Source organism: Haliotis rufescens, unplaced genomic scaffold (genome assembly GCF_023055435.1).
Source record: "Haliotis rufescens isolate VD_foot unplaced genomic scaffold, xgHalRufe1.0.p SCAF_38, whole genome shotgun sequence".
Classification (NCBI taxonomy): Eukaryota; Metazoa; Mollusca; class Gastropoda; order Lepetellida; family Haliotidae; genus Haliotis; species Haliotis rufescens.
Window position 1 is genome coordinate 3,393,539 of NW_025964090.1, and position 119,037 is coordinate 3,512,575.

A 119,037-nucleotide genomic window follows, 5' to 3' on the forward strand; every position below is an offset into this window, starting at 1 on the left:
ACAAGAGTTGTCTCCTTCTCGCTTTGTTCAATGCACTGTTTACAAATGTTTCGTCTTGTCATATTCATTTAACCTTTCGTAAACTACGTTATTTCTGTGCAAAAATATATGTTAGAAATCCGTTTTATTTTACTACATAATACTTTCTGGTTTATTCTTGTACAAAGTTTATTTATGTCAGTGTTCTTGTCTCCTGGGGATGAGTTGAAGGGGCAAATCCACAATTAGTTTTATATTTCCATAATTGTCAACTTTAATTACATTTTGTAATTTACAACTGTAACTTAACTTTAAACATGTTACAATGCTGGTAGACTATTTCATATTGTACATGTGTAATCTTAAGGTAGCTTTATTCTGTTATACAGTTCATTTGTGGAAAAGGGTTTGAATATTACTGAGGTTTTCAGCCAACAGATCAACATCATTTTCAATTATTGTTCAAAGGAAAAAGAGTGATGTTATACTATTCATTGATCGTATGTGACACTTTTGCTGGTCAATATCAATAAGTAGCAATTATCATGTTTATCCACATATCACACATTATTGATTCAAAACACACCTGGAATGCTAACACCAGAACATAATTATTTATAAAAAAGGACCAAAAACGATCGTATTTTTTCCGGCGTCTTAGGTATTATAAACTTGATAATACAGTTCTGTCTCTGTTTTATAGAACATTTTAGTTTTTAAAGTTAACTGCTGGTATGGGAGCCTCTCTGTTCTAAATTAATCTAAACTACGTAAAATTTTCAATACAGCAAGAAAACATTCAGGTACCCAATTTCAACACATCGGAGAAATTTATGAGCATCAAATTGTCAAAAAGACACGTAAGATACTAAATGACAGCAGCCATACACTTCATTCCGAATATCAGTTTCTACCTTCTGGCCGCCGACTGCGTATGTCGATACTGAAAACAAACAGGACTCGGAAATCATTCATGCCAGCCAGTATTTGTCTTTTAAATGCTTATCCGTTTAATACTTTTTAACAGTTCGCTGTACACAAATCTTATCCTGTCATCCCCTTTATTAAAGTTAACTATTCTTGTGATATAAATACATATACTTTAAAATACCGTTCCTTGTCACTATGATAGTGTTCAATTTTCTAGTGTTCAATTTTCCACATGTTTTCATTCGTGGTTATATTAGTGTCTTATTTTCTTATGTACATATTTTAATATAATATATTTTCATTTTTTCATATTTTTGTGCTTATCACCTGTGCAAAATAAATTTCCCTTGGAATAATGAAGTCTTTTTTATCTCTTCCTGTATTGTGTTTGAGCTGTATGAATTTTTGAATGTTATTATATATCTCGGTATGTACCCCATTTCAATGGATTATATACTCTTTAAAATAAGAAACGCAAAGACAGATTTGTGGGAGGTAGGAAAATACATTTATATGAGGAACTGTACAGCTATTGATCCAAAATGTTGTGGAGAACACTTGGTAATTGTAGTCATCTCAGTTATTGGTACGTAGGAAAAGTCAAAGGTGAAGGTCAGCTACCATCACTAACGCGTATGTCCCCCTTTGGAATCAATAGCGGCCTTACATCTCCTGCCCATGGAAGAGACGCATATGAGAATCACATTCTAGGGAGTGGTAGCCCACTCGGCCTGCAACGCAAAAGCCTACTGCAGCAACGTCTGGGGTTGTGGTTGACATGGGCGTAGCCGTCTATCCAATTCATCCCACAGGTGCTCTATCTGGTCCAAATCCGGGGATCTGGGGGCCAGGGGAGAACAGCAACGTTATTGTTGTGTAGACAGGCTCCTGTGATCTGTGCTGTATGCGGTCGAGCGTTGTCCTGCTGGAATACACCTTTGCCGTTGGCTGTAATTGGGAGGAGAATTTCGTTGATGTATCGTTGAGCCGTAAGATTGCCCTGGATATGGACCAAAACCTGTCCTGCCATGATGGGAGATAGCCGCCTACACCATAACGCTAACCAAACCTGTCCACTTCCTGTACGCAGTTTCCCGCGTACCGTTCTCCCCGACGTCTGTAGACCCGTGCTCTTCCATTCCATCCACGGAGGAGAAATTTTTAATTCGTCGATGAACCAGACATCTCTCAATCGCAGTTGAGGCCATACCCTGTGTTGACAACACCAATGCAGTCGGTGTTGATGATGTCGTCTCAATATGACACGTCGAACAGGACGTCTTGCTCCTGGACCTGCTGCTCTTAAACGGTTTCGTACGGTCTGGTCGGAGATTCTGTGCAGTCTGTGCGGGTATTTGGGATGCGGTTGAGGTGGCTGTGGTCGTCCTTTCACGTTCTTCGGATGTAGCGACCTTGGGCGGGGGTGGTTTCTCTTCGTCGTCCCGACCTTGGCCGATCACGTGTTGACCCATGCTGTTGAAACCGATCCCATAGCCTTGTGATGGTGCTGGGCACTACATTGAAAACCCTGGCTACAGCTGATCAGGACTCCCCTGCCTGCAAGCGGCCTGTGACGTTGTTTCTTTGCACTTCTGTTAACCTTGGCATGCTGTTGAACTGTCACTGTTCGATTGACGCAGATGCCAGGCAATCAAAAACCCTGCACTTTAATACCGTTCATAGTGCTGCTGCACGTGCAGTACGTGCAGCTCCATGGCCCTTTTGCTATTGCACTGGGTGCGTTTTTCCGAATTGTACGTGTTTCCCGAATAATGGTTTGCATGTCCTTCTTGTGATCATTTTCAACCGGGAAATTTGTCACTGACACTATAACACATTAAACCTCTTCATTTTGCACCTCTTGGTCCGCTAATTTTGCATTTATGGCCAAACATATCCGTATTGCATTTCTTTTTTTGAAGAGTATATAAGTTAAAACTCTTTGGATAGGGTTTTTGTTCAGTTTGTTTGAGAAGAAGTTTTATAACCTGTGCTGGCAATTTATTGTCACTTTGTCATAGACCTCCAAACAGTGCTGCCAGGACGAGTTATTTTCTTAACTATGAAAAATGTTTAGTAAATGGTGAAGGTTTTTGATGTTTAATCTTTGTTAAATGTGGATTTTCATATTATATTGTTAGACTTATGAAATAAGCGTGATATTACCAGTATTGTGGATGAAGTCCCTTTCATGCGGTGATTGGAAACACGTTCTATATCGGATATTAGCATCATGATTGAGGGTATTGTTCTTGTGGTTTAGATAATGTTTGTACCTATTAGGGGGCGGTCGGGTAGCCTAGTGGTTAAAGCGTTCGCTCATCACGCCGAAGACCCGGGTTCTATTCCCGACATGGGTACAATGTGTGAAGCCCATTTCTGGTGTCCCCCGCCGTGATATTGCTGGAATATTGCTAAAAGCGGCGTAAAACCAAACTCACTCACTCACTGTACCTATTAGCATGTGAATCCATGGCTCTGAGGTGCAGTTCCTCCCATTGATGGTAAGAATGATCTGGGTCTTCAGTACTTTAGTTATTTTGGCGCTGGGTTAGATTGTTAACATTTTACACTGTAGTGTTAATTCATTGAAATCATCTGAAAAGTACCGGAATGAATTGTGACGCTGTATGTATCATCTTGCTGTGGTGGATATTACAATGAAACATGTATTTCCACCAATCTGCTCTATGTATACAATTCCTCTGGCTATGACTCAATACATTGAACCTGCCCTACACGGTGTCATCCTCCTGCCGCTACACCAGGACCCACTTGCACAAAGCGCTAAGACTATTGTGAGCCTATGTTAAAGTGTGGGGGTTACAATCATCTTAGTGCTAACATCACTTTGTGCAAGTGGGCCCAGTAGTGGTATAAAATCCAAAGAAAGAGATGGTCACTTTTAAATCAAAGATGGCAACCAAAATGACCCTATGGCTCATGGATTTCTGAAGGCTCATCATGTTGTGATTCAAATAAATCGTTGTAGGACCATTGAGGAAGCCCTAACAGTGTCTAATCGTCAGTCGGTCCGCGATACAGACGTTAACATGTAACAGGAAGGGAACGGATAACCTCACCTAATTCACCTTAACAGACTATGGAAGGCTCATATTGAGATAATTTTACCCGATTTTTGTAAGATTTAATTTAGAGGGTACCAGATTATGACATAGACGTATTACTTGCTGTCCATTACAAATATGTGTTGACAAATTTAAGGCAATCAATGTCCCCATCCCATTGTAAACGTGGAACAAACTGTCTACGTTCTCTTCGTTGCACCCAATACGTTCTGTGCACCAACACATTTCTTTGCATAAAACACTTCATACCTTTGGCCATTGTAGACACAACTCGAACATGGTAAACAGCCAGAATACACAAACAAGTCATCGGTGATGACTTTGTACTTCCTTCCACTAGCCGCCGTAAAAGGTGACTATGCTTGTTGTAAGAGGCGACTAGCGGGATCCGGTGGTCAGGCTCGCATGACTTGGTTGATGCATGTCATCGATCCCAATTGCGTAGGTCGATGCTCATGATATCAATCACTGGATGTCTGGTCCAGCCTCGAGTATTTACAGACCCCCGTCATATAGCTGGAATATTGCTGAGTGCGACTTTAGAACACCCGGGAGGAGTAGTAACGGCGACTACCATGACATCTGAGAAGACGTTATATCAGTACATACTAGTTCACAAAGACACGCGACACAACAAGAAACAGTTTCTGTCTTCATTTTTTAGTATCGATTGAAACATCTGTAACGCTGCACTGCCTGCAAAGCTCGCAATAAATACAACATGCACTGAGAAAGACAGAACAAACTTGTACAGACTGGTTCCCTGGGTATGCTGGCGCTACAGAAACATGTACAGCTCAGCGTTACCAACATCACTGACGTTTGCATTATATATCAGGTAAATCGATCTCTTCCGTGTGCGGCCTTAGAAAACTAAAATAGATTACTTCACGTCGCAGTAGGCCGTAGTGTGCACAGTTAATATTGCTGGCACGTATTTATGTGTTTGGGAGCATGTCATTGTGAAATATGTTGTTGGGTTGGTTGGTTTGTTGTTTAACGCCGCACTCAGCAATATTCCATCTATATGACGGCGGTTCCACGCAACTGGGATCGATGACATGCATCAACCAAGTCAGCGAGCCTGACCCCCCGATCCCGTTAGTCGCCTGTTACGGCAAGCATGGGTTGCTGAAAACCTATTCTACCCCGGATCTTCTCGGGTCTGTTGTTGGGAATGCACTCATATTACCAAGGTCAATGACAGGGGTGTGGAATGTCAAGGTGCTGAGAAATCTAATACTGGTTGGTATTCGATACGCGTGTATTGAAGTGATTAGAGTTCTACAGTACCAAGTGCAATTAATAATTTGAAATACATACTACGCACGAGCGTACATACACATACACACGCACTCACGAAGGTAAACATTCAAAGCTCACCCCCGTCATGAAATACTGAACAGTATTCAAGTAAAAATTCAAAATGTGAACACAACCAATAGCTTGTAAAAAATCTGAATTAAATGGAACTTCCCCACCGAAATCCCAAATTTAAACTCACCTTTCAAATTTCTTCGATACGCACCAGTTGCACTGTACTGGAGTTTTAGTCAATCACATGATTGTCTGGTTTGTTAACATGCCGCCGGCACATGGCAAGAGTACTGCTGTGTGGTGTCAGGCATCACATACTTTTTTAAACAAATTGTTTGAGTGGTGAGTTCTACCGGCAGAGCAGGCCATGCTTACTCTTTTCGCGAACACCTGGTGTTATCACTGATTTTCTGTTATCCATCCATATATATAATTTTCACGCCTACCCGTGAAGACCCTGGGTAGAATAGGTCTTCAGCAACCCATGCTTGCCGTAAAAGGCGACTATGCTTGTCGTAGGAGGCGACTAACGGGATCGGGTGGTCAGGCTCACATGTCATCTATCCCAACTGCGTGGATCGAAGCTCATGATGTCAATCACTGGATTGTCTGGTCCAGACTGGATTATTTTACAGACCGCCGTCATGTAGCTGGAATATTGCTGAGTGCGGCGTTAAACAACAAACCCAACCAAACCCAACCCAACCCAGCCCTTTTTCGCCTTTTACGCCCAATGGAATCTGTTCCGGCGGATAATCGAGACTGGTTATTCTCTGGCGCTGACGTTTTATATTTACCTATTTTTACAATTTATGATTAATGTGTGTACATAATTTTTTTAAAAGTGTGCATATAAGACAAAACATGTGCTACATTAACATATTAGCACATATTAAATAGTTTTATTTTTCTTGTGCCCCTTACGGAGCTCCGTACATATCGTAGTTATCATTTTGGAACACACGGTAGTAAATCCACCGCCCATATTATATTACATGTTGAGCACAGCCGATGTTGTGACAAAATCACGTGCAGATTACAAGGAAAAGGCTGACATTGACCAGGAAGTACACCTGACCACAACACCGTGTTTCAGTAACGGTGACCTTCAACCATGCCGTACTGCTAACAATGAAACGGGAAGAGATTCAGCACAATGGACGAGTCGTTGTATTGGACGACATTATCGAAATACAATGCAACCTGAAACAAAATACAAAATGGCTGTCAGGGGAAGGAAATACACGTCACCCATGCGTATCACTATAACGCGCAACTATGAGAGGTCAACAGGTGTTTCATTGCTTGACAAGGCTGTGATTATACCTTTTTGCTTGATGCTTGTAAAACGACAAGAAAGCTCAAATAACCCTAGAACTTCAAACAGATATGCATTATACCAGTGACCATGACATAAATATATTTATGGTCTCCGATATAACGAACATGCTTTAACGATGACGTCACTTGGAGGCTGCTAACGCGAGTACCCCATACTACCGCATACTAGGGGTTCAGTATGGACAACTTAATTGACGTAAATCAGTTAACATCGGCTAATACTAGCCAACTAATACCTATACCTCGGTCAACACAGGTTTACCTGGGTTCTTTTGCAATCGAAAGCGAGCACTGTTGAGCGACGTTGTGTGCATTCATAACACTGGTTATGTGCGTGAATGCAATGTATTTTTATATTCCCGTGAATTTCTTGACTTGTAGATACGAAATCCATATTCACAGCAGTACTCCTGCCATGCGACGGCGGCCGGTAAACAAACCAGACAATCAACTTAATTGATTTTACTATCATGCCTTGTCGCCTTGGTACCCTATTGATTATAACACGTACACCATCAGGCTTCATACTTCAGCCTTATCTGTAGGTGAGGTGAGGTGAAATGGGGTTGAACGTCGCGTAATAGATTATTGCACTTACATAGCGACGTATATGCATGTATATGTGTGTCTGCTTGTACTAGTCCGGACTGATGCCGATTTACAGTAAAGTACGGTTATAACGAACTCAAAGGGACTACTAATTTAAGTTCGTTATAACCGTAGTTCGTTATAAGCATTTATACAGCATAACTAAAGCAAATAGTCGGGACCAAAAAGTAAGTTCGTTATATCCGTCAGTTCGTTATAAGCGTGTTCGTTATAACCGTAGTTTACTGTATAGTGCTAGCTCACTGAGATACCATGCCGCAGTTAACATGAATACCCCACTCAGACACAGTATACTGACTCCGAGCCGACCAGTCCTTGTTTTAGCCCCTTAATGCCGAGCGCCAGACAGAGTAACAACAAGTACCATCTTATCACGTCTTTTGGTATGACGCGGCCGGGGATCGAACCCCGGGCCTTCCGCTCTCCGGACGGACGCTCTACCACTAGACCACGGAGGCGGTCACCTATCTGTCGTGTAAACATCAATTGTCCACCTGTACGTAACCTTCCAAATTCACATTTCTGTATATCACCTGCTTGATAACGGCGTGAGTATCATTCACGTCGCATTCATTGTAATAAAGAAGTTGTATATCCGTAGAAAGATCTCCCTTGTTCATCATAACAACTTTTAAATGCCACTTAAAGAAGTCAGACAATCAAGTGATCGATGAACCAGAAAATCCTGTGACACGACAGTGCATCTGCTGGCCTTGTGGAAATACAGTTTCATAATTATCGCCGTCAAACAATCAATGCCGTCGGGTAGATGATGCACAATCAAGCGGGAATATACATCGTACTAAAAACGACAAAATCCTCTCCAAATTCATGAGAATGGCACCCGTTATAAACACACGCTAAGGCAAGTAAAGCACGGGAACATACAACAATGATACAAGCCACATCCGTCAACTGGTTACTGGGGACATTTTCTGCCTATGGACCATCATGGAAATATAAGAAATAAAAGAATTGTGACGTATATGCTTCGTAATACTTAAAAAACATTGCCGTCGTGCAAAGACAAATCAGGAATGACGTCATACGTGATAATTTTACCCCAAAAAATGATGTTTGTTTAACGTCGACATGGGGTACGTCAACAAAAATGTGCCTGAATTATGCCTGAATTCGTGTTAGAGGAACAACTTGGGTTTGTTGTTTAACGCCACACTCAGCAGTATTTCAGCTTAATGGCGGCGGTCTGTAAATAATCTAGTCTGGACCAGACAATCCAGTGATTGATATCATGAGCATCGATCAACTCAATTGGGATACAACATGCATCAACCAAGTCAGCGAGCCTGATCACCAGATCCCGTTAGTCGCCTCTTACGACAAGCATAGTCGCCTTTTACGGCAAGACCTTTTCTACCCGGATCTTCACGGGTATGAACAATTTGTGCTCAGTATTGAGCTTCACTCACGACATGGCTCAAAATGAACCAGTTGGTATTCATGCGAAACACGTGTGTAACATTTATTCTGGAGTGCTGTACAGCATTGTTGACGTAAATCATAGCTCATTGTTGACGTAATGGTAATGGGTTAGTGAGTGAGTTCGGTTTAACGCCGCTTTAACAGTATTCCAGTTATTTCACGGCGTGTCAGCTTAATGTGGGGGGAAAGCCCGAAGTGATGCAGGCCTCAGGCGTTTACCACTTCGGTGAAACCCATGCGCACGGGTATGGTACTGACAAACCAAGAAACATGGTCGGGGCGAACCGGGATTCGAACCCACAATCATAGGTTTCTAGCGTGCATAAGGGACACATCTCTGTACAGCAAAAATTGTGGCGCCTTAGAAAACTGTGCCACCCTTGCCCCCGACTACATATTGAATAAAATTGACAGGGTTTAGATTTAGTTTATTTACATAATATATATGTCCAAAATGAATGACAACTACATTTGGTAAAATAACAATAAAGTTCACCTTGTTCCAAATTAAGATTCAGTCAGATAAGAATCAAGTATTATAATGCAATTAACTGATCTGCTAAAGTCAAATCAAATGAACAAATTTAGCTTTTCAAAAATCATTGCTTCATGAGAATTTACTGCGGTGCATTTTGATACCCAGACAATTATGATTGGTCGTCCTTGTATGTCTTGATTATTCAAAAAGAATTGTTTTTAATTAAGACTGTGAAAAAATCAGATTTTTGTTAAGACCAGTCTACTTATAATGACCAACATCAACAAGAAGATTCCGGAAACCTATGAGTTCGTCACAAGGTGAGCTAAATGGCGAAAGGTGAACACGGATCGTGATGCCTTCGCTATAAACACGACATTAGTTACATGAAGGTGAACTAATAGGGAGTGAGTGAGTGAGTGAAAAGTGTTCAACAAAGTGTTCATCAATACTGTAAGCAATAAAGTTCCCGCAAACACATATGAGTGAGTGAGTGAGTGAGTTTAACGCCACTTTTAACAGTATTCCAGTTATATCGCGGTGTGTCAGCTTAATGTGGAAGGAAAGCCGGAAGTAATGCAGGTCTGAGACGTTTACCACTTCTGTGAAACCCACAAGCACGGGTATGGTGCTGAAAAACCTACACTTAGAAACATAAACGGGTCGAACCGGGATTCGAACCGACAAACATAGGTTTCTATAGGGACGCAACCCTGCACAGCGAATCGCGGCGCCTCAGACGGCTGCGCCACCCGTGCCCCTAACAGGGAAGCTATCATCTTAAAAATATTGGAATACAAGTTAAGCTATAAATATCTAGCTAGGATAACAAACTTAAGTGATCAGGCCAATCTTTACATTAATCTCCATACTATTAAACAGTTAAATTGGAAAACAAGCTCCAAAATAACAAGAAAACATACACAGTGCATCATCGCATGCGTATCAACAAAGTGGAAGCAGGAATGTTATTTGCAGAAACTATTTTAACAACAAATGTAACAAATCAACATCTACATAAATGAGCAATAAAAACATTGTACAGTTTGTATCTGAAACTGGTTTGGGCTATCAGTATAATCTTTTTTATTAAGTTTATTTCAGTATATTGAGCACAGGGCCAAGAACAATATAGACACATGTATTATATACAAAGTGATGGTGCAATAACAAGAAGTACAGAATCTAATGAAGAACGAAAGATAGGGCATCTTTAATGTATTTAGAACATAATGTTTGTTTGTTTGTTGTTTAACGGAGCACTCAGCAATATTCCAGCTATATGACGGCGGTCTGTCAATAATTGAGTCTGGAGTAGACAATCCAGTGATTGACATCATAATGACAAAGTTCAATGTTAGAAGTTTGTTGTAAAATTCTGAGTGAAAATTAATTTTTTTGGTTAGTGTTTTAGTTGGGCATACTAACAAAGAATGTAACTCATCTGTAATATTTTTACCAAAAGGTCAAAATGTAAGGTTTCTAGGTACACCGACCCGCCTACATATATATGTCATAATTTGTAATTCTCAAATTCTTAATAATGTTAAATTTCTTTTGTTAGCAGAATAAATGCTTTTAGGGATCCTCATCCTCATCTCATTCAGCTTTTACAAATGTGCCAACAACTGCTCCCAAAACGCTTCTTTTCGATCACTCTTCTCTGACCATTGTACTGTTGGGCATGTTTGCAACATACTGCTGAGAGCATGGGACATGTATCTGTCCTCAATGTCTTCAAGAAAAACCAACACAAGCATTCCATGATGGCCCTCCAAGCGTTTCAAGACCAAGGACATCTCAAACTGAGAAGTTCGGTCCTTGAAGAAGCTGTTAGACAAAACTGCAAGGACTTTTATGCAGCGTCTTAAGTTAATCACAACATTATCAACTACATATATTTTGGGATTAAAGTCTCTTTGGCGGAAACAAACTTTTAGTCTTCCTTCATCTTCTAACTTGGCCAGTGCTTCGTATCTTACCCACAAATAATTTTCATCACTGTACAGAATGTAGACATCGTTACTCAGGAGAGGAATGGATTCTGAAGCTGAAGATTTGGACATCAAGCAGCAGTACCGTATGTTCCAGCGCAGTTTGTAGCCCAAGGCAAAGAAACACAGGCAGATGAGCACAGTCCCAACGACGCAGTACACGATGGAAAAATTGTGGCGAGTGTGGTAACACTCTGAATCGTTTATAGACGAAATATCCACAAGATTTTTCCCTTGAAAAGGAGCGTTGGAGCAGGTGTATTGATTCAGGTGATTACGAAATTTGCTAGTCTCAGATAAGAGCCAGTACTTGAGCCAAACTAAATCACAGTTACAAACAAAAGGATTGTTTTCAAGACTTATAAATCGTAATTCTTTTCTAACTGAATTAGAAATTACGAATGTACTGAGGGTCTTAATGGAGTTGTTGGCAAGGTATAATTGGCGAAGGTCGTTGTTGTTGTCAAAGAAATTGTCATTGATGGTTTGAATTGAGTTCAAGTTTAGATTCAGTATTCGAAGTCGGCCCATTTCTGAAAAGACTCTGGGCATTTGTTTTAACCCACAACGACTGCAGTTGAACGATTCTATAGTGTTCACTGCTCCGTCGAAAAGGTATCTGATGAAATATTCAGGCATTCTGCCAAAGTCATTCCCGGAAAGATCAACATCCTTGATACTCTTGCAGTTTATAAAGGCTGATGTCTCAGTCTCAATAGAGCGTATATTTGAATAGGACAAATTTACAAAAGACAGGTTTGAATTAAACACCTGTCCTTGAATGGTTAAATTTGCTTTATTGTCAGATATATCCAAGTATCTCAGTTTAGTTATTCTGAGCAATGAGAACTTTTTGATATCCTTAATTGTGTTTCCTGACAAGGTTAAGGCTTGAAGGTTATGGAGGCAGCGAACATTTAGAGCAGATATTGCGTATATGAGGTTGTACCCGATATTAAGCGTTTGCAAGTTTGGAAAGGAAGGTTTTTGATGGTCCATGCACATTAATGGTAATTCACCTAGTTCATTGTGACTAAGATCTAAACTCTTCAAACTTTCAGATTTAGCAGTCTTATGATATTCCGGCCACGCGATTTGATTGTCCGTGAGGTTCAAAAGTGTCAACATAGTAAACTTGGCAATGTGAGAAACATTGAATTTCGTCAGCATGTTATGGGCAAGATGTAGCGCAGTGAGGCTCTTTGTCAGTAGACCATCAAGGAAATTGTCTTCCAGCCAGGCGTCGCTAATATTTAATTTATTCAAGTACAGATATTCAAAACCAACAGGTAGTGAATGAAACGCTCCACCCAATTCATCCAACGTGATGGGGTTATCACTTATATCCAAATAAAGAAGATGACTGAGGTTAGCGAAGGCACCTGCAGAAATATGAGTTATTTGATTGTGTGTAAGATCCAGAAAATGTAGGGCGTACTGGCTGATGTTTTGAAAGGTACTATTTGTGATGATTGTCAAATAGTTGTTCATAAATGTAAACCGATAAATTTCCCCGTCCCATTGTAAGCGTGGGACATATTGCAGCCTTCTTCCATTGTCGATGCAGCAAGCTGAATGCGATATGCACGAGCACCAATTATGAAAGCAGTCTATGGCCAGACCTTGCTGAAACTGACACACTGTAAGAAAACACAATACAGTTATTATGCACTGGTGCCAAAGCTTTTCCATCTTTTGGAAAATGTCCTACCTAAACAGTGTTGCAATCCAAGAACATAATTCCTTGAAGTGCCTTTTCTATCACAACATTCCCCTTTCGCTGATATGTAAATTGGATTTCATGAAGGTTTTCTGTATAGTTGAAACCGTGTACTACATTTTTCTTAAATGGATCCTTCTTTGAAGATCAGATGATGCTTGTGTCTTCTACCCTGTCAAACACATCTGAGTGAAACCATGCCTTTCCTTCTATGTTTGTTCCCGATATGAACTGTTCCGTTTTTCCAAGATACGTGTCACGAAGTGAAAGGTTTTCTGCTTCAGTCAGTATTGTTCAGTGTATTTTGACCAGGTTAAAATAACATTAAAACAAGACAAATATGACACATAATCATATTCGTATCTTCAAAGAAAGATATTCGCAATGAACCCTTCACTCAATCTGGACACACCACGAAGAACGATAACACCCTGGTCTGATTACATGAAGTTGACAGACACAGATCTCCACTGGGAATTCAGCTTTTGTCAGGATGTAGCTGTGTGTATTCAAGTCATACTGGCATGTGAGACCAGTACTGTTTTGAAGACACGAACCACATAAACACTATTGGAATCGAGTCCTACCATGTAGTGATGCAATCTTTCAAAACCAGGAATTGATAAAGTCAGTATCCAGATGTAACCGCAATGGCGTCGCTGGTAAGAATGTTGTGTCAGTGTTCAGATTTTTCCGAGCTCTTTCCAAACTGCCTCAGTCTGACCTCCTTCGTTGCCTTCACGACTACAGTTATCAAACAGTATCCGCCTGTGTTTACAAGATCTGCACACACGCCCGACTGTCATTAAAACTTCCTCCTCTGTGCTGTTTGTCACAGTAATACAACTCAGTATCCAGATTTAATCTCAATGGCGTCGTTCGGAAGAATGTTGTGTCAGTGTCCAGAGTTTTGGAAGCTCTTCCAAAGTCTGACCTCGTTTGCTGCTTACACGATCACAGTTATCAAGCAGTATTCTCCTGCCTAAAGCAGATCTGTAAACACGTCCGACTCTCATCAAAACTTCCTCCTCTGTGCTGTTTGTCACAGTAAAATGCAATCCAACCCGGATGACGAATGATTCAGTAAATAAATATAGGGCAGAAATGAGAGATAATGCTTCCTACTGTAAAGGGTTGGCCACAGTAACCTACTTTTAACCAGGAAGAATGATTATTTCAGAACAAATTTTGAAAAAGACGTCAATATTGTGTACACTAACGTTACTGTGGGAAATACTTAAACAACTGTCAAGTTATGCTAATTTATCGAACAAGTGTTCCTTGACAACCGATCCGCCAAGTTAGTAGACAGCAGGGAATGATTGTCATAATGAAACTTAATGAAAACATTTCTGAATATTGACGTCGGCATGCCTACTTTCGTCTAGGTAATGTTTTTTTGTGGGTTTTTTTTTTGTTGGTTTATTGTTTAACGCCGCACTCAGCAATATTCCAGCTATATGACGGCGGTCTGTAAAATAATCGAGTCTGGACCACACAATCCAGTTATTAATGTCATGAGCATCGATCCACGCAATTGGGATCGATGACGTGCATCAACCAAGTCAGCGAGCCTGACCACCCGATCCCTTTAGTCGCCTTTTACGACAAGCATAGTCGGCTTTTACGGCAAGCATGGGTTGCCGAAGACCTATTCTACCCCGGATCTTCAAGGGCCGTCTAGGTAATGTATGCCACAGATGCACCTAATTTTATATGGTGGTAAAAGGAGAAAACAATTTGTCCCAGAAACTGACTGAACAGACAAATATCCCAGAAAAAAAGGATTCTAGATGATACATATATGCTACATGTTAGATAAATTGTAGACGGTAGATCATGAATGGTGGATAGATGAGTGAGTGAGTGAGTGAGTTGGGTTTAACGCCGCTTTTAACAGTATTCCAGTTATATCACGGCGTGTCAGCTTAATTTGGGAGGAAAGTGATGCAGGTCTAAGACGTTTACCACTTCGGTGAAACCCACGAGCACGGGTATGGTGCTGACAAACCTAGAAACATAATCGGGGCGAACCGGGATTCGAACCCACAATCATAGGTTTCTGGCGTGCCCAATGGACGCAACTCTGCACAGCGAATCGCGGCGCCTTAGACTACTGGGTCACCCGTGCCCCGGGTAGATAGATGATAGATATATGGTAAATGATCGGTAGATGGTCTAACCATACTCCTCCGCCGATCTATCATTCTCCATATACGTATCATCAACAATCTATCTGTCATCTACAATCAAACAATCGTCCATAATCTGTCTACCATCCACTATCTAAATTGGCATTACATTAACATAAATACACGAGTGGCATTGTACACTTCAGCAAGCACTAATATGGCATTCACATACATACACGAGTGTCAGTGATCACTTCAGCATGCACTAACACTGCACTGACATACACACACGAGTGTCAGTGATCACTTCAGCATGCACTAACTCTGCATTGACATACACACACGAGTGTCAGTGATCACTTCAGCATGCACTTACATTACATTGACATACATACACGAGTACATGAGTACATGTGTATTTAATAAAGTCACAACAATTTTAAATTACAAACAACAATTACAATCATTAAGAAAAGATCTACCATAATCATCAAAAGTAAGTGAAGCACTCGTAAACTATATATAAAGTTGTCTCCCTTTAACCTCTTTGAAAAAACCTGCCTTGCCTGCGTGCATTGAACAATATACAGTGCTAAAGATTCTGACAAATTTATCGAGAGTACAAAGATTACTAGTGCAAATACTTGGCAAAAGCATACTTCTGAATTTGTTATACAAGTAACATGATGTAATAAAATGAACTTCATCCTCAACAATTGATACACTCAGATTATCAAAACAATATTTACATACTCTCTCCCCTCTAGCAACTCCTCCCCACCGCCCAATTTCAACAGCCAGTTTGTGGTTACCACATCTGAATCGACTAAGAGCAATTCTTAAATTTTTACTCTTCATATTGTGCAAATACCTATCAGGCTCCAACACTGATTTGATAATGGAATAATTATTAAGCCTACTTGTTTCACTTATAGATAGTGCCCATGTTTGTTTCCAACAATCCTGCAACCCTTCCCTACAAATTCTAAGGAAATGGGCTTTGTCACCAACACCCTGTTCAAACCAAACTAGACAAAATCCAAGTAAACTAATGTCCAAAAGAAACGATACCACGTGTTTGAAAGGACATTACAAAAAAACTAAACGATACAGACATTTCAAATTGGTGTATGACGTGTGAGTAATGTTTTCACAGTATGTGTACATAAATTCATTGTAATCAATCCTTTACAATCATGAGGACAGACATGTAAAGACGCCGGGGGGCCAAAATGAAAATTTCATTTGAACACAGTTGATGAGACAAGTGTGGAAAATGTCACAACACACGTCTCAAAGTCACGTTAGTACCGGGTATGTCCACCGTGAGCATCGATACACGCTAGTACACGTCTACGGGCTGATGACGTCAGACGTCTGATTTTGCGGGGGGATGCGTTGCCATTCATGGAGGAGGCATTGTTCCAATTCCTGGAGGTTAACTGGAGGCACAGGGCGATTCCTGACTTTGCGGCCTAGAATGTCCCACATGTGTTCGATTGGGTTCATGTCCGGTGAACATGCCGGCCATGGTAAAACGTGAATGTTGGCGTTTGCTAGGAAGTTCTAGGTCAGCCTTGCCGTGTGAGGCCTCGCATTATCGTGCTGGAAAATGATACCATTAGGCTGTTGTTGGATGAATGGCACCACAACTGGTTGTCAGATGTCATCACGATAACGCTGCGCAATCAGGTTTCCTAGACTGGTTCCCGGATCCTCCGCTTGGTGTCGCTGCACTTGTTCCGCTTTCCAATCAAAGTCTGTCGCAGGAACGAACGGGAACCAGTCTATCAGGTTTCCTCGAATAACAACGAGTCTCGTTTTGACGTCACCGCAGATTCTACCCCAAACCATTAAACCTCCATATGGCCTGACTTGATGGATACAGTTCGGTGCCAAACGTTCTCCTACTCTTCGGTACACACGCTGCCGGCCGTCGTTCATGGAGATGCAAAATCTGCGTTCGTTAGAAAACATGACACGTGCCCAGTTCCACCGTTGCCACTGTCGAAGTCGCCTGGCTCATATCCGTCTGTTGAGTCGGTGTTGAGGTGTCAGGAACGCTCCGCGGTAGGGGCGACGTGCTCGGATACCATGTGCCCGCAGTCTCCTGTACACGGTTTGGCGACTTATCACCAGTGCCGTCCGTGCCATTAACGTCGCCGTTACGAAGCGGTTCCGAAGGTGAAGTACCCGGGTGCGGCGGTCTTCAATAGGCGTGGTCACCCGTGGTCTCCCGGTTCTCGGCCTGTCTGCTGTCCGACCTGTTTGACGCAACCGCTGCTTTAACCTGGTGACGGTTATGCGCGAGCATCCTAACCTTCTGGCGACGTCGCGGTGCTTAGCTCCCTGTTGGAGCATTCCTACGGCTCTCCGTCTCTCTCAATCGCTGTCAAACGTGGCATTTCTTGTGTGTGCTTTTTGTTGCTGTGATCCCAACGTGTCGGGTCAGCAGTTTTATACAGAATACACGTGCATTTCGTGTTACGGGACGGAACGTCATTTGGGCAAATTGCACGCTTTTTTCTTAAGTGATCAAATGTTCCCGGTTTTATCGACCGAATACGTTTGGTTTGGAATTTAGGATACGCTAAAGTACCTTTCAGACGAAAATTAACTCTTCATAATAAAATATTTAGAAAAATGTGTGGTATCGTTTCATTTGGACATTAGTTTATGTTCAATAGATATTTTATTCTAGTTGCCCATGTGGCTCTACCAGCCCCATCTAACTGATATAACATTGACATGCATACACGAGTGTCAGTGATCACTTCAGCATGCACTAACATTACATTGACACACATACACGAGTGTCAGTGTTCGCTTCAGCATGCACTAACAATACATTGACATACATACACGAGTGTCAGTGATCACTTCAGCATGCACTAACATTACATTGACATACATACACGAGTTCCAGTGTTCACTTCAGCATGCACTAACATTACATTAACATACATACACGAGTGTCGGTGATCAATTCAGCATGCACCAACACTGCACTGACACACATACACGAGTGTCAGTGTTCGCTTCAGCATGCACTAACATTACATTGACATACATACACGAGTGTCAGTGATCACTTCAGCATGCACTAACATTACATTGACATACGTACACGAGTGTCAGTGATCACTTCAGCATGCACTAACATTACATTGACATACATACACAAGTGTCAGTGATCACTTCAGCATGCACTAACATTACATTGACATACATACACGAGTGTCAGTGATCACTTCAGCATGCACTAACATTACATTGACATACATACACGAGTGGCAGTGATCACTTCAGCTTGCACTAACACTGCATTCATATACATACACGAGTGGCAGTGATCACTTCAGCATGCACTAACATTACATTCACATACATACAAGAGTGTCAGTGTCAGGTTTTGTGATTGTTGATCCATCGATATTATGTTAAGGATTGCTAATAATTTGTCTTAATTAGTGATCAAAGAAAGTTGTACAATTTTTCGATTTGAATTTCTAAATGCACTTTTACACACTGTGACATCTGTACTCACTCATGTGATCAACGTGTCCCCGACCTGGTGACACAAACCCTCCTCTCACCAGTCAAGATCTCCTGACCTACAGAAACAGACAGATGCTGTGAATTCAAGTACACCCTTGTACGGATCAAACGTTCCACGTCTCATGGGAACGCTGCATCTGCATTAATTCATGCTACTATATAGGGAGAAACTGTCTCTGTGGTCGGTGTCATATCTCCATCATGAAACTGTGTCTCCTTCTCGCAATCTCCGTTGCCTACGCTGGTAAGTACAAATACCTTCACCCAGTACCAGTAACAAAATAATCTTTCTACAGGCAGTAAAACCTGGGATTCAGCTTTTCCTTTTCTTTGTAAGACCTCATCCCTGCTATAAGGTGTTCATAGTAAAAAGAAGTTTGGACTTTGTGTTTCAAATGTCCAATGTAGAACAAAATCGAAGTTAAGAATTTAAAAAATTGCATTATGGATGACTGAAATCGAACAACCTCCTGGTCAGTTGTCAGACACTCTATCCATTAGGCCACAGAGCTGGTTGATACAGGTGGTTCATTAGAAGGTACCCTGTATAGTGTATATTTCCTGGACAGGTATGTTTTTACGAGCGCGTCTTCAGACTGTCGTATGCATGATATCAAACGAATATTTATATATGTTTCGACAGTTTATAAGTGAGAGAAAACGTTTCTCGATTAGGGTTGAAAGTGTAAACCCTCGGGTCGGAACAGCCTCCCTCGCGAATTTTACATTTTCAACCAAAACCTCGGATGCGGGTTTTCTCTTGTACATCAAGTATGAAAGGCTTAATAAATTATTATAGGCAGTATCTTGGGAATACGATAACACACATTGTGTCGGATCGTAGCTGGTATCATGGTATTTAAACACGTGGGGACTCCTTGCTTGATTGTCATACGAGGCAACTAAATGGATCGGGAGGTCAGACTCAATGACTGATTTGTCTGGTCAAGACTCGATGAAATATAGGCCTGGGACGAGAGTGAGTGAATATTGTTTTACGCAGCTTGAAGCAATGTTCCAGCTTTATTACGACGGGGGAGACCATTGTATCCATGTGGGGAATCGAACCCGGTTCCCCGGCGTGACGAGCGAACACTTTAACCACGAGGCTACCCAACAGCGAATAATATGGGGTTGAAAAAGTCTGCCCTGACCGTTGAGGGGTGGTCGATTCCGGTGTGGTGATACCTTAATTATATGTTAAAATGAACATCATGCTAGATTGAAACCTAAGCCTATCAAGTATTGTAATGAAGAATGCAAATTCTTCTTTTTGTCAGCCGCTGCCCCCGCCGAACGTATCGTTGGGGGGTCGGAAGCTACCCCTCACACCTGGCCATGGCAGCTCTCTCTCCGACGTCAGGGAAGCCACATCTGTGGAGCGGCCATCCTGACAGCGAACTACGCAGTGACCGCTGCCCACTGTGTGGATGGACAGTAAGTTTTGTTTGTTTGTTGTTTAACGCCTTACTCAGCAGTAGATAGTAAGTTACACCTGGGAATGGAATCCTTCAATGTCATCACATAGCCAATTGCCTTCCACTCATTTACAAACCTAAACTAGAAATATACGAGACCAGTTTAACCGCCCCATCTGTCTCATATTTAGATATATGAATAAAGATTCAGAGTGACAAAACACTATCCACAAGATCACGAGAGCGATGACTTCAACTTTCCAAAAGTCAATTTTCCCTTTATGTCGAGTAATATTCCATCAGCTCCAGCCTCTCGTGTCTCCATTTAACAACGTTTGAGGTACAACAGAGAATGATCTTTCTGACTCTTGCACTACAATTGTTGGGTCAGGATTACAGTAACAGTAAAGCTTTCTGAAAGTTTTATGGTAGACATCAGTGGTTTTTTTTCCAAATTTGAGTTCTATGGGTTCCTTGGGGAATGACAGATCCCTTGTTAATGGATGTCTGTTACTGTAAGGAAACGAAAAGGTATGTGTGTCAGTATGTTTTTTCGATGATTTAAGCAATATTCCATCGTTGTTATAGAATCGACAAAACAAGTATCATAGATATAAGAAATGATAAAAACAGTGTCCTGTGTACGATCCCGGCTGCATCATGATCATGTGTTTATGAATCACCATCAAATAGTGATGATACCAGGTGTTTGCGAAAGGATGAGCATATCCTGGCCCACCGGTGTCACCCGTCACAAACACATGCAAAGGCAAGTCAAGGGTTCACCTGTAAAACACACGGGAACCTACTCCAAATAGGGAATTGCATCGGACATCATTTTGGTCACACATTACAACCATGTAGGCAATCGAACCAAGCTATTCAGAGCGAACGCCTAACCACAAGGCTACTTTGCAGAAACACAGAAACAAGCATGTAATAGAGTACGGAATATAAAAAGGATAACTTAAATCTAAATTAAATTCATATTTTTTTTCTAACAGGGTTGAATCTGACATGTCAATCGTAGCAGGCGGGCACAGTCTTCAGAACCCATCAATGTTCGAGCAGGCCATCGACGTAACCTATGTCATGGTAGGTCCTTTCTCTATTATCATTAAGTCAAGCTAAAACAAATTCAATTGATGCAAAACCTATCCAGTCAAATTGAAAAATGTCTAAACTCCAGCCTTCTCCGAAACTATTTCCTTGAAGGTCTGTGTACCGATTCAAATTCAAAATCAATTGAAATTGTGTAAGTTGTTCCCAAAATATAGATCAAGCTGATGAAATGGAACAAAAACAAGACACCAAGGTTGCATATTGCATATAGATGTGTGAAGAAAAGTCCCTGGCAAAAGAAAGTATACAATTGAAAATTGGAGTGTTAAAATCAAAACGTTACCAGGTTGAAAACAGTTGCCGGGACACTGCAAACCTGACGTCCAACACACAACTCTGATACCCAAATACATCAAATGTAAAACCATCGAATAACAAGTTTCATTTTAGCCACTATCAAAGATAGGTGTATACCTTGTATTGCCCGACAGTCTACATAAAATGAGCCACGCAACAAGTATGATAATATCTCAAGAAACATTATAGATATAAATTAATTATTTTAAAAAGAGGGGACACGGGTGGCCAAGTTGTCTAAGGCGCTGTGCAGAGTGGCGTCCCTTGGGCACACCAGAAACCTATGATTGTGAAATCGAATCCTGGTTCGCCCCGATTATGTTTCTAGGTTTGTCAGCACCATGCCCGTGCTCGTGGGTTTCACCGAAGTGGTAAACGCCTGAGGCCTGCATCACTTCGGGCTTTCCTCCCACGTTAAGCTGACACGCCGCGATATAAATGGAATACAATTAAAAGCGGCGTTAAACCCAACTAACACACTCGTTCACTCACTCTTTTAAAAAGAAGATGCAACCAAACCTTCAATGTTCAATTGTCTGTTCCAAAGATTGTTGTATTGCCATCGCTGAATGAAGGGCATACACAAGAAGAAAATAAGTATAAACACGGTATCTGCAGGCCTTCTAAATCACCACTTTTCGTCCTGTGATATGTGTTCTATTTACAGCACCCGAGCTACAATGGCGACGCACTCGGATTCCCTAATGACATTGCTATTCTGAGACTGGCGACGCCTCTGGAATTTAATGATGGTGTTCAACCGGCAAATCTCGTTCCCGATGACTCGAAGGATTTTGCAGGGGAAAAAGACTGCTTCATCACTGGATGGGGAAAGTTAGGAGGTAAGGATAAAAGCAAGTTCCCGGGTACTCTACTTTGAAACCTGTACATTGATAATCACTTAGGCATATGCTACCTTATGCCAGATTTAGGAAGAATACATTAAGACAACGTATAAAATAATAAATTTAACACAAACGATTTATATGCTAATTCTACCAAAAGAGTGAATCACCCTTTATTCAATTTGTGCTTAATCAGCAAATGTGAATCAGAGAGACCAACTCTGGGTGATCCTGCTGACTTTATAAACGCTTTTGTGCGTATTGATATATGCGATTCCTATGTTGCATTTTGGCCATCAATATGGCGACAGCAAGACTTCCGGGGGCGCTTCAGTTTAACATCTATTTACCGATGTGGATCAAGGATTTTTCACACTTAACAAGGGAAGCCAACAGATAAGTGGCGCTGATACGTCCTGGCCTCCAGTTGCCCATCGTATCAACTATCAGCGCTATTTATTGTTAAGTGTTGACTTCCATTTGTCCAATGCTGCTAATCACCTATCAGCGCCAATTATCTGTTGGCTTCCCTTGTTAAGTTTCCAACTCTTGTTATCTTATTACTTTTGTTGGTCTTACGTGTACATATATATGTTCTCTGCCTCATAGCATTCATTCAGCTTCTAAATGCCTTTAAACAACATCAACAACACTGATATTGATAATACAGGATCGGAGTCCGGCGTGCCAGACCTTCTGCAAGAAGTTCAGACCGACGTCGTGACCAACAGCGCTTGCAGAAGCGCACTCGGTCTATTCCCCGGTTTGGGCCTCTCCAGCAGCCACGTCTGCGTGTACGACAGCGCCAACCAAGCCTCCGGAGCATGCAATGTAAGTAGAGGCACATTCATCGAGTTCATCTTCATTGACAAATTCATCAAACTCAAAACGGTAATACCATCAATTGCAACGTCTTCCATTCCCGTTAGGTCAAACAGTTTTGCTTTTCCACTCTTAAGGACTTGTTGTTTATTGTACCATTCACTCGCTGACATGGTTGATGTGCCGGAGCCTTATTGCTGTCTACTCTGCTCATTGCTAACTCTTGTCGCGAATAACCGACTTGCAGTGATCCATTCTTATATTTTCACCACTATTTTGCATAAGACCCGTGAAGATCCGGGGTAGAATAGGTCTTCAGCAACCCATGCTTGCCGTTCAATGTGACTATGCTTGTCGTAAGAGGCGACTAACGGGATCGGGTGGTCAGGCTCGCTGGCTTGGTTGATGCATCCCAAATGGGTGGTTCGATGCTCATATCATTCACTTGACTGTCTGTTCCAGACTCGATTATTTACAGACCGCCGTCATATAGCTGGAATACTGCTGACTCCGGTGTTAAACAACAAACAAACAAAACCCAGACTCGATTATTTACAGACCGCCGTCATATAGCTGGAATATTGCTGACTCCGGTGTTAAACAACAAACAAAACAAACAAATACCTGACTCGAATATTTACAGACCGCCGTCATATAGCTGGAATACTTCTGACTCCGGTGTTTAACAACAAACAAACAAACAAACAAAAACCAGACTCGAATATTTACAGACCGCCGTCATATAGCTGGAATACTTCTGACTCCGGTGTTTAACAACAAACAAACAAAAAACAAAAACCAGATTCGATTATTTACAGACCGCCGTCATATAGCTGGAATACTTCTGACTCCGGTGTTTAACAACAAACAAACAAACAAAAACATTACACCCAATGGAATCTGATTCAGCACATTATCGAGGATACGGTCGAGTTCGCACGAATGTCTTGTATGGAGTTGGCCCCATTTCTTCATATAAACAGACGCGAGTCTCTATTACACTGCATATCCTACGTAAGTAATCACGGGTGATGGAGTAACATAGTGTATACCAACCCATGATTCTCAATAACCATATCACACACGCCTATTCTTGTGTATTTAGATGGTGTCCGTGTGTCTATGCATGATCAGGGGCACGGGTGGCTCAGTCGTCTAAGGCGCCGCGATTCGCTGTGCAGAGTTGCGTCCCTGGGGCACGCCGGAAACCTATGATTGTGGGTTCGAATCCCGGTTCGCCCCGATTATGTTTCTAGGCTTGTCAGCACCATACCCGTGCTCGTGGGTTTCACCAAAGTGGTAAACGTCTGAGACCTGCATCACTTCGGGCTTTTCTCCCACATTAAGCGGACACGCCGTGATATAACTGGAATACTGTTAAAAGCGGCGTTAAACCCAACTCACTCACTTACTATGCAAGATCACTCGTAAGCAGAGACAGAGAAATAAGTCAGCATTAGTAGCTTCCAACATGACATTGGGCCCAATTTTCTAAATGGTAATAAAGCGACAACACCCTTTCCATATCCAATAGAAATATCTGCATAAAGCCGAGTCGATTGTACAAATCCGACTATATCATGAACATGTGTTTATGAATCGCTATCAAATAGTAATGCTACCAGGTGTTCGCGAAAAGGTCAGCGTGTCCTGCCCCACCGGTGGCACACGTCACAAACACATGCAAAGGCAATTCAATTGTTTACCTGAAAAAAACATTGGAATATATGGTACAAGTATCAAGGAAATTGTATCGGACCTCATTTTTGTCACTGATGCGTCAAATTTGGATATGTTCTCCACATGTTTACCATAAAACTTTTTGAAAGCTTCACTGAAGCCTTGAATGTTGTAACCTTGATTCTAAAAAGCAGTGTGGCTTATCAAACACCTCTGTAGCCTCGTGGTACACTCACTGGGCTACAGATATGAAGGTTGCGAGTTTGATCCTCGGGAATACAAAGAAAACATTGGTCATTTGATTTTACATTTCATTACATGTTACAATCTGAACGGAAGTTACATTAATAAAATACCCAGGACATTATATAAAATCCCTGGGATATTATAGCAAATATGACTTGAATATCCTATAAAATCCCAGGGACATTACACCGTCCCTGTTTATGAGATTTAACCAGACTGGAAAGTAAAACCTCACAATAGGTTTTAATGCCTATAGAAAGAAGTGCCTTACTTAATAGCGATCCCAATGAATCGGTTTATAAATATAGGTATATTAACTTCTTTTTGATTGTTGAAAACTGGGATACTTGTTTGTTTCAGTGGTGTATAATCTCTCTATGTTATGTTGCAGGGAGACAGCGGTGGTCCCCTGGTGTGTATGTCTAACGGTCAGTACACCTTGATTGGTGTTACCTCCTGGGGTCTGTCTGGGTGCGCCACCGACGCCCCCAGCGTCTACACCAGGGTCTCCAAGTTCCTCGACTGGGTCAAGAGCAACTCCGATTTGTAACATGGAAATAAATATATAAAAATCCTGACATTTCGGTTGTGCATTCATTTCCTGACATGTAACTTGTAATATCCGCAATTGTTTGAGACCCGTGAAGATCCGGGGTTGAATAGGTCCCCAGCGACCCATGCTTGCCGTAAAAGGCGAATATGCTTGTCGTAGGAGGCAACTAACGTGGTCGGGTGGTCAGGCTCGCTGACTTGGTTGATGCATGTCATCGATCCCAATTGCGTGGATAGATGCTCATGATATTAATAACTGGATTGTCTGGTCCAAACGCGATTATTTACAGACCGCCGTCATTAAGCTGAACTATTGCTGAGTGTGGCGTTAAACAACAAATCAATACAGTAAACAAATTAACTTATTTTTTTCATACAGCAGCATCACATTGTAACATCTTCTTTTTAGCATTTTTAATAACTTAAGCTAAATGTTTTTCAAAAGTAGGAATGATTTGTTTAACGCAATGGGAGCTTTGACAGACATATTAATGTACTGATTCTATTACTCTCGACCATATAAAAGGATAGGAGTGTGTGTGTGTGTGTGTGTGTGTGTGTGTGTGTGTGTGTGTGTGTGTGTGTGTGTGTGTGTGTTCTATGCGAGTATGTCTATGCGAGTTTGCCAGCACTGTACCAGTGTCCTTTGGTTTCACCAAAGTCGTAAACGTCTTAGAAAGGAATGACTTCGGGTTTTCTTCCCACATCAAGCTGAAACGCCAGGGTTTAACTAAAAATCTGTTCAAAGCGGCTCAAAAAAACTAACTCACCTATTAACATACATTTGTAGATTGAAAATGTAAAAGAAATGGGTGGAAATAATGTACGGAGTGATAACGTGAATTTTAACATGAAAACTTCGAGGTTATCTGATTCGAAGTACTTCATCTGCAATAGCCAACAGGGAAACATTTGCGAGTAGATTTATGATTCAACTCAAACACAATAAGGTCAGGGAAAACGGTTGTACATATGCCATGTGACATCTATCACACGTCCTCGTTAGAGGCAATGTCAAGGTCAGGTATCAGTTTCGTCGCGTCGGCATTATTTCAGCCATATAGCGACGCGACCATGTTCATATATTCACAATTTTGTCATTTATGAATAGTTATATTTAAAAACAATTTATGAAACATATTTGAGTACGATAATAGGGTAATTAAGGATGGAAGTATGGTTGAAAGTGTTCGGATGGAAGTATGGTTGAAAGTGTTCACATTTATAGTGGTTTGTTTGATGTTTAACTCCGCACTCAAATATTCCAGCGATATGACGACAGCAAGTACATTATTGTTTGTTTGTTTATTTGTTTGCTTGTTGTCTAACGCCGCACTCAGCAATATTACAGCTATATGACGGCGGTCTGCAAATAATCGAGTCTTGACCATACAATCCAGTGACTGACATCACGAGCATCGATCTACGCAATTTGAATACGATGACTTGCATCAACCAAGTCAGCGATTGTTAGATGAGTTTCGAGTTACTGGGGTGTACGTCCCGCTAGCAGAGGTCAAGAGTACTGTTCAATAAGAAAGGTATTCCCAAGTTTTTCCAACTTAAGTCCATTTTAAGCAACTCAGGCAATACTAAAATTCAAAAGAAACTGAAACATGTATTATTAATTTTAAGTTTATATAATTAATAAGGTCATCATCTGATAGAATCACATTAGAAGATACAATGCGACAGGATGAATCACGTGGCAAGGTGTCCTCAGCACACGTCGGGTCACACGTCCCCCCCCCCCCCCCAAAAAAAAAAAAAAAAAAAAACACACAAAAACAACGTTTTCACCCTGACAGGGAAACTGACGCGTTGTAAAAGTGAAATTGTTCCTGTTAATGTTGTTCCCGTGTGACGATAGCGTGTGTGTCGACCACCTGCATTAATGCGCGATACCACATGTCGTCTTCCTAATCATGGCATGAGAGATTAACTTTAGTAACATGAGTGAGTGAGTGAGTTGGGTTAACGTCGCTTTTAACACTATTCCAGTTATATCACAGCGTGTCAGTTTAATGTGAGAGGAAAACCCGAAGTGATGCAGGTCTTAAACGTTTACCACTTCGGTGAAACCCAGGAGCACGGGTATGGTGCTGATAAACATAGAAACCTAATCGGGACGAACCGGGATTCGAACCCACAATCATTGGTTTCTGGCATGTCAAAGGAACGCAACTCTGCACAGCGAATCGAGGCGCCTTAGATGACTGGGCCACCCGTGCCCCCTTTAGTAATATTAAACAATCGGGTCATGACATGACAGATTAACTATTGCTATATGAAAGAATCGGGTGGTCCTTAACTTCTTTTGAGTAGTATATATGTGCATTGATACCACCGATTCTTGTGGTACGAGGCGACATAATGGATCGAGTGGTCAGCCTCGGTGCCTTGGTTGATTGCGCGTGATCGTGCCCCGACGGCGGAGGACGTTGTTCATAAAATCAACCACGGACTTCAATTCCGGACAATTAATTTACTTGCCGTCGTCATATAGCTCGACTATTGCTGAATGCGGAGATTTACGACAAATAATATGTTTGTGAACCATATTTACACCCTTACTTACCCTGGCGATATGATACTAAATGCCACCTTGACCTTGACCTTGGCACTAACAATGACGTGCGATTAACGTCACATTGACAGCATATTTACAGTCGTTCTTCCTGCCCTAAATGAGTTTGGGTTGACTTCATCAGTTAGATCGTAATCTCCTCGCAAATATTTCCCTGCAGGCTATTGCAGATAAAGTAGCTTATCTTATCAATTACCTCAAACTCGAATTTTCAAGAAAATTCACGTTATCATCCCGTACATAATTCAGACGTAGTCATTCAGACATTACTTCCGCCTAATTCCTTCAGCATTTTCAAACGACAAGTTTAAGTGTTTTGTTTGCAAGATGTTGTTTGTTTGTTTGTTTGTTTGTTTGTTGTTTAACGCTCAGCAATATTCCAGCTTCATGACGGTGGTCTGTAAAATATCGAATCTGGACCAGACAATCCAGTGATTGACATCATGAGCATCGATCCCCGCAATTGGGATACGATGACATGCATCAACCAAGCCAGCGAGCCTGACCACCCGTTAGTCGCCTCTTACAAGCATAGTCACGTTTAAGTAACACGTTTTTAGAACCGCTTTGATCAGTGTGTTCAGTTTCATCACGGCGCGTCAGCTTGGTGTGATAGGAAAACCGGAAGGGAAGCCTGTATTAGACGTTAACCATTTTTGGTACGGGTACAGTGCTGACAAACCAAGAAGCTGATGGATGATGGATGCATAGACTGGACCACCCTTTGGGTGATACAACCATTTACACAATTGTATGCATTTTATAGTATTTATAGATACATCCGCGCATAGAATAAACACGCACGCACAGACACACAAACATACAAAGGCATGTTATATACACTCTATTTATTACATTAATATGCCTCTCAAAGATTCCTTGGTGTAAACTGAGTACTTCAAATGTGACGATATATGGTGAATGTTGACGTATACATTTCTGTACATTTATAAAAGTGAGCTTCATATAAAGTTCAATGACAATATATTTTTTTCTGAAATTAAATAATGGAAGTTTTAATACATATTCATAAAGACATCTCGACTTTAAGGTAGTAATTTACAATTTGCACGTGTTTGTTCATGCACGGCGCACACTTTGGATTTTTGCCTGTTTTCTTGAAGCATGATACTCACACATGTTTTTTTTAATGTGAACAGCAATGATTGTTTAGCTATCAATGCTCATAAAAATACTTTTGTTTTTGCCGTAAATAACACTAACGTCTACACAGATAACAGGAAGGACACAAAATGAATGTTATCTACAACAGGGCTACACTCATGACTTGCCAACGGCCGGTCGTCTGGACTGTACATACGATATGGCTGTTGGTGCATAATTGTCTCAAATATATCATCAGTGTCTCTTTCATTATGAAGCCAGCCCAGCTTTTGTTGCTCTAAAATGCTCTAATTGTGGTCAAAGGCGACTACATAAATGAAACTCGATTGATGGCGTATCCTCATATATTGACATCACAGGTAGTTACTCATAATGTCGATCACTGGATTGTCTGGCTCAAACTCGATGCTTTACAAGTCACCGTCACATGGCGTGTGTCTTTAAACAACAAATAACAAACATAAGATCCAACTGAAATCAAAATCAAGAAGCAGTTTTGAATAAACAGTCCACTACGTCTTGATTAAAGTCTTAATTTGTAAATTTTACAGAATATTTTAAAATGGAAAAGTAATCGTAGTGCAAGCGTTCGTATCATTGTTGTATTTAAACACCTTTAACTTCGCGACAACACAGTACTTGATGGCACTTTGCGCTGAACAGCTTTGACGTGAAACTGTATATGATGGGGTTGGCAACGGCGTTCACGTAGGGACAATACCAGGCGAGATTGAGAAGCGTCATTTTGGTCAAAGACAGGTCATCCAATTCGGGGTGAAGGGTATAGATCAAGGTCAAGGTCATCGTAGGAGAGACACTGAAGAAGTACACAATGGTGAGGATGAAAAATATCTTTGTGGAGATTCTTTTCTTTGGAATCTGATCTTTGTGTTGCTCCCTGTGACGATGGAGGACTCGTCCTATGAGTCCATACATGACTCCCATGAAAGCTGCAATGGCTAGGTACCCTACGATCAGAAGGATTGAGAACATTAACGATTGTCCGTTCTGCTTGAATTTCTCTTGATAGTCACACCCAGGAAACTCAACGCTCGTGTTACCAAGATAGACTTTGTTGATGGTGACGCCAACGGTGAAGAGAACGGGTACGCTTAGCAGAAGCACAACGGTGATGCCTCCAAGAAATAGCTTCTTTACCAGAGATTTGGTTATCTGTGGAGCCAGAGGACGGCATATCTTCCTGTAGCGCTCGAATGCGATGATGCTCAGAAGGATACCAGAGGTGACGGTTGTGAAATTGCTCATGAAGGTGATGAACTTGCACATGTGAGGCGTGTCATTGGAACGGGCGAAGAAGGTAAAGTAGAACGAACTGGGAAGACACACGCTGATGCTGAACAAGTCCAGCGTCGCTAATGATTTGACAAAAAGCCCGTACATTGTCGGCGCCATGTGACGATGATATATATACAGGACCAAACAGTTGCCAAAGAAGCCAAGCACGAACAGGATGACAGCAAAGACGAGTACAGGCCACAGCAGGCTGGTTGGCATGTCAGCATATATGGGCAAGGTGGAGTTGGGGCCGTCCATTACCTGTTGTGGGAGGTGCCTTTTCCTGAAATAGGAATAATTGTTATGAACACACAATGCCATTTAGAAAGTGGTCAAATGTAACAGGTGAGGTGAGGTGAAATGGGGTTTAACGTCGCGTCCAAGATTATTGCACTTATATAGCGACGTGCATGCACGTGTGTGTGTTTGTGTGTGTGGCTGCTTGTACTAGTCCGGACTAATGCCGATTTATAGTGCTAGTTCACTGAGGTACCATGCCGCAGTTTAACATGAATATCCCACTCAGACACAGTTTACTGACTCCGAGCCGACCAGTCCTTGTTTTAGCCCCTTAATGCCGAGCGCCAGACAGGGTAACAACAAGTACCATCTTTTAACGTCTCTTGGTATGACGCGGCCGGGGATCGAACCCCGGACCTTCCGCTCTCCGGGCGGACGCTCTACCACAAGACCACGGAGGCGGTCTCAAATGTAACAAATGCTATGTTTGGGATAACACTTTTTAGTATAGTACAGATTCAACAGTGTTGATTTGATTTGATCAACAAATGTGCTTCCTGTCACATTTCACTTAAATAGGACGAGTAAGTGAAAAGCTTTATTCACTCACTCAACAACATGGCCAATACTCGTGATGTTTGAATAAAATTATTCTAAAAAAACACATTGTACCATTTGTTTACAAGCACGAAAATTATTTTCTCCTGGAATTTAATTAGGTGCTTTTGACTGACAAAGACACCCGGGCCATGTTACGTTTTGAAAAGTCTGAATAACTGAAGTGGACGATAAACAAGCTTATATTGTGAGAAATAAAGACATGAAAACTTTGGTTTGTGTTTCTTTGTTAAATATGAGAAATCCAGATTGTTAAATATGAGGAATCCAGATTGTTAAATATGAGTGAGTGAGTGAGTTGGGTTTAACGCCGCTTTTAACATTATTCCAGTTATATCGCGGTGTGTCAGCTTAATATGGGAGGAAAGCCCGAAGTGATGCAGGTCTCAGACGTTTACCACTTCGGTGAAACCCACGAGCACGGGTATGGTGCTGACAAACCTAGAAACATAATCGGGGTGAACCGGGATTCGAACCCACAATCATAAGTTTCTGGCGTGTCCAGGGGACGCAACTCTGCACAGCGAATCGCGGCGCCTTAGACAACTGGGCCACCCGTGCCCCCTGTTAAATATGAGAAATCCAGATTCTTAAATATGAGGAATCCAGATTGTTAAATAAAAATTATGAGAAATCCAGATTGTTAAATATGAGGAATCCGGATGATTTTAGATAGTTGCATATCAGACACTCACTAATATCCGACCATAAGATAAATCAGAATTATTTAATTAAACCAACACACATTTTATTTGCCTGTCCCAGATATAAGAATGGATATTACTTACTGTAAATTCTGGAAATTAATGCTTCTCCAAATTAATACGACTGCTGAATCCCTAGCCAAAGATGCGAATGCCCCCATCCCATCCCCAGTGGAATGATACACATCCTTACCTTTTATCCAATCAAACAGCCAATAGCGCCGCTAACACAGTATGAATGTTAACTCTGTTGACTGGCATTGAGGAAGTCAATAAAATAATTGAACCAATCACAGTTCACTCATTGGCTTGCTGAGATGTCAACACGCTAGACACGAGTGGGTAGAACTCTTGACTCCCGCAGTGATAACTGTGTATTGTGTATTTGGTTTCCAGGTGTTCAAATTAGAATAATAGTGATTCTTTAAATGTATTGTCCGGTTTTGGAAACATAGAAAACATAACAATGTTTGGGGATGATATGTCCGATAGTTTTTATCCCCGACCAGACTGTTGGAACATTAGTAGTTCTCCAATATGAAATTTTATTCCTTTTGGGGGTAAAATTTGAGGTTGGTATGTTCATAGGTAACATAAAACACCATTTACATGTTTGCTGGCAGATAATATTATCAGATTATGGTAATATCTGAAACAAAACTAAACAACATGAACATTATTGATATATTTTAAGCATGCTGAACTTTTTTGTGAGATATCTCAAAGATTTAATAATTGAAATCAAATAACAATGACATAATTTCAATTTTCAGATTTTCTCATCATAAAACTTGATAATCTACATGTATGAAATGGTATGTATAATCAGTTTTGGATAATTCATAAACAATGTAATATTTATATGTATCCACCTTTCAAGATAGAGTGTAAATAGACTGTTAATATATATTTGTTATTTATTTGTTTAAATTTATGAAAAGAATACATATTTTTGTTAGGTCATAAGTATTATCAAATCATACATTCATCTGCATGAACGTCATTATTTAGACCAGACACACTTACTGGTGCATTGGAAAACCTGTTTCACTAACTCTTATTCTGGAGGTGGCCAGATTTAATTTTTCATATTCCACAATACTTATGTAATTTTGTTTAGTAGATTTGGAGTATGAATAGTTTGGTAGCCAGAGGTTTCATGATCAGTGTCAAAGAAAGGATATACAAAAGTTTGAAAGAAGACAAGTTACATTTATTCTTGTCACTCTGAACTGGATTGTAACAGAGTGTCCATCTACAGACCCAGATTGCAACTTTAATTCTTTTATTTATCTACTGATATGGTTTCTATTGTCATTCTGAAATCAACAAATATTTAGTTATTGTCCTGCCATGACAGGATACTTGTATTAGTCGCCTCCTTTTGGTATATAATTCCCCATCATGACATAGGATTAGGTCAGGGTGTTCAAGAAGTTGATGTTTGTATCAATTCTTATATATCTTCTATTTCATGCAATATTTATATCTATTAATTTTAAGTTTCGATCCAACTTGTTTTAAACATTGCACACATTATTACGTGTCGTGCACGGTGCAACCTTAATCGTCAATAATCGGTTAAATAAGTGATGTTTGAAGGAAAAGTAAAGTTTCATCTGTCATTGTACACACTGATAAGAGTTATCGCCCCTTCTGAATATTTATTTTGACAAACGAGTTATTTTGTAAACTTATTTCATTTACATCGTAATATGTCTGGATGAAAATCATAGCAGAAAAAGTGTCTTATGTCAAATGAAAGGTGAAATAAACCTGATCGACGATCTCGAGTTCGCCAAGCCACCCGTTGACTGAGCAAATAAGCAAAATACACGGACGTGTTTCATGTTTTGCAGTTCATTTACGATACAAAACTTCTGTCGTTGAATAAACTATCACACTGTACCCACGTGCCGGCGATATTATGATAAAACAATTTATTTCGGAAAAACGTATCTCAGAAATGCACCTTTCGCTTCACTTCCGGGATCCTGACAGCAAAATGCGAATTCCAGTGTTTTACAGGCATATTTTAGTTGGACCTCAGGATTAAATGTGCAATATCTTCTGTATTAGATACAGAGGATACCATTTTTTGTTTGAAATGTCCATCAGTGAAATGCACAACATGCTCTCTGTTCCCTATCAGCTGATGCGAGTCACACTGCATGGAGCTATGCTCTCCAAGCCTCGTTTTCGATCCAAGATGGCGAAAGTGTGAAAAAGGTAAATACTTGTGAACTATAAGAATCAGGTGAACAGGCTCACTGTCTCATCGATCACGCCCAGAAAGCCTGCATTGTTGTTCATGCTTCAAGTCACTGGATTGCCTGGTCCAGACTCGATTGTTTACAGGCCAATGTGATCAAGCTGGGATGCTGCTGACAAATACCCTAAGCACTATTCACTCAATTACTCCGCATGCGGGACTGATTGACTTGATACTACAGCGCCAACCACCACTCATTCACTTTGGGAAAATTAACATGCTACAAAGATAAAAACTGGGAATTTGTGAGCTGGGGTCGTTTTAAAATAATAATTTCTTTCAGAAAATACTGGAAAAAAATAGTTTGCCTCAAGTTTGAAAAATTCTTCGCTGGAGATGATGGGTGTCCTGAAAAATATTATTTTGAAAAACAAAACCAGTGGGAGTTATTTTGGCATGTCAATGAACAGACATGGAAATTCAAGCACACACGCAAAAGGGATATTGCAAATATGAATGATAGCACAATGATATTGAACAATAGTTATCATTGTTAATAATTCTAAGAATACTACCTCTATGACATCTCTGCTATAAATCCTGTATTTTGGCTTCAGTCCGACTAACTAAAATTTTCAGATTTTCAACAGACGACCTCTTCACTGTCAATTACAAACAACTAGTTGTTGCCAAGTAGCATCGTAACCACCCAGGCTATGACGTATGCAATGGCGGCAATCTCACATCCACCCTACCTATTTCCCACATCTAACTACCAGAGGTAGATGAATTGGGGAGGTGGGTGGGAGTACTTCGGATTTAAAAGAGGTATTCTTAGAATTATTAACAATGATAACTATTGTTCGATAATTCTTACGAAATCTCTACCTCTATTACATCTCTGCCAGAATATACCAGAGGGACCCGGTGGGATTTGTCTCTTGTAACTCCCTGTGTAATTGACAGTTATCCTCTTCTGGAAACCATTCCGATTCTAAAACTGATTCTAATCCTAACTCGAGATAATTTCCTCTGAAATTTCCCCTGAGGACTTAGGTATCAAGAATCAGTCAAATATGTGATACATTCACTAGAATTACCGTTGTGACACTATTACCGGTGCTGACGTCACTTCGGGTTGCAAGATAAGAAGAGTCTACTTCGATGACATCTATGCGGATCTGTTGCCACGAGATAGAACTTGAGAGCTCTGATAAGAGTCTGTCTTGGTGATCTACTGTTGGTTCTAAGGCAGGAATGGTATAGTGTCTATGGCCCAACGGTCCCGTTGTGGTAGATTGATTCTTGGCTACGAAGTCTGGGAGCGATCTTAGAGTTATTGAGGTCAAATGTTGGTCATGGGTAAGACTAGAATAGTCTAAGACATGTAGTTCTGAAACTCTTGCTGCTATCGCCATGGCTAGGAGGAAGGAAGCTTTCCTGGCTTTTGGGAGTAAAGTAGCTTTAGCCATGGGCTCATGAGGATCCATTAACACTGCCGATAGTACAACAGATAGATTTCACTTGGGGAAGATACGAGGTGTTCGAACATCTTCTAGTAGAAAGGATCTCATTAGGCTCTTTAGAATGGGATGGTTTCCGATTGATAATCCGCCTTGTTGAAGTACAGAGTGAAGAGTCAATCTATAACCTTCTATCGTCCCATGTTGGAATTTATCATCCTGACGTAGTTGGAGTAGAACATCGGCTACCATTGGGGTTGATATGGCATTAGTTATAATCCCTTGTCGTCTTCTCCACTGTACGAGGGGGGCACGGGTGGCCCAGTCGTCTAAGGCGCCGCGATTCGCTGTGCAGAGTTGCGTCCCTTGGACACGCCAGAAACCTATGATTGTGGATTCGAATCCCGGTTCGCCCCAATTATGTTTCTAGGTTTGTCAGCACCATACCCGTGCTCGTGGGTTTCACCGAAGTGGTAAACGTCTGAGACCTGCATCACTTCGGGCTTTCCTCCCACATTAAGCTGACACGCCGCGATATAACTGGAATACTGTTAAAAGCGGCGTTAAACCTAACTCACTCACTCACTCACTCACTCCACTGTACGAACTTGTCCCATCGATTGTCACATAAAAGTTTCCAGGACCTTGCCACAACTTCTGAGGCAAGCTCAGAGTTTCCGGATGTCTGCATTTTCTGATGATAACTTCCAAGCGGTTAGATGTAGGCTGGACAGATTGTCATGAAAAATGCTGGGTTGTCGTAACAGATCTCGACGAAGAGGTAACTTGATACATAAGTAGTCTTAGTAGTCTGGGGAACCACGCCCTGCTGGGCCACATTGGAGCTATCAGTATAATTATGCAATCCGTCTCCTCCACCTTGTGGATGACTTTTCTAGAAGAGATCATGGTTGGAATGCGAATGCAAACAGACCCGTCCAATACATCAATACTGCGACGATCGAAGGAGCTCTTGGGTCGGGAACTGGACTGACATAAACCGGAAGTTGGTTGTTCTGGCAGGTGGCAAATAGATCCAGGTGTGGTGTGTCCCTATAATGTGGTTATCCAAGCGAAGATCTGGGGATGTAGTGTCCATTTTGTTGCCACTATTCTACCCTGCTGGGAAAGGCTGTCGGCAAGGATATTCAGTTTCCCGGGTATATGTCTCGCTTCCATCTGGCAATTGAAGGAGTCTGGCAAGGCAAACATTCGTGTAATCTCCGTCATCAGGGAGCTGGATTTGGTTCATCCCTGTTTCTGGATGTAGGCCACTACTGGGGAGTTGTCCGTGGCTATGAGGATGGACGATTGGGAAAGATGTATCTTCCATTCCAGGATTGCGTAATATATGGCCTTCAAGTCCCTGCAGTTGATATGAAGGTTCTTCTCACCGGCGTTCCAAGATCCCTGAACCGTGAGATATGGGCTCCCCATCACGAATCTGAAACGTCTGTGAATAGATGGTGTTCGGATGCGGAGAAGTCAGAGGGATGCTGCACATCAGATGCTCTCTGTGAGTCCACCAATGCTGGTCTCGTACTAAGCTGGGAGACAACTGAGTCTTGACCTCAAGGCTGTGGGATCGTATAGAGTTGATCCATGTCTGTAGGAGGACGTAGCATCAGCCTTCCTCTTAAAATCTTATCCTGTAGAGACGTTAAGTTGCCTAGAAGAGACATCCATCACCTCAGAGACTTGCTGGGATTGGGATCGATGGCATGCATCAACCAAGTCAGTGAGCCTGACCACCCGTTCGAGTCTTGACCAGGTCAACCAGTGATTGAAAGCATGAGCAACTAGGCAAGCTTTTCTGAGCGTGATCGATGACACAGTTAGCCTGTTCATCCGATCTCTTTGAGTTCACAAGTATAGGTTCCCGGGGGACAGTTTAATTCCGGGATCCCAACGATCAATTGACGAGCAGCAATCAAGAGGATAGATGATATAGGTAGACAATGCATAGATAGGAGGATTGGTAGATAGGTGGTGGATGACAGTTGTTTGTTAATTTGTTGTTGTTTTTTGTTTTTTTGTTTATCACCACATTCAGCAATATTCCAGCTATACATCATGAGCATCGATCTACGCAACTGGGAAATGATGACATGCATCAACCAAGTCAGCTATCCTGTCCAGTTCGTTGTCTCTTACGACAAGCATGGGTTGCTGAAGACCCGGCCCTTCACATGGAATGTATGTATAAAACAACCGCACCTGAAGTATAAACACGAATAGGTCGATACATTATCACCCATGTAGTTGCGAGTTGGACTTGTTGATTAACTTTCACTGAGCAAAGGCATTCAAGAAAGGAAGGGGTTATTCAGTCGTTGAATCAACCATTATTCCTATGTAACAAATGTTATATTTGGGTGTTCATAGCTTTTGGCCATGGGAGCTGTGCCAATTTATACTTGTCAGAGAGGTACACAAAGTACGTGGTCTAGACTACCAGTTGTCGGACTTTCATTTGTGTGGAAGCCTCCGTGGCTGACTTTGTGTGCTGGCGATTAGGGGGCTCACTCTGGCAGTGTGGGTTCGAATCCTGGATGGGACTCAACACCATACGTACTAGAATCTGTACTTTACTGAGAAAGTGTTATCCCAAATATAACATTTATTTTATTTGACCACTTTCTAAATGGCATTGTGTGTTCATAACAATTATTCCTATTTCAGGAATAGGCACCTCCCACAACAGGTAATGGACGGCCCCAACTCCACCTTGCCCATATATGCTGACATGTCAACCAGCCTGTTGTGGCCTGTTCTCGTCTTTGCTGTCTTCGTCTTTGTCAAAAAGTGGGTGGCCCAGTCGTCTAAGGCGCCTCGATTCACTGTGCAGAGTTGCGACCCTTGGGCACGCCAGAAACCTATGATTGTGGGTTTGATAATGTTTCTAGGTTTGTCAGCACCATACCCGTGTTCGTGGGTTTCACCGAAGTGGTAAATGTCTGAGACCTGCATCACTTCGTGAAATCCTCCCACATTAAGCTGACACGCCGCGATATAACTGGAATACTGTTAAAAGCGGCGTTAAACCAAACTCACTCACTCCTATATATGGTTTAAACATATTCTATTTCAAAAGAAATCTGGATCGGTAAACAAGCAAAACGTGCTTATGTAAATACCTCTCCAAGTAATAACTATAATATTGCCACTGTACAAAAGGGATGTTGTTCAGAAGCTACAATTCTTTAACATTGCGTTGTCCAGAGTGCTGTTACTCTGTCGCCCTCTCGAGAAAGACATGTCCTCATGTCGAGATAAGTCGCTATTCAAATGCTCAAATATAAACGTGAAATTGTCAGTTATCATTATATTAAAAAGCATAATTATCTCGAATGCGAACGACCTGTTGCATTCTGGCCCGATGTTCCTGCATGTAGGCGACGTGGGCATCATATGGTGATTCTTCATATGGTTTAGGCCCAGGTACACATTTTTAATGAGTGTCCAGGTAAGCTACGGCGACACTGTCAAGCTTAGCCTCAGGGATCCAGGTGTTTTTGTTGTTGGGTAGATTCTGCCATTTGATGAGAAATTCGGGTTTGTTGTTCTTGACTCGCCGCTTAAGAACTCTTTCTGTAATTCGGGTAGAGCTGGTTTAGTTAGGTGGCGACTGTGTAGTTGTTTTAGATTTCAACACTGACGTTGCAGTTTCCACTTTAGTTGAGGTCTGGGAACCAACACTGGCAAACGAGACCGGGTTCGTCATGGACCCAGTGTTAACTGATGGGGACTTCTCAGATTGACATGACGCATCACTGTACGTAGGTGTTTCCTTCTTGTTGATACACTTGGCAACTGTACTGACTGTAGTTCCGCTTGGGGTGCTCAGCGAGGCGCATTCATCAGCATGGAGTTGGGCACATTTTCTCTTCATATAACTGTTATGGCGTTTCCTATCTCGCTCAATTCATGGTTGACGACTTTATTATCACATTACTCACTGTGGCTGCTGGCTGTTTCGTCCATTTTAGGTTCACTTGAAGGTTGTCCATACTTTCTTGGATGGTCAATTCAAGATGAAGGTGCTGGAAATCCATGTTGATCAGGACGCTAGCGATTTCATGGGGTAGACACAGGACTTGGGGATTCATCCTCGATATATACACGTATGTAGATGGTAGGCAAGTGGAGAGGTTACGGGATCGGGAGTAAGCTCAAAAGTTACTCCAGACGGATTCTAACACCAGTTGTCAACGCGTATGTTGACGGGGAAATTAGCTCAGATTGAAGACGAAGAATACGTTGAGTCCAAACTTCTTTAGTCGGCAATAAAACAAACAAATACAATTACTAATAGAAATATGTCGAGCGGAGATTCCAACTCAACAACTACAAGTGAAGTCCAGCAAGCAGGCGTATCCTACTCGCGGCTGTACATACAGGTGCTGTCGGAATATCAGACTAACTAACAGTAAAGATGTAAACATATATATACACTATTGGACAACAATAGACAGACAAAGAGACAATGGCGTTGCCCTGGACATGGGGCTTATGGATGTGATTACAGACACGGCCTAGGGGAAAATGGATTAAGGCTATAAATGTCATTATGTGAAATGCTGTGTAAAGACAATGGTACAATATAAGATAGTGCTGAACATAAACATACTAAATGCACAGATGAAATACATGAAGAAAATACATTGAAGCAAGTGGTGTGTGTGTATTAAGACAATGTAGTTTTCCATTACTATATGCATAAAATTAAGCTACTCAAATCTTTTGCTTCTGACAATGATTGAAGAACAGCCATGTTTGTAGCACTGCTGACTGAACTACTGCCATGTAATATCGCTTTTAAATCATACCCATGTGTGTAGAAATACAAAGTGTTTCTGATATTATCGTATTTTTGACTGGTATAGAAAAAGTGAATTGCATCTTGAAAGTGATATCCACAAGTGCAGTCCGGTATGTCGTCTAAATTTATCAGCGTTTAAGTCACTGCAGCCGAGCCTGGGGCGACAGTGGACAGTTTGGTGATATATGACCGTATTTAAAGTCTAAATTATTAATAATTGGTCCTTTATGTATATATTCCACCGTCACATGGCGCCGACAATGTATGAGCGAGTGAGTGAGTATGGTTTTACGCCGCTTTTAGCAAGTTGGGTCTTTTGTCACTCTGCAATATTCCAGCAGCCTGTAAATAATCGTCTGGACAAGACAATCCAGTGATCAATATTATGAGTGACGACCTATAATAAGATAACATCCCAACAACAAAGCTGACCACCTTGTTCATATTGTCGCGTCTTATGACCCAAATTAGAACATTATCGTGCAAGAAAAGCTGGGCTGGCTTCATCGTGAAAGAGACACATACAACATTACTGATTTGATAGATTTGTGACAATTTTATTTGCACCAATAGCAAAATCGTATGTACAGTGTAAACAGTGAGTCGAGAACAGCCGTCACTGTCAACAAGAGGTAAGGATGAACATCATAAATATATATGTCCAATTTGTGATGGAATTCACAGAACGTTTCAGATCAAAGGTCGTCTGTTATATCGACGCTTTAGTAACTGCATATTATGGGCGATTCAGGATTTCAATGCATGTGTGAATAATTGCACTCAGAAACATGACTTCTTAAATGCCTCTCACCTCCTCAAATGCATGTTCCCTTGAGTTTGGGGATTTTGGTATATATACAAATAATCAAAAGTTTAACATAGTGGGTTTGTATACACCCCAAATATATAAGGCGATATTTGTTTATTACTTGGTTTACGGATGCGCTGCTCTTTCAAAGTCCAAATGTTGAAAAGAATACAAATACAAATTACCCTAGTCCTTTTTTTGTTACTGCCGATCTCTACTTTAAAAAATGCATAAAAAGTTCAAACAAACAAAAAGATTTCATTTGCTCCGCGAGTGTAAAACAAAGGGAAGTCACTCTGATATTTCTCCCTGGGATCCATCAAAGCTTGTCAACGCAAAGCGCAGTGGTGACAGTTTAATAGTCGCCGATGCTGCCAAAATAGCGGTGACTTTCATGCATTTCCACCCATGACATGAATAAAGTGCCAGGGATATAATAAAAAGTTCTTGAAAAATTGAGTTGTTATACTCTTGTTACTCAAGAATATTTTTTTATACCTACCTAACTTTTTGGGACAAAATTCAAGTAAAACACATCTGAGGGGCTTTTGCTTTTTTTAAATTGGCCTTCCTCACTTTTGAAACGAGTTTGAAATCCGTAAACCAAGAAAAAAAAAGTGTCACCTAAAAGTGAACAATCATTAAAAACTAACGTTAACACTGAAGATGAAGATTAATACAGCATAATAAACTACCAACGTGTGCTGATAAAAGCCATTGAGACAGCACACACAGGAAAGAAGGGCGGTTCTCCCGCCTTGTGCGTGCGCAAGAACATTGGACAACAGGATAATATTTCCTGTACAGCTGTTTATGAATAGTTGACAGTGACAGTGTGATGACAGCCAAAATAAAGATTTAGCGCAGTGATGTAATAGAGGTAGGACATTTGGATTAATTACAAGTGTTGTGTATAAAACTCTTGTTTATTATCCCCAAACTGACCGATAATTAGCAAAACATTGTTCAATCATACAAGTTCACCTTGTAAAAGAACGAAAAAAAACATCAGCTGAAAAGACCATTATTTTGTAGCTGTTTCCACAGCCTTGAAATTATAGTTGTGCAAACGAATCTGTATGAACAATGTATGTGATTTTCCATTTGATGTGGCTCCTTGGTGCATTAAAAAAGCAACATTAAACTGTTACCCTAGTCAGAATCGAGTGAGTGAGTATGGTTCTACGCCGCTTTTAGCAATATTCCAGCAATATCACGGCGGGGGCCACCAGAAATGGGCTTCACACATTGTACCCATGTCAGGAATCGAACCCGGGTCTTCGGCGTGACGAGCGAACGCTTTAACCACTTGGCTACCCGACCGCCCCCTACTCAGAATCAAAATGTCTCATCGCTCTCGGTAGTGGATTGTCCACTGCATGCACAATCCCGCTGATACACCTGGGTTGGTTGGTTTGTTGTTTAACGCCGCACTCAGCAATATTCCAGCTATATGACGGCGGTCTGTAAATAATTGAGTCTGGACCAGACAATCCAGTGATTGATATCATGAGCATCGATCCATGCAATCTGGACCGATGACATGCATCAACCAAGTCAGCGAGCCTGACCACCCGATCCCGTTAGTCGCCTATTACGAGAAGCATAGTCGCCTTTTACGGCAAGCATGGGTTGCTGAAGACCTATTCTTCCCCGGATCTTCACGGGTCGATACACCTCGGCATGCTTATGACCAAATTATGCAGGTATTATTATTCAAAACAAACTACATGTATGCGTAACTGTTGGTTATCAGTATATCATATGACCCTCAATCCAGTACAGATAAAATCATCATTTTTTATAATTTAACCGAATAACATAAAATTCTGCAACATACAAAAACATCACAAATCACCCTAAAACAAGCACCTGTAACTGAAAACATTCGATATAGTTACGTAAAAAGGTGAGAGAATAATACACAAATAAGAGTTTAATGCAAAATAAAAAGAGTAAAAATGTCTATATTTGAAACTGAGGATAAAAAAACTACTTCCCTGAAAGCACTTTGGTCCACACAACAGGATATGATGAATAACTGAAGAACTACCATGGCCAAAACCAAGTAATTACTTACCCTACTGACTATTTTCATTTATTTCTCCGACACAGGTAGGACTATTAAGTATTTAATTACTCTCCCCACCCAAAGAGTGATGGCAAAAATGTCTGTTGGTAAGCAAAAACTTGATCTTGAACTATCTAAAAGCAATAATGCATCATCACTGATTAGTTAGTTAAGGAGATGTGTACACTTGAAGCTAAGGCATAATGATTTGTGTGGAAGATATTAGCATTCCCTGAACATGCATTGCAGTGATGAAGATTTTTGTTTAACTGCCAAGGTGAAATATTTCTTGGGAGGATTTGCTACATATATAGACCATTCAAACAAAAATACAAACTAAAATGTCTCTTAACAATATATAACTGTACATTCATGTACTAATTACATTGCAAATGGCCTTGCTCTTACCTTTGGTTGACCCTTGTCCAACTAGTGTTCTAGTCAGTTACTAATGTCAGGTTACATACATACCTTACTAGCCTGTCTGGTAGGCTAACTTCTCTGATGTAGATAAGATATTATCCTGTCTTGCAGCTTATATTCTTCACTATTTATTCATTACTAGTCTGTCTGGAAGGTTAACGTATGTGATATTGATGTGCTTCTAGCCTGTCTAGTAGGTAAACTGGCTAGTATATAACTATGGTCTGTCTGGAAGGCAACACACTGTGCTGTTGATGGGCTACTAGCCAGTCCAGTTTATTACTAGTCTGTCTGGCAGGCAACACACTGTGCTGTTGATGGGCTACTAGCCAGTCCAGTTTATTACTAGTCTGTCTGGAAGGCAACACACTGTGCTGTTGATGGGCTACTAGCCAGTCCAGTTTATTACTAGTCTGTCTGGTAGGCAACACACTGTGCTGTTGATGGGCTACTAGCCAGTCCAGTTTATTACTAGACTGTCTGGTAGGTTAACTTCTGTAAAACTGATGAGCTACTAGCATGTTCAGTCTATTACTAGTCTGTCTGGTAGGTCACACGCTGTGCTGTTGATGGGCTTCTAGCCTGTCCAGTTTATTACTAGACTGTCTGGTAGGTTAACTTCTGTAAAACTGATGAGCTACTAGGATGTTCAGTCTATTACTAGTCTGTCTGGTAGGTCACAGGCTGTGCTGTTGATGGGCTTCTAGCCTGTCCAGTTTATTACTATTCTGTCTGGTAGGTCACACGCTGTGCTGTTGATGGGCTTCTAGCCTGTCCAGTTTATTACTAGTCTGTCGATTAGGTCACACGCTGTACGGCTGATGAGGTACTAGCCTGTCCATTCTATTACTAGTCTGTCTGGTAGGTCACACGCTGTATGGCTGATGAGGTACTAGCCTGTCCAGTCTATTACTAGTCTGTCTGGTAGGTCACACGCTGTATGGCTGATGAGGTACTAGCCTGTCCAGTCTATTACTAGTCTGTCTGGTAGGTCACACGCTGTATGGCTGGTGAGGTACTAGCCTGCCCAGTCTATAACTAGCCTGTCTGGTAGGTCACACGCTGTATGGCTGATGAGGTACTAGCCTGTCCAGTCTATTACTAGTCTGTCTGGTAGGTCACACGCTGTATGGCTGATGAGGTACTAGCCTGTCCAGTCTATTACTAGTCTGTCTGGTAGGTCACACGCTGTGCTGTTGATGGGCTACTAGCCTGTCCAGTTTATTACTAGCCTGTCTGCTAGGTCACACGCTGTAAGGCTGATGAGCTACTAGCCTGTCCAGTCTATAACTAGCCTGTCTGCTAGGTCACACGCTGTAAGGCTGGTGAGGTACTTGCCTGTCCAGTCTATAACTAGCCTGTCTGCTAGGTCACACGCTGTACGGCTGATGAGCTACTAGCCTGTCCAGTCTATAACTAGCCTGTCTGCTAGGTCAAACGCTGTACGGCTGATTAGCTACTAGCCTTCCCAGTCTATAACTAGCCTGTCTGGTAGGTCACTCGCTGTACGGCTGATAAGCTCCTAGCCTCCCCAGTCTATAACTAGCATGTCCGGTAGGTCACACGCTGTCCGGCTGATGAGCTCCTAGCCTGTCCAGTCTATAACTAGCCTGTCTGGTAGGTCACACGCTGTACGGCTGATGAGCTCCTAGCCTGTCCAGTCTATAACTAGCCTGTCTGGTAGGTCACACGCTGTACGGCTGATGAGCTCCTAGCCTGTCCAGTCTATAACTAGCCTGTCTGGTAGGTCACACGCTGTCCGGCTGATGAGCTCCTAGCCTGTCCAGTCTATAACTAGCCTGTCTGGTAGGTCACACGCTGTACGGCTGATGAGCTCCTAGCCTGTCCAGTCTATAACTATCCTGTCTGGTAGGTCACACGCTGTACGGCTGATAAGCTCCTAGCCTCCCCAGTCTATAACTAGCCTGTCCGGTAGGTCACACGCTGTCCGGCTGATGAGCTCCTAGCCTGTCCAGTCTATAACTAGCCTGTCTGGTAGGTCACACGCTGTACGGCTGATGAGCTCCTAGCCTGTCCAGTCTATAACTAGCCTGTCTGCTAGTTCACTGCTGTAAGGCTGATGAGCTACTAGCCTGTCTGGTAGGTCACACGCTGTACGGCTGATGAGCTCCTAGCCTGTCCAGTCTATAACTAGCCTGTCTGGTAGGTCACACGCTGTCCGGCTGATGAGGTACTAGCCTGTCCAGTCTATAACTAGTCTGTCTGGTAGGTCACACGCTGTACGGCTGATGGGCTACTAGCCTGTCCAGTCTATAACTAGCCTGTCTGGTAGGTCACACGCTGTACGGCTGATGAGCTACTAGCCTGCCCAGTCTATAACTAGCCTGTCTGCTAGTTCACACGCTGTAAGGCTGATGAGCTACTAGCCTGTCTGGTAGGTCACACGCTGTAAGGCTGATGAGCTACTAGCCTGTCCAGTCTATAACTAGCCTGTCTGGTAGGTCACATGCTGTACGGCTGATGGGCTCCTAGCCTGTCCAGTCTATAACTAGCCTGTCTGGTAGGTCACTCGCTGTCCGGCTGATGGGCTCCTAGCCTGTCCAGTCTATAACTAGCCTGTCTGGTAGGTCACACGCTGTAAGGCTGATGAGCTACTAGCCTGTCCAGTCTATAACTAGCCTGTCTGGTAGGTCACATGCTGTACGGCTGATGGGCTAATACCCTGTCTCATCACATCTGTAATACAATGCTTCTGTACAGCAAGGGAGATCACAGCATCAGTATTCATCATTTTCTTCTCAAATCCATCATATAAAAATGTGAACTTTCCTTCAGTAAATTAGCTTTTACAGGAGCTTCAACAGGTTTCCATTTAATCCACTTGGTTGTTTGCAGTTTTTATCAAATAGGGACCACAGATGCCTGATAAGACCTCAAAACAAGCCTTCTGGAAACCTATTCTAAACCTTTTTGGAAACCTATGTTAAACCTTTCTGGAGACCTATTCTAAAACTGGAGACTTATTCTAAACCTGGAGACCTATTCTAAACCAGAACCTCCACAGAGGGGCTTCAAATATAAACATGATTTGAAGTATACTAAGAGCAGACAAGGATCAAGTGCTAGATGACACACTTACGAAAATGGGGATAAATCGATGTAAATAAAAGTTTACTTTTGTTTATTATTGCTTGAAATGAAACTTCAAATGCATCCTATTCGTACGACATCTCCAAGCGTTCAGTTAGGATTTATCCCCCTCCTGGACACTCCTGGAAAACCCCTACCAAATGTTGAACAGTATAATTATATTCCACTCAGCTTTTGATAGGGATATTGAGATATGTGGTTCTATTTAAACATACACTTAACTTACTTTGAGAATAAGTTTTTTGTGTATTGGAACTATAAAAACATCCCTGTCAAAAATGGTGTAGTATATCGGGTGTTGAATATCAAAATGATTTGAAAGTATCATAGTCCACTGGTTAATGGTAATGATATTATTCGGCAACACTTTTCTTAATTGCCATGTGTAATCGACAGACATAAATTAAAATTTGAATAAAAATAAAATTAGAAAAACTACTCATTTATTCTGCCAAATGCAGTAAAAAGAAATAAGTATGGACAAATATGTTCAACACAGAAATAATAAATACATTAAGATGTCTGGGGCCACTTGCACAAAGCAGTCATAACGCTAAGACAAGCATAAGCCTATGTTAAAGAGGGTTAATCCCTGGAATGTTCCTATGTAGTGGGCTGTAGCTATGCATGGGTGATTAGCAGGATTAGCGGACTGGTGTTCACCATTGTGAACACTGATCAGGGTCCCAGAGGCCCAACACCAGGTGTCAAGTGACCAGTGTTGAAGGCTTCAATCACTTACTGTCATCAAAATGAATGAACACTTTCAAATGAACTTGAATTCTGTTCACCACGGGTATAAAATTAGAAGCCTGTGAAGATGGAGATCACGCATAATCTCTTAATCCTTTAATTTAATCCCTTGCAGTAATGCTTTATCCAAACATTATCTTAGAACTAAAGCGACTGGCATTCCGTGACGACCCTGTTAAAGAATGGAAGTTACTCTAATCTTAGCGCTAAGATTGATTTGTGCGAGTGGGCCATGGAGTTTGTGACAGCATGTCTTCTTGCATTGGTAATGACCCTATTGAAACTACCAGCATAAGAGAAAAGCAATAATTATGAAGAAAACAGGAGTCTTCATTATAAGAAACGACAATGTTCACAGACATGCTGGTTCTGATTGGGTGATGCAAACTGATGAAGCCATTATCACAGTTGTTTCATGATCACCATTAAACAGTTACAAAGCTCCATCCCACCTCATGCAACTCAAAATATCACAAAAAACACTTGACTGGGAAACAAACTGTCAGTGTAGGGAGCTCGATCTTACAATGACACACATTAGTCCTGGTTTTCTGCCACTTAAAGCCACATTGCAGCTGGATCATCCCTGGTCATCCAGGGCATTATATCTCCATATTATTGTCATAAACACCCTAAAGGTTGGTGAGGTGAAATGGGGTTTAACATCGCGTAAAGATTATTGCACTAATAAAGCAACACGTGTGCATGTGTGTATGCATGTGTCTCTCTGATTGTACTAATATGGACTGATGCCAATATTATAGTGCTAGCCCACTGAGATACCATTCCGCACTCAGACACAGTATACTGACTCGTAGCCAACTAGTCCTTGTCTTTGCTCCTTAATGCCGAGCACCAGGCAGGTTAACAAACATTATCATCTTTTAAGATCTTGGTATGACATGGCCAGGCATCGAACCACAAACCTTCCGCTCTCCAGGTGGACCTTCTACAACTAGACCACGGAGGTGGTCAAAAGACCCCCCGGATAATTCTGACCACTGCTTCTTTTTGGACGTGACACCACAATCTCCGTGTCTCGTATCACGAACAACCAATCAAAACCCTCTGAACAGGTCACCACAGATCGACAAAAGCTTGATTCTGATTGATTAAATGAGGTAGTTGATACCTCTTAATCGAGTGTATGAAAACATCAATAGCCTACATATTAATTCCCAATTAATGATAATACATATCAAATCTACAGAAAGATGACCTCAAATTCAAAAAAATATTATATCCCCTGAATGGCAAGCTTGTTTGAGAAAGCACTTGTTATATGTTTACAGTAAAGAAGTTAAAACTGTTGTGAATGAATATTAAACTGGGAAAGGCTGGGATGGGTACTCGGGTACCTTGGTCAGGTGGGAGTTGGAACCGGTACCCATAAGGGCTACCCAGACCCATGGTCAGTCACATAATATGTTCTTTCATGACAACGACATAAAACTCAATGGTTACATACAAGTAAAAAATGTTAAACATTTCTTTCTGACTATGAACACATTTCTTCGTACTTTCATATGTTTGAGTAAAGAAAATGCTTCAGTAAACTTCAACATGATCAGATCATTTTACACGTGTATCTCAAAAATGTTTGCCAGAGCTCATGTTAAACAGTTTCCAATAAGACATTTTGTACCCAGCTCTTGACACCCACAGAGGGTACCCGGGTAGAGTTGGGTAATAGGGGGTCAGGTACCCGGGCAGTAAATCCGGACACGACCCAGCCCTGGATAGATGTTTTCCTGATCAGTTAGATGAGAGAGAAGTCCTGCCAGGTAAACCCAACTGTAATTCTGACGACCGGTATACACAACAAAACAAGTTAAGGATTTCGTCATCACACCAGACTAAACATGAAGCAATGGTAGGAAATATATCACCGTACTTATCAAATAGAATGGACATATAATTCACTGGAAACCACCACAAATGTATTATTAGATTTTCATCTAAATTTCTCAAACGCAACATTATTTTTATTTTTTTTAAATAAAATGTTCAGATGTTCAGATGTACCGGTGCAGAGTGGTGAAATTTCCCCACTGGCAAATTTATCACAGCCACCATCTTTTGGTTCATTGTTGTCCCAAATAAGCATAATTATTCTAATAATTTCATAAAGAAAAGACAATACAGAGAGCAATTTGCTCATTCTGAAAAAAAACACTTGAGGACTATAAGCTGATGGGAGGAGTGTTCATTAGTGAGGCGGGTAAGGATAAGGTCTGTGTGTGCTTGTGTCTTGTCTAATACCGTTTTTACAGTGCTAGCTCACTGAGATACCATGCCACAGTTTAACATGAATACCCCACTCAGACACAGTATACACAGACTCCGAGCCGGCCAGTCCTTGTTTTATCTCCTTAATGCCGTGTGCCAGGCAGAGGAACAACAAGTACCATCTTTTAACATCTTTTGGTATGAAGTGTCCGGGGATTGAACCCCATACCTTCCAACTCTCCAGGCAGAGGCTCTATCCACAGAGGCGGTTGGGCGAGGATGAAAATTTGATAATTAACTTGTGACCTAATCAAGGATGAAGAATTACTTGCTTCACATTGCATCACTATTGGGATACAAACTCAGGCCTTTAATAGTTTTATTTTTCAGATCCGAGCATAAAGAAATTATGTTACCGGTGATCATATTGGAAATTTTAATTCACAGTGTCATTACATCTAAAAACAACAACAATGTCACCACAATCAATATACATGTATACATTAAAATAAATCTTTAAAATAAAACAAACAGCAGGGACTTTAAAACTATGCCATAAAATCATGTAACAAGACTTCCCACCATTATCTCAGCCAGAGAGGTGTCGCTGAAGATGCTGGCAAAGAATGGCTGCCACATCTTCTCTTCCCTCTGTGTTGTTGCATCAATATGCCAGACAGATTGGACAGCGGAACACATCCACAAAGGTGGAGGAGTGAGTGAGTGAGTGAGTGAGTGAGTTGAGTTTAACGCCGCTTTTAACAGTATTCCAGTTATATCACAGCGTGTCAGCTTAATGTGGGAGGAAAGCCAGAAGTGATGCAGGTCTCAGAAACTTTACCACTTTGGTGAAACCCATGAGCATGGGTATGGTGCTGACAAAACTAGAAACATAATGGGGGCAAACCGGGATTCGAACCCACAATCATAGGTTTCTGGCATGCCCAAGGGACGCAACTCGCCTTAGACAACTGGGCCACCCGTGCCCCCGTAAGTGGAGGAGATATTTGCTGCTTTCAACAGTATTTCAGCAAGATCATGGCTGTCAGCTTCTGAGGGAGGAAAGCCCCACATGAGCTGTGAGCCTGAATATGGTGCTGACAAACCAAGGATCATAAACAGGCCAATTTGGGATTCAAGCCAATGGCCAGCAGATCCTTGCATGCCTAAGGGACATAACTCTGCACAGCAGTGTATATCTATCTAGCAGTTACATAAACAGAGCCTTCTCATTACTTTGTCAAGGAACAGACACAGAAGGGGAAGTCTAGAACAGACACTGAGAGATGAATGGCTTTAAACATGCCACCTGAAATGTCACACAAATATATTCCCGTAGACGAAACACAGCTAAAATAACGTGATTATATGTTCAGCTGTCCATCCAATTGTTCTGGATTAGCACCATCTTCTGGAATGTGATTGGATTTATCGGTTGTAAGAGTGGCCTCCCCTGACTCCGCCCCACTCCAAGATCTGCTTGTCCGGGCTTTCTCCCCAATTCTCAGTCTCCAAGTGCAACTGGTGAACAAACAGGAAACAAATTCAGAAACGTTCAGATTGTTCTTGAACTATGGCTTTAACACCAAATGTTTATTTGCGTATATTGTATGTAAATCTTCACAAAATGTATTACTCGTAGTTAAATAGGAAAAATATCAATCTAAAATACATCTAACCTGTGGAGAAACCATGGTTTAAAAAATCCTCACCTTCCTCTGTACGTCCCTTCCCCCCCCCCCCCCCCCCTCCCCCTCGGCTTCCTCACCTCCCTCTGTACATGTCTCCCCCACCCAAAGAGCCTCCCCACCTTCCTCTGTACATGTCTCTCCCACCCCCAGGGCCTCCTCACCTCCCTCTGTACATGTCTCTCCCACCCCCCGGGCCTCCTCACCTCCCTCTGTACATGTCTCTCCCACCCCCAGGGCCTCCTCACCTCCCTCTGTACATGTCTCTCCCACCCCCAGGGCCTCCTCACCTTCCCCTGTACATCTCTCCCCCACCCCCAGGGCCTCCTCACATTCCTCTGTACATGTCCCCCCCCCCCCCCCACCCCTCAGGGCCTCCTTACCTCCCTCTGTACATGTCTCCCCCACCCCCAGGGCCTCCTTACCTTCCCCTGTACATCTCTCCCCCACCCCCAGGGCCTACTCACCTTCCTCTGTGCATGTCTCTGGGTGTCCCGGGCCTCCCACTGCTTCTGTTTCAGCTGAGCATCCTTCACAGTTGCCCCTCCGCAGCCCCACACCTGCCACACAAAACACACCATCACTCACAGGGATTTGTTTGTTTGTTGTTTCACACCATCACTCACAGGGATTTGTTTGTTTGTGGTTTGTTGTTTCAAACCATCACTCACAGGGATTTGTTTGTTTGTTGTTTCACACCATCACTCACAGGGATTTGTTTGTTTGTGGTTTGTTGTTTCAAACCATCACTCACAGGGATTTGTTTGTTTGTTGTTTCACACCATCACTCACAGGGATTTGTTTGTTGTTTCACACCATCACTCACAGGGATTTGTTTGTTTGTTTGTTGTTTCACACCATCACTCACAGGGATTTGTTTGTTGTTTCACACCATCACTCACAGGGATTTGTTTGTTTGTTTGTTGTTTCACACCATCACTCACAGGGATGTGTTTGTTTGTTTGTTTGTTGTTTCACACTGCACTCAGCAATATTCCAGCTATATGACGGCAGTCTGTAAATAATTGAGTCTGGACCAAACAATCCAGTGACTGATATCTTTAGCATCGATCCACAAATTTGGGATATGATGATATGCATCAACCAAGTCAGCAAGCCTGACCGCCCGATCCCGTTACAACAATCATAGTCGCCTTTAAGGGCAAGCATAGGTTGTGGAGGACTTATTCCCTACCCATGTCTTCACAGGTCTTAATAACAAGGAACAGTGTCTGGTTGATTGTCTGTTCTAAGCCTAACTCAGAAATATTCCAGCTATACGACCACTGTGGATCATCAAGCCCTGTGGTTTCAAGAAGTCAAAATATCATCAATTCTCCAACTCCAAGTTTGAAGCGATCCTTGAATTGAGGAACACAAAACCTGGGTCTCAGTAAATGATTCGGACATGCATTATTCCTTTGTTCCCGTGTTATTATTAACATCAGTGTAACCATAGTAACTGGCAACATCTCTGCTGCATCACCTACCTCTATTTTCTGCAGATTACACACGACACCGTAATGTTTCACGCAGTCAAAATCGTGTGGAATAAACAGCACTGGACTCCGCGAATCCTTCCCGATCTCGAGGCCTCTGGGCAGACCTCGACTAAGGTCATTGTACAGCAGCATCTTTTCCCCAGCTGCAGAGAAAACAACAAGCAGACATTAACAAGAACATTCTGTACTGATCTCGAGTGTAAGACGCTGTGTTCATCACAGTCATCTGTTCGCATTCTGCCCTTGTCCTTTGTTTCAAGTGATCACTGTCAGAATATCCCAGCAGAGTCGAGTCTGTTAGTTTTTAATTCTTCAGCATAGGGTGGTGAGCTTAATTACGCTGATTCTCTTCCCCGGAATGTAAGGTCAGAATGTAAACTAAACTTTTACATCATGTATACCAAACGTCTTGGTTGTTAAGCGGAACTATCACCTTGTATAACCCTAAATACAGGACATATCTGTATGTAAAACTCACCCTGTATAACCCTAAATACAGCACATATCTGTATGTTAAACTCACCCTGTATAACCCTAAATACAGCACATATCTGTATGTAAAACTCACCCTGTATAACCCTATACACAGGACATATCTATGTAAAACTCACTCTGAATAACCATAAATACAGCACATATCTGTATGTTAAACTCACCCTGTATAACCCTATACACAGGACATATCAATGTAAAACTCACCCTGAATAACCCTAAATACAGCACATATCTGTATGTAAAACTCATCCTGTATAACCCTAAATACAGCACATATCTGTATGTAAAACTCACCCTGTATAACCCTAAATACAGCACATATCTGTATGTAAAACTCACCCTGTATAACCCTCAACACAGGGCATATCTGTATGTTGGTTGGTTGGTTTGTTGTTTAACGCCGCACTCAGCAATATTCCAGCTATATGACGGCAGTTTATCTGTATGTAAAACTCACCCTGTATAACCCTATAAAGCATATCTGTATGTAAAACTCACCCTGTATAACCCTGTACACAGGACATATCTGTATGTAAAACTCACCCTGTATAACCCTATACACAGGGCATATCTGTATGTAAAACTCACCCTGTATTACCCAAAATACAGCACATATCTGTATGTAAAACTCACCCTGTATACAGGACATATCTGTATGTAAAACTCACCCTGTATAACCCTGTACACAGGACATATCTGTATGTAAAACTCACCCTGTATAACCCTGTACACAGGACATATCTGTATCAGCATACAGTCCTCGCCTCCGTACCGCTTGTCTCCCTCCCTGTCACAAAAATACAGCACATCTACACTGTACGAAAAGTGTTCACCAAGGCGTTCATCAATACTGTAAGCAATAAAGTTCCCTCAAACACATATGAGTGAGTGAGTGAGTTTATCGCCGCTTTTAACAGTATTCCAGTTATATCACGTCGTGTTAGCTTAATGTGGGAGGAAAGCCAGAAGTGATGCAGGTCTCAGAAACTTTACCACTTTGGTGAAACCCATGAGCATGGGTATGGTGCTGACAAAACTAGAAACATAATGGGGGCAAACTGGGATTCGAACCCAAAATCATAGGTTCCTGGCATGCCCAAGGGATGCAACTCTGCACAGCGAATCGTGGCACCTTAGACGACTGGGCTACCTGTGCCTTCCAAAGACACATGATCTAATGAAAAAATATCATGCCGAGTGCAGTGTGTGGGATAATTATAGATCTGACCAGTTTTTTGCACACTGATTAATGGTAGATACATGCCATGGAAATATTGGTGGTTATTACCTTATTCCTGTATCCATGGCAACACAGTAGAGGTTTCTTCCTTCAAACGCTACAAGAGTGATGGACGGGCCCATGTAGGAAGACACGTGGTGGTTAAATCTACAGTACAAAAATGTTTTAAGTAAATACAAGATTAAAACAAAAGAATGAATAAAGAAAGAAAAAAGTCTGTTTCTCATCTGCAAGCTCAGCCTAAGAGGTGAGAATACAACTGATGAGGTTTAAACAAGTCCAGACATGTTTTATGTTTAGTTCAGTTCTGCTATCCAGCTTCGGAGGCAAAGAGACTAGTGATGTCTTTGGGCCAGGAAGTCATGGTAACCAATGACATCACGATGGTCTCCATATGAATATCCAAAACATATTCGTGATCCCTAACGTTTTTGTTCAGTATCAATCTATGAGAAAATGTCTACAAGCAGTGATATAACTAAAGTGTGAAGTATATGTGTTACCATGGTTACCTGTTTATGGAGAGTCCATGGTCATCACTGTTGTACAGAAGTGCCCAGCTCTGGCACCTGGACAGACGAGCCTGAAAAAGACCAACAACGACCAGCGGTCACTCTCTGAGAAGTAGGTTCATGACTTCTGCATCACGTGAGGCTCTGGAGTAGTAGTAGTAGTAGTAGTAGTAGTAGTAGTGGTAGTAGTAGTAGTAGTAGTAGTAGTAGTAGTAGTAGTAGTAGTAGTAGTGAGGTGAGGTAAAATGGTGTTTAACGTCGCGTCCAAGATTATTGCACTTATATAGCGACGTGCATGTACGTGTGTGTGTTTGTGTGGCTGCTTGTACTAGTCTGGACTGATGCCGATTTATAGTGCTAGCTCACTGAGATACCATGCCGCAGTTAAACATGAATACCCCACTCAGACACAGTATACTGACTTCGAGCCGACCAGTCCGTGTTTTAGCCCCTTAATGCCGAGCGCCAGACAGGGTAACAACAAGTACCATCTTTTAACGTCTTTTGGTATGACGCGGCCGGGGAGTGAACCCCGGACCTTCCGCTCTCCGCATCACGTGAGGCTCTGGGTTTAAATGGAGCCAAAGTAGTAGTAGTAGTAGTAGTAGTAGTAGTAGTAGTAGTAGTAGTAGCAGCAGTAGTCTACATGCTCCCTTGGCCCTATATCACGTGAGGCTCTGGGTTTCAATGGGGGCACAGTAGTAGTAGTAGTAGTAGTAGTAGTAGTAGTAGTAGTAGTAGTAGTAGTAGTAGTAGTCACACTTAGCTGTAGCCCTGAAATGGAATGAACTCAAGAAGGTGATTCTGCTACAAAGTCAATGTAGAGTGTCACTGACTGGCATACATCCTTGTCTACCCACTATTCCATCCCTACTCACCAGCTTCATGAGGAGATGGTAGGAGTTCATGAGAGGGTTTGAGGACTGTTGTTCCTGCTGAGGGCTGTGCGTGTAGACTTGGGGCAGCGTCGCTGACAACACCCACAGCATACCCATGGTGACGCTGTACCTGCCCTCCACAAAGCCCTCCAGCTGCGGTACTGGAGCAGTTTCCTGTCAAACACATCAAAAGGATGAGAGAGTGAGTGATTGAGTTTGGTTTAACACCGCTTTTAACAGTATTTCAGTTATATCCCGGCGTGTCAGCTTTATGTGGGAGGAAAGCCCGAAGTGACGCAGGTATCAGGTGTTTACCACTTTGGTAAAACCCATGAGCACGGGTATGGTGCTGACAAACCTAGAAACATAATGGGGGCGAACCGGGATTCGAACCCACAATCATAGGTTCCTGGCATGCCCAAGGGACGCAACTCTGCACAGCGAATCGTGGCGCTTAAGACGACTGGATGAGAGAAGGGACTACAGATAATCTAGGTTAGAATGGGTCTTCAGTATCCCTTGCTTGTCGTAATAGGCGACCATCGAGTGGTCAGACTCGCTGACTTGGTTGATGCATGTCATCATATCCCAACTGCATAAATTGATGCTTATAATGTGAATCACTTGATTGTCTGGTCCACACTTTTTTACAGACCACTGTCATACAGTGCGGTGTTAAAAAAATTCAAAACAAAACAAGACCTTTATCTATAGGTACTTAGGGACTGTATAATGATGTGAGGCAGGGTGTTCGGTCGTGAGGTGAGGGGGATGAAGAGATGCCAACCATTATGATTTGGGAATAATAATAATAATAATAATAATAATAATAATAATGATTTTCCATTCTCAGCTTCCTCAGGAGTATACAACCCAAGCTGCCTGTGAGGCACATAAAAGTTAACAGTCACATTACCATATCCTACTGGGTACCCATTAGCTGCTGGGTATTTCCGACAAAATCACTTGCCTAAGGAGAAACCACATGTGTGACATATGTTTCTGTGGGGGACGGGACCATAGCCTTAGAAAATCTCAGGAGTAAAACTGCTGAAAACAGTCACCAATCCAACTACCCTCTGGATATATGGGATGATCTGCTGTCTTTATTGTTTAACTCTGCAGCTATACGACGGCCGTCTGTAAATAATCAAGTCTGGCCCAGACAATCCAGTGATTGACATCATGAGCATCGATCCAATAGAATGACATATGATAGGGCTCTTTCTGGTTCACTTGAATTGTCAACATTACCATGGTTAACAAAAATCTGTATAATTTGCTGTAAAATATTTGAGAAATTCATGTTTTATGTATTAAGGGTTTTTTTCTGTTGCCTCACCCCACCATAATAAATTGCAAATGCAAAGGAAGGCTTCACTTCGTGATTTGAAAATATTTGTTCAGTAATTGTGTCATTTCGACACTTGAGAAACATTTACATTATGAGAGTTACCTCCCCTAGATCATGGAACGAGATCATGCGTTTGCCATATTTTTATAGGACATAGATAAATATAAAATGCTGACCCAGTGTTAACCTAAACTACGAAATGAAAACTGTACTGTGTAGAGTTATGTCCCCTTAGTGCCAGAATCCTATGACCGTGGGGTTGAATCCAAGATTACCCCTGATATGGTCTTAGTTTGTCCGCGGGGGACAGGTTGTCCAGTCGTAAGGCACAGCAATTTGCTGTGCAGAGTTACATCCATTGCCTGAAACCTTTGAACGTGGGTCAAATCCTGGTTCTCCCCAATTATTTTTCTTGGTTTGTCAGCACCATACCCATGCTTGTGGGGTTCCTCAAAGTGATACATTTGAGATCTGCATCACTTCTGGCTTTCCTCCCACATCAATCTCAAAGTCTTGATATAACTGCAATCCTGTTCAAAGTGGTGTCCCACCAAATTCAGCATAGATAGTAAGCTGGTAGTAGTAGTTTTACAATGAACAGTAATTAAGTTGCATCACAGGTGAAGTCCTGTATGACGCTGCTGGGCATCGAACCACCGACCTTCCACTGTCTGGGCCGACTCCACCACAGATTTGTTTGTCTGTTTGTTGTTTAAAGGGCAAGTTCACACGGAAATGAACCTATTTTTCTTGTACTTTTTCCACATTAAAAGTGTTAACCTAGAAGTGTCATAGACACAAATATAAAAATATCACAATGAATTAACATATTTTTCGCATTAAAACGATTTATATTTTTCACAATTACCAAGTGTTCTATTTCCACAACAAAAACACCATGGCTTATGCCCCTTGCAATATGACGTCATTGGTGCCAATTGATAAACATTATGACGTCATCATGCTTTGTTAGAGCCGCTTCACGTGGTGTAGGTACAGGTGTGTAATTCTAGCGTCTCAGATGCCAGCCAGCATAGTGTAATGCTGAGTCACCACTGCGCCGGAGTGTGTCGAAGGCCATGTTGTTTACTGCAAACTGGTACTTGATATCTTTTGCGTTGAGAATAGACAGGGACCCAGTTGAATTGGCACCAATTACGTCATAATCTAAGGGGGATAACTCAGGCCTGTTTAGCTCGAAAAACGAAGGCCTCATAACGGCATATCATTTTCACACTATTGTGAGCTTCCTACTTTCACTGTGAAAAAAATGAGTGTATATTTTCAAACACAGATACTAATTAATTCTAAAAATGGGTTTTTCAGATTAAAAACAATGTTTTATTGGTCTGTTTTCAGTCGTACAATTGGGTATCTCATACCTCTAGTCGCACGTTAAAAGGAAGCTAGAAGCTGGAATGTAAACAATAAACTTGTTTCCGTCCGGTTGCGCACGCACCTCCCGATGACATGCCACAAATCTCGAAGAATAAGCCATCAAGCAGGACTGGACTGGATTACTTCCCAGTGGGGATGGCTGGGTGGGAACGTACGACTGAAAACAGACCAATAAAACATCGTTTTTAATCTGAAAAACCCATGTTTTAGTCTGTTTTCAGTCGTACAATTGGGTAGAATTCGACGGAACACTGGAAGGAGGGTCTGGAAAGTAATCCGGAAGTGACCTCTTGCACGTCGAATGTACCAAGTTCCTCACCCCCGTAGTGACAATAGAACATTCGACCAGATGCACGGACGAGACAAATTGTTTATCAAGAACGCACAGCATGGTTAATGCTCATCGACACACAACTAATTATCGATGCGACAGGACAACTGCACGCGTCAGTTGAACGGCGATCGAAGTGGTCGACGTATAGTTTAGTTACAGAGCAACTCGCAGTATACAAGGTAACTAAACAGCATCTTTAATGCTCTTCGACCCACAAGTAAGTATCGATGCGACAAGGCAACTGCACACGACAGTTGAATTGCAATCGAAGTGTGGACGGCATATAATTTAGTTTCAGAACGACTCGTCGTATCCAAGGTAACTAAAACTGCATGTTTAATGCTCTTCGACCCACAAGTAAGTATCGATGCGACAGGACAACTGCACACGTCAGTTGAGGTGCGATCGAAACGTGGTCGGCTTATAATGTAGTTACAGAACGACTCGTCTAAGCAAGGTAACTAAAACAGCATGTTTAATGCTCTTCGACACACTACTAATTATCGATGCGACAGGACAACTGCACGCGTCAGTTGAACTGCGATCGAAGCGGTCGACGTATAGTTTAGTTACAGAGCAACTCGCAGTATACAAGGTAACTAAAACAGCATGTTTAATGCTCTTCGACCCACAAGTAACTATCGAAGCGACAGGACAACTGCACACGACAGTTGAATTGCGATCAAAGTGTGGACGGTATATAAAGTGGTTCAGAACGACTCGTCGTATCCAAGGTAATGAAAAATAGCATGGTTAATGCTCTTCGACACACAACAAATTATCGATGCGACATGACAACTGCACACGTCAGATGAATTGCGATCGAAGTGTGGTCGGCGCATAATTTAGTTACAGAGCAACTCGCAGTATACAAGGTAACTAAAACAGCATGTTTAATGCTCTTCGACCCACAAGTAACTATCGAAGCGACAGGACAACTGCACACGACAGTTGAATTGCGATCGAAGTGTGGACGGTATATAAAGTGGTTCAGAACGACTCGTCGTATCCAAGGTAACGAAAAATAGCATGGTTAATGCTCTTCGACACACAACAAATTATCGATGCGACATGACAACTGCACACGACAGATGAAATGCGATCGAAGTGTGGTCGGCGCATAATTTAGTTACAGAGCAACTCGCAGTATACAAGGTAACTAAAAAATACGAGCAGTACTTCTAGTCGGAGACAATGTCGAAGGCGACCTGATCGAGAGGCTCGTAAGTCTAACTAGACAGGTAGCGCAGAACGATATCGAGGTCCCAGGCCGGCAGGCGGAATTAATGTGACTCATCTTCAACCATGAAGGCACGTAGAATTTTCTGCAATTCCGGTATTTTAGTGAGCCTGTCGCCCGTAGGAGACGGCTCGTCTAGGTAGAAGGCGACCCTGATCGCCTGCCGACGGAGCCATTCTACGACCGTCTTCATGATCCGTGTGATGAAGTCTTCCCCCTACCGGTAGCTCGTCTAAAGGTAGTAGGCTCCGACGACGATGACGGCGGGGAAAAGGGACCTCATTACCTCCCCCGCCGGCTCGCTGTCTACAGCATAGCAAGCGGTTGTAGCTGGAGACAAACAGCAGTGTCCATGGAACCCCAATGCCTGTCTACTACAAGAATCTTGGAGAGCGCTGGTTTCTTGAAGAGTAGCCCCCAATCCAAGTCCCTACTCATGGGTGACGAAAACGGCATGCCATAGATCGGGTAACGCGATCGAACAGGTGGTTTGCTGAAACTCTGCCCCGGCAGAGCAGAGGCAAGTTCTGGTCCATATCGTGAACCATGGCTCTGAAGACATTGGGAGGAGAAGACTGAAGAGACTGCGGCGTATCTCCAACCTTTAAGCCAGCACACGTCGGTTTGTCATCATCTTTTGATAACTCAGGCAGAAAAGTGAGATAGCCAAGCCATAGCCAGGCTGTCGTCACAAACCATCGTCGACGTCGATTGTGTAGATGTAGATGAAGGTACTGGTGTATTGGTCGATGGTCCATGGACCTCTGACGTAGTCGAATCCTTCTTGGTCGACGCCCTGGAGGTGAGTACCGCCGTCGTGATCTGGGCTATCAAAGCTGGGGCGATATGAAAGTGAGACGAGGGTGTCGATCGGTCATTATCTCTACGACGCTGTCGTCACAATCCATCGTCGACATCGATTGTGTAGGCGTAGATGAAGGAACCGGTGTACAGGACGATGGTCCATGGACCTCCGACGTAGACGAACCCTTCTCGGTCGACGCCGTCAAGGCGAGTACCGCCGCCGTCATCTGGCCTATCAAAGCCGGGTCGATATGAAAGTGAGACGAGGGTCACGATCGATCATTATCTCTACGACGCTGATCTCCCAAAAACTCCCTTCGAAGGCGTCGCACGTCCCCGTGGGGACGAGGGCTACGATCTCTAACTGTAGAAGTACTACGATCCCCATCGTAGTTATCGTCCGAATCGAACTCCCGACGACCTCGAAGGCGACGAACGTCCTCGTGTCGTTTACTGTCACTCGACGAGGCCCTCGACCTGTCGTCCCGTGAACGGGAACGACTTCTAGAGAGGGATCTGTGTTCACTGTCGACCCGCACAACGTTCCTATCGTCGTTGGTAGGACGAGAGACGGACCGACTGGGGACCGTAGTCCCCTCGTGGTCCTCGTCACCACCCGGTCCCGTCGTAACGGGGGTGGCTGAGTGACGCTCTCGATCAACCGATTGACGAAGATCAGTCGTGCGGGTAGTATCATCAGCAGGCGAACGGTCCCGTGTCTTGTCAAAAACATAAGTTGACTGAGGCGGGTCTTTTTCAACTGATTTCTTTGGTGTGGCCGACGCGCCACCCCCAGGGCCAGATGTAGGGGGTGCAGAGTTCAAGGATCCACCCGATGACCTCCTCTGCCTGTAGCGCTGGTCAGTAGCCCGCTTCGCCAACGCACGAAGATACAAGTTAAAGTTGATAGAAGACAAATGCTCACATTCTTAACAACGTTTATTCCACGAACACGTTGAAAGCCCGTCCTTATTTATGCAGGAAGGACAATACTTGTGAGGATCTACTTTAGACAGTTGTCCTTGACACGAGGCACAAATGCCCGACATGTTGCCACGTGTATAATCAAGTGAAACACGTGTTGAACCCAAACAATGGATTACCAATGATTACATTCCAGGAGTCTACAGGTAAGACATAGTATTATTACTGTATTAGAACAACAACTGTAGACACACGATACGTACTAGTAGAATACAAACTAGCAGTCTATCGCGAAAGTCCTTCTCGAGCGACCAGCTCAGAGGCGCGCTGAGAGATTTGTGGCATGTCATCGGGAGGTGCGTGCGCAACCGGACGGAAACAAGTTTATTGTTTACATTCCAGCTTCTAGCTTCCTTTTAACGTGCGACTAGAGGTATGAGATACCCAATTGTACGACTGAAAACAGACTAAAACTTGCGTTTTGTTAAGAAAAAGAAAGAAAGTGATTTTTGCGTGTACACTTCCCCTTTAACGCCGCACTCAGCTATATTCAAGCCATATGACGGCGATCTGTAAATTGTGAATTGCTGCTTCTCAGACATCACATCACGAGCATCGATCTACGCAATTGGATTAGGATGACATACATCAGCCAAGGCAGCAAGTCTGACCAACCGATCTCTTTAGTCGCCTATTAGGACAAACATAGGTGCCTTTCACAGCAAGCATGGGTTGCTGAAGACCTATTCTACCCCGGAATCTTAATGGGTCGTTTGTCAATGAATGTCCAGTCAGTCTTTAAGTCAAGAGTAAGTCAACTGAGGGATGGAAGAAGACTTCAAGATCAGTTTGATGTCACTTTGAACTTTAGAATACTTTTGAAATTTGCGATACAATACGCATCTCGATACAGTACTTTTATTTCATGAGTTGACATTCTTTCTTTCGCAGGTTTATCACAACCCTGAATAATTTGTTCTTACCTTTCAGAGATCGAAGAAGGGATTACCGGTATGCTATTTATAGCCAACAGAGACATTCAAGAGAAACTGTGTAAGTTTTCTGCTATTATTCCGTTAACAATTTCTGTTATTATTAACATGTTTTTACACCACCTGCATCATCATAAGGTCAGCCTCACGTTTGTTTCCATTATGAAATAAATTAAAAAGATTTTACATATTTCCCTTTCCATGTGCACTGCTTTACTGCACATCTCGTGTTGCGGCCATGGCGGTAGCAGGAGCTGTTGTATGCTTGGTTTTGCAGGGAGGCCCCTTTCCCAGATTGATGGTACACAAATGCTTATTTGGTTACATACTAGTTTGAACAACCCCCCAACCTTAAAAAAAACCCACACTGCCCGCCCGAGAACCAGTTCTCTTATTTTTGTTAAGTCTTGTAATGAATCACAATAGAGGTGTTGTTAAACAATGTATCAAGGGCCTTGTATTGGGATACAATACTGTACTGCAGTATCGTCACACCACTACTGCTTGGCATATTGGAGGGGTGGTGACATACAATGACACTATGTGTTTATACCAGCTCTGACGGTAGCGTGGATCTTACCAGTTCTGACGGTAGCGTGGATCTTACCAGTTCTGACGGTAGTGTGGATCTTACCAGTTCTGACGGTAGCGTGGATCTTACCAGCTCTGACGGTAGCGTGGATCTTACCAGTTCTGACGGTAGCGTGGATCTTACCAGTTCTGACGGTAGTGTGGATCTTACCAGCTCTGACGGTAGCGTGGATCTTACCAGCTCTGACGGTAGCGTGGATCTTACCAGCTCTGACGGTAGCGTGGATCTTACCAGTTCTGACAGTAGCGTGGATCTTACCAGCTCTGACAGTAGCGTGGATCTTACCAGCTCTGACGGTAGCATGGATCTTACCAGTTCAAACAGTAGCGTGGATCTTACCAGCTCTGATGGTAGCGTGGATCTTACCAGCTCTGACAGTAGCGTGGATCTTACCAGTTCAAACAGTAGCGTGGATCTTACCAGCTCTGACGGTAGCACGGATCTTACCAGTTCTGACGGTAGCGTGGATCCAGTGAGGATCAGGTAGACCCAGTTGTGCACGCCACAGAACAGATGGGGGCAGTTCCACTTCAGCCAGCTCTCAAACCCATCGTAGCACATCTGAGTCTCAATGCCAAACTGAAACAAGGGTGTGTTCTCAATAAACAATTTTGACGATTTAACCTAAGGACAAAAGAAAATAATCTTAGATTTTCATCCCAAGCCATGCCAACCCTCATGGAACTTTTGGAGTAATCTTCAGGTTAAAGTGAAAAAGGTTCCGTGTCTGAACCTGCGAAGATCATTTGATAAATGACTTGAGAGTGTTTAAACATAACAACCAATCAGAGACCTCGTTTCACTGAGTATGGATATTTTAACACTGTGTGATTTGAGAGCATGGCTCTCATTAGTCAGTCTCACCGTAGAACGCTTCAAGTCACACGTGAATTAACAATTCGTTCTTCATGATATGTTTATGCATGTAAATATTTGTGAAAAAAAATTACAAAAATCGTAATTTCCGTGGAGGACAGAGTAATAGAATAATTTTACGGTGAAAGTTTTTTTTGGTTTTTATTATTATTATAATTATAATTGTCTGTCTGTCTGTCTGTCTGTCTGTCTCTCTCTGCCTGAGAACCAATTCTTTATTTTTTTAAGCCTTAAATAAGCCATACCCACAGCCATGATGTGACCACCCATTACTACTTCATGAGATTCACATCTGTCGACAGTGTACACAGATGCATTGAACAGTGTGCAATAATAGCATCCTTTACTCAATAAAATTGCATCCTCACTTTTTTTATAATCTATTATTGGGTCTAAAGTCCATGATCATTTTCTGCATTGCAACATTTTAGATTGCCATAAACTTTGTTAAACATTTCCAATACACTAGGTGTTCATGAACCCTTAATATTTGTTTGTTTGGTGTTTTATCAATCCACGCAATTGGGATATGATGACATGCATCAAACAAGTCTGCAGAACTGACCACCTGATCCCATTAGTTGCTTCCTATCACAAGCTTGGGTTGCTGAACCTCAGTTCAAACCTGGAGCCCTAAATGAAGTGAAAGTATGCACTTGATGACTTTGATAGCACTGCTTTTCCTGTCTGTTCATGTCATGCAGACAGCCTGCGTGTTTCTTACCATGCTTGTGACCATGGCCTCGAACACCTTTTCATCACGGTCACTCTTACTGAAGGGAATCTTGGACGCAGACAGGGTCAGGGCGTAGGAGATCTGCACCATCTGCAGGGCATCTGCAACAGAGGGCATGACAGTCAGCCGAGTCAGACAATAACCAGGGCTCACACACAACCACTACCATCCATGTTCACTGTCTACACCATCTGTGTCTACTGTCTACACCATCTGCAGGGCATCTGCAACAGAGGGCATGCCGGTCAGCCGAGTCAGACATTAACCAGGGCTCACACACAACCACTACCATCTATGTTCACTGTCTACACCATCATTTCTACTGTCTACACCATCTGCAGGGCATCTGCAACAGAGGGCATGCCGGTCAGCGTAGTCAGACAATAACCAAGGCTCACACACAACCACTACCATCTATGTTCACTGTCTACACCATCTGTGTCTACTGTCTACACATTCTGTGTCTACTGTCTACACCATCTGTGTCTACTGTCCATACCATCTGTGTCTGCTGTCTACACCATCTGTGTCTACTGTCCATACCATCTGTGTCTACTGTCCATACCATCATTTCTACTGTCCATACCATCTGTGTCTACTGTCTACACCATCTGTGTCCACTGTCTACACCATCTGTGTCTACTGTCCATACCATCTATGTCTACTGTCCATACCATCTGTGTCTACTGACCATACCATCTGTGTCTACTGTCCATAGCATCAGTGTCTACTATCCATACCATCTGTCTACTGTCCATACCATCTGTGTCTACTGCCCATACCATCTGTGTCTACTGTCCATACCATCTGTGTCTACTGTCTACACCATCTGTGTCTATTGTCCATACCATCAGTGTCTACTGTCTACACCATCTGTGTCTACTGTCTACACCATCTGTGTCTACTGCCCATACCATCTATGTCTACTGTCCATACCATCTGTGTCTACTGTCTACACCATCTGTGTCTACTGACCATACCATCTGTCTCCTGTCCATACCATCGGTCTCCTGTCCATACCATCTGTGTCTACTGCCCATACCATCTGTGTCTACTGTCCATAGCATCAGTGTCTACTGTCCATACCATCAGTGTCTACTGACCATACCATCTGTCTCCTGTCCATACCATCTGTCTCCTGTCCATACCATCTGTGTCTACTGTCCATACCATCTGTGTCTACTGTCTACACCATCTGTCTCATGACCATACCATCTGTGTCTACTGTCCATACCATCTGTGTCTACTGTCTACACCATCTGTCTCCTGACCATACCATCTGTGTCTACTGTCCATACCATCTGTCTCCTGACCATACCATCTGTGTCTACTGACCATACCATCTGTGTCTAATGTCCATACCATCTGTGTCTACTGTCCAAAACATCTGTCTCCTGTCCATACCATCTGTGTCTACTGACCATACCATCTGTGTCTAATGTCCATACCATCTGTGTCTACTGTCCAAAACATCTGTCTCCTGTCCATACCATCTGTGTCTACTGACCATACCATCTGTGTCTACTGTCCATACCATCTGTCTACTGTCCATACCATCTGTGTCTACTGTCCATACCATCTGTGTCTACTGACCATACCATCTGTGTCTACTGACCATACCATCTGTGTCTACTGTCCATACCATCTGTGTCTACTGACCATACCATCTGTGTCTACTGACCATACCATCTGTGTCTACTGTCCATACCATCTGTGTCTACTGACCATACCATCTGTGTCTACTGACCATACCATCTGTGTCTACTGTCCATACCACCTGTGTCTACTGACCATACCATCTGTGTCTACTGTCCAAGTCCATACCATCTGTGTCTACTGACCATACCATCTGTGTCTACTGTCCATACCATCTGTGTCTACTGACCATACCATCTGTGTCTAATGTCCATACCATCTATGTCTACTGTCCATACCATCTGTGTCTACTGACCATACCATCTGTGTCTACTGTCCATACCATCTGTGTCTACTGTCCATACCATCTGTGTCTACTGTCTATACCATCTATGTCTACTGTCCATACCATCTGTGTCTACTGTCCATATCATCTGTGTCTACTGTCCATACCATCTGTGTCTACTGTCCATACCATCTATGTCTACTGTCCTTACAATCTGTCTATATGTCCTTACCATCTGTCCATATCATCTGTCAGTGATTGATATTATGAGCAACGATCCACGCCATCAGGTTACAGTGACACACCAGTCACCGAGCCATATCACGCATATAGCTCCATAAGAACTGTTCAGACAACTGAAGGTGACAGGTATGTACATCACGCTCCCAGCATCTGATTATACTGTGTGAACTCTGGGCTGAACATGACATGTTTTGGTAAGCATGACATAACAGCCATACCACTCCAGGGATGCAGACAAACCAAGAATGTCCGTATATACTCCCCGACAAATGAAACGCGAATACCATACATGTTGATTAATATTTGAAGAATTACTCATATTCAAGAGATATTAGATTGGTTCGACGCACAAATGAACATACTGGTATGTTGTGTGAATCGACGCTCATGAATGCATCACGTGTGACATCATAGATCCATGACTCGAGATGCACCATTTGTCTCGTTCAGGATTAGCGTGTAAAGTTTGGAAATCATGTGCAGCATATCATGATAAGAAGACACTCTGTGGTACCACTTAACTGATTGTCAGTTTTGTCATTAATTGGTACACATTGGAAACATCTCTTCTTAATGTATATATAATTCTCTATATGTTTCTATGGTTCACGTTTCTTCTGGTGACTAGATATACATCTCAGGAGTGTAACGATATATCAAACTATCGGACAAAAGGCAATTCTTTGCCCAATGATAGCACTGTATCGATAGTAATGTAAGGCTTAAAAAAATAAAAGAATTGGTTCTCAGGCAGTGATTTTTGAAAATATAGTATGGGTTGGCTCTGGTTTCTTTTTTGGGGGGTTGTTCATGCTAGTATGTTATCAAATTTTGTTTACAATACTTTCAGCAAAATTATGTTGTTCTTAAGTAATGAAGCATTTCACTGCCAGGGTTGTGTGTTTGAGACACGGAATATTTAGAGTTATTACACACATTCAGCTTCTGTGTATGCCTGATCTGATCGTTTGATACATGTATCTAAATAGTTTGGGCCAGGGCTGCGGTAAAACAATTCCCAATCACACATTTTGTTCCCAACTCTTGAGACCTGCAGTGGGTACCCGGATAGGGTCGAGTAATAGGGGTCGGATACCCGGGTAGTAAAGTTGGACTCGTCCCAGCCCTACAGGAGATCCTTGGGCTAGTGGTTAAGACACAAAAACAATGACCAGCTGTTATCTAACAACCACTAATTCCAACCAAAATCATTTCATATGCCAGTGAAAGAAACAAGAGTTTGTATTGTGATACTCCATGACCAGCCTGACCCAATGTTGAATAAGATTGCTATGTACAACAGTTGATCAGCAAGGGTCAGGTGCTCCAAACAATGAAATGTACAACAATGCACAACAAGAGTGAAATCAACAATACATTGATGTAGGCATGCTCCACAATGTAACATTGCAATCAATGGCTGGCTGGTGTGAACATAACAATAGCATAGCGATCGGGTGAGATGAGGAATTTATTGACTTGTTGAAGTCATGTGAAATCTCACCTCGACATGTGTTGAGTTGGAAACGTAAGAACCAGATTTTGCAAATTTAATCTGGGGATATACTTTTTTACGATAAACAGATTACAATAATTCCTTATTAAAATACAACACAGGGGGCTGGGAAGGCTTAATACTATTTTCAAAACTTGCAGAAGAATGACATCAGATTTGGTCTCATGAATATAAATGAAAGGGTAATGCAATATTCTCCAGAAACCATATCTAGTAAGTATGGATTTTCGTCAATAGTGAACTTGATGAAATTAAAAATGAATCATATCAATTCACTTTTATGGAAATAGTTATAGTGAGTGAGTGAGTGAGTGAGTGAGTGAGTGAGTGAGTGAGTGAGTGAGTGAGTGAGTGAGTGAGTGAGTGAGTGAGTGAGTGAGTGAGTGAGTGAGTGAGTGAGTGAGTGCGTGAGTGAGTGAGTGAGTGAGTTGGATTTAACGCCGCTTTTAACAGGAAAGCCCGAAGTGATGCAGGTCTCAGACGTTTACCACTTCGGTGAAACCCACGAGCACAGGTATGGTGCTGACAAACCTAGAAACATAATCGGGGTGAACCAGGATTCGAACCCACAATCATAGGTTTCTGGAATGCACAAGGGACGCAACTCAGCACAGAGAATCGCGGCGCCTTAGACGACTGGGCCACCTGTGCCCCCGGAAATAGTTATAGAGAGTTACAGAATTACAGATGCAGAAATACAGATATAGATATCAAGTCTTGTTAATCCGACACAAATGATGGGAACCAATTAAATCAGTGCTATTTAGACCCATTAATCCGACAGTCTCGCACCCTTTCTCCAACACATCTAATTTGCAACGAATTGCTGAAATCACTCATTAATCAGTCTCGTTAATCTGACACAGTGATCAGCATACTCCGCGGTCATCTCCCCATGAGCACACAGTCCCGTGGTTTGATGCGAGACGAGTCATCGAGTAGCTGCATACAATGTATGTTGTGGCTGGTCAGGGTGTTCTGAGCAGCTGTGTTATGAATATGATCAGCAGGATGATCATGAATAATTACCGGAACATTTACCTGTTATATAGTGGTGGATAGCGCTGTCGTTGATGGAATTTTCAGCCTATGTTATAATGATGGTTATACTGTCAAAGAAACACAATTCTACATGGCCTGATGGCAACATTTCAATGACAAGTTTAATAAAAATAGTTACGCGTGACACTATCATGACTATGGCAAGTATTATCATTATCATGATTTTTTAAAGGATTTATGAATATAAACAGGTTTGTTCCTATTCTCATCATTTTGACTGGTTGTTGATGTAAAGCTCACGAGGAAGAACATTCTGTGAAAATCCATAAACAAACATCTTCACACAATTTTGAACTAGTTTTGTAAACAATGCCATATTACTAATGAGCTAAAGGCACAAATTGGTTGTCTTTAGTATTTTAAATGTCCAGAGCTACAGATAAGCTGTGTATTATTCAAAACCAAATTAATTTCAATTAACTTGCGTACAGAAACCCATGCAGTAAATGAAAAACTCAAATGTATAAAAACAGCATGCGTAAATACCCAATGAAGCTTTTTCAGCATGCCTACAAAGGAGCTAATTTCCAAAACACAATTACGAGCAATATACTTTCCCACTCAAGCTTATAGTTAGAACCCTTATATGCATTTAAAACATTTTTAATTTTTTTTGAAATCTCAAAATGTTTACTCATTTTGGTAAAAACAAACAATAGACTGATGAATAGATGAGTGACATAATATTGGTTACCCAATGAAAAATGTTATAACCCAATTAAAATCGAAACCTTCAAGTAAAAACTCAATTGCTCAAAAAGTTATCTGGAGCCCTGACTACATTTACGTAAGGAGTATGGTGACTTCCCATGATTTTTCATAGCGCAAGAAAGAAAAATAATGTTGTATTTGGTGACACTGGTCCTCTTATTCACATCAAGCTACAAAACAGTGTTGCCAGAGAATTGTAAAAAATTTCACCACCATACTCTACAAGTGATCTAAAACTGAACAAGTCTACTTTCATTTTTGACCGACCCAAGCTAACTCATCAGCCAAACTCTGAAAAACATGAATCAATGAAGTGTGGCCAAAGTACAGGAACAAAAACACCTTAAGTTTACCAAGGTTATAAATTTTGTACAACTGAGGTCCAAGGAATAGAACATTATATGGCAAGCCGACAATGCTTCATGGTGACCAGCTCATTTCAGTGCCATGCTCCAATGAACTGGATACACCACCAAATCTCCTTCAAAAAGATGGCGTCTACTTCTTGCTGGTGCTCCAGTTGAGGGACGCTGTGGAGAAGTTTTATGTTTCTTATTTTATTTTCTAACAAACAATACTAACACTTCCCATTATGAATATGGCAATGGTTAAGGTCAAAGTGTGAGGACAGGTCATTCACCCCCTATGGATCAATACGGTCTGGAATAGTTTTGAACCAAACATACCGTATTTGACGTAATAAGCGCCCAGGGCGCTCTCAAAATTAGAAATAGGGGGCTCTTATTAGAATATTATTTTGTTGAAAAAAAACAGGGTTTCCGTGGTTTATGCTGACAGCCTGAAATGTTTATATATGACAGATATATTTTTCCAGAATTTAATTGCCCATAATTAAGGGTGCATATAACACACGAGTGCGTATTATACGCGAATAAATGAGTCTTGTGTACATTGATCAGTCAGAAGGGGTGCTAATTGGGATTGTTCACGAGCCAATATATTAGCAAATATCGCCGTGGGCGCTTATTAGAGCAGGGCGCTTATTACATCGAATACAGTAATCAAAGTTTTATACCAGGTATGCCATGTGGGTGGTGAAAGAACGCATGTTAACTTCCTATTCAAGCACATCTACAGGATACCCCACTCTGACACTGAATACTGACTCCAAGCCAACCAGTCTGTGTGTATCTGAGCACCAGCCAGGGAAACAATAAGTACCATCTTTTAACATGATTTGGTATGTCACAGCTGGGGAATTGAACCACCGACCTTCTGCTCTCCAGGGAGACTATTATCCAATAGACCGTGGATAAGGTCTACATGTTGCAAAGACATTGACAATGAAAAATTGAGAGAGAGAGTGAGTGAGTTGGGCTTAACGCCGCTTTTAACAGTATTCCAGTTATATCACAGCGTGTCAGCTTAATGTTTGAGGAAAGCTCGAAGTGATGCAGGTCTCTGGCGTGCCCCAGGGACGCAACTCTGCACAGCGAATCGCGGCGCCTTAGACGACTGGGCCACCCGTGCCCCCCGACAATGAAAGAGTATGTTTGACAAGACTGATGTAAATTTAGTGCTGGTGAGACGAGGATGAAATGAAATGATAAAATACCCCCCAAATCATGAATCGGTGGATATGTTTTTTCCTCCTTCATACAAGTATCAATCACAGTTGCACACCGAGTAAAAAATATTGATTCTTACCTTAAACATTTGCTTTAATAGTTGTTACACCAAACACTAATTAGTAGCAAATATTTTTAAAGAAAACGTAAATATTTTGATCCAATGCATCATACTTGGCACTGCCGACTGTAAATCATCAGTGTACCAGGCAATTGGCCATCCTGTCTACGAAAAAAATAGCTCATGCACTACAGATAAGAGCACATGCAAGTATCGTGCTACGTATCAGCTTGTGTGCAAGGTATTGTGAAACGTATCGGATTTCACAGTTGGTTAACCATCCCAGCCCTAAATATTCTGAAGGCAAACAAATAACTGATCAAGAGAACTGGTTTCATCGTTGGTAGTTATTTAGTTATAACTGCAACCCAGCTCAGACAAACACAGGCAATCAGTTAGCCTGTTTCACAGTCACTGAACCATATTATTTTCCCCCAAGCCAAGCCCTTTCTGTAATGCTATAACCCTACATACAGTCAAGTCTCGTTCATCCAATACTTGTTCATCCAATACTCGTTAATCCGACAATCAGCTCTATCCAACACAAATGTTGGGAACTGATTCAATCAGTGCTATTTAGACCCGTTGATCCGACAGTCTCGCACTCCGACTCCGACACACATAATTTGCAAGGAATTACCGAAATCACTCATTAATCAGTCTCATTAATCTGACACAGTGATCAGTGTACCGTACCCTGTGATCATCTGCCCGGGGGTATACAGCCCCGTGTTTTGATGTGAGACAAGTTGGCTTGATACTGAATATTACAACAGATGCAGAGATAAACTTGCATAATCATATGTAACCAACCATGTCGGATTAACAGGACTGTATAAAGCAAGTCTTGATTTTTCCACAGGCAAACCCCGATCTCACTGGGGTTTCTTTTCAATTAAATGGTAATTGCTTATTTCAATAAAAATGACATAGCTTCAGAGACTAAGCGTTCGTCAAGGCAGTCAGTGGATTACGAAGCCTCCACCAATGTAAGACACATGTTCAAGCATTTCCCTACAATCTCCTTGCTCTCCGAACTGACTTCACCTCCTGCTTACCTGAGTCCATGGAATCAAGTTTGTTTGTTTATTTGTTTGTTTGTTTGTTTGTTTGTTTGTTTAACGTTGCACTCAGCAATATTCCAGCTATATGACGGCAGTCTGTAAATAATTGAATCTGGATCAGACAATCCTGCGATTGACTTCATGAGCATCAACCAGGTCAGCGAGCCTGACCACCTGATCCCATTAGTCGCCTCTTACGACAAGCATGGGTTACTGAAGACCCAATCTCATTAAAATCAGATCTTAGTTCTCGCTACCGCTAAACAAAGATCTGAGGACATCCCATTACGGGTCACGTCAGACCGACCTTGCGCGAACTTTGACCGACCAATGGAATGACCAATCAGAAGGCAGCTTTCTCATGCTTTATGGCACTAATTTCAAATTGGCGACTACGCTTCGAAACGTATTTTGACAAATTCTCCATTACAAATTTGAAACCTGAACAAAAGAACATTCTGGAATGACTAATAGATGGTCTAGATTGTATGGATACAGTCGTTAAACCTGTAACTATCGTTCGGAGTTAAAGTTTTCAAGGCTGCATGATTAGAAATCACATTCCGACTGTCACTTTCATAATCTGGTAAGGGATGCTCTGATTAGTCGGATGAAAGATCGTTCTGACGTGACCCGTAATGGGATGTCCTCAGATCTTTGTTTAGCGGTAGCGAGAACTGAGGTCTGATCTTAATGAGATTGCTGAAGATCAATTCAACCCGTGATCCTCACGGGTCCCCAATCAAGATTCACCCCTTTAAACACAAAGCCACTGATTATAGAGAGTAATGACTCTTGTAGGACTGGGATGAGTCCAAATTTACAACCCGGGTACCCACCCCTCTATTACCCGACACTACCCGGGTGCCCACTGTAGGTCTCAGGGGATGTCTCCAAATGTCCAACTGGGAACATTTTTAGCATAGCCCTGGCAAAACGTATTTAGATACATGTATTAAACAATCTGGTCATTCATACACTGAAGTTGAATTCAATCAAAAGGAATGGGTGCATAGTTAGAAAGAAATGCAAACATTAGTGACTTGTAGTGTAATCATAATTTTTGTCATTACACTATATATCACATGACTAACCACGGGTCCTGGTAGTCCTGTGGGTACGCGGGTCCTACTCAGTACCTACCCGGCCCGGATACCCGAGTAACCCGTCCCAGCCCTAGTCTCTTGGTCATTTTAGTTGTATGCACGTTTTCCTTTTATTCCAAAAAGTGAAAACAATTTGGTTTCTAATTCATAAATTTGTTTACCAGCTGTATTAATATCTACAGTCTACTCAGTCTACTCAGTCTACAACTGCTTGTAAGGCGTCTCCAGGCTTTTGAACTTCTCACAATGCTAAGCTGGAGGTAACAAAACATGTATAGTGACTTGGCATTTACCTAAATAATCTTAAGTTATCCTACATCCCACATGCTGACAGCTAAACATCAAAAAAAGCTAACACTAAATCCATCACATACAAATAGGGATACACACTTAGATACATGGAGCATGCAACATTTCCATCTTCAGCGCTCGCTCCAATAAGCACCACCGACCAACTTCTTCATCAATGTGTAAGTCATAAACATCCCATACAGACCTCGAAAATTGACATGACAGTCTGTGTTTTCTTGCGTATAATTTGTACAAAAAATGCAGCAGTCTAAAAGGGGTCCGTAACTGTCTGGTCACTATTATCAAAACTGTTTTATTTTCATCGACGTTTGAATTAAGTTGTTCTCTATGGCTCAGTCTCTGATGACAAACTCATCTTGGGTATTGTTTAAATGAGCAGCCCATTGGTTAAGTTGTAATAAATAAAGCACAAAAGGTATTATGGCAAATACAGAAGTCATCTTTCACAAGTGAAGACATCCCCATGATCACAACACAGAGCTACAGATAAGCAGCGTATTTGCGTAAAATTGCCAAACAAAAATATTGAAAACCCAATTACTTTCAATTAACTTGCGAACAGAAAGCATAAGCAGCATATTTACGTAAAATACCCCCCCAAAATATTGAAAACCCAATTACTTTCAATTAACTTGCGAACAGAAACACATAAGCAGCGTATTTACGTAAAATACCCCCCCCCCCCCCCTCCCAAATATTCAAATCCCAATTACTTTCAATTAACTTGCATACAGAAACGCATGCATGAAATGAAAAACTCAAATGTATAAAAACAGCTTGTGTAAATACCCAATGAAGATTTTTCAGCTTCAAAGGAGCGAATTTCCGAAACACAATTACGAGCTAATTTACTTTCCGTATCAAGCCTATTTATTTAGAACAGTTATATACATCCAAAACATTATTTGATTATTTTATAAATCTTAAAATGTTCACTAAATTGGGGAAAAACCCTATAGATTGATGAATAGATGAGTGAAAATATATTGGTTACCCAATGAAAAATGTAATAACCCAATTAAAATAGAAACACTGGAGTAAAACTCAATTGCTCAAAAAATTATCTGGAACTCTGACTACATTTACGTAAGGGATATGGTGACTTCAAGGAATGAGTGCATTGGGTTTGATACTGCTTTGAACACTATTACAGTAATATCACTGAGTGTCAGTTTGAGGTTGGAGGAAAGTCCCGAGTAATTCAGGTCTTATGTGTTTACCACCATGGTGAAACATGTGAACACAAGGCGAGTGTTGACATACAAAGAGTGATCTAATGGCATTGAATGCCGCCTCTAACAATATTCCAGTTGTATCACACAGCCTGTTGGCTCAATGTGGGAGGAGTGAGAGACTAGAGTTAAAATTTAACATAGCATCAGCATTTATTTCAGCCATGTAGCAATGAGAAAAAGTTGATGTATTCACAAGTGAGTCATTTATGCAAAGTTATATTTAAAAATAAATTTCGTCAAACACATTTGGGCACAGCAATATCATTCATACAGTTTTAAACACAGGATATAGGCCACCAGTAACCAAAGCTAGGCCACCTCGCTGGGGATCATGGGGACTTATGGTGCCCCTGCTTCCTGCACGATATCCCAGCAGGACTTAGTCATCACTTTAGCTATTGTGCACAATACTAGCCAATATTAAAATATATTCAGCAATGAGTTGCCTTAAATGATAGTTCCATCGATTATGATAGGATTATGTGTCACACAGGGGACAATCTTAAAGTAGGAGGACAGCCAGGAGTGATGCAGGTCTTAAATGTATCACTTTGGTGTATCCCACGAGCATAGGTATGGTGCTGACAAAGCGATGATCATAATTTTCTGGTTTGCACAAGGGAGGTAATTCTGCACAGCAAATTGCGGCTCCATAGCCTGGGCAACCAGTGCCCCCTGACAAACTAAGAATCATATCAGGGGTAATCTGGGATTCAACCCCACCATCATAGGATTCTGGCACTAAGGGACCTAACTCTACACAGCAGTTTACAGTACCTCAGACAACCAGGCTCCCTATCTCCATAGCAACCATAAAAATAGCAACATGAACAGAATGATATCAAAGACATAGAGGGAATCATGGGGACTTATGGTGCCTCTGCTTCATGCACGATATCCCAGCAGGACTTAGTCATCACTTTAGCTATTGTGCACAATACTAGCCAATATTAAAATATATTCAACAATGAGTTGCCTTAAAAGATAATTCCATCGATTATGATAGGATTATGTGTCACACAGGGGACAATCTTAAAGTAAGAAGACAGCCAGAAGTGATGCAGGTCTTAGATGTATCACTTTGGTGTAACCCACGAGCATAGGTATGGTGCTGACAAACTGAGAAATATAATCGAGAGAAGCAGGACTCAAACCGATGATCATAATATTCTGGTTTGCACAAGGGACGTAACTCTGCACAGCAAATTGCGGCGCCATAGCCTGGGCAACTAAGAATCATATCAGGGGTAATCTGGGATTCAACCCCACGATCATAGGATTCTGGCACTAAGGGACTTAACTCTTCACAGCAGTTAACAGCACCTTAGATAACCAGGCTACCTATCCCCACAGCAACCACAAAACTAGCAACATGAACAGAATGATATCAAAGACATAGAGGAAATGTAAACACAACAATTAAAGCTCCGTAAATACCAACCCTCTGTAGTTAAATAGTCCTTGCTTGCAGCAAATAGTTTGAAATAATATTTATGCTGTTCCACTTCATCAAATTTCTTCAGAATCTCCTTGCCGGACTTCACAAACTGTTCCCTCGTGATCCTGTCCCTGACGGTGTGGCCGTTCAGCATCTGCCGGTACATCAGCTTCCCGAACTTGTGCAGCGGACCATGGAACGCATTCTGAAACACAGAAAGATGTCCCTGATCTATATCATGTATACTGTCATCTTCTATCATTTATAGAGACGGGTAATGGCTTGAATTTCGTATCGCAATTTATTGCAATAATAATTCATCTATTGTGATACATACCACAATAATTGCATGAGTTCTTGCATCAGTAATTGGTTATGAAACAGAACTAAAAAATAATTCCCCGCACATTTCTGACAACTTCGTATTTTGTTACGATCACAGGAAACAGTTTCTAAATTCATAATTTCATATTTTCTATTTGAATTGTCTATTGTTTAGACTTATGTAAACATTGCCAAAATGATGGACAAATTTGTTAAAAAAAGTTAAGGAACATGAATACTTTTGGGAACACCCTTTTGTAGCAGAGAGTGAACACAATTTCCTAAAAAAATCCCCCAAAATATGTATGATCCCTACCTTTTTTGTTCACCGTATGATCCCTAACTTTTTTGTTCACCAAATAAATAATCTCACATGTTACAATATAATGGGTTGGTTGATTGGTTTGTTGTTTAACGCCGCACTCAGCAATATTCCAGCTATATGATGGCGGTCTGTAAATAATCGAGTCTGGACCAGACAATCCAGTGATTGATATCATGAGCATAAATTCAAGCAATTGGGATCGATGACATGCATCAACCAAGTCAGCGAGCCTGACCACCCGATCCTGTTAGTTGCCTTTTACGATAAGCATAGTCACCTTTTACGGCAAACATGGGTTGCTGAAGACCTATTCTACCCCGGAATCTTCACGGGTCTACAATATAATGGGACATGTATTGCAATATATTGAGAGCTATAGTGTTTGACAGTGTTTGACGGTGTTTGACACTGATTGTACATGCAGGTCCTTCTTTCTACATACCACGGTTAAAATAATTCTCAACATGGTCAGTCGCCGCCATTTTGTTGTCATGCATACAAGGGAGATAACTCTGTGTAAATTACCACTTAATACATATTGCATCAAAAATCGTATGCCAACACACATCCTTACATAATATCTTCTAAAATATCAATTCACAAGCATGTGTGATACACGGTAGTTACATTATTTGTTGGGTCATGGACAATCACAAATCAATTTCATCCTGTAAAGTTATGGGGATTGGATGAGGGTCTGTGTTTAACTTGTATAGATTTGTGTGACATCTGTTCTCATAACTCACCAACATTTAAATCTCATGACCGCCAGCTGTCAGTCAGGCTCGGCTCACATACCATATTATACCATATTGTACCATATTGTACTATATTGCACATGACTGGACATTCACTGACAAACAAAATGTTGCTGACTCAATTACACTACTGACAAACAGAAAAGACTGAAATATAAACCCACTGGTCCTCCAGCAAAGATAAAAACTAGGGGTGACTATTGATCTGGAAATCACTATTGCAATAACTATTGATATTGAAAGAAACTATTGCGATAACTATTGATATCGCCAGACTATTGCAATAAATATTGAGCATTTTCAGTGTATCATTTTAGAATAAGTGCTTACCAATAGCAATATATCAATATTTCGATTTATCGTGACACCCCTAATAATAACCCATTCATATTAGCAAAGATGATGTCTGAACATGCTAAAGTGACAACCAATATCAACCAATTGATCGAAATAAAAAATATTCAGCAATATTCCGGCTATATTCGGATTGCGGTCTGTAAGTAATCGAGTCTGGACCAGACAATCCAGTGATTAACCTCATGAGTATCGATCCACGCAATTGGGATACAATGACATGCATCAACCAAGTCAGCGAGCCAGATCACCCGATCCCGTTAGTCGCCTCTTACAACAAGCATAGTCGCTTTGTACGGCAAGCATGGGTTGCTTAAGACCTATTCTATCCTGGATCTTCACGGATCGAATCTTAAGCTAATGTGATGTGATCTGTGAACCAAAACAAACACTTTTTGACCTCACTGAAGTTAAAGACACATTTTCCAGGAAGAACCCAGATTGTTCGAGCCAATGGCCAATCACCAAGGACCAGTTTGAAAGTGAGACATGTCCTGCTGCCTGTTTACATTAGAAACTATTGACATGAGGACAAACATAACGTGCATGTTGTATTCAGCATGAAGCATGTCTTTGTCAATGAAAGTGTACACTGTACCGCCCTGCAATATGAAAGGATGTTGCTCAGACTTAGTGCACTATAGTCTGGAAAGTAATTTAAGGTACCCACGTTTACTACAATATCTGAAAAACTATCGGACCTACTCCAGTCAAAATTGGTATGAGATTATTAAACAGTCATACATAACTGGATATTACATTTAAAGACAATCGGTGCATGAATAAAAAATCTGTCTATTTACCTATCACTATATTTCATCAACAACCAGACCTTTTGGCACGGGTGGAACGAGCATTCATTGAAACAGCCATCTGCGTAATGCTACCCCTGCGTCACAGGGCCATATGACACAGTTGAACCAATCAACTCAACTCGAAAGGGTGCACGGGAATCACGCACGTTGAGACGCCCAACGCTAACACCGTGATTCCCGTGTACTGTAGTACTTATTTCAGTTGAAAGTTCGTTGCAAGTGAGTGAGTGTTTAAGTTGGGTTTAACGCCGCTTTTAACACTATTCCAGTTATATCGCGGCGTGTCAGCTTAATGTGGGTGGAAAGCCTGAAGTGATGCAGGTCTCAGACGTTTACCACTTCGGTGAAACCCACGAGCATGGGTATGGTGCTGACAAACCTAGAAACATAATTGGGGCGAACCGGGATTCGAACCAACAATCATAGGTTTCTTGCATGCCCAAGGGATGCAACTCTGCACAGCGAATCGCGGCGCCTCAGACGACTGGGCCACCCGTGCCCCCTCGTTGCAAGTGCGGTGTAGACGATTAGGAGATTATCTGATTAAGTGACTTTACATGGTAGACACAATTTTATGGATAACAACTTCTTTAATACTGTAAAAAGTGACGTTTTAGTATAGATCCTTATACCTTTGTCATACCGTTGCTTGAAAACGGTATAAGGATCTATACCGATACATCGCTTTTTGCAGTATTAAAGAAGTTCTTATCCATAACATTTTTGTCTACCTTGTCATCCGTCAACTTCTTGGTAATGCGTGTCAAACAATTTATGCATATTTAGCTTTGCAGGTGGATATTTGTCACCTGAATATTTCATTTGAAACACAAGTTAGTCAGAGGTTTCAAATTCTGAAATCAAATCAAAGGAGACTGTGGATCAAATATTCAATAACACCTCAACTATTAAAATGTCAATGAACAAAATGTTATTTTCTGTAGCACTAGGGAGTTTCTCTGTGAACTCTCACAGAAGATTTCCCATATTACAAAACAACATTCTTCAACCAATCCAATCGCAGCACACACAATCAAATTTTTTAAAACTGAGCAGACCATTCATTGAGACCAAATTACAGTGAAAATTTGTCAAATTAATAGTATTAGTCATATATATCATATATCATATATCATAGTCATATATATCACAATTGACTCCTCTCTGCATGAGTGAGTGAGTTTGGTTTTACGCTGCTTTTAGCAATATTCCAGCAATATCACGGCGGGGTACACACCAGGGCTTCACACATTGTACCCATGTCGGGAATCGAGTCGGTGTCTTCGGCGTGACGAGCGAACGCTTTAGGTTCTACTACACCAAATCAGTACCAGTTTGGAGAGTGCGGTTTTCGTAGGGAGCCTTCAGTGCAGATCGAGAGATATCTGCAGGCTGTGATTGGAGGATATTCTGTAAGATTTTTATGTCTTTCAGATGTACATCCATCCAGTTATTAAAACTGACCATGTTTTTCTATATTTAGTACTGTCTTTTTCAACATGATGACTTATGCTGAATGTGACCACAGCTATTTTCAAGTAGGTGACATTTGGTGCGAAACTGGGGGTAGCTTCCGGTACTCGGAAAAGGAGCTGGCTAAGCTAGTCATTTTTATTTTTTTTATTGCTGCTCTAAGGCCAAACTGTGCACACACGTACAGGTAATAGCTGTTGAATGCTTAGTTATTTTTAAAAAAATCATAATGTTACTATAGAAGTCTATGGGAAAACATTTGGTTGTGTGTAACCTTTAACCACTCGGCTACCAGACCGCCCCCTTCTCTCTGTATGAAGATCTGACAACACTCCCATAGAAGGTCACATCGGGTGAATGTTCTAATCAGCCAATCAGCATCAAGGATCATAAATTCTTGGAACGGGTATATCTGATTTCTGTACCTTGAAAATAAACTTAAACAGACAGTTAAAAAGGCTGCACAATTGTATTGTGGATATTTGATACACCCTTTGGTTTTTGAGTGGCATCTTCACTCAAAAGTTGGAGTCATAGAAGGAACAAGTGTGTTCTGTGTGGGTTTTCTTTTGCTAAGATGGAATTCTGAATCAAGATGGGAAAGAAATGAAGCTGAATTGTTTTAGAATTTAGCTGACATCTAATTTGCTCATAAATTGGGCGAAAAAAAAAGATGATATGAGGGTAAGGACAAAGAAAGTTGATTTTCAAAGACTTGAAAATTGTGAATAAAAATTGCCAATATGTCCATAGTCAAATCCTTGGAGTTACCTTAGATTCCAAACTATGTGCCCATGGCAAATTTGGAAAAAAAATGATTATATTTCTCAATGAGATATTTGAAAGTTCATTTAAATCTTTATCATTTTTTCATTTGAAGTTTACAAGATATACAGCTTTTCCATTGGACGAGAGGTAAGACGGTCACATGACCGCAAAATTGACGTTCATAAGTGCATGAACGACACAATTTGACGTTCAAACGTTTTCACAAGACCGTGTTCACTGACAAACTACTTCCACTTTCCTGAGGAAACCCCTGAGAATTCCGTAGCACGAATACATACAGAAGTGTTCTTTCTGATCATTAAAACCCTTTAATTTTGAATTCAGCGTTTTAGTATATATTGAGAAATGTGAGAGAGTTTGACTGCATGATCGTTCATGAATATCCTCAGTAGAACCCATCCTTGTGAACAAAACAAAGAAATAGAGTGAGGACCAAACATTCTTGCAAGCTCCGACGTTCATACAGTTTGGCCCTCACTCTATGAAAGTTCATACTCCAATGAACTAACACAAAGTGAAAGTCAATTCTTAATTAATTAAGAATTATTTAACGGTTAAATGTTCCAATGTATTCTAAGCCCGGAATTCAATGCAATAATCTAAACAGAGCAGAAAGTCTTGTCCTCTTCAATATGTTTATTGGCCACATCATCAATGAAGCAAAAGTCTCTAAAGGCCATAACATTAGGGGGGCCAAGTCGTCTAAGCGCCACGATTCGCTGTGCAGAGTTGCGTCCCTTGGGCACGCCAGAAACCCATGATTGCGGGTTCGAATCCCGGTTTGCCCCGATTGTGTTTCTAGGTTTGTCAGCACCATACCGGTGCTCTTGGGTTTCACCGAAGTGGTAAACGTCTGAGACCTGCATCACTTCGGGCTTTCCTCCCACATTAAGCTGACATGCTGCGATATAACTGGAATACTGTTAAAAGCGGAGTTAAACCCAAGTCACTCACTCACTCACCATAACAGTAGTAATAATTATATCAACATGAACTGGTTTTGGTTTGGTTTGGTTTGTTGTTTTACGCCGCACTCAGCAATATACCAGCCATATGACGGCAGTCTGTAAATAATCAAATCTGGACCAGACAATCCAGTAATTAACATCATGAACATCGATCCATACAATTGATATCGATGATGTGCATCAACGAAGTCAGTGAGCCTGACCACCCGATCCCATTAGTCGCCTCTTACGACAAGCATAGTCGCCTTTTACAGCAAGCAGAAGGTTTGCTGAAGACCTATTCTACCCCGGATCTTCACAGGTCACATGAATTGGGAAAGTTCGTAATTCCAATTTAGGAATTTTACCAGCATTCGCTGCATCGGGGATGAATATCGGTCTCTGGGGGGGGAGCCAAGTTTAATCCCTCCTAGAGTGCAGTTTGTGATGGGCATTTAGAAGGTGCAAGAACATGATGAACAATAGTGGTGGAACGATACACCGATGCATCACGATTTGTTACTTCTCGATACGAGTATCGATCACAGTCATACACAAAGTAAAAATTATCGATTCTGACCTTAAATGTTTGCTTTCATAACTGTCCACTAAACACTAATCAGTAGTGCAAGTTAATAGTGAAAACATAAACATTTTCGTTTGTTGCGCCATACTTGACACTGCCAACTGTAAATCATCAGTGTGTCAGGTATTTGGCCATCCGCTCTATAAAAAAGATGGCTTACGTACCACAGATAAGAGCACATGCAAGTATCGTGATACATATCGGATCGTGAGTAAGGTATCGAGATACCATCGGATCTCACTGTTGGTGTATCGTCCCAAGTTGGGACTCCCAACGCTAATGAACATGTTGAAGTAGTCCTGAAACATTGTCACAAAGAATAAAGAAGTTGCTATCCACAAAACAGTGGTCATTATCCCGTAGTCCCTTTTGTAGTCGCTATCACCAACAATCCTTCTATTCTGAACTGCCTGCCTTCCAGCCAGCCCCAAGGCAGTGTGTGATAATCACCGGTTTTATACTCTCCTTGTGATTCTGTGGCTGTGTAAGTGAAATTGCTTCTTGAAGACCTGAGCAGATGACACCACCAACCATAAAACAAGTTCCATTGTCCAGCACACATTCATCTTTCCGGCACATAAATATTCTTACAACCTAATGGACATTAAATTGGTGGTTATTCCCCTTTAAAAATGCATTAACATGTTAAACAAAGTTGGTTCATCACCATGATCACAGCACCAGTCAGGTAACTTCAGAACTCAGACACAGCCCCAAGCTAGTCGGGGGACAATAATCATGGAAACCTAGGAGAAACTGCTTGTTTTTTTCAAAATATTTATAAGGCAAATGCAGCCCTGAGAACATCCTTGAGCCTTTTTTCGTAACTGTAATTACATTATTTCCTCAATAAATCTCCGGGCTTCGATTAAATGCCAGGTATTTTTTATCCCTGTTTGTGATTAAACGCCGGGGGTAAAGAGTGTCTGAAAGAAATATATGCTCAGGCATTTAATCAAATATGGTAGTTTACAAACATGTCAGGTAGAAAACAAATCAACCATATTTTTTTAATCTACATTTGAGTAATTTGGGGTATGTTGTCTGTAGCCCAAATAACAAAACAAGATTCATGACGTCCCCTCTAGGCGAAAAAATTACATTATCAAGTTCATAGCTGTTGGCAAAATGACCTTCACCTTATATCTTCAAGGACAATCAAGGACGTCTGCTAGTGTGACTTTGTAATCACTTTTTTGCATAACTCAAACTCTCGTGAATGGTAGTGACTGTGACAATTGTGCACCTCTTTATCAGCATGCAGTGATGCAGGTCTTAGATGTTTACAAATTGGTAACGAACAAACCTAGAAACCTAACCAGGGTTAAAGGGGCACTGATCTAACGCAATTCCGGGACTGGTTGTTGCCTTTGTTATTGTTTTTTCCAAGTGAGTACCCGGATGTATAGCAGAAATCTAGACTAGTTCGCGACCTCTGCTGCGCCATTCGTAAGCGCATTAGTCACTTGTATGGGTGGTAATATAGAGGGCGTATGGTCACATTGATCAACAAAATGAAATACAGTTTTGAAGATAATAAGGAAATGTAGGTATCTTTGTGGTTAGCATCGGTAATGGTGTAGAAGTTTTGATAAGTCACTTGCGTGGAAATTTTGCGATTTTCGTTTACACTATTTTGACTTGCAACACAAAGTAAATATTTCACTTATTTAACAAAGTGACTGAAAAACATTTCCATCTGTATTATTATGATAACGAATTCCAAACATTTTGATGTTTAATGTCATCACCAAGAGACTGAAAATGTTACGTTGAAAAGTACATTTCTATGTTGTTTGGCTTCTAATCCTACATAATAATCTGTTGTGATGTTTGTAGGCCCTTAATCAATCTGGACAGATTTTCTAGTCAAAATGACACACATTTTTTATGAATTGCCTGAGAGAATTACATTTTACAAATTGACGGTAATATATACACGCTTACAAGGGAAAAGGCCTGTGAAAACAACGTATATCGCGCATTGAAGAATTTCCCAACCAAGACATAGAGAAACAAGGATGAAACGGTTCAATGCTACAGCAAATGAAGGAAAACAAAATGCAAATACCATAATTACAACCTACCAAATTTATGTGTATAAATTTTAGGCAGCTTCCTTGTTCGAGGAATGTATCCGTGAATATCCACACAAAGGAACAATATTCCATTCGTCTGCAACTGTACAAAGAAACCTATTCGATGTCACGTGTCTCTGTAACAATCACATATTTTAAAAGATATATATCGTTTCGGGATATTATAACCCGTGTTCGTTTCTCAACTGATCACTTGGATTGTTTCAGGTGTTTCACATAGGTGTCAAGTCTCAAGGGTCAGCTGAGAAAGCCCACGTGACAACTATTTTCATAACGTCCACGGTTCCTAAAAAATCCATTGAGTGATAGATAACAATGATCAATCAATCAACGTATTATCAGTTAACCCTTTGAACAAAGTATGTTGTTTTTACATCGGCACTTCACGCAAGGATATGTGTGTATTCCCTTTGTTTAAGTAAACCTAGACATGTAAACACTCACTCTTGACATATCCACTGTGCAAGATAACAGTGATTAATCAATCAACGTATTTTCTGTTAATCCTTTGATGACTAGGAACGATCCGTTGATTTACAAAAAAAAGTAAATCAACTGATCATTCACCTCTTGCTGGTCTGCCACGTGCATATTACATAACACACATTTCACCTCACTTCAAACCTGGATTTAGATTGAATAATTACCCCAGACACAATAAATGCCAAATGGGAACCTTTGTCAGGTAATCTATGTGGTGCTACCACTAATTGTACCTGTAATAAATTCATTAACTGAGCATCAAGTGAATGACGACAAATACACAAGTGTAGGGTTATGCAAGAAAACGTGGATGACAACAAGGGAGTAGTAATCGTATTATCGACGCAATCCGAAAACCGAAAATGCTGACTATAACCATCTGGGCTATTTCCAAATGACGACATCCGATGAGCTCCGCCGTTCTTTTTGTCTGTTAGTTTAGGCTGAAGAAATTAATTAACATGCACCCTTTGTCGCAATCTTTTTAGATCACGGTTAACAAATCAGTGTTTATGCAAAAATGCGTAACACAAATATTGCCTCCAGCCTCCAAGTTTATTTAGCTGTCCTTGCAGACGGTAGCCCAGTCTCTGGTCACGCTCAGTTGCGTTGCGAATCATCCGGGTACTCACGGGGAAAAAACCAATAACAAAGGCAACAACCAGTCCGGGGAATTGTGTTAGATCAGTGCCCCTTTAATCTGGGATTAAAACTCACAATCACAGGTTCCTGGCACACCCAAGGGATGCAACCCAGCACAGATAATTGTGACGCCTTTGACAACTGGGCCACCCGTGCACCTTATGTAAATATGTAGCCATCATAATCATGAAACATATTGAATATATTCAAAACTACACTAGTGTCAAAAACAAAGGTACTGTATTCACCCTATTAAGCGCTCCTAAGCCTTCTACACCAATCTATAAGAGTTTACATGACAGTCTGTATATTCTTGTGTACATTTAACTGCCTTGTTACTATTAGGCTTAGGGGGGGGGGGGGGGGGGGTACAAGCTAGTATGTAAGCAAATGTTGTTTACAATAATTTCGGTGAAATCATGTTCTTAAGTATTGTAGAATTTAACTGCCAGGGTCGTGTGTTGGAGACGTCGAGACGGGGAATATTTAAAGATTTTTTATTTTTCTTGAATTTTCTTGAATTTATCAAAAAAATTATAAAGGCGAATACTGTATACAAGTGTCCAATCCACAAAGCAACCTCAGCGATACTACTCATCCTTTAACACAAAGTAATAGACTTTTGTATTCAAACCATCTCGGATCTCTCTGAGAAGCGGAGCCTAGGTTACAGTGCCCATATTATATCAAGAACACTGACAGACCTGGTGAATATTTAAAAGGCTGTACACAGTCAACATCAAGTACAGAACTAGGTAGAGAGGACAGCAGTGATACAACTAACAAGAGTCCCAATGTCAACAAAGGCTCACCAGATTACACGGATCTCACATACACACAACTGCTTTGAACTTAATGACCTACAGCAGTATGTCACACGGCTGTATAGTGAAGAATCTCCAGTAGTTTTCGTCTCAATAGTTTCTTTTCACAATTAATGTTCTTCATGGGTCTTTATACAGATGTAAATCAAGATAACAATATCCTTGTAATAAAGTTGAATTTATATGTTTGACATTTGAATGAAAGGTCAAATCCACCACAAAAGGTTTTACATGTGATAATAAATTTCTCGTATAGTTGTACATAGATATTTACGAGGGGAGTGTTTCCGTATCATAAATATTATATGTTTATATGAGGGAAAAATTGTCTTATGCAAGCTTTGGTGAGAATAATATACATTTTTTTATTCTTAAAATACCATATACATGATTTAGAAACACACAACAGTGATAATGCCTACATTATATAATTTTCTTCAAATAATTGAAGTTTGAGACATATTTTCATGCACAAAAATGTGAGCATGTTTAGAAACTGTGTATGAATACAATGCCTGCGTGAACTGCCCCATTTAATATAAAGTGCCCAATGATTTGCACCTGTGTTTGTCCACATAAGCACTCACACAACCCAAAAACCTCTATCTTATTTTTTCTGATACAGATTTTTTCACATGTTCCACTGTACAGAACACATTCATCTTTCAGGCACACTAACAGTTTTACAACAGACCTGAGCCCCGTTCCTCAATGAGATATTAGCACTACAACGACCGTAAGTCTATGTTACAGTATGGGCCTTACGATCGCCTTAGTGCTAAGATCGCTTTGATGAACAGGGCCCAGATCACCAATTTAATGTCCATTTTGTTGATGCAACGCTATTATTGTTGCAGGAGACTCTAAGTCAGACAGGCCTGAAAAATTACATTTTTGATAAAATAGCCATATGGCTAAAAGTATTTTTTAGCCAGTGGTAAAATTAAGAGATCAAGTCAATATTGTAGGTAGCCAAAAGCATTTGAAATGATCTTTCATCAAATAACTATTATAATTTGTACAAGTCATAGCACTAGCCTTGGAATTGTATATTAATGGAAACTGTACTTGATTTTTTTATTTGTGACTCGAACAATGATGCAATTTATGTTACAAGGTTATATAGGTACTGTAAATCGTGAAATTAGTGCATCTCCAAAAGAATGCGGCCGCTGGCCCCTAGTCAATAATGAGACTCAATATGAATGCGGCATCCCCTCCTCCTACTCACTTACTTATATTGGAGATTTAACGTGCGCTTTCCGACGGTCCCGTCCTCTCAAGCATCAGTGGATTTATATCTAAAGAAAATGTCCTCTGTCAGGTTTACAGGAGAATTCTCATACTCATCAAACCTTACATTAATCCAATCACACACTAAATAGGACCGCTCATTAACACTGATTAGAGTACTTCCGCTAAAACAATACATGTAAGCTGGTTCGTGTCAGCCTTTGACGCATGAGCAAAGAACAAAGACACCGTGTTGCGTGGGTGGCGTCTGTCTGGACTTGCAGGTGTGATCACTGATGACCTAAGTGTGTAGAACTCTTGTCTTGACCCCAGCAGTGACAATTCACAGGATGTAATTAGTGTTTGAATGACATTGTTTATATACTTGTTACAAGTGTTGTTCAATAAACAGTCATGTGGAATACATAGTTGTTCCTTTTCAGCGTATGTCTGAGTTGTTATTTCTGCTATCCAAAATGTCTTATTGTTCATATAAATGCGATGTTTAATAATGCGAGCAAAGACCTCTCGCATTTTTCGCATTTAATTCACGCTCGTGTTAATTTCAAGATTTACAGTATTTAATATTCCTTTGGGTGAAATGTAAGGTTGGATTAAGGTGAGGATTCTCCTGTAAACCTGACAGAGGACATTTGCAGTATTGTGGGTAGTAGGATGTACCGGTATATTGTTACACTCCTATATATATCTACCACTGTCTAGTCTAAAATAGAACAAAGTATCAATAAGCAACTACAGAAGAGATTTATTATCAGACATAAAACCTTTAATGGTGACTTTGGCAATTCATTCAAATGTCATTGACGTCAGCTAAATTCAAATGCTGTTATTATAAAGGTATTAAAATCTTTACCTTTAAAGACATGAACAACATTTGAGGAGACTTCCCATTCTGCCTACAGTCCTAATTACAGGATTGAATTGTCCATGCTGATCTAACAATGTAGGCACAATGGAAGTTGTAGCAGGATCACGAGGGGTACATGGAGTTTTATGCATCCCGCGTTAGGTTTAATACCATGAGCCAGAGTTGTATAAAACTTAATGTGGGACGCTTAAAAACACCATGTGTCCCTTCTTGATACAACATATTTATCCATCTTCCCGAGGCAAGAGAGTTAACTGACTTTAAAAGTCCAGTTTCCACCCTTGCCGGACTAGGCTGGAATTCCTCGTAGCATCACCAGTGGCTATTACGGTTACGTCCCTTCTATGCATCTCCTATGGACCAATCCTTTGCTTCAAACAAAATGGCGGCGCCCAGCCAAGACGATCTGATAGACAATCAAGATCTGTATTGTGATAAAACAAGTCTTACATCGCGAAGTGCATCAAATCACGTGAGCACCTTGATTAAAAACATGAAAAGATTTAGAAAATATCTGTTGACCCTAAGTTGATGGTGCACATGCTTTGTAAATCCTGCCATCGACCGAAATCTGCATCACAGTTTACGAACCGAATTTCGATTTTGTTGCGCGATTTTGATTGGAGTATGCATAGATTCGTTAGTCCAGCCAAATTGTAACTCCATAATACCAGCCTAGTTCATCAAGGGTGGAAACTGGACTTTTATAGTCAGTTAACTCACTTGCCTCGGGAAGATGTATTTATCTTACCGACATGTTTTAATAAGACATTTTTAAATAATTCAAACAAATTCAAAATTGATAGAAAACAGCTGTTTGACTGAGCTGAGGTTAGCTTGCCCTATGTCACGTGACTTCCATCATTTTTTGGCTTTGAAGCGGGGTATAAGGGATTTATTCTGCCTCTGAGAAATCCACATGCAGCCTGACTTGCTCGAGGCAGGATATTAGACTTAAAGAGATTTATTCCCCAGCTGAGAAATGTACTCCCCTCCAAGGCCTCTATCAAGATCACGTGGACTCAGCGTCAATGTTTTACAACAGACTCAGATATTAACCCTTGATGAAGTTCAACAAATCACAGCAAAGTGTATCTGCATCCCAAACTGTCTTCCGTCCTAAATACAGGTGGACATGTAGCCTCATCAACATACTACCAACTTCTCAATACTGCTAGGCCAGGGTATTGGAGGACTCCAGACCTGTCAACCCTCCCGCATTTTGCGGGAGACTCCCGCAATTTGATGAAATCTCCCAGTCTCCCGCAAGATGGACTATTTCTCCCGCAAAACCGAATTTTTCATTATTTAAAAAATTGGCCTCCATTGTCCCGTGAGTAAAAACAATGAACGGGAAGTTTGCGTACCGATCTGTCCGGTAGGCTCCCGGATCAGCGACCCTTTTCACAGCCACCCGCAGGGGGACCCAGATGGGGCTTTGTCCAGTAATCAACTGGTAATTAAATTCATATGGTGAACGATTGAACAATGTAAACTGTTAAGAAAACTCGGTTAGTCCTAACAGGTGCCTGAAGGGTTGAACTTGAAATGAAAAATCAGCCAAGTATTCATCACTTCATGAAATGAACTGTTGTCTTCATGTTCTTAGCGTGTTTATTCTTCCATAATTTAAGAACGTAGATACATATGGTCAGTCCAGTTATACATGACTTTATTGGTTATCAGATTTGTCAGAAACTTTGTTAAAACATCAACATACCTCAAAGTTACGTCATTGAACTCTTGGAAATGAAAACAAAATATGTCCTGCAAGCGCCGTCTTCAGAAACAACACTCTGCGTGATTGGTTGATTCGGTAGTCGAAATAACAATGAGTTACACGATCAGGCTTCCTCACAGCTAGGATTTCAAAGTCAAAGTTTAAAGTGAAACTTATAAATTTCCTTTTGACTGACATCGTGACTTGTGTGCACAGAAAATATCAAAACAGAACTTTATCAAATTTCGCGAGAATGTATCATGTGATTATTTTACACGATTTGATTGGCTAATAGTTTGCTTGCATCCCAGATCTGCAATCTAATTTGCATACAACAGTACTAGTCAACCAATGAGATTAATACACGTCAAGGTCAGAAAGGTCAACAACGACAACGAGACTCATTTCATTCATAAATTGTAGTAAAACGTAATAGTACTTCCAAATATGGCATACATTTCTTGGAATGGAATAACGCGAACATTTCTAGGAAATTTAAGAAGCGAAGTAATGGGACTGTCAACAGACTACCGCAGACAGAAAAAAAAACAGTATATCTTATTGAAATTAAGGGCGATGATGTTGCGTCAGGATAAATGCATTTGATATTTCTTTGGCGAATTTTGTAACCAACATCGCGCCAAATATTCAGAAAACCTTCATCGTAACGAAGCCTGACAACTGGTCGGATTGAACACGTCGTCAACTGGTCAAGCTACCGATTGTGAAATTTCAATATCTGTTTGCATTTATCTGAGATGATCTTTGAACGAAAGTTATATGGGTAGATTGTGCTGGGTTTATTTTTGGAGGAGGAAAATGCAAACAGAAATTAAGCAAGCTGTACGTATAAGAAACTTATTGATTATTTATTGTTTCAAAATATTTGGTTTTCTTTGTAATATTATTAAAAATAAAAGTTGGAAATTATCTTATCTTCACTATCTTAAAAATCTCCCCCTTTGGAGGCAAATCTCCCCCATTTTGAAGTCAAATCTCCCACATTGTCATGATGAGGGGTTGACAGGTCTGGGACTCTCTCCCATGAGATATGTGTCACATTACACAAAACCGATATGCAATACATATTGGAAATACACATAGGACTGCTATGTGTCAAAGTGTTGTTATTTCCATATAATGCAACATTTTCATTTGAAAATATATTACAAACATACGTCCAGAAAAACAATGAACACTTTTAATGACCAATTAGGATTAACTGGTTACTTCAGTTCAGATTTGGTGACATGGTATTTCCGATTTTACATGCTCACATTAACGTCCTTTCTAACTTCCTCTCAATAAACATTTAAAATGTAAATTATTCAATAACTTATGGTGTTTGGAAAATGATGTTAATTTATCTGATTCATGCCAAGACTGTATCGATAAATTGTATCGGCATCAAGAACCAGTGTCTACCAGTCTACCATTATATTGATTAAGGCCAAGACACTGACAACCAATCTGCCTTGCCCCGCTTCCTGCTTCCATGTGCTTGAGATGTGTCACAAGTACATCCTAGGAACCTGGGGGTCAAACTCAACATAAGGCCACATAGTCATTGAATGACTGCACCTTCTCCAATTCAAGCTTCGCCTCCATAACACTGTCCCAGGTGTCTTGAACGTGATTCAGTGAAGATCTATCTCATTTACTAAGATCTCTGACTCCGATACGATACCTCTCCGTGTGAAGATCTGAAGACAATTCAGGTCGCATCAGGTGAACTGTTTAATCAGCCATGCAGCTGTTAAATTCTTGATACGTGTAAGCAAAGTAGCCAGAAAAGCATATCTGATTTCTGTATCTCGCAAACGTACATACCGTATTCGACATAATAAGCGCCCCGCTCTAATAAGCGCCCACAGCGATATTTGCTAATATATTGGCTAGTGAACAATCCCAATAATGTATTTATTCGTGTATAATACGCACTCGTGTGTTACATGCACCTTAATTATGAGCAATTAAATTCTGGAAAAATATATCTGTTGTATATAAACATTTCAGGGTGTCAGCATTAACCACGAAATTTACGATCTTTCCACTCTGTTTTTTTCACCAAAATAATATTCTATTAAGAGCCCCCTATTTCTAATTTTGAGACCGCCCTGGACGCTTATTACATCAAATGCAGTAATTGATTAAATCTGAATGCGAAAAGATATTGCAGCACTATAATATATTGAGTCGTTAAAAAAATGAAGTCGAATTATTTTGGAAAGCTGACATCTGGTTGGCTCAAGAACCCACTTATCTATCATTTTGATTGGGCGGTCAAAGTTCACCCAGGGTTCAACTGACACGACCTTTTCTGGGGGTGTGCACAGATCTAAACATGCTTAACACAGACAAGCATCATACCAGAGTAAAGATCTGATATTAATGAGATTGAGTTGAAGATTCGTCAACAATAAATTAATTAATCTTTAAAGTAATATTTTCAATAGGGTCTGTTTAGCCAAGTGACTATCTCTGGAGTATGTGTGGTTCTCATTTTCATTTAGCGAGCTGAGGTGAAATGGCCTTTAATGTCATGTTCAAGATTATCAATGATTACTGCACTTGTATGAGTCTGTCTCACAGTCCCAATACCATATTATCATGATTATATTCCCTTCCACCTTGCCTTTTCATTGGGGCTTCTTTTCAATTTAAAAGTAGTTGTCTGTTTCTATCCAAACAATATATTTTCAGATGTTGTTGTTGTTGTTGCATTAAGTGTTTAAGAGGTTGCCTGCTGCCTAAGCAATTTCGGCTGACCCGTCCCTCTTTGGAACTCCTGTGTGTGAGTTGGGTACACAGAAATTATGTGAATACCAAACTCACAATAGATCTATTGTGAGTTTGGTATTCACATAATTTCTGTTTTTGTATTGATATGATTTTTTATTTTCTTATATTGATATGATTTCATTTTTATCCTTGGCTGCTCTGTTTATATACGTTCGAGTAGCTGTCCATCTCTCAGAAACAGAGTTAGTTTGGCCTTTGCTATTGCATCTCTTGGCTTTAGGAGATCTATGACAGATAGCAGATCTAACTGCAATTCTTGTTTTAACCTAGCCCGGGCTGGGGCATGGTCTTGACATTCTAGTAACACGTGATCAATGGTTTCAGCCTGATTGCAAGATGAACAAACCTTGTCATAGTGCTTTTTGTGACCGAGTCTGAGGTGTGAGATAGCAATTTCAATTTTCCTTTCATTTGAGTATGAGTTTGGCTTTTGTTGGACCTTGGGTTGAATTTTGTATAGCCATCTGCCGATCTTACTTGCGTCCCATTGGGCTTGCCATCTTTCTGCTATGGAGGCTTTGATTTTCCTTTTTATCTCTAGTTTACTAAAGGGAATAGGCTGTATATCCGCTTTGTCTAGAGCTAGCTTCGCCAGTGAGTCTGCTTTTTCATTTCCATGAATATCTATGTACAGTCCGTTTGACTCCAAATGAGAACGATGAATTGCAAAATAACATCAATACAGTACTTGACCATGAATACCCTGTACCCAAAAAAATCTGAATTTTGTTTATTTTAAGACCCATGACGGATGAAGTTCTTTAAGAAACTATCATGTAATTTTGTATAGAAATGTGTACATGACACGTAGGGGGGACAAACCGTGGAAGGCACAGCGCAAGCACGCATGCACTGCACGTTCTGTGGTAGGGGAAATGACAGACTGTTAGAGGGGCCGTCTCATGATAATTTCAGTCGCAATCTGACTCGCTCATGCCATAGATCTCGTCGTCGGAACTGCTGGTGCCTGAACTGACTGCCACTATTATAGGTTGGACTGTTGCTGGCCGTAGTCCATCTCGTGACCAATAACGTGGCTCTATCTCGTCAACGACTGTGGCCACACAACGCCTCCATGTTTCTACTGTTACCCGACCAAGGGATTCCTTTACGAGTTGTTCAACGTCTCGTAATTTGAACGTTGTGTTCGATCGTCCAACGTCAACCTTGACGATGCCCCATACCAACTCGATTGGATTCAGGTCGCAGTGATAAGGTCGCAGTCGTAAGACAGCGTGACCCTGACCCTTGATGTAACTGTCAACTTTATACACGGGGTCAGGTTTCATAGTTTTGAGGATTTCATAGAGCTGTGATTTCTTCGCTCGAGAAGGAAAGGTAATGTTCCTCCGTTGCAGCCAAGTAATCATGTCTCCTTTACGGTTATTAGAGGTTGGAGTCTTGTTTTCTGGATCCTGCACACTATGATACGGTGCATTGTCCATGACAATGAGAGACTTGGTAGGCAAAGCAGGGACTAATTTATCTTTCACCCACTCCAGAAATACATTGCCGTTCATTTCTGTGTGGTAGTCCCTGTTGTCTTTGGCCTTGGCACTAAAGACGAGGTCACAGTCTGGGAGAAAACCCTGACTAGCAGAACCAGCATGGAGAACTATGAGTCTTTCACCCTTTCCCATTGGTAATTTTCTACCAGACTCCTTACAGTCACCACTGGGTACCCACTGACTGCTGGCTGTGTGTGACGCATTTACCCATGTCTCATCTAAGAAGACGGGCTCATATCCTTCTTAACGTTTCTGCTTGATGGTACGAAGGTAATGATTTCAGAAACGAACAATGTCAGATCGTTCACACAACACAGCCCTATTTTTCTCCAGTTATCTTTTTGTATTTGTAACCAAATGTATGCAACAGCTGCCATAGTTTGTACTTTGTAACACGTTAATCATGGTCAGTTTCAAGGTGTTTCTTCAAAATTCTTAGGGACAGGTACTTTTAACAATTGCACGTCTGTTATCCCTCTGAAAACTGTCTAATTTATCAACCTTGCGTGGTTTTGACATGTTCCCTACCTCCTTGGCCTGACTATTTGTATCTCGTCGACTAACAACATTTTTCACTTTCTGAGGGGACATACTAAGAGCTTTTGAAGGTCGTTTCAAGAATTTATTAATTGCATAAAAAGGCTTTGCTCTTTCTGCTTCACTTCTAAAGAAATCTTACACATTCAACATCAACTGTTTAACATCTGCTGAGTAGCACATCTTGTCATTGAATGAACACGGTCACTGTGTAGCACGTGCAGACCGTGCTGTTCCTTCCACGGTTTGTCCCCCTACGTGTCATGTACACATTTCTATACAAAATTACATGATAGTTTCTTAAAGAACTTAATCCGTCATGGGTCTTAAAATAAACAAAATTCAGATTTTGTTGGGTACAGGGTATTCATGGTCAAGGGTATTCATGGTCAAGTACTGTATTGATGTTTCATACACTTTTCTGGATTTCGAGTTATTTTGCAATTCATCGTTCTCATTTGGAGTCAAACGGACTGTAAGAGGGGATCCAACACAGCTCCACCTGTTGCCCTTGGTCCGATAGTATATTTTCAGAGTAAGCATTAGCACTTATATATGTGTGTAGGCAGATTTGGATGTAACCAAAATGAATTGTGAAAATAAATGTTTAGTCGGAGTACACTCCTCTGTGACCAATCCAAATACCGACTTTCATCCCACGATTGCGTGATTATGTAATGAGTGGCTGGTGTTTTGATGAGTCAGCAACTCTGTGGTCAGTTGTCACACTGGTGTGAATGAGGATGTCCACACAGGTGGGACTTGACGAACAGGACGTAGGGGGCGCCGGTTCATTGTCAACTCCTCTACATACAACACAGTCACTGGGTCGAGGTTCTTATTCTCAGTGACCACAAACCTTACACCATATAGTGGGTGTTGCATTGTCAGTGTATCCGGTGTATATATACATATATATACAAATGATAAATTCAAGAGATGTTGGTGTTCAGAAAAAAATTGTAAAATGTTTGAAAATCTCTTTGTAAAGCACTACAGGGATTTATTTAAACCATATATGATATTTGGCCACAAGTCAGCAACAAACATCAGTAAAAAATCCCAAAATGTAAATTTAAATTATTCCAAGGCATGTTATTATAGGTAGAACTAATATTATGGCCGAGCAGAAACTTGTATTTGACTGATTTCCTTAATAACTGTAATAATCTGATACTGGAAGTTGAAATCTTAAAATATTATTATTTTATAATTTTTTCTATAACAAGTATTTGTCACAGAGTGACGAAATATCCCCCGCCTGTACACCATAGTTCCAAATATGAAGACAATCCAGCGATTAGTTCTTGAGATATTGTGGCAACACCGTTTTCCAACTCCAAAAACGGATTTGCCTGCTGTGACCTTGAAAATGGGGTCAAGGTCACCAAATCTGACAGGTGTATGCGGTGTCTGTATATACACTATAGTTCCAAATATGAAGACAATCCAGCGATTAGTTCTTGAGATATCGCGGCAACACCGTTTTCTAACTCCAAAAGCAGATTTGCCTGCTGTGACCTTGACAATGGGGTCAAGGTCACCAAAACCGACTGGTGTCTGCGGTGTCTGTATATACACCATAGTTCCAAATATGAAGACAATCCAGTGTTTAGTTCTTGAGATATCGCGGCAACACCGTTTTCCAACTCCAAAAGCAGATTTGCCTGCTGTGACCTTGAAAATGGGATCAAGGTCACTAAAACCGACTGGTGTCTGCGGAGTCTGTATATACACCATAGTTCCAAATATGAAGACAATCCAGTGTTTAGTTCTTGAGATATCGCGGCAACACCGTTTTCCAACTCCAAAAGCAGATTTGTCTGCTGTGACCTTGAAAATGGGATCAAGGTCACCAAAACCGACTGGTGTCTGCGGAGTCTGTATATACACCATAGTTCCAAATATGAAGACAATCCAGTGTTTAGTTCTTGAGATATCGCGGCAACACCGTTTTCCAACTCTAAAAGCAGATTTGTCTGCTGTGACCTTGAAAATGGGATCAAGGTCACCAAAACCGACTGGTGTCTGCGGAGTCTGTATATACACCATAGTTCCAAATATGAAGACAATCCAGTGTTTAGTTCTTGAGATATCGCGGCAACAAACAGGTGGGTCGTACGGACGGACGTACGGACGGACGGACGGACGGTCGTGAATACTATATCCCCCGCTTCGCGCTTTCGCGCGGCGGGGGATAATTATATACAGACAATGGAGGGACCTCTCTCATCTGGTAAGAAAAAGACAATTGGGAAATACACGCTTTTATCTTAAGTTATTTTTCGCCTGCCACACATTTTTATTTTCCGTTTTGAATGAATGAATGAATGAATGAATGAATGAATGAATGAATGAATGAATGAATGAATGAATGAATGAATGAATGAATGAATGAATGAATGACATAGCTATTTATTTTTATTTGGACCGACCTTTATGTGGAAAAGCTGGAATAAATCCGTGAAATAAAAACTTAAAAAGTGTGTCTTAATGTCTTGGAAATGCTGGAATAAATCCGTGAAATAAAAACTTAAAAAGTGTGTCCTAATGTCTTGGAAATGCTGGAATAAATCCGTGAAATATAAACTTAAAAAGTGTGTCCTAATGTCTTGGAAATGCTGGAATAAATCCGTGAAATATAAACTTAAAAAGTGTGTCCTAATGTCTTGGAAATGCTGGAATAAATACGTGAAATATAAACTTAAAAAGTGTGTCCTAATGTCTTGATCATGCTGACCACTCACTCAGTTGTTTGACCTACCTCGAATGTGGTCTGTGACAGTTCACCGGGGTGGGAGTTTCCAATGTCCGCTGTTATTTCCATTTTCTGAAATTAACAAATTCAAGTTAATCAGTTGTAGAGTCGCTGGCAAAATGACAAGTTTCCACAGGAACAGTATAATCTAAATTAAAATCTTAAATGTCTCATTTGTTTAACAAACTTTGAATGCTATACACATGTTTACACATATTTCAGGAGAAGTCCCAAACCCAATAAATGCCGACCAACTAATCTCCTTAAGACTTCATGATGTGTAAACATCTAAACCCACTTCACACCCACCATATTAATGTCGAGATTGAAATTCATTAAATGCCTTTTGTGCGGAGTTGTGTCCCTTGAATGTGTATATATGCTGATTGTGTTCAATCCTACCGTCTATCGCTGTGTATAAGGAGAGTTTTTCGTACCTCAAATGAGGGGGTTAAGAAGGAGGCTCGTCTTATACACAGAGTCGAAGATATCACATTTTTTTCCAGTTGTTTCACTTTCAGCTTCCACTGGCGATGTCAACCAGCGTCCAATAGCCAGCCCAGCATTTGACAATAAAACTTCGCATTTTGTCCTAAATAACTGTTCCAAAAACTATTTCCATTCATAAACATGATTTGTATCTGTTTTCCTTGAATAAAGTTTAATAATTTCTGCAAATAAAGTTGAAATTACCCTCGCCTCGATGCAGATTGTCAAACCAGCTGACACAGTAAAACAATCAACATCCGTGAGTAGAGAGCCGGAATTACTGGGAAGCATTTTCATATTGCACATGTGACCTAACATGTGATAACCAGTGAAGTTGAAATCAATTCCTGCTGTTTTTACAGTTGTATATCCTCCTTGATGACAAGTTAGCCCTTTCAATTGGAGTTTCTTGATGAAAGCGCAGAAGCCAGTTTTGTCCATTTTCATCAACAGAGAATACCTAGTTACTTTGAGCGAGTGAGTTGGGTTTAACGCCGCTTTTAACATTATTCCAGTCATATCACGGCATGTCAGCTTAATGTGGGAGGAAAGCCCGAAGTGATGCAGGTCTCAGACGTTTACCACTTTTGGTGAAACCCACGAGCACGTGTACGTGTACCTAGAAACATAATCGGGGCGAACCGGGATTCGAACCCACAATCATAGGTTTCTGGCGTGCCCAAGGGACGCAGCTCTGCACAGCGAATCGCGGCGCCTTAGACGACTGGGCCGCCCGTGACCCCCTAGCTACATTAATACCTGCAGTAATATGTTGCCTGGTTGTGTCCTTGGTTCAAATGCAGCCTGTAAGCATGGGTGAGGTGAGGTGGAATGGGGTTTTCACGTCGCATCCAAGATTATTGCTCTTATATAGCAACGTGCATGCACGTGTGTGTGTGTGTGTGTGGCTGCTTGTACAAGACCGGACTGATGCCGATTTATAGTGCTAGCCCACTGAGATACCATGCCGCAATTTAACATGAATACCCCACTCAGACACAGTATACTGTCTCGGGGCCGACCAGTCCTTGCTTTAACCCCTTAATGCCGAGTGCCAGGCAGGGTAACAACAAGTACCATCTTTTTAACGTCTTTTGGTATGACGCGGCCGGGGATCGAACCTCGGACCTTCCGCTCTCCAGGCGGACGCTCTACCACTAGACCACAGAGGCGGTCCTGTAAGCATGGGAAGTATTGTACTTAATACATGCAAATAGGGCTGGGATGGGTAACTCGGGTACTCGGTCAGTGGGTACTCAGTAGGACCCAGGTGCCCACAGGACTACCCAGACCCGTCGTTAATCACGTGATATATTGTTTAATGACAAACATTATCTAGAACTCTATGGTTACACTTTAAGTGACTAGTGTTTGCATTCCTTCTGACTTCATATGTTTGCATAAAGATAAAACATCAGTCAACTTCAGTTTATGCATGACCAGAACGGTTTGTACGTGAATCTAAATACATTTTGCCTGGGCTACGGTCAAACTATTCCCAGTCAGACATTTGGATCTATCTCTTGAGACCTACAGCTGGTACCAAGGTAGGCTCGGGTAATAGGGGGGTTGGTACCCGGGTATTAAATTTGGACTCATCCCAGCCACACATGCAAACCATTAAATAACCAATAAAACCATTAATATTATTCATTTTCATTTGTGATTTGACTAAGTTGGTTATCAACTTATTTTACACATCAACACGTTGCAGAAAGATGAACATATTTCTATGTAAGCCGAGGTTGAGACATACAAATGAAAGATTGCGATGAAAGTAAACTTACAAACATATTCTACATATTTTATTGATGAAATACATTTTGATCCTAATATTTTCATGTTTTGAAGAGAGGTTTGCCATGGTTTTCAACCTTTTTATCTTTTAATGCAATGTTTCATCTACTGTGAACTTTTTCAGTATTTCTACAATTCTACTGGTCTGTTTCCCCTGACTAGCTACTAGTTTGTCTCCCCTGACTAGCCACTAGGTTGTCTCCCCTGACTAGCCACTGGTCTGTTTCCTCTGACTAGCCACTAGGTTGTCCCCCTTGACTAGCCACTGGTCTGTTTCCCCTGACTAGCCACTGGTCTGTTTCCCCTGACTAGCCACTGGTCTGTTTCCCCTGACTAGCCACTAGGTTGTCGCCCTTGACTAGCCACTGGTCTGTTTCCCCTGACTAGCCACTGGTCTGTTTCCCTGACTAGCCACTAGGTTGTCCCCCTTGACTAGCCACTGGTCTGTTTCCCCTGACTAGCCACTAGTTTGTCCCCCTTGACTAGCCACTGGTCTGTTTCCCCTGACTAGCCACTGGTCTGTTTCCCTGACTAGCCACTAGGTTGTCCCCCTTGACTAGCCACTGGTCTGTTTCCCCGACTAGCCACTAGGTTGTCCCCTTAGACTAGCCACTGGTCTGTTTCCCCTGACTAGCCACTGGTCTGTTTCCCCCGACTAGCCACTAGTCGGTCTCCAAGACCCAAGAGTATTAATGAATTATGAATCGAATTCAAGTCTAGATTGTCTAGCCCACTGAAATTAAGCACTGGGCTCCATTTGAATTGTAATTTTATTTTGTAGATATATATAGTTTAAATAGGATAACTTTATTTCTGGGACTTAATACGAGTTTGACCAGCCACCATCAAACAGGTGTATAAACTCTTCAGTGCCAATGACCCGACAGCCATGTACTCCTTGAAAAGCACTCACCCACAGTTTTACACCCCTCTGACCTCTAGTCTGGCTGTATAATGGTGGGCTATTGAGCAGTAAAGATCACTAGCCAACAGTGATGCGGATCACTGGTCAAGGATGTCACTCTTGACTTAATCTACATAATCAAAGTAAGAAGGGTCAATGAACCTCACTCTTGAACAGTTGAATACCAAACTCCCAGGTTAATCTGATGGCACGAGGTCCCAGGTACAGCACACAAGACACAAATCAGGAAAAGTTTAGCAACACTGGTCAAGTGAAGCAGGTGGATGGAAGTTTGTGTTACCATATTCAACATAATAAGCGCCCACGGCGATATTTGCTAATATATTGGCTAGTGAACAATCCCAATTAGTACCCCTTCCGATTGATCAATGTACACAAGACTTATTTATTCAGGTATAATACGTGTGTTATAATAAAAAAAACTTATATGCATCCTTATTATGGGAAATTAACTTCTGGAAAAATATATCTGTCGTATATGAACATTTCAGGCTGCCAGCATCAACCACAAAATTTACGATCTTTCAACTCTGTTTTTTTCACCAAAATAATATTCTAAAAAGAGCCCCCTATTTCTAATTTTGAGAGCGCCCTGGGCATTTATTTTGTCAAATATGGTAGGCAAGTTTGACTCCTGAGAGATTCTAGGGCTTAGCACATGTGGTGTCACCCTAGCCTTAGCATTAATCGAAATGCGCCTCTGTTCACCCAGCAATGAAAGGGTACATACAGTCCGTTTGACTCCAAATGGGAACGATGAATTGCAAAATAAATGAGTGGCAGTCAGTTCAGGCACCAGCAGTTCTGACGACGAGATCTATGGCATGAGCGAGCCAGATTGCGACTGAAATTATCATGAGACGGCCCCTCTAACGCTCTGTCATTTCCCCTACCACAGAACGTGCAGTGCATGCGTGCTTGCGCTGTTCCTTCCATGGTTTGTCCCCCTTCGTGTCATGTACACATTTCTACACAAAATTACATGATAGTTTCTTAAAGAACTTCATCCGTCATGGGTCTTACATTAAACAAAATTCAGATTTTGTTGGGTACAGGGTATTCATGGTCAAGTACCGCATTGATGTTTCATACACTTTTCTGGATTTCGAGTTATTTTGCAATTCATCGTTCTCATTTGAAATCAAACGGACTGTAGTAGGATGATATCTGTGATGTGACTGTTTACCAAGCTCCTCATAAGGCAGCTTGGGTTTTATACTTCCCAGGGAGCTGAGAATGAAATTCAAGGGTACATTGATCCATTGACCAGGGTACTAATGTAGCGCTTTGATTAGACCTTAGGGTGAACATTTAGCACCTAATAAATATACATAAATGGGGTCCTGGGGACCTATTCTGCCCTGAAATCCCAACAAGGAGAAAAGAATGAGGTACTTGGGACCTATTCTGCCCTGGAATCCCCACAAGGAGAAAAGAATGAGGTACTTGGGACCTATTCTGCCCTGGAATCCCCACAAGAAGAAAAGAATGAACTACTTGGGACCTATTCTGCCCTGGAATCCCCACAAGGAGAAAAGGAGAAAAGAATAAGGTACTGAGGACCTATTCTGCCCTGGAATCCCCACAAGGAGAAAAGAATGAGGTACTGAGGACCTATTTTGCCCTGGAATCCCCACAAGGAGAAAAGAATGAGGTACTGAGGACCTATTCCGCCCTGGAATCCCCACAAGGAGAAAAGAATGAGGTACTGAAGACCTATTCTGCCCTGGAATCCCCACAAGGAGAAAAGAATGAGGTACTGAAGACCTATTCTGCCCTGGAATCCCCACAAGGAGAAAAGAATGAGGTACTGAGGACCAATTCTGCCCCAGAATGCCCACATGAAGAAAAGCATTTGGCACTGGGATTGAAGACTGCCCTGAAATCTCCACTTGTCATCAACTTGACAAATGATTCTTTTATTGGTTAAACAATAACTGTTTGTGCAGCCACCATGGCCACATTCTACAAAAGAATTAATTTGTATAAGCTTACATGCTGTAAATCATGAACTTAATTCTATCAGGAACTAAAGTAAATTATTCTGCATTCATTTGCATTTTTAACACAGTGCCTTATGCTGTGAGCAATGAAGATTATTTCACAAAGCATCACTTGAACACCATGGTAGTTGCTAATCATGCAGCTGTCACAATGGGATTGTCACTGCTTCATGACAAACTAAAGCAAAAATACAACAAAGGTTTGTCCTTGATCAAGCTGGATAAACTCTCAACATCACTTATCATGCTTATATTGAATACAGGGCTTCAGACAACTGTTTTGAGCCTATGAGTATTTACTCACAAGTTATCATTCACATAGGGTATTGATAGTTTTCTGTAGATATTCAACATATTTTTACAACCTTGGGTCCAGTCTATTAGGTATTTTTACACCAATTAGTATACATTTTTTTAAATAATTTTGGTTAAATGTTGCTTGAGGTGACTTTTAAATTGTATTTGTTTATGTGCTGCCTCATGTATGTAACCATGGTAACATGTCACTTAAGCACGTAACAGCAATATACGTCTAATTAACAGTAAACAAGATGCAGCGTCCTTTCTATGCATTATTCACTGCAATAACCCGCCAAGATCCGGGTTAGAATTGTTCTTCAGCAACACTTGCTTGAGGTAAAAAACGACTATGTTTGTCGCAAGAAACAACTGACGAGATCGGGGGATAAAGCTTGCTGACTTGGTTCATGCAAGTCATTGTATCCATATTGCGTAGATCAATGCTCATGATGTCAATCACTGGATTGTCTGGTCAAGACTCAATTTTTTAAAGACCGCCATCATGTAGCTGGAATATTGCTGAGTGCGGTGTTAAACAACAAACAAACAATCAGTGCAATAAAGTTCATGCATGTGTGATTTTATTCAGTCAGTAAATTAAGGCCTGAAAAGAAATGTACACAATGTGAAAAGGGTACATTGGGTAATAATTTTTTAATTTGACGTTTACACGACATACAGCTTTTCCATTGGACGAGGGGTCGGTCACATGACCGTGAAATTGACGTTCATAAGTGTATGAACGACACAATTTGACGTTCATACGTTTTTCACGAGAACGTGTTCTTAAGATGACGTAAACACTGACGGAATACTTCCACATTCCTGGGGAAACCCCTGGGAATTCCCTAGCACGAAAACATACATAAGCATTATTTCTGATCATTTAGAACCTTTATCTTGGTCTCAGCATTTCAGTATACATTGAGAAACGTAAAAGAGCTTGACTGCATGATTGTTCACGAATTTCCTCGCTACGACCCATCCTGATGAACAAACGAAAAAATGCACATCCAAACTATCGTCAGTATCGATTCGATCTGTGTCTAGGCTGACAGTGACCGTCTCCAGCATTCTACGAATTTACCTTGGTGTCTGTTTGACGCATCTTTAATCACCTTTTAATAATCGGTCTGTTGATCAATGTTGACTAACACATGTAACCGCCACAGGTTCATTAACAACTTCGGAAATCCTCCTGTCACGTTTATCGTGTCGGCCAATTTGACGTCTTGTACTTGATGTAAATGTGTTACGACGCGCTGTCATTGTGACTGACTTACTGAGGTAGCTCATTACAGACCTTTCTCATCTAATGGGAATATTATATGAACACATGTGTTGCATAAGATGTTTCTGAAAAGCAAGTTCTGCATCCATTCGCTCATGTCACCTCTCTTTTGGGGGAACTATTTTATTCCGCGATATAGCTGGTTGTTGTTTGGCTGTCAGTGTAAACATGAAGTCACACGTACTAAATAAAATTGTGTTTAGATCTATGCCTACATCCTTTGAGGTAAGAAATTGTGATAAACAATTATAAGAATTGACTTTCACTTTGTGTGAGTTCATTGGAGTATGAACCTTCATAGAGTGAGGGCCAAACATTGTATGACAGTTTGGCCCTCACTCTAAGAAGGTTCATACTCCAATGAACTCACACAAAGTGAAGGTCAATTCTTAAATAATGCAGTGTTGTCATGACTATTTATTTTGTTTAAATGTTCTTGGCATATTTGCATGCAAGCAAATCAAAATTAATCAGGTAATGGTGATATATTTTGCGTAAATTACCGCGTCTTATCTGAGCTCTGTGAAAAATGTATAGTTTTCACAAGATGTCATTGTAGAGCATGTTGGTTTAACACATTAAAGATGTTCATTTTTAGAACTAATGATATAATTTTAACAAAAAATCTATTTCTACATAAGCATACATCATGTGCACGTCAGTGCCAGTGTGTTACCTGTCAATCACTGTCTACATGGCATAAGGATAGATCCTTGCCTCCGGTGGTGTGCTTTAAAGCATTAATCATATCAAATATGTCATAAGGATTTCACAGTATGATTTTTATGCCAAACACTCCTTCAATATCATTTTCACTATATCTGAATATGGCCAAAACAAAACTTACAAGACCAGGTTTGTTTGTTTGTTTGTTTGTGTTTAACGCTGCAGTCAACAATATTCCAGCCATATGACGGCGTTCTGTAAATAATCAAGCCTTGACCAGACATCCCAGTCATTGACATCATCAGCATCGATCGACGCAATTGGGATACAATGACATGCATCAACCAAATCAACAAGCCTCAGACCACCAATCCCATTAGTTGCCTCATATGACAAGCATGGGTTGCTGAAGACCAATTTTTAGCCTGATCATCCAGACTTTACTAGACCATGTACTTATTTGCATAAACTTACTTATAATAATGATAAGATGATGAATTAATTATAAACTTGAAAACAATGTGAGGGGCATCATGAATGTTTGAATGCATCATGAATCACACGACACATCAGGACACATCAGAATTAAGGAACATGATCACTCTCCTACCCAGAGTTCCATGCCGCCGGCAGCCAGCCAGCATAGTACCTCTGCCACAGGTCAACGCCATGTGACGATTCGTCACATCTTTCAGTCCATTCAAGATACTGAATATGCTTTTCATCCGTTTCATGTTTGACAAGTCAACACATTTTCATAAACAAATGTCAAAGAATGGTTACAGTTCATTAAGAAAGTATCCTAATACATGAAAATCTACTTGTTTTTGCGTAGTTACCCTTTGTTTACATTGGTGGTACAGCTCCATGTGCTGTCATCGAAGCCCAACGGAGAGCTTGCGATACGATCACTTTGATGTATAAACATATATTGTCATGAAATGCACTGTTGAAGTTCTAGTAGCATGTCTATATAATTATGCAAAACAATATGTTAAGCGCCCCAAATACTTGCCTTAGTCCGTTCTATACTGATTTCTGTAAAAGTGTGTTTGTTTACCAACAAGAGAAAAGCCCGGTCACGTGATATGCAAATTAGCCTGTGGCAGTGGTGTTATGCTGAGTCACCACTGCGCCGGAGTGTGCTACTGAGTATGCCTCAAAACAATTATCAGGATGTACATTATTCCTTTGAATACCCTACCTTTATATTATCATTGCCATAATTCCATCAATTTGGCTAACATCACACTAAAAAATTCCCTAGATTTTCAACTGACGTCCATTTCAGCATCAGCAATCCATACCAGTTGTTGGGTAAACTTCATTTAACTTCCGACAAAATCAATTCCTTTGTAAATGCCAAGCCCCTGGCAAATTGAATCATGACAGTACATCGGAATTTTCACACTGCAACAGCAGACTCGTTGCATATTGCTCGAAAGTACAGGTCATATTTACAGGGAGATACCTTGGGTATAATGTTTACCGATGTTTTTTTTAACGTTATCAGTAATTATCCAAAGCACTCTCTCTACACATGCTACATGTGAACTCACACAGTGGTGAGACAGACATGACATCATTAGGACTCCACAATGCTTTGATGTCCATCTTCCCGAGGCAAGGAAGTAAACTGTAAACGTCCAGCTTTCACTCTTTCCGAACTACGGCAGAATTTCTGGTTTCGATCATAGTGCCACCACTGGCTATTACAAGTCATATCCCTTCTATGTCCCCCCTATTGACCAATCAGATTCCGCCTCTCATTTCACTTGCATTTGCTTCAAACAAAATGGCAGTGCCCTGTCAAGATGATCTGATCAAGATCAATATCTATTTTGTAATAAAACGAGATTATTTCGCAGAGTGCATCAAATTAGGTGAGCACCTCGATTAAAAACATGAAAGGATTTGGAAAATATCTGTTGACCCTAAGTTGATGGTGCACATGCTTTGTAAATCATGCAATCGATCGAAATCTGCAAGGCAGTTTACGAACCGGAAGTTGATTTCGTGACGTGATTTTGATTGGACTTTGTACAGACTCGACAGTCCAGCCAAAATATAACTCCATAATTCCAGCCTAGTTCGGCAAGGGTGGAAACTGGACTTTTATAGTCCGTTAACTCCCTTGCCTCAGGAAGATGATGTCAAGCTGGAATGCTATGTCATGACTTTTAAACTTAGTGCCACTTTTGCCTATAGTATTGCAGATATCTTTCTATCTTATAATAGGGGGCACGGGTGGCCCATTCGTCTAAGGCGCCGCGATTTGCTGTGCAGAGTTGCGTCCCTTAGGCACGCCAAAAACCTATGATTGTGGGTTCGAATCCTGGTTCGCCCCAATTATGTTTCAAGGTTTGTCAGCACCATACCCGTGCTCGTGGGTTTCACTAAAGTGGTAAACATCTTAGACCTGCATCATTTCGTGCTTTCCTCCCACATTAAGCTGACACGCCGTGATATAACTGGAATAATGTTAAAAGCGGAGTTAAACCCAACTCACTCACTCACTCTATCTTGTAATAACCTCTTGGGAGGTTTTAGTTCTTCCAAGTAAGGCCTAGTATGAGGTTTAGCTTTTTTCAGGTAAGACCTGATGATTTTAGTAGCAGATGGAATTTGGTTTCCAACGTCCAATGATCTAAAATCGAAGACAAGAAATGAAACTGTTTCATTATAGATGACGGGAATCGAACAGCAAACTCACATATCATGTTATGTTTTGTAACCCACTGTTTTCCCACTGAGCCACCAGGTCAGGTGGTGAAAGAATGTTCAATTTTAGATGTCATGACTTAGTTATGTCTATTCTGCACGTTTCTTCTCTCGCACGCTTTGATCGCATTCCTTTTAAACCGTGAAGCACTGTATTGTTTCACCATAAGATATCTCATTATTTCTTGCATTCAGACAGTTTATCAGTGAGATAAAGCACTCCTCCTCGGTTATGGTTGAGGAGTAAGACCTTGGCAATCGGGTATCAGTAATGTAATTGCTGATACCCTCTTGCCTCGTTCTTACACCTGGTTAGCAGAATTTGAAAACAAAATATCAATGTCTTAAATGATAATCAAACTTAAGATCATATTTGTCAAACCATTTAGCCAAGCAGGTGATAATGTTTAGATTTATAGCATTGAACAAGACCAAATGTGAGCAGGGCTCACTAATACTCCCGACTTCGACTCCAACATACTTCTAAGTTTAAAACATGAAAATAGCAATTTTCTCAGAATACCGCTTCTATTCGTATGGAAATTGTACCCAAATTTTGAAAAGTATCCATAAAGTATTTTTTAGGTAAAAGGTCACACAAATGTTTAAAATTAAAAAAGATGTATTTTTTTCAGAAAATCCAAATATTGAAATCAAACTTTGCACTGCCCCTCTCCTATAGGTATAAAAGGTGTTAACCAGGTTTGAAAAGAATCTATATGGTAATTTGCAAGTCATAGATCAAGCAAAAGGACAAATGAACGGAATTCCTTGGTATAACTATATACCCCCATTAAGCAGTGTTAAGGTTTGGGGTATAATGAAATGCAATGTTGATATACGGGGCTAAAAAAACTCTGAAGTTATGATAACAACAACTTTTAAAAATTCGCAAGTTTGAAGTAATATATTCATTTTTCTCAATACACTATCCCTGAGTAATTTACATATTAAGCCAGCACTTATTGAGACACAGAGACTTTACTGCAATTCAAGGCATGGTATACGGATAATACCAGTATACTGGCTTAAATAGTGTGAGTGTTCATTCTCAATGAACATAATAAAATAGATTTATTGACACAAAGCCAGAGTCTAACCACACCTAAATCCCAGCACGAGTGATCCTACGCCAGAATGAACATCATTAGTGCCAGTCAGCTGACTAGCCCCTGATTGACAGGTTTGAAATAGATCACTTCCTGAAAAGTGTGTGCAGGCAGCACGCTGGCTACGGAGTGTGTCTATATCAACACATGCTATGTCAGCAAGTGACCCCCCAGGAACACTCACTGCTGGGGGCACAGTGACATAAACACACTTAAATATTTTGTAATCATTCGTTGATGTATCCATACTGGGAAATTAGCGTGACAGGATTTGTGGCTAATTCACCACTGCGTCAGTTTCTCAAGATCGCAGTGGTTTATTTCATCAAATAAAATTTATGGAACATTCAGATCACAAATTAACTTTAATCTTGGTCTGTATTTAAGAATGACTGTCCCATCCACAAACTTTGGTGTCATTTTGACTGTTCTAAACACGATTACCGTATTTGACGTTTTAAGAGCCTTGCTCCATTTAGCATGTTTAGTGTCCATCTTCCTGAGGCAAGGGAGTTAACTTACTATAAAAGTCCAGTTTCCACCCTTGCCGAACTAGGCTGGAATTTCTGGGATCGTTCGTAGCACCACAAGTGGCTATTATGAGCTATGTCCATTCTATGTCTCTCCTATTGACCAATCGGATTCCACCTCTCATGTCTCTTGCATTTGCTTCAAACAAAATTGCAGCACCCATGCCTGCCATAAAAGGTGACTATGCTTGTCGTAAGAGGCGACTAAAGGGATCGGGTGGTCAGACTCGCTGACTTGGTTGATGCATGTCATCGATCCAATGATATTGCTCATGATATTGATCACTGGATTGTCTGGTCCACACTCGATTTTTTACAGACCCTCGTCATATAGCTGGAATATTGCTGAGTGCTGCGTTAAACAACAAACCAACCAACAAACTTTATTGTAATAAAACATGTCTTACTTTGCAAAGTGCATCAAATCACTTGAGCACCTTGATCAGAAACATGAAAGGATTTGGTAAATATCTGTTGACGCCGAGTTAGTGGTATATATGCTTTACAAATCTGGCAATCGACAAACCAATACAGTTCAACAAGGGTGGAAACTGAACTTTTTAATCAGTTAACTGCCTTGCGTCGGGAAGATGATAAGCACCCCTCCCCTACCTCCGTCCCACTTCTAGACCAATCTGTCAGTAATCTTTATAAATGTTCCCTATTAAGACCGAAAATGTAAGTGACAGTCTATTATTTCTTATGTACAATACAGATTCATCGATGTTTGAATAAGGTTTGGGCTCTACCGCTCGATCTCTGAAATAAATTTACTTATGTTTATGGTTCTAAAAAGTGCCCCACTTTGGTAATTTTGTTAGCACCTGGAGCACTTATTACAGAGAATACAATATATATGCTTATGGTCCCAAAACACTTCAGGATTAAAAATTAATGCTAGTCTGTGACAAGTATTATTTTATAACACCACAAGTGGCTATTATGCTTATGGTCCCCAAACACTTCAGGATTAAAAATTAATGCTAGTCTGTGACAAGTATTATTTTATAACATCTAGTATGTAGAAGGCTTCTAGGATATGACGAGAGTTGATGGCATTGATGACATGTTCAATCTCACTTAAAACTATATTTCACCCCATTCATATTGAGTGACAAGAATATCACCAGCTGTTTGAGAACAGTTAAAAAAATATTCTGGCTTCTCATGCACTAAAGCATCTTCCTCTTCAAGGTTTTGTTACCGTATTCAACGTAATAAGCACCCAGGGCGCTCTCAAAATTAGAAATAGGGGGCTCTTATTAGAATATTATTTTGGTTTGAAAAATACAGAGTTGAAAGATAAATTTCATGGTTTATGGTGACATCCTGAAACGTTCATGTACGACAGATATATTTATCCAGAATTTAATTGCCCATAATTAAGGGTGCATATAACACACAAGTGTGTATTATACGCAAATAAATAAGTCTTGTGTACATTGATCAATCGGAAGGGGTGCTAATTGGGATTGTTCACCAGCCAATATATCAGCAAATATCGCTGTGGGCGCTTATTAGAGCGGGGTGCTTATTACGTCGAATATGGTATTACTTAAAGACATGTACAAAATGTATAAGTCACCACAAATAAGCATTCACATTAGTTATAACTTAAACTGTAATAGCATGAATTGGGAAATTTTGAATTCGCATACTGACATTTGATTCAGATTTGGGGCCAAATATCAAAGAAGGATTGAAGAGATAATCTTGATGTCTATGAATATTAAGGTTTCACACGCAAGTTTCTTGATTTGAGTAATCAAACTATGAAAGTTATGAAGATGCATGAAATTTGCTGAGGTGTACCAACTGATTTGCGCCTCGGTCTAGTTCTCCTTTAACAAGGACTAACTTATAAAGTGATAAAATAAGGAATCATAATGATCATCAATGACTAATTATCATCATCATCATAAAATCCAATCATTGGTTTGACAACGGAATATAAAAGTAATCATTCATCATCATCAGATAATCCCCTCGCTGGTTTGGCCACGGGATATGAAATAAATCATTCATAATCATAAGATAATAAAAGTACAAATTTGACTACAGATATGAAACGAATCATTCATCAGCATCATCAGCTTTGAACACAGATATGAAACGATTTCATTCATCATCATCTGATAATCCCAACACCGGTGTGACCACGGCTATGAAACGAATCTTTCAGCCATGACAGAAATCTGAGAAACACTTGTCATGTCAAAATACAATCAAATAAAAGGGTCATAGAAAAATCACAACAAAAACTCACCTCAAAGAGCTTGACAAGTGAAGCATTGTGAGCCTTAGAAGAAGCCCGTCTTGTGGTTCGCGACGGAGCTGTAGAATGGCCTTCGTGGTCGTCGGGAGGGGTAGCTTGGCTGTTTCCCATAGTCAACGAATATCGCAATCCAAGTTACTTCAGAAGAACACCTCAAACACGCGTGACAACTATCCCGGACGTTTCAACGACCTCCTCATCGCTAGACTGAGTGTTGTTATCTGTGCCAGACCCAGTGCCAATCCGGAAGTCCCCGTACACGGAATCACAATCGGAACTGACTCGTATCCTCTACTAATTTCAGAGTTTACATAAAACGTACCGAGCCGTATTTCCCCGAGAATTTCCGACTGTCGTAACCCGGAAGGGATTGCCGTTGATAGTAGTATCACAACAACTATATATAATAGACAACGGTTGTCTGTTGCCAAAAATGTTTCACAAAAATGATGAGGAGACGCAAAAAAAAGTGATCAAAACTGTCCTCATAAAGTGCGCAAAATTTTGTATATTAATATATATAGCAACAAAGTTGATCACGAGTTTATTCTAGTTAAAGAATTTTGCATATAATTCAAGTTATGTCCAGACTGAATATATATTAAAAAAAACATTTCTCCGTTTTAGCCGGTTATTGGGGACTCTCTAGTATCTACAATAAATGTCTTTGAATAATTACGAGAATAAATGTCGAAAGAGGACTGGGATGTAGCTGGGTACCTATATAAAATAGTCTCGTGTTTTTAAATTGCCTGGATGTAATGGTCTTGATTTTAGCTCAGTACGTTAAGACTATCGTATTCCTAAATTTCAATTTCATGTTCAAATTTTGTTACATGCATATACACTAATCAAAATAAAGTTGAGGATCACCCGATTCTTTCATATCACTACAGTTAATCTGTCATCACAAGACATAAAAACTATAGTAATACGAAAGACTCGGGTGCTCATTAACTCTTTTTGAGTAATTTAATATTCCACACATGTGTACAGCTTTCATTTTCAAGAGAAATAAGAAAAGTGAGATGTGACTTTCTTTTTTACACTTTAAAAAGACATCTAGTTGTTCTTGCCACTCTTGATACTTTTCAGTTATCAATAATTAATTATTATTTATTAAGAAGAAATGTCGAGAAATATAATCTCCCTTTAAAAGTTTTAAATGAAGACGAATTTCAGGTATGTTTGTTTGTGAAAAATATAGATCCCTCAGAGAAATATATTTCATAATTGAATTGAACATAAAACGAACCTTTCAACATCTATGTCTTAAACTCAAAAATAGATGATGATATCTCTCACTGTTGTGCATATCCGCCACTCAAGTGTCATCCGCATGTCATTTAACCAGCTAATATAAATCTTATACAAGCCATGCGGCCCAGATTTGGGAAATGTCTATTAGTTTGTTAATAGATGCATGTCTGAATGTACGTTAAATCTGTATATTTATCAAAATCCTGACAGACAGACTTTTTTTCATGTCCTCATGGCGAATACTAGTTTGTATTAGATATGAACGTTGTACACATGTCTCAGTACGCACACTCACACACACTTAATATTCAACAACCCATGCTTGTCGTAGACCCGGGGTAGAATAGGTCTTTAATAACGAATACTTGCCGTAAAAGGCGACTATGCTTGTCGTAAGAGGCGACTAATGGGATCGGGTGGTCAGGCTCGCTGACTTGGTTGATACATGTCATAGTATCCCAATTGCGCAAATCGATGCTCATGATGTCAATCACTGGGTTGCCTGGTCCAGACTCGATTATTTACAGACCGCCGTCATATAGCTGGAATATTGCTGTGTGCGGCGTTAAACAACAAACAAACAAAGTGACTAAAGGGAGAGGGTGGTCGGGCTCACTGTTTTGGTTGATGCATGTCATCGTATCCCAATTGCGTAAATCGATGCGCGTGATGTGATGTCAAAGGAACCACAATTCGTTGTGTAGAGTTACGTCCCTTGGACATGCCAGGAACCCGTGATCGTGGATTCGAATCCCGATTATGTTTCTAGCTTTTCAGCACCATACCCATGTTCGGGAGGTTGGTAAACGTCTAAGACTTGCATCACTTCGGGTTTTCCTCTCACATTAAACTGACACGCCGTGATGTAACTGGAATACGGTTCAAAGCGGCGATAAACCCAACTCACTCAAGGGGGGGGGGGGGCACGGGTGGCCCAGTCGTCTAAGGCGCCGCGATTCGCTGTGCACATTTGCGTCCCTTGGGCACGCCAAAAACCTATGATTGTGGGTTCGAATCCCGGTTCACCCCAATTATGTTTCTAGGTTTGTCAGCACCATACCCGTGCTCGTGGGTTTCACCGAAGTGGTAAACGTCTGAGACCTGCATCACTTCGGGCTGTCCTCCCACATTAAGCTGACACGCCGTGATATAACTGGAATACTGTTCAAATTGCGATAAACCCAACTCACTCAAGTATCCTATAGCAGAGTCCCAACAACGCAGTGGCAAATTAAAGGAACATTTCATATCCATGTGTCACGCGGAGCTGTACGTGTGCGGTAATAATCACCTCGAACTCGACCACAACCACAAGTGTGGATATAAGGGAAAAAAATACATGAGGTTGTTCTTTGTAAATATTGTATAGCAGGTACATATGTGGCATGAGGTGTGAATTCTTGAAAAAGCTATTGGGTCAAGTTAATTCACACGACATTACACCATAGAAATGTATTAGAATTTTCAGTGTCGATAGACCTATTAAACGTCTTATACAAAAATATAAGTATTTATTATGTAATTTGATTAAATACTCCATTTATCTGAAAAACATATTCCCCACATGGGTACAATGTGTGAAACCCATTTCTGGTGTTTTGGGCGATTTTGCTGGGATATGCTAAAAGCGGCGGAACACATTACTGACTCTCAACACAAAATGGATCTTTCACACTTGACTTTTCTTGTCAAACATGTTATGAAAACTCAAATACACTCTATACACACACACATATATGACCCGTGAAGATCCGGGGTAGAATAGATCTTAGAGCAACCCATTCTTGCTGTAAAAGGCGACTATGCTTGTCGTATATGGCGACTAACGGAATCGGGTGGTCAGGCTCGCTGACGTGGTTGAAGCATGCCATCGATCCCAATTGCTTGGATCGATGCTCATGACATTAATCACTGGATTGTCTGGTCCAGACTCGATTATCTACAGACCGTCGTCATATAGCTGGAACATTGCTTTGTGCGGCGGTCAACAACAAACAAACAAAACATTAAATTCAGATATTTTACTCCAATACCATTGCTATCTGCATCAAGATCTGATGACAACTCCACAGAAGGTGTGTCAGGTGAACCCCGAGCAAACCTTGACCGCCGAAGGATGCCATTGAACCAATCAGTTGTCATCTTTCTAAAGTGATTGGGCTTCATTTCTTTACCACCTAGATTCGCAAATTTCGAGAGGAGCCGAGTGCGGCGTAAAACAACCAACCAACCAACCATCTATATCTATATATAAACTGATATAAAGAAGATGATGGACTAACGTGGACTTTATTATTTTATTATATATTACATGTACACCGAGTTTTTGTGTGTGTATATATATATATATGCGGAACGTCAATTGTCCATGTCCATGATATTCAGGAATAATCTTACAATGCACAGCCAATGCGTATAACCGCAGTGTAAATGTTGTAACATATTAAACGCTCGCATTGTGAATTTGCTTTTTGCATATAGTATCATAAATAACCTTTGATCACCATAAGGTGATGTGTTCATTGTGGAATAATTATTGCTTGTTAATGATTTCCAAACCTACGGGTATGTAATTCAGTATAGTAGCAAGGCGCTGTGTACAAGTGAGTGAATGTTGTTAAACGCCGCAGTCAGCACTATTGGAGCAACAATCGAGTCCGGATTAGATAAACCAGTGACTGAAAGCATGAACATCGAACCACATCGGGGCACGGTGACGCGAAGTCACCGAACCTTACAACCCGATCCAATTTAGTACATTCTGGAGCAAGCATATAGGTTCCTGGACCCAGCTCTACTCCGAGGAAACCCACAGGGAGACTTAGTGTATATAGACATTCATGTTTTAATAGTTCTGCAGTTCGGGAGCTGCTGACAGTCGTCAGACTGAGGCACCGTAATGATATATAGTGGTCCTGAGTTTCACCCAAAAGCGGGTATGGCATAATAGTGTAGGCGTGTCCACATAACGGCCGGTCGGGTAGCCTAGCGGTTAAAGCGTTCACTCGTCACGCCAAAGACCCGGGTTCGATTCCCGACATGGGTACAATGTGTGAAGCCCATTTCTGTTGTGCCCCGCCGTGATATTGCTGGAATCTTGCTAAAAACGGCGTAAAATCATACTCACTCACTCACCGCTCCCACATAAAGCTGACAAGTTATTCTGATCAAAGCGGCGTACGTTCTAACTCACTCACACACCAACTGAAGAATTGACTCTCCGGGCACGTCTATGCATGGGACGCTGTTACATCCTGTCTGTTCCTATCAGTCACGAAGGTGTCCTCCTCCCCACCCATCCAATCCCCACCCCCATCCCACCACCACTCCCCACCCCGAAGTCTCGGGTCTGTACCCCATATAGGTACAGCACTACGTTTGATTGGAGTGTGATTCAAGTCGGCGTACTGCTGGAATATTTGTACTAAGCGGCGTAGAACCCAACTCACTCACTCACTCAACCGATTCGAGTTAGTGAGTGAGTGAGTTGGGTTTAATGCTGCTTTCAACAGTATTCCAGTTATAACGCGGCATGTCAGCTTAATGTTGGAGGAAAGCTCGAATTAATGCAGTTCGGTGAAACCCACGAGCACGGGTATATGGTGCTGACAAACCTAGAAACATAATCGGGGCGAACCGGGATTCGAACCCACAATCATAGGTTTCTGGCGTGCCCAAGGGACGCAACTCTGCACAGCGAATTGCGACGCCTTAGACGACTGGGCCACCCGTGCCCCCAAACCGATTCGACTGCCTCCTTCTTCCGAAGTAATTGGGCATCCGGCATTCCACTTAATTTTTCTTACCATCAAATTTAACAACTCGTGTGTCATTGCAAGAAAATTAGACTGGGATTTTCACATCATCCATGGCAATACGGCTAAATACTTAATTGATTTGTCACTCTTTGCAAGAAAAAACAGATGAAAAATAAATTACGACTTTGAA

General features: G+C 41.1%; 4 protein-coding genes across 4 annotated transcripts; 1 reads left to right on the top strand and 3 right to left on the bottom strand.

Annotated features, from left to right (window-relative positions):
* Nucleotides 1-9,824: 9,824 nt before the first annotated feature.
* Nucleotides 9,825-13,950, bottom strand: LOC124113806 (toll-like receptor 13). Its single transcript, XM_046474333.2, has one exon. It carries the CDS (start codon nt 12,870-12,872, stop codon nt 10,797-10,799), a length of 2,076 nt encoding a protein of 691 aa, XP_046330289.2. The 5' UTR covers nt 12,873-13,950; the 3' UTR covers nt 9,825-10,796.
* A 4,783-nt stretch (nt 13,951-18,733) lies between these two features.
* On the top strand, nt 18,734-25,598 carry LOC124113812 (fibrinolytic enzyme, isozyme C-like). Its single transcript, XM_046474338.2, has 6 exons — nt 18,734-18,834; nt 19,871-20,027; nt 21,013-21,103; nt 22,095-22,269; nt 22,943-23,103; nt 25,412-25,598. The coding sequence occupies exons 1-6, from the start codon at nt 18,792-18,794 to the stop codon at nt 25,568-25,570; spliced, it is 786 nt and encodes a 261-aa protein (XP_046330294.1). The 5' UTR covers nt 18,734-18,791; the 3' UTR covers nt 25,571-25,598.
* A 4,292-nt stretch (nt 25,599-29,890) lies between these two features.
* LOC124113784 (tachykinin-like peptides receptor 86C) lies at nt 29,891-30,838 on the bottom strand. Its single transcript, XM_046474301.2, has one exon. The coding sequence runs from the start codon at nt 30,836-30,838 to the stop codon at nt 29,891-29,893; it is 948 nt and encodes a 315-aa protein (XP_046330257.2).
* A 20,161-nt stretch (nt 30,839-50,999) lies between these two features.
* Nucleotides 51,000-114,106, bottom strand: LOC124113805. The gene is made up of 12 exons (XM_048381396.1): nt 113,821-114,106; nt 99,730-99,795; nt 77,861-78,062; nt 65,588-65,700; nt 64,435-64,566; nt 56,350-56,523; nt 55,472-55,542; nt 55,008-55,106; nt 54,433-54,506; nt 53,213-53,367; nt 52,190-52,282; nt 51,000-51,555 (listed from the first exon to the last, which is right to left on the bottom strand). Exons 1-12 carry the CDS (start codon nt 113,938-113,940, stop codon nt 51,463-51,465), a joined length of 1,392 nt encoding a protein of 463 aa, XP_048237353.1. The 5' UTR covers nt 113,941-114,106; the 3' UTR covers nt 51,000-51,462.
* Between the last annotated feature and the right edge of the window lie 4,931 nt (nt 114,107-119,037).

Bases quoted from the DNA above. Each gene is read 5' to 3' on its own strand.
- LOC124113806 (XM_046474333.2), bottom strand. From the start codon at position 12,872: ATGGAAAAGCTTTGGCACCAGTGCATAATAACTGTATTGTGTTTTCTT.
- LOC124113784 (XM_046474301.2), bottom strand. From the start codon at position 30,838: ATGGACGGCCCCAACTCCACCTTGCCCATATATGCTGACATGCCAACC.
- LOC124113805 (XM_048381396.1), bottom strand. From the start codon at position 113,940: ATGGGAAACAGCCAAGCTACCCCTCCCGACGACCACGAAGGCCATTCT. The intron at 65,701-77,860 runs GTTGGTATTTAC...CCTCTGTTGCAG, and splicing joins GGACTATTTAACTACAGAGG to ATGCCCTGCAGATGGTGCAG. The intron at 55,543-56,349 runs GTGAGTAGGGAT...GGTCTTTTTCAG, and splicing joins ACCATCTCCTCATGAAGCTG to GCTCGTCTGTCCAGGTGCCA.
- LOC124113812 (XM_046474338.2), top strand. From the start codon at position 18,792: ATGAAACTGTGTCTCCTTCTCGCAATCTCCGTTGCCTACGCTG. The intron at 21,104-22,094 runs GTAGGTCCTTTC...TTCTATTTACAG, and splicing joins TCGACGTAACCTATGTCATG to CACCCGAGCTACAATGGCGA. The intron at 22,270-22,942 runs GTAAGGATAAAA...TTGATAATACAG, and splicing joins TGGATGGGGAAAGTTAGGAG to GATCGGAGTCCGGCGTGCCA.